The sequence below is a fragment of the Stegostoma tigrinum genome, chromosome 9, assembly GCF_030684315.1.
Source record: "Stegostoma tigrinum isolate sSteTig4 chromosome 9, sSteTig4.hap1, whole genome shotgun sequence".
Taxonomy (NCBI): domain Eukaryota; kingdom Metazoa; phylum Chordata; class Chondrichthyes; order Orectolobiformes; family Stegostomatidae; genus Stegostoma; species Stegostoma tigrinum.
This window is the reverse complement of record NC_081362.1, coordinates 72,750,190-72,894,368: the sequence shown is the minus strand read 5'-3', so window position 1 is coordinate 72,894,368 and position 144,179 is coordinate 72,750,190. Positions and strand designations below refer to the sequence as shown.

General features: G+C 42.7%; 1 protein-coding gene across 1 annotated transcript; it reads left to right on the top strand.

Moving 5' to 3' along the window:
• The first annotated feature begins 80,081 nt into the window (after nucleotides 1-80,081).
• On the top strand, nucleotides 80,082-143,461 carry LOC125455021 (potassium channel subfamily K member 12-like). Its single transcript, XM_048536498.2, has 2 exons — nucleotides 80,082-80,490; nucleotides 139,278-143,461. The coding sequence occupies exons 1-2, from the start codon at nucleotides 80,157-80,159 to the stop codon at nucleotides 140,174-140,176; spliced, it is 1,233 nt and encodes a 410-aa protein (XP_048392455.2). The 5' UTR covers nucleotides 80,082-80,156; the 3' UTR covers nucleotides 140,177-143,461.
• Nucleotides 143,462-144,179: the final 718 nt, after the last annotated feature.

Below are 144,179 nucleotides of genomic sequence, written 5' to 3'. Positions count from 1 at the left end.
GCAATATCTGCTGCCTAGCCAATGATGCCCTCATCCTGTGAATGAATAAGAAAAAAACAAATTGTTGATGCACCATTTGATGAAGAATTGGGAAGACTCAGTTATCATCACAAAAACCAATGATTTGGCTATTTTCACTCTTCTACTTGTTAGAACTTGAAGCCATGTTCTTTGTTGACTACCAATCAAGGGTAAGGTACTCCATTGACTGTACAGTGCTTTGAGATATCATGTGGTTATGAATAGTGTTGTGTAAGTGCAGGTCTTTCATTTTATGTGGTTCGTTGTCAAATTTTGTTTCATAACACTGCTATAAGATTCCTTGGGCAACTTGACACATTAGAGGTACCATAAAACTGTAAATTATTGTTGCTACCACACTTCAAGGTGAGAAAAGAGACCTGAAATAAATGGGGCTGGGGGTTCTCTGAATTGGAAACTGGGCTGCCAAAATTCAGGGGTGCTGTGAGAGGAGAAAATTAAGATGAAGGCAGTGCCGGATCTTTGATTGATGCCAACAGCATGATCAATACTACATTAATTGTCACATAGTTATGACACAGCAAGTAAACATAAAAGATCTGGCAAATATATTTTATCTTTATTCTCATAGATTCTTGGCTCCAATTGGCAGATACCTTCTGCAGAGAAACGTGTCAAAATTTAATTGTTACCTTTTAAATTTGTTGACCGTGTTCCCACTCGCCTTTGGGGTTACTTGTATATTTGTATTGTACAGAGAAATTTCTCTTTTTAAAATCATTAGTGCAGCAATACATGACAAAACCAATTCTCAGAAACAATTTTATGTAACAACACATTTGTCACTTTCAATATCAAAAATACATAAAATATTCCCATATTAACCATAACTGTAGGAAATCACTTTCTGGTATATGAAGAATAGTACTTTTTTAATTTCTTACTGGATACATGACTGAAAGTCTATAATGCTTAATTATCCCCAAACTGGTTCCATCATCTCTTGGTAGCTGGGGCAATCAAGATTTGGATAGTTTCATCTCAGGCTGCTGGCTGTGAGTCAGATGTGAGGGTTGGGAGCTGTAAAGGTAGAATTTTAACGGGATCGACTTGATCACAAAGTGTGTTGCAGATCAGGAACCCAACCAATGTGTTACATTGTGGCTGTTTCCCTCAGCCCCTAGGTCTTGACCAATCCCAGTGTAGCATAATGTGAATGAATCTGATGATGGTGATATGAGGTACTGTGATGTCGTGAGCAAGAGGCTGTGAAGAAAGGATGGAATAGTCTGCCCCAGTGAGAGATGCACTTTACACGGAAGAGTATTATGAATAATAGTGTAAATAAGAGAGATTGCACGAACATACCGGAGAGAGACAGCAGTCTCTCAAAAGCTGAGGAAAAACCATTAGCAATCCCAAACTACCGAAAGCAAAAGGTTTGCCACCTTTGTAATGGGTGGGACAGAATCATGAGCCAAAAAGCTGGTGGCGAAACAAAACATGCACAGTGTATGTTCGATTGTCACTCACACTTGCCAATGGAAGGACTCCTGTTTTAAGAGACTCAGCAACGGGCAGAATTGCTGCATCCACTATTGAATCAGGACAGTTCCAGAAACCGAGAAGTGGATGAAAGACATAGGAACGCAGTGCAACACACTGTGCGGACTCCACATCCTCACTCCAGATTCTCTGACACTCCCCCCCAAACGGAAGTGATGCCTGAGGGAGGGAGGGCCCAACCACAGTTGGTGTTTCCCTCAAATGGGAGGAAGTAGCTCGCCTTACAGATCAATCATGTGTGGTTGGGAATCTTAGCAACAACTGGGAACAGGGGTGAACCTAGGAACTGGATTCAGTGAGGTTCAGTAATCTCATGAGAGAAGGAAAAGTGATTATCTCACCCTCAAGTGCTAACACATATATTCTGACATTTCCTCTGTACATTGCTCTTCACAACAACGTACCTGGAAGCTCTACTCATCCCATTGCCTATCAATGTATCCTGTCACATCCACACCTAGATACCCTAACACTCAATTCATCTTACATCCATTCCTCACAGTCACACACCACCGATGCTGGCATTCCATGCTTCACATGGGCCAGATTTTTAATGGTTCAGGATGACTTACGCGCCCTTTACAAATAACACATGGATCCCAATTCCAAGATTCTGAATTGCATTCCAGTTTTTTTCAGTAAACATTGTAAAATTGATAGAGATCAAGCACCCCAAGTTGTCAATCCAGCCGGGGTTCAAGTCTTTCACGAGCCTACTGGTTGTCTGGGCTCCCAAAAACATTGAGACATATTGGTCCATAGATAGCAAGAGCTGCACATGTTGGAGTCAGAGATAACACAGTGTGGAGCTGGAAGAACACAGCAGCCCAGGCAGCATCAGAGGAGCAGGAAAGTTGACATTTTGCGTCAGGACCCTTCTTCAGAAAATTCAGAAATTTCTGGAGAAGGGACCTGAAACATCAACTTTCCTCCTCTGAGACCTATTGGTCCCTCTTTTTTCATCTAAATGTTGTTCTGAGTAACAACATTATAAAAATACTTGTTTATATATATTTACTGATGATATTCAAATCCACCTCACCATCACATCTCTTGACCCCTTCACTGTCACTGAATTATCAGATTGTTTTGCCTGGCATTCAGTACTAGATGAGGAAGTTATTCAAATTAAATATTGAGAAGATTAAAGCCGTTAGGTTCATTCACTGCACTAACTCGGTTTCTTACCTAACAACTCCATTCTGCTCTCTGGCAACTGTCTGACACTGGATCAGACTGTTTGCAACCTTGTGTCACACTTGATCCTGAGATCAGCTTTTGGCTCCATATCTGCGCCATCACTGCGTGTTTCCATCTTCATCTGTCTCACCCCGTCTGCTGTTGAAATCTTCATCTATGTCTTGATTACTTCACGTTTGCAGTACACTCCAGGTCATCTTCCTGTGCTCTGCCCTCTATAAACTTGAGATAATTGAAAACTCTTCTATCATACCAAAGCTAACACTAAGTTCCATTTATCCATCATCCCTGTGCTCACTGACCTACTCATGCTCCAGGTTAAGCAAGAACTCAATGTTAAGATTCTCTTCCTGGTTTCCACATTCCTCCATGGCCTCCCCATCTCTGTAACTTTCTCTAGTCCTGTAACCATCCAAGATACCTTTGCTCCTCCAATTCTGGCCTCATATGCACCCCCAATGTTAATTGTTGTAACTTTGGCAGTTGCCCCTTCAACTGCAAAGACCAATACAGAGTAATTGAATCATAGAAGTTTACAGCATGAAAACAGGCCCTTCAGCCCAAATTGCCAATGCTGCCCAGTTTTCACAATTTAAACTAGTCCCATCTGCTTGAGTTAACTCCGTATCTCTCTGCCCATGTAACTGTCTAAATGTTTCATAAACGATGAAATTGTACTCACTTCCTCTTGCAGCACATTCCAGACAGTCACCACCCACTCTGTGAAAAAAATGCCCCTCTGGACCCTTTTGTGTCTCTCCCCTGTGACCTTAAACCTGTGCCCTGTGGTTTTAGACTCCCTTATCATAGGGAAAAGCCACCTGCAATCTACCTTATCCATGCCTCTCATGATTTTATATACATTTATAAGGTCACCCTTAGTCTCCTACAATCCAGGGAAAAGAGTCCCAGCCTATCCAACCTCTCCTTATAACACAAACCTTCCAGTCCAGGTAGCATCCTGGTGAACCTTCTCTGCACTCTTTTTAGTTTAAAAATAATAGAACATGGAATGGTGGGATGGTAGCTGTCTCCATAGTGTTGTTTTTAGTGGCTTAAGTGTTAAAACGCAATCTGTGCAGAACCATGATCGTTTTCGGTTAAAATGTTCTCATTGAAGAGGTTGGTTATGAGATGATTGAAGGCTGATAATCTTCATGGCATGAAGATGATTGGTTGGTATTCAGTAAAATCCTGCAGAGTTGGATAAGTCAGAACAAATACTCTGGCCAAGATCAGCAACATGGTAGCAGTGATGTCTGTTAAAAATGTGTTGCTTGATGGGACTGCAAAAACTATGCACTTTTAATCTTTAAAAAATAGGCTTTATTGCCTCTGAGGCAACTCTTACTGCTGCTTGTCCATCCGTCTTTCCCTGTTAAACTTGCTTCATGTGAATTTAGATGCATGAGTTTCAGTTGAAGTAACTGGAGTAGCAATGAACAGGCAAGGGCAATCGAAACATCAGCACTTCAACAAAAACTACCTGTTCATAAATAGGACAGGAGTCGATAGCACTCACAGTAGTTCACATCAAAAAAGAATGATGGGTTTCAGCGTAAGAGCGATAGTAAACATATGTCAGTAGGTTTGATATATTATGTGTGGATTTCATTCTCTTAAATGTAATTCAAACTGATTTTCATCATGTTTATTAAAGGAGCCTGATTCCCAGGCAATCATCAATTATTGCCACATTATTGCAGAATGTTGAAGGCAATTGATACAAAATCAGTTAGGCTGCATTTGAAGGTGGTTAAAGTGTTATCCTCAGGATGTAACTATTCCTCTGTACTATTCAACAAGTGCAGAAAACTGGCAGTGTAGTTATGATCCTGTTATCTTTTAGAAAAATTGCTGAAATCTATCTCTTTTTTTAAAAAAAAATCTTTGGAAAAGACAGTTTCAAAATGACTTCAGGCTCTAATAGAATTAGAATGTCAGACAGGGGTTTCCACCTCAGCGAGGATGAAAGACAACCTCAATTGAGTTATATTTCACTGTGGGTCTCATCCTGGAGGTAGTGAAGTTTTTTTCTGAAGACTCATAGTGAGAATGTAAACTAGACTAAGACAAAAGCCCAGAACCACAGTTAGGTAAGGAGTTATTTTGTATAATGGGCCTGAAATGATAATGGACTGAACTAACACTGGTCTTTACAATTATCTTATATCCACATCTTCATTTAATGAAGGCCAGTTAGAAGGGTCTAGGCCCGAAACGTCAGCTTTTGTGCTCCTAAGATGCTACTTGGCTTGCTGTGTTCATCCAGCTCCACACTTTGTTATCTCGGATTCTCCAGCATCTGCAGTTCCCATTATCTCTGTCAGTTAGCCGTGTGGCTGGTTAATAATACAGAGTGATGCCAACGGCATGGGTTCAATTCCTACACTAGCTGAGGTTACCGTGAAGGACTGTCCTTCACAACTTCTCCCCTTGCCTGAGGAATAATGATCCTTAGTTTGAATCACCACTAGTCATTTCTCTTGCTCTCTCTCTTTGTAAGTGGTCTATTAGGGCTGCTGCAACTTTATTCTTTAATCTTCTTTTAACCTTTGTATTAACAAATTTGGGGAGGCAATGGCCTAGTGGTGTTATTGCTAAACTATTAATCCAGGAAACCGGGATGATGTTCTGAGGACCTGGATTCAACTCCTGCTATGGCAAATGGTGGAATTTGAATTCAGTAAAAATCTGGAATGAAGAGTCTAAAGATGACATTGAATTCACTGCCAATTGTCTGTAAAAATCCCGTCTGGCTCACTAATATCCTTTAGGGAAGGAAACTGCCATCCTTTCCTGATCTACCCTACATATGACTCCAGACCCACAACTCTTAACTACCATCTGGACAATTAAGGAAGGCAATAAATGCTGGCCCACCCAGCAGCACCCTTATCCTGTGAATGAATAAAAATTACTGTTAATTAATCACCCTTTTGCTTAATAATGTTCAACAACAATTCTGTTGTAAGTTAACCTTTGATTTTTAAAAAACAAATGTTTTGCTGTTTGTTATTTTTAATTTGGAGCATAATAAAACAACACTAAATAGGGGCTAAATGAGTTCAATAAATACACAGTTCACTGACTACATGGCAAACACAGTGAACAAACAAAAGAACAAAGAACAACACAGCTCAGGAATAGGCCCTTCAGCCCTCCAAGCCTATACCAACACATTTTTGCCCTTCCACACTAAAACTGACTTCACTTACAGGATCCGTATCCCTCTATTCCTCTTCTATTCGTGTATTCATCCAGGTGCTTTTTGAACGCTGCTACTGTGTCTGCTTCCACCACCTCCTCTGGCGACGTGTTCCAGGTACTCGCCACCCTTTGTGTGAAAAATATGCCTCAAACATTGCTGTTAAACTTCGCCCCTGACCTTGAAACCATGTCCCACAGTAATTAGCCCCTCCACCCTGGGGAAAAGCCTCATACTTTCCACTGTATTCATGCCATTCTCAATCTTATAAGCTTCTATCAGGCCGCTCCTCAACATCCTGCGTTCCAGTGAAAAACAAAGCCAGTTTATCCAGTCATAGCTAAAATCCCCCATACCAGGCAACATCCTGATAAACCTTTGCTGTACCCTCTCCAAAGCAACCACATCCTTCTGGTAGTATGGTGACTACGCACTGCTGGTCTGCACAGCTGCTGGCCAATCCAATTGGCTGACTGCCTACTGAAGTGGGATTTCTTCCCCAGATCAGGATTGAGGTCTTATCCTGAGCTGATTAACGTCTCATTGAGTATAGAATTGGACGTGCTGTCATTTTAGTCTGGAGATGGGAGGGGTGGAGGTGGGAGATGGGAACGTGGCATTTGGAAAATCCGGTCCAATTTTTGACATCTGTGACCCAAACATCCTTGCCTTGAAAACTCAGCTTTGTTTCTCTCTCCACAGATGTTCCTGAACCTCCTTAGCATTTTCAGCATTTCCTATTCTATTTCAGATGCCCAATGTCTTATACTTTGAACACATGAAGGGAATATTGTACAAGAGAGACAGTTTTGTAGCCTAGTATGTAAATACCTTGAAGTGGGAAGAGGAAGGTGGGTTTGCTGGCTTTAAGAGTTGGTATTAAGTAGAGGGAATTGAATCATAGCGCAAAATATTTCCGCATCTGTTCGGTCAACTTTCTCGCTTTTAATGGAATAAAACACTTGGGAGAGAAATTAACTCAACCTCCCTAGAAAACTACTTTGTTTGGTGGTAGGACTATTGATTAGCTTAACCTTAATTAAATGTGGGACACAGTGTAACCACAAACATTCATCCGATTAATGAACATAATTAATATATTTCCACTGGTACAAATAATCACAAGCATATCAATAAAATTAATTAGCAAATACATTGAGCTGCATTTAGTAATCAGATCTGAATCCTATGGCTTAATTAAGTTAAGGTTAACTATATTCAATTCTATTACACTGATGAATAGAAATACATTTAAAAACTGTTAAATCCAATTTATTAGCATAGTCTTAGGGTCATCGTCATAGTGATGTACAGCACAGAAACAGCCCCTTTGATCCAACTCGTCCATGCCGACCAGATATCCTAAATTAATCTTGTTCCATTTGCCAGCATTTGGCCTTTGTCCCTCTAAACCCTTCCTATTCATGTACCCATCCAGATGCCTTTGAAATGTTGTAATTGTACCAGTCTCCACCACTTCCTCTGGCACTCATTCCATTCATGCACAACACTGTGTGAAAAATTTTCCCCTTAGATCACTTTCTCTTCTCACCTTAAACCTATGCCCTCTAGATTTGGACTCCCCCACCCCACGGAAAAGACATGTCTGTTTACCTTATCCATACCCCGTCATGATTTTATAAACCTCTATAAGCTCACCCCTCAACATCTGATCCTCCAGAGAAAATAGTCCCAGTCTATTCAGCCTTGCCTTATGCTCAAATGCTCCAATCTTGTAATTCTTTTCCGAATTCTTTCAAGTTTCACAACATCCTTCCTATAGCAGGGAGACCAGAATTCAACACAATACTCCATAAGTGGCCAAACCAATATCCTGTACAGCTGCAACAAGACCTCCCAACTCCAATACTCAATGCAACCAAAATATGATGTTAATTATATATATTTCTGTTGAAAAGAGGAACAGGAGTAGGCCATTTAGCCCCTCAAACATTTTACATATTTTAATTAGTTTGTGGCTGATGCTGATCTTAATAATTGACCTGCCTCAATTCTGTAAATCTGAAACTTATTATAGAACAAATATCTTACTCAATTCAAAAGTTTTCAATCGACCTAGCCTTGACAGATTTTGGGCTGAGAGTTCCTGATTTTCATTTCCTTTTTTGAAGATGTGCTTCCTGACATCATTCCTGTGGGATAATGTGGTGGAAAAATGAAGTTGAGCAATTTGGCAGGAATATTAGCAAAGCAGCTGATTATTTAAGTGGAGAGAGACTTCAAAATGCTGCAGAACTCGTGGACTTGAGTGTCCTTGTGCATGAATTACAAGGAGTCAGCATACAGGTACAGCAAGTAATTAGGAAGGTGAATGAAATAATGTCCTTTATTGCAAAGTGAATGAAGTGATATGTATAAAAATAAGGGAATCTTATACCAGGTATTATTGAGACTGCTATGGAGGACTTGATCACCCTATTCAAGGATGGTTACATTTGCGTTTGAAATAATACAGAGTAAGTTCAATCAGTTGATTCCTGGGATGAAGGGGTTACTTTACCACAGCATCACTGAATTATAATAGAGCAGAACAAGGCCATTGGACCCATTGTACCTGCACGCAGAGAACAAGTTAGGCCAATCTCATTTAGAATCATGAAAAGTGTTGTCTTTGTATTCATGCATATGGTTTTGGCATTGCTGGCTAGGCCAATATTTACTGCCCATCCCTAAATACCTTTGAGTAGGTCATGGACCTGGAAACGTGAAGATTCTGAAGGGGCTTGAGAGGGTAGATGCTTGGAGTGCGTTTCCTCTCAGGGGAAACGTAAAGGGCACCATTTAAAAATAAGAGTGTCTCATTTAAGGCAGTGATGAGGAGGAATTTCTTCTTTCAGTGGGTGGCTTGACTTTGGAATTCTTTTCCCTGTGAATAGCGGAGGCTAAGTTAGACAGATTTTTGAATGATAAAGGAAAGTGGTGTTAAGCAACAATTAAAGCAGCTATAAGCTTATTGAATTGGTCAAAGGTCAACCTTCTCCTGATCCTATTTCTTACAATCTTATAACTCCAAAATCTTTCCACTCAGCACTGGTCACAGACAGTCACCATTTAGGAAACAGTCTGATTTTTGACTTTGTGTAAAATCCTGGACCTCCCTTCTCTAACAGCACTGTGGATGTACCTGTACCCAAAGATTGCAGGAAGGGTCAAGAAGGCTGCTCACCACCCCCTTCCAAGATAGTGGGGAGGCGATGGGCATCAAAATGCTGGTCTCAATACTAACATCCATGAGAAAAAGTATTTTTTTCAGTTCCAAATTTTCAGCCTCTGTACGTCCCCACATTAAATGGCCTCACGCGCTCACGAATGGAAGATGAAAATTTAACTTATTTATTGACTCATATCACAGCTATCTTTTCTGGCTACAGAATCACAAAGGGCGTCCTCAATGACCAAGGTCTGTTTTATATTGATTTTTATTGTGTAATCCCTTTCTCATCCTAAAAGATAAGATTTCTATTCTCCATGAAATGCAGCTTACAGAGATAAATCTCCTTTATCAATGTTGAATATTTCAAATTCTCTGCATACTTCTCAATCACCCTTTGGTTGATTTCAATCATCTGTGCAAAACAAAGTAACTTGAGTCAAGTCATCTCAGTTTTTGCCGACAAGCCTTGCTGAAAACTCTCTTTTTCTTCATAATGTGTACAACATGGACATGACATTCCTGCAGGGGTCCTTCCTCAGTGGTGGAGCAGCAGAAAGGACCCTAACTTCACATTATCCAACCGGCTGAGTGTATCCCAAAGACTTGGGATGGAGTAATTCCCAAGGATGGGTGATTCTTGCAAGGACAGTGTGATTGTAACCATACCATTACTGTGCTGTTCTGAAGCTCTGAGGCTGGGAATGTTTAGAGGGATCTTCTTGGATTTTGGTTCCCAAAGGGAAGCTGAAAGTTCAGGCCCTTGTTTAGTCCAAGTCAAATGTTTAGTGTAAATAAGTGCACTGCCAGGCTTGGGTTTGAATGGTATGGAACGGATAGATCCCAGGCTTATTTCCTACTCAATATTGGAACCAACCTGGGCAGTAACCTACTTGGGCTTTGTGTTTGCTGACTGTGACATCCAGTGACATTGTTTTTAAACTTTAAGTTTTAACTTAGGCAGTGAATTTTACCTCCCACTGAGATGTGAGAATGCCAGTTAAAATCTTGTCCACCTCCAACAATGGTGATTTTAACCATTGGGTCTTTGAATCACAGGACGTGGCAGAAAGTCTATAGCTAGTCTTGTGAAAATTGGGAGGTTCCTGGCTAAGTTACTAGCTTGCAGCTCTGTGTGGGAAAAGGACAATTCTGGAGTAGCATATCCAGTACCCTCTGCCTCACAATGGAAATTGAAAATCTTACCTGCCCGCGATTCATAAATCTCAGTAATCTTCTACAATCTACAATCTGGATTCATTTGGGACTTGTGAAGAGAATTGAATCAATATCTGAAGAGAAAATTTTGCAGAACCTTGAGGCAATAGCAGGGCAGTGGGATTGCGTGAGTTGCTTTTGCAGGTGTAGCTCTCGCAGATACGATGGGCTAAATGGCCTGTGTCAGTGTGTAACCTTTCTATGATTCAGACTTTCTTCAGCCAGTACAAGGGGGAAAGCGTATGAAAGAACAGTAATAACTGGAAACGGACATGCTGTATGTAGAAGATGAGTCAGATCAGAATGTGTGATTTGTAGCTTTTATTGGCTTTTCTAATGTCTATTTGTCCACTCAGGCATGAGTCAAAATGCTATCAGTGTACAAATCACGCCACACCACACCAACACAATGTATTTTCCCTTAGTACCTTCTCAAATGGGTAGACTTTGTTTTTTGTTAATGTTGTTCTGGAATGTGGGCGTTGTTGTCTAAACTAACATTTATTGCCCTTCCCTCAACATCAAGAGGGCAGTTAAGAGTCAACTGCATTGCTGTGGTCTCTAGTCACATGAACACCAAATAATGATGACAGATTTCCTTCTGTAAAGGGCAGAAATGAACCAAATTAGTTCATAAGACATTTAGCAATGGTAATTTGCCATTAGATCATTGTATTATTCCAGATTTTTATTGGAGCCAAATTGCACCATATACTATGACGTGATTTGAATCCAGGTCCACCAGAACACTTACTCATGTTTCTGGATTACTAGTCCAGTGATATTACCACTACATCATCACCTTCCCAGATTAAAACTGGATAAAGTTGGACATTAGTGACATTTCAGTGGTGATTGAACGGGGGGCCATGAATTATCATGAATTATCCTGCCCATTCACGTTCCACTGGTAAATAGGGTAAAACGTCCACCCAAAACTGTGACTTGAGTCCAATATTTACAAAAGGAGAGACATTATAGAGGAAGGACAGGGCTGATGGGGAATTTTGATGTTGGGAAGCAGGTCTGCTCAGGTTCTGTGCTTCATGAAATGGCAGAGCCTGATCACCCTAATTTCCACTCTGTTGCCCCAGCATCCAGCTGCATTGAGAGATCAATGTGCAAGTAGACCTTTGGCACAATGCTGTAGGTGGGAAGCAGAGAGAGAGAGAGAGAGACAGACAGACAGAATTCAAGTTACGGTAGTAGAGGCAGCATTGACTGAGAAGGTGAGAGAGCCCAGGGGCTAGGAATTAAGTATTAGTGGGAGGAAGGGGCAGTGCAATCAGGGCCTGGGGATAGTACTAATGGGAAGGTGGAGATGTTAAGGGTTGGGATGAGGAGATCTGTGAGAGGGACTCAGAGAGGTGGATGAGAGGAGAAGATTGTGGCTGAGATCAAAGAGATTAGGGCCGAGAAGAAGATTATGGGGCTCGTGGTCGAACTGGGAGGAAGTTGCAAGCTGTGGACAATATTAGGAAACCGTGGGGAAGGACTGTTGGTAGGATACCCAACCAATGAGGAAGTTAGTCCAAGGGCTTGGTTTGGGTAGGGGATGGAACAATCCTGCTCCTTCTGATCCACATAAAATGCTGGCAAAGTGCTAACCTAATCAATGAGGCAGTCCTCCACACTCCCTTTAGCTGCAATGTTTCTGAAGACCTGGGTAACACAAGTAGAGGGCCTGGGGGAGGAAACGGGGAAGTAGAATTAAAAAGAATTATTCTGAGGCAAGCAGTTTCATTAATATTGAAGTGAATGACCCATCTCTAGGGCATGTGGACTGCAGCGGTTCAAGAAGGCAGCTCACCTTCTCAAGGATGACTAGGGATAGACAATAGATGCTGGCCCAGTTAACGATGCCCACATGCCATGAATGAATTAAAGAAATGGCATTGTTTGGTTACCTGAACCCAGTTCCTTCACTGTTAAAAATGGAAATGGGTGAGGATTTTTAATTTTTTTATATTTTTATTTTCCATTTGAAACAAAGGCACTTAAAATGCACCTCCACACAACCACCCCACCCCTACCCTTACCTGCCTGATCTTGAAAGACAATCGAGTGAAGCATTGGAGCATCAATATAACTGTTTATTGCACCTCATTACATGCCATTAATGTTCAGTCATGAATGGAATACTTGCTCATCTGGGCAGCACTCCAAAACCATACTCATCAATCTCTTTCATAAACAGGCATTCACTCACTTAAAAGAATAAATCAACGCAACATTCATTAACTTCAGTGAGATTCTGCTCCAAGGGTCTACACGTTGTGCCGTTGCCTCCTTGCTCAGGTCTTGCCAAAGCCAGCTCGCATTCAGCTGTCTAAAAACTAGATCACATTAAGGGCAGGATTTTCAAGAGTGCAATATTATCTATGCCTCATACCCTAACATTTTAAGTTTTTGAGAACTATTCATGCAATCTGCCCCTTCAAATGAATCTGTGAATCCATTGTCAACTGTTGGAAAAACCCATCTGATTCACTAGTATCCTTTAGGGAAGAAAGCTGCCATCCTTACCTGTTCTGGCCTACGTGTGATTCCAGGCCCACAACAATGTGGTTGACTTTTAACTGTCCTCTGGGCAATTAAGGATGGGCAATAAATGCTGCCCAACCAGCACCGGCCTCATCCTGTGAATTAATAAGGAAAAAAAACTGACATCCATTCAAAATATGCACCCTTGTAAATGTTTTTTGCCCATTAAAAGGAGTTATATGAATTCAAAGGAACAGAATTATTTCTGCATTGATCGCCCAACATTCAAATGGAACCCGAATTATTTCAGACAGAGTAATTAACAAAAATTATGTGAATCAGTGGACTGAACTTCCACTATATTTAATGTAGCTTTTACAACAAGCCTCTACAATTCAGTTTCAGATTTTTATAATCAACAAATGTAAAGAATTTTTTTTAAAAATCAGATAAACACGCTGCTAGCAAAGACAACATTTATTGCTCATCTTGATTTGTCTTTGGGAAAATGTTGGAGATTCACCTTCCCGCCCACCATGATGATAGACATCCCATGATACTGTAGAAGGCAGAGCATTAAAAATAGAAAGTGAGAGTAGAAGGTTCCAGTCAGCATCAGAAAGAGAAATATTCATATCTGAGTGGAAGCCTTTGGCTAAGAATCAGACTGAAACATGAATTTAGTTTGCTCTTTCAACAACTGGCTAAACCTCCTGTGTATTTTATGCCCATTATATTTCTTTATTTCCATTTGCTAGTAAATGCAGTTTCTCTTTTCCACCATTAAAAACAGAATTTAGTTCCTTGAAATAAAAGGAAACTCAGAATTCAAAGGGTTAATTTAGCCAGATTGTTTTGTAATATTGGTCCTTTGACACCTAATGCAAGATGCAAGGCATAATGGCAATGATAATCTGAACACAATCAATGCGCAGATAGCTTCAGTGATATATTTCCCACGAGTGGTTCAGGGTCAGCTTGCTGCCTCCAGACTTGTTCCCATAGAGATGGAGATTTGCATATTCCACTGTAATTTTCAGTCTTTAAACTCACTATCAAAAAGCTGCAATTCACTACAAATTGTTCAAGTAAATATTTGGACAGCACGGCTTCAATATTGAGAGGTACAGCTGTAGTTCAGAGAAAGAAATCTCACCTATTTTCTTCCCTTCTCTCATCCTGATGGTTCCAGTTCTGTGTGAATATAGAAGCTGCTCTCATTGGTATCGTATATCAATAAGTAATTGCTACTACTGCAATGGTCTTGACACACACTTGACTATTTATACAATGACGGATTAATGTCAACAAGGATGATGAAGAGTCATACTAGACTTGAAACCTTAACTCCGTTTTTGCCTCCACAGATGCTGCCAGACCTGTTGAGTTTCTCCAGCATTCTTTGTGTTTATTTAACATTGATGTGGAGGTGCCAGTGTTGGATTGGGGTTGATAAGGTCAGAAATGACACAACACCAGGTTATAGCCCAACAGATTTATTTGAAAACACAAGCTTTCCAAGGAAGCTGATTCCATCTGAATACTAACGCCCAGTAGGCAATAGTGGGCAGTGATAACAAAGTGTGGAGCTGGATGAACGCAGCAGGCCAAGCAGCATCTTAGGAGCACAAAAGCTGACGTGTCGGGCCTAGACCCTTCATCAGAAAAGGGGGATGGGGAGAGGGTTCTGAAATAAATAGGGAGCGAGGAGGCTCGATGCTCTGGATGTAGATATGGTCGCAGTAAGGGGCCAAATTGGGAAGGCTTCAATGTGGGCTGTCGTCCATTGGGGATGATCTGGTTCTGTAGGCAGGTGTTGAGGAAGGTGATGAGGCTGTGGTACCTGTGATAAGATGGTTCTGTCTGCATAGGCTTCCTTCTGTCCAAATAGAATTGGGTTATGTCAGGCCAGGCCCTCTGGAGGACAATGTGGTCGAACTGGTAAATTTCTCAAGTTAACTGTATTAAGGGAAAAAGATAGGTTACATAAAGCATGTCCACTGTTAGGGGAGATTTTGACTAAAGGGCATTATCTAACAATTAGAAGCAGGCCTCCCAAGAGCGAATATATTAAGCACTTCTACACACAGAATGGTAGGGATTTGGAACCCTCATCAATAAACTAAATGGCAGGCCAATTGTCCATTTTAAATCTGAGACTGAAGATTTTTTGCCAATCAAGGATATTAAAGAATATGGGCATAGGTAAGTGTAAGGGCTTAGGTCACAGGTCAGCCATATTCTCATTGAATGAAGGTAGAACAGGCTTATCAGTCTTAGTTGCTTACACATAGAGTCATAGAGTCACACAACACAGAAACAGGCCCTTCCATCCAATCAGCCCATGCCAACCGAATGCTCCTGTTCCTATCCTGCAATATTCCCAATTGTGAACAGTGCAAGTCTGAATATCCAACATCAGCGTAATATCTAACTTTTGCCTCAATCCTATTAACATTTTATTCATTAAACTCTTCCTGAGTTTTGTCCTTTTTCCTTAATCATAGAATCCCTAGTGTGGAAAAAGGCCATTCAACTCAGCAAGTCGTCACTAACTCTCTGAAGATCATCCCACCCTGACTCGTCCTTCTCTACACCCCCTCCATACCCCTGCAACCCTGCATTTCCCATGGCTAATCCACCTAACCTCTACATCCCTGAACACTATGTGCAATTTAGAATAGCCAATCCGCTTAACCCACACACCTCTGGATTGTGCAAACTCCATACAGACAATTCCCCCAATGCTGGAATTGAACCTGGGTCCCTGGCACTGTGAGGCACCATGCCACCTTGTTTTAAATTTCACCTTTCATAATCCTTAAACACAAGACATTACATATTGTTCTGTTAATTATGGTGAACAACATCATAATTTGTCAAGATCCTATTAATGTAAATTTCTGTCTTCAACCCAGATTCCAATTTAACTAATCATTACTGATTATGTGACACTTGTAAAGTTTATGATTTTCATCAAACACAAGCATACACAGCATTCATTTGAACTCCTGTACAGGGAAACATTTTGAAATTAGTTTAAACGCAAATATAAGTATAAATAGGCATGTAAAATGCAAATTTATTGGTGTATTGAATGATTCTTGGGTTGTAGACAATCTGAAGCGGCAAAGCTAATTGATTATAACTTATTAATTAGTTAGCATTGAAGAATTAGATTTGAATTTAAATCCTTGGAGTGAGTATAAGGCTTTTGTGATCAGAATAATCATTACTTCATATTCTGCTTTGATTCAGTGACTGCAATTTTGCTTTGCAACATTGTGTGTTCAAATCTCCTGCGTCTTCAAGACTTCAGGGAGAGGTAGGAGTGAGCTATCCACTAGGCCAGCCAAATGAAGAAATGGATTGCTAAAAAAAAGTGACCTTGTGGCCTAATTCCCCAATGGGGTCAGGAAGAGCAGGAGAGTTACTCTGAGACTCATGAAAAGTTTATGCCTTTCCTCTCTCTATCCCTGCCCTATCTGTCTCCTGATCATGGGGACCCGTGGAGAAAAGCACAAGAGACAATTCCTCAGCCAATTTGATCACTGCAGGTAGCCGTAGTGCTACACAAATGTCATAAAATCATAAAGACATGAAATGGTTATAACACAGCAGGAGGCCATAAGACCTGTCATCTTAGTGATAGCTCTCTCGGAAATGACCCAGCTAAGACACTACACTGCCCGTTCCCTGCTGCCCTGCAAAGCTTTGATTTTCACACAAATACAGCAAAATCCCAGTGAGGTGAATCACAAGGAATCCATCCATAAATTTATTTGAAGCAGAGTTTTGGAATAACCAAGTAAACCCTGACAAACCTGATTAGCTAATGAATGCACTTCATGTCAACAAAGCCCCCAAATGAAAACACAGTAAAGCAATAAACGTAAGAATTTTTTAATAATTCAATGTGCTCACCTTTTATAATGGCGTACAGTTGTAAAAAGCACTGAAAAATGTCACAGGCTAACTCCAGAAAAATATTTCCAGCACTCATTGCCAGGATATGGATCTCAGTGGCTGACTTGGCATTTATTTCCCAACATTAATTGCTAGCAAGAAGGTGGCCAGAAGCTGCTTTCTTGAACCATGTAGCCAATGAGATGTAGGGACATGCACAGTGGTGTTGGGGAGAACATTCCAGGATTTTGACCTGGATAGTGAAGAAACAGTGATATAGTTCCAAGTTACAATGGTATGGGACTTAGTGGGGGGACATATAGTGGTGCTGGTGGACTTCCCAATAACCTGCTCACATTTGCCTTCTGGATGGTAGAGATTGTGAGGTTGGAAGTTGAAATCTAAAGAGCCACGGTGATTTGCACTACATCTTCTTCGTGGTTCTGACTACTGCCACTGCGTGTCAGTGGTGTCGGGAGTGAATTTTGAAGGTATAGATGGGTTGCTAATCAGATGTGTTGCTTTGTCCTCGATGAGTCAAGTTTCTTGAGCATTGTTGCAGTGAAATTCATCCAGTAAATTCCTGCCTTGTGCATCGTAGAAGATGAACAGGCATTTGGAAGGCAGGAATTGAGTTACTTGCAGCAAAATTCCCAGCGTCTGACCAGCTTTTCTTCCAGTTCCGTTTCTGTCAATGGTATTCCTAAGGATGTCGACAGTGAGGGATTCAGCAATTATAATGCCTTTGATGTCGAGGTGCAATGGTTAGACATTCTCTCATTGGAGATGGACATTGCCTGGCACTTATGTGCACAATGTTAATTGCCACTTATCAGTCCAAGCCTGAATATTGTCCAGATCTTGTTGCAAATGAATGTGTACTGAGTCAGTACCAGAGGATTTAGGAATGGCGCTGAACATTGTACAATTATCAGTTAACATTGCCACTTTGGACTTTTTGGTGGAGGGAACCTCATTGATGAAGCAGCTGAAGATGGTTGTACTAAGGACACTCCACTGAGAAACTCATTGAGCTCTTCTGATGAAATACTAGTTGCTATACCACTCAGCTAGGCGGCTGTGATCAAGTCCCACCTGTTCCAGAGATGTGTAATAACACTTCTGAACATGTTGATATAAAAATATATACCCACGTGATTGACTTTCTATGTGCCTGGTATGACTCCAACCAACAAGTTTCCCCCTGATACCCATTGACTCCAATTGTGCTGCTGCTCCTTGAGGTTTCATTCAGTCAAATGCTGCCTCGGTGTCAAGGGCACTCATCCTCACTTCCCTGTAGAGGTCAGCTCTTTAGTCCATGCTTGGATCAGGGTTAGAATGAGCTCAGGATATGACTGGCCTTGGCAGAACCCAAACTGGCATCCGTAAGCAGATTATCTTTGAGTAAGTGCAGTCTCTAAGCACTGCTGGTGATACATTCCTTCACTTTACTGACAATTGAGAATTGATTGATTGCACGGTAATTGAACAGGTTGGATTTATCCTGCTTTTTGAGAACAGGGCATACCTGTGCAATTTTCCACATTGCCATGTAGATGCCAGAGTTGTAGCTGTACTGGAACAGCTTGGCTAGGTGCACAGCTAATTCTGGAGCACATTTTCAATATTATTGCCGGAATGTTGGTGGGGCACACAGACATTCCATTAATTAGTGCCTCAGGAATTTCTTGACAGCACTTGGAGTGATTGGAATTGGCTGAAGGCTGGCATCTGCGATGCTGAGGGCGTCAAGAGTAGGCCAAGTTGGATTGTCTACTTGTCACTTCTGGCTGAAGACAGTTGCAAATGTTTCAGCCTTATGTTATACTCTGATGTGCTGTGCTCCCTCATTGTTGAGGATGGGAACATTTTTTGAACCGCCTCAATTAATTGTTGTCTGATATTCATGACTGGATGTAACGGAACTGCAGACCTCACATCTGATCTTACAGTTGTCTAATAGCTTTGATCTTCCTATAATTTAGCACTTATGCTGGTTGGTAAGCAAGTCGTCCTGCTTTGTAGCTTCACAAGGTTGACACCTCAGTGACGTATATACCTGGTGCTCTCCTGACATGCCCTCTTAACACACACTCTTCATTAAACCTGGGTTGATCCCCTGGCTTGATGGTAACAGTACAGTGGATGAACTGTCTGGCCGTGAGGTTGCATATTGTGTTGGAAAATGGTTCTGCTGCTGCTGATCGCCCATAGAGTCTCATGAATGCCCAGTCATGAGTTGCTAGATCTGTTCAAAATCCATCCCATTCGCTGCAGTTGTTGAGGATGAGATCATGTATGATTTTCCCTCTTACTGGTTCCCTCACCACATGCTGCAGACCCAGGCTAACAGCTATGCTTCAGTGAGTTTGGTTGGTAGTGGTGCTATCGAACAACTCTTGGTGACAGAAATTAAAAATCCCCACCCAAAATACACTCTGTGCCCTTGCAATACTCAGAACTTTCTCCAAGTGGTGTTCAATATGGAGGAGTACTGATATATCTGCCGAGGCAGTGGTAGGAGCGGAGGAGTCAGGGAATGCAGGGGCTGGTCATTAGTGAGATGTCTGTTTGCTAATTTTTGACCTGATGGCATGAGACTTTATCAAGTCCAAAGTCAATGGAGAGGATTCTCTGACAGCTCCCCCCCGACTGCATGACACATGCAATATAACATGGATAATCTTGAAGTTATCCATTTCACTCAGTAAAATAGAATGGCAGAGTGTTATTTAAACAGTGATAGATTGGATATGTTGATGTTCAAAGGCACCAGTTACTGAAGGCAAGAAGGCAGGTGCAGCAAGTAGGTGAGATGGCACATTTTATGTTGGCCTTCATGACAGTAGGGTTTGAGTCCGGGAACAAGGAAGTTTTACTGCAGCTGTACAGGGCCAAGGTGAGACCACCCCTGGAGTATTATGTGCAGTTTTGATCTCCTTACCCAAGAAAAGACATACCCTTCACAGAGGGAGTGTAGCGAAAGATTCACTGGACTGATTCCTGTTAGATTTCTTTTATCAGGAGAGACTGGATTTGCTGTGGAGTTTAGAAGAATACGAAGACAATGCATTGAAATGTATAAAAACTCTGATAGGACTGGACTAACTGGATGCAGGGATGATGTTTCCCCTGGTCAGAAGCAGCACTCAAGGAGCCGTGGCCTCAGGATACGCAGTAAAACTGTTGGACTGTGACGAGAAGAAATGGTCTCACTTACAGCATGTTGGAATTTTCTTTCACAGGAGGCTAAGGAGGCAAAATCACTGAATATATTTAAGAAAGAAATAGGTTTCTAGCAGCTATATACTTAAAGAGGTGTTGCATGAGAGTGCAAATATGGCATTGAAATACAATTCTGCTGCTGATGACGGCTCACAGCATTTCATGGACACCCAGTCTAGAATTGCTAGATCTGTTCAAAGTCCATCCCATTTAGCGCAGTGATAGTGCCACACAACAAGATTGAAGGTTTTCTCAATATAAAGACATGACATGGACCCCAGAAATACAGGGCAGTGGTCATTCCCCATCATTGGTCTCCCTACCATGTGCCACAGAACCAGTCTAGTAGTAACATCCTTTCAAGATTCAACCAATTCAGTCCATGATGGTGCTGCTGAGCCACTCTTTGTGGTATGTAATGAAGTCCTCTACCATTGGCACTCTGCAACAATCAACTCTCAATATATCCTCCATGTGTTTTCTGACATAGGGGAATATTGATTCCTGTAGACCAATCTGCTCTTATTTTCTATGTTTCTATGATTCATCAGCTGGGAAAGAAGGGGCTGGGTATGCAAGAGGTTTCCTTTGACCTAATACCATGAGACTTCAAGAGTGCAACCTATCCAATGTATCTAAATATTCACAGAAACATAGAATTGTTACAGCATAGAAGCTAATCAGGCCATGATATTGAGGCTGGCTTTCTGATTAAACAATTGTTATGGTGCCAGCTGATAGTAATGCTGGATTTACAGATTATATGTCTAATTTTTGCATTTGGTTGCCATGGTGCTCAGTCACTGGAACATATTCACACAAGGTTGCAAACGTTCTTGAACAGAACAACATTGGTCTGTTACACAAAAGGAAAAGAAAAACAAAGTTTTATACAAAAGCAATTAGAAAAATCCCAAGAAAAAGCAGTGGCACAGTTTTAAACTGTTTCTCAAAGTTACTCTTTCACAGATACACAATCCAAGAGAAATGTTACTCCTATCTCAACTCTTTATTATTTACCATTACTGACTCTTCCCAGTTTCCTTGCCTTTGACTGTTGAGGCCATTTTATGATTCCTTTCTGAGTATGGTAACATGGACAATTTTCACTTCTGAAGACCAACACCTCCTTTTAATTTAAACGGCTTTAAGATTTCCATACAAACTCTCTTGGCTCACAAACTTCATAAACTATATTACTATGATGCTGCCTGGAACTGTAAAGTTGAACGCTTTTTCTATATTTCTTCCATTTTCCTGCTTTTATATTCACTGTTTTGGTTTAATTTTCTTTGTTTTAAGATGGTGCCCAAGAGTGGCAGCACTATACAAAACCTTTTACTGTTTTTTGTAACAAAATGCGCATGATAAATTTATTTCATTTATTTTAAATTTTAATTTATAATGACAATAAATCAAATCAACTAAACAAATGGCCTTGGATCTGTTGTAAACTCAGAAGTCCATCCATTACTGCCAAAAGTGTCTACATAACTGAATTCACGCACCTTCTTGGAAACAATGTATATGGATCACTCCCAAAAGACTTTCTGACCTCTTTATTAAAAATTGTCTTCAGAGACGTGACCAAAATCTATATGTTTCTCTTTTTAAATCAAAATCCAAAAGATAATAGATATTTAATTCATCTTTTTATCACACAGTGCACCTATGCTGTTTTCTTGCCTGCTCCTCAGAATCCTGTATATTCTTCCTTTGTAGATAGTTATCCAATTCCCTCTTTGATACCGCAAATACATCTGCCTCTACCACACTCTCAGGCAAAGCGTTCCTAGAATTTATTCGCTCACTTAGTGAAAGGGTTTTGCCCCATGCCTTCATTCCTTCCAGAAGGTATTGGATCATGTGTCTGGAGACTCATGGAGACTGTTTAGAAAGAATTATGCATCTTGTGCAATAGGAAATGTGTCTAACTAGGGTAAAATTTTGGTTGATGGCATGAAAACAAGGATTTGAGTATGTCATTCAGACGAGAGGAAAGTTGAAAGTGGGATGCACTGGAGATTAGTGCTATCCGAACTCTGTGCTTCCATATCTTTTAATGTTCGCTGTAGAGTCTGAAGATTAAAGGCTATTGTTCTGTGTGTGAATCTATGTATATGATATTGCAAATTTTTATAGCTGAACATTAAACTGGCCAATCACAGAGCATGCCATCACTTGCTGCCTATAAATCTACCTCATTCTTTTGGAGTGTGAAGACTCTTGGAGAAATCACTTTTCAAAATGTTTAGAATTTGCTTCTCAAAAACAGAACAGTGTAAACCACATGAAGATGAAATTTTGACAAAAACCAATTTCTTTTGAATTTTTGCTGACTTTCATCAAAATTATGATAGAAGAATTGGACAAATCTCCTTTACTTCAACATTCCTGAGGTAACTACAAATACAAAAGCGCATGGCATATACCAGCAATTATCTTTCACTAATGTTTGTAAGTGCAGTAAAAGTGCTGAATATGGATGAGGAACCATTATCAAATAGAGAATATTTGGAGCAGCCATTTACACTTTGTGATGTATTGAAAAGGATTCTGAGGACAATCCTCAGGGTCTTTAAACAACAATTGACTTATTTCTAGAGATCGTTTCTAACAAAAAAAATGGAATTATCGGGTGCAGAACAATTGTCTGAAATATTTCCTGGTAATGGGGGTAGCGTGGCAGGGTGAGGCGGGGGGAGGGGGCAGCAGGTGTATGGATTTCACAAATATTGCTCTCCAGTTTACCAAGGTTGCTATCTGTTTCCACACTCTCCCTAAAGATAATATTGTTCATGTGGGGTGGAGACCGTATTTATTGAGATATACAAGGTATCATCATTATGGGAGATAAACTGGAGATGCTTTCCCATCAGAGATTTGAGAATTGATTTATTATTGTCACATGTATCTAGATACAGTGAAAAGTTTTGTTTTGCATGAAGTACAGGAAGATCTAACCATACAAAGTGCATAACGGTAATAGAACAGAGCAAGGAATACAATGTTATGGTCTCAGAGAAGGTGCACGAAGAGTGAGGTCAGCATTAAATTTGAAATATCAGAGGTCCATTCAAAAGTCAATAATAGTGGGGGTGAAGGTATCCTTGAATCTGTTTGTATATGTCTTTAAGCTTTTGTATCTTCTCCCCGGCGGAAAAGATTGGGAGAGATTACAGCCAGGGTGGGAGACATCTTTGATTATGTTGGCTGCCTTTCTGAGGCAGCAGGAAGTATAGTAGGAGGCAAAGAATGGAAGGTTGGATTGCATGATGGACTGGGCTGCATTCACAACTCCTCATAGTTTCTTATGGTCCTGGGCAGAGCAGTTGCCGTACCAAGCTGTGACACACCTGGGTAGAATGCTTTCTACGGTGCATGTATAAAAATTGGTAAGGATCTTTAAGGACGGGCCGAATTTCCTTGGCCACATGAGGAAGTAAAGGCATTGTTGAACTTTCTTGACTGTCACATCGATGTGAGTGGGCCAAGACAGATTGTTGGTGATTATCATTCCTAGGAACTTGATGCCCTTGGCCACCCCTACCTCCACTTCATTGATGTAGACAGGGGCGTGCCCTCCTCCTTGCTTAATGAAGTTAATGACTATCTGTTTCATTTTATTGACATTGATTGTTATCTTTACACCATGCCGCCATTGTCATCTGTCCATTGCCCATATAGTCAAATCTCTTCGAAATGTATTTTTGTGAAGCTATGCATTTCATCCACAACTACCATACATCACTGTCTCAGCTCCATTACAATATTGTTCTCTCTAACTCCCCATAAATCAGACCACTGGAGGTCTGCCATTTTCTATATAATTATTTAAGAATTTTAATATATTTGCAAATACTTACCTATTTGATTAAATTACAATGTTTTCCTACAGTAATTTCTGCTGATAGCCCCATGAGATTGCCTTCTATACTCTCACTTAATAAGTAATTCCATTTTTGAATTTATTTTCCATAACATTTTATTCTAGAAATTCTTTGCAAACATTTTGGTCCCAAAGCCATCGTTAACCGCTTCAGGTTAGGTGATTTAATCACAGTGAATTAATAATAATGAGGTTGTCAAAAAACAGTTTGAAAAAAAATCTAGGTTTAATTTGCAACAACCTTTGTTTGCTCCATATTGGGGCAGATGTTTAATAATACGTTGCCATTCCCTTATGATTTGCGTTGTCATTTGTCACTAGAACTCATACTTTAACCGTTCCGACTTCTTTCATTTCCCGAAGATGGTGGGTGATGCGGTGGGGGGAGAAATGGGGGAATGTGTGCTGCTGAATCAACAAAAAAGTGCAACCAAGTATTGTCCAGCAAAATCACCAATACCACCTGACTGAAGTGCTTCAGCCTTTTCTAATTCTGGAGGCAGTGGTAGCAATCTAATACCTTGTCTTATTCTTCGTTTGTAATTCTAGAGAGTGCATCTTAGCAGGCCTTTCGACCATAAAGTGCTTCACATCCTGACTGAATCTTGTCACCCACCAAGTGCCAGGTAGTCTGCTACAAACACACTCTCACACACACTCTCTCACACACACACTCACACACACATACTCACTCACACATACTCACACACACACACACACTCTCTCACACACACACTCACACACACATACTCATACACACACACACACACACACACTCACTCACACACACACATACTCACACACACACATACTCACACACACATACTCACACACACACACACACTCACACACACACACACACACACACGCACACATACACACACACACACACTCACACACTGACTGACACACACACTGACTCACACACACACACAAACACACACACAAACACACGCACACACACTCACACACACACGCACTCACACACACATACTCACTCACACATACTCACACACACACTCACACACACACACACACACACACACACACACATACTCACACACACATACTCACACACATGCTCACACACACTCACTCACACACACATACTCATACACACTCACTCACACACACACTCACTCACACACTCACTCACACACACACACTCTCTCTCACACACACACACACAAACACACAAACACACACACACACACACACAAACACACATACTCACACACACACACTCGCTCACACACAGACACTCACTCACACACACACACACTCACACACAGACACACACACACACAAACACACACACACATACTCACACACACACACAAACACACACAAACACACACACTCTCACACAGACTCACACACACACTCACTCACACACACACACTACCACACACACACTCACTCACACACACACATACTCACACACACACATACTCACACACACACACACACACATTCACACATACTGTCACGCAGACTCACACACACACTCACTCACACACACACACTCACTCACTCACACATACTCACACACACACACTCACTCACACACACACACTCACACACACACACGCTCTCTCACACACACACACACACTCACTCACTCACTCACACACATACTCACACACACACACTCACTCACACACACACACTCACACACATACTCTCTCTCTCACACACACACACACACACACACACACTCACACACATACTCTCTCTCTCTCTCTCACACACACACACACACACACACACACACACACACACACAGTGTATGGTATTATCACTGGACTGTTAATCCAGAAAAAAATCAAGAGAACTGCGGATGCTGTAAATCAGGAACAAAAACAAAGTTGCTGGAAATGCTCAGCAGGTCTGGCAGCATCTGTGAAGGGGAAAAAAAACAGAGTTAACATTTCAGATCTGGTGACCCTTCCTCAGAACTGATGGTGGCTGGGAAAACGTCAGTTTATGTGCAGAAAAAAGGGAGGGGATGGGGAAGGGAGTAAATGATATGATAGAGCCTATAGATAGTGAAGAGTGCCGTTGGACAAAGAGTTGATAACCATCAGGCTAGGAGGGATGTTAATGGGGACTATTAGTGACTAATAACAGGAGGTGTGTAATGACACACTACACAAGGTTTGTTGGGTAGGGGGCTGGGACATGGGAGAGTTTAGGCTTTAAAATCATTCAACTTGATATTGAATCCGGAGGGCTGCAGGGTGCCCAAGGAGAAAATAGGGTGTTGTTTTTCCAGCTTGTGTTGAGCTTCGCTACAGCACTGCTGCAAACCAGAGACAGAGATGTTGGCCAGGGAACAGGGTGGTGCAGCGGGCAACAGGGACCACAGCGTCCGTTTTTGCAAATAAAACGTAGACATTGTGCAAAGTAGTCACCCAGTCTATATTTTGTTTCCCTGTTCTCCAGGAGACCACATTGTCAGCAGTGAATGCAGTAGGCTAGTTTCTGGGAAGTGCAGGTGCAAGGTTTGTTTGGGCCCTTGGATACTGGGAAGGGAGGCGGTTAATGGGCAGGTAGTGTACCTTCGTCAGTTACAGGGAAAGTGCCATGGGGCTGTGAGGAGATGTTGAGGGTGAAGGAAGTGTGGACCGTGGTGTCCCAGGAGGAGTGGTCCCTGCTGCAAGGCAGGCAAGGGAGGGGAGGGGAGTATGTGCCTGGTGGTGGCATTTCACTGGAGGTGGCGGAAATGGCATCTGATGATCTTCTGGATGTGGATGTTGGTGGTAGGGACAAGGGGAACCCTATCACTGTTGTGGGAGGGCAGAGAAGTGGTGAGGGCGGAGATGGGTCAGAACCATTTGAGGGCCTGTCAACAGCGGTGCTGGGGTATCCTCGGTTGAGGAAGGAGGTGGGCATGGGGGAGGCTCCCTTGTTGAAGTTGGCCTCACGTGAACATATACGATGGAGACGGAGGAACTGAGAGAATGGAATGGAGTCTTTACAGGAAGTGGGGTGCAAGGATATCTAGTCCAGGTAGCTGTGAGATTCGGTGGGTTTGTAATGGATGTTACTGGCCAGTCTATCCCCAGAAATGGAAACAGAAATGTCGAGGGAGGGAAGGCAGGAGTCCGAGATAGGCCAGGTGAAAGTGAGGGCAGGTTGGAAATTGGAGGTGAAATTGATGAACTTTTCCAATTCTGGATAAGAGAGGGAAGCAGCACCGATGATGTCATCGATATATCGAAGAAAGAGTTGTGGGTGGGGTCGGAATTGGACTGGAAAAAGGAATATTGCACGTACCCCACGAAGTGACAGGCATAACTAGGGCCCATGTGGGTACCCATGGCCACCCCTCTTACCTGAAGAAAATGAGGTGTTAAAAGAGAAGTTGTTGAGTGTGAGGACGAGCTTGGCCAAGCAGAGGAAGGTGATTGTGGGTGGGGATGGTTCAGACCTTTGGTCCAGAAAGAAGCGGAGAGCCCTAAGACACTCCTGGTGGGGAATGGACTTGTAAAGGGATTGCACATCCATTGTAAAGAGGAGGCTGGAACCTGCAAACTGGAAATTTTGAAACCAGCATAAAGCGTCCGAGGAATCGCGGATGTACATGAGCAGGGATTGGACCAGAGGAGAGAAGACTGAGTCAAGGTAGGGAGAGATGAGTTCTGTGAGGCAGGAGCAGGCTGAAACAATGGGCCTGCCTGGACAGTCCTGTTTGTGGAGTTTTGGAAGGAGGTGGAAGCGAACTGTGCGGAGATGGGAGACTATCAGCTTGGAAGTAGTTGAGGGGAAATCACCGTACAAAATGAGATCAGTTACCATAGTGGATACAATGGCCTGATGTGCCATGGTGGGGTCATGGTCCAGGGGAAGGTAGGAGAAGGTACCTGAGTGCTGGCGCTCAGCCTCTGCAAGTTAGAGGTCAGTACGCCAGATGACAATAGCACCACCCTTATCAGCAGGCTTAATAGCAAAGTCAGGGTTAGACCTAAGAACACAGAGTACAGTCAGTTCGGAGGGAGATAGGTTGGATTTGGTGAGGAAGGTAGAGAAATTGAGGCGAGCAATATCAAAATGACAGTTCTCATTGAACAGATGGAGTGCGGGTAAAAGGCTGGAGGGAGGTGTCCGGGTAGAGGGAGAGTGTTGGAAATGGGCAGAGGCATCTGTTATTACATAATCTGTTACTATGTTACATTAAAATCTTGTTCAGCATGTGCCCAAAGGATTGCTCAGGCAGAAAGATTTTAAGGAGTACTTGACAATGGAACAGGAGTAGAGAAGTGTAGAGCTTCAGAAGTACAACTGGCAGATGAAAGCAAGGCAAAGGCAGAGCCATTAAAATCCACAATCTGCAAGAGGGTAGCATTCAGCAAGCACTGAGATCTCAGACAGTTTTAGACCATGACATATAGGAGCAGAATTAGGCTGTTTGACCCATTGAATCTGCTCTACCATCCGATTGTGGCTGAGATGTTTCTCAATGCCATTCTCCTGCCTTCTCCCTGTAATGTTTGATTGTCTTACCAATCAAAAAGCTGTCAATCTCTGTCTTAAATACTTTCAATGACTTGGCCTCCACCGCCTTCTGCAGCAATGAGCTGCACAGGTCAACCACCCTTTGGCTGAAGAAATTTCTCCTCATCTGAGTTTGAAAGAATCCTCCCTTCACACTGAGGCTGTGCCCTTGGGTCTGAGTCTCTTCTACATCAACTCCACATCCATTTTAGCCAGACCATGCTAACTCAGCCTTATTTTACCATGCACTTTCAAATACTCCGCAATCTCATCCTTAATAATGGACTCTAAAATCTTACCAACATTTGATGTCAGGCTAACCAGCCTATAGTTTCCTGCCTTCTGCCTCCCTTCTTCTTAAACAGGAGTGTTACATGAATAGGGGTGTTACATACATTTTGCTTCACTGGATGGTATGTCCAGTTCTGAAGAGGGGTCACTAAACTTGAAGTGTTAACTCAGTTTTCTCATCACAGATGCTGCTAGACCTCCAGCAATTTCTGTTTCTCAGAGATAGTAGAAACTGCTGATGCTGGAGAATCTGAGATAAAAGGTGTAGAGCTGGATGAACACAGCAGGCCAGGCAGCTTTAGTGGAGCAGGAAAGCTGACGTTTTGGGTCAGGACCCTTCTTCAGAAAATCAGTAATTCTGAAGAAGGGTGCAGACCCGACACGTCAGCTTTCCTGCTCCTCTGATGCTGCCTGGCCTGCTGTGGTCATCCAGCTCGATACCTTGTTATCTCTGTTTTTCAGATCTTTGTTTCAGATCTTCAGTATCTGCAGTTCTTTATTTTTCTATAGATTCTGAAAAGGTTCCTACAGATTCTGAAAAGGTTCCTACAGATTGGAAGGTGCAAATGTTACCTCATTATTTAAAAAGGGAGGGACAGAGAGTGAGAGACAGTATTGAAGAAGTTTCATATCAGACTCGAAATGCTAACTATATTTTTCTCTCCAATGATGCTGCCAGACCTGCTAAATTTCTCCAGTATTTTCTGTGTTTTTCTCAGTCAGTATTTTGCATTCAATCGTATAGTCAACCAGATGTATGTCCAATTGTCACTAAAAATAGCAATCAACACAACTGTAAACATTATCAAATTGTAACTAATTACATGGCTTTGTGGGGAGGAGCTGGAGAGGAATGGGAGAGAAATCATTGTGACTTCAATGAACGTAAACTATTGCCAAAGCAAAACAGATTACGTTGCAAACACACAGCTAGATATTCTGCATTGGTGCAGATAGCTTCGATCCTTTTACAGAACTGAAAATGCCAGACTTGATAAGCACATCAATATGAACAGAAAGAATGGAAAAGAAGGGAAAGAAATATAATGAGAAAGATATACAGAGAGAAAATATCAGTTCAGTGGTGAAAGGATCATTGTTGACGGGTAAGCTACGTAACCACTGAAAAAAATTTAAAACAGCATTAAGGACACAAAGAGATAGCAAGAACTGCAGATGCTGGAGTCTGAGGTAACACAGTGTGGAGCTGGAAGAACACAGCAGGCCAGGCAGCATCAGAGGAGCGGGAAAGCTGACATTTCAGGTCAGGACTTTTCTTCACCAAGGACATGTTGATGGAGAGCAAAGGTGAACAAAGAATCTGATAACAGGAGAACAAAATATGAATGTAAACTAGCAAAGAAAGTAAAACAGGCATAAAACAAGAATTGAGAGACCTAAGAAAAATGCAGAAACATGAGAGAGGGATGGAAAAGAAATAAAGCCTTTACCTATGTCCCTTCCACTTGCACATTCTGTGAGTTTGCCATTTGATCTCTACTGAAAACGAAAAATGCCAGAAATCACAGGGGATCAGGCAACATCTATGGACAGAATGCAAGGTAACGTTTCAGGTCTAGACGGCTTTTCGTCAGAGCGTTGTCAATTCATCTGACCTGCCTTCCCCAGTCTCGGAGATTTCCCTTATGTGTTTTCCTCTCTCCCCAACAACACTCCCTTACCTTTGCAATTGCTTAGAGTATGTTATATCCCCATTTTTTTTCCAGTTCAGCCAAAAGCTCATCATTCTGTAACTTTAACTCTGCTTCACTGGGTGATATAGTGGCTCAGTGGTTAGCATAGCTACCTTGGAGTGCCAGGAACCTGGGTTTGATTCCACCCTCAGGCAATTGTCAGTGTGATGTTTGCACATTTTCCCTGCATCTGTGTGGGATTTTCCTGGTGCTCTGCTTTCCTCCCACAGTCCAAAAATGTGCAGGTTAGGTGAATTGGCCATGCTAAATGTGAATAGCTGGGGTCCCAGCACTGATCCCTGTAGTACCCCACTGGTTACTGCCTGCCAGTTTGAAAAAGACCCATTAATTCCCACTTTTTGCTTCCTCTCTGCCAATCAGTTTCCTATCCATCTCAATGCACTTCCCCATATCCCATGCACTTTAATCTTGTACATTAATCTCTTACGTGGGACTTTGTCAAACGCTTTCTGAAAGTCCACATATACTACATCGACAGTTCAACTCTGTAAACTTCCTCTACTACTCTACTAGTTACGTCTTCATTGAATTCCAGCAGATTGGTCAAGCATCATTTCCCTTTCACAAATCCATGCCAACTCGTACTGAACAGTGTATTGAACTGAGTAAGACGGCCTTAAGCTCAAATAAGGGTAAACTAGAGACCAAGTGCAGTAGTTGCATGGTAGGGTGTATGTATAGACAGCCATAGCCCGAACTACACAAGGCACTCGTTAGACCACATGCAGCTTACAGATACAGACTCTTTAGCCAAGGGAAGATATATTGGCATTGCAGGCAGTCCAGAGAACATTTACTAGGTTGATCCCAGGTTAGGAGACACAGTCTTATAAGGAGAGATTGAATATGTCGGATCTGCAGTTAATGGAGTTTAGAAGAATGAAAGATGACCTTATTGAAGTATATGAGATTCTTAGGGGACTTGACAGGGAAGATGCAGGAAAGTTGCTTGGCTTTGTGGGAGGATTTAGGACCAGAGCAAATAATTATAGTGTGAGGAATTGCCCACATAAGATAGAGATGAGGAAGAATTAATTAGAACATAGAACATAGAACAGTACAGCACAGAACAGGCCCTTCAGCCCACGATGTTGTGCCGACCATTGATCCTCATGTATGCACCCTCAAATTTCTGTGACCATATGCATGTCCAGCAGTCTCTTAAATGACCCCAATGACCTTGCTTCCACAACTGCTGCTGGCAACGCATTCCATGCTCTCACAATTCTCTGTGTAAAGAACCCGCCTCTGACATCCCCTCTATACTTTCCTCCAACCAGCTTAAAACTATGACCCCTCGTGCTAGCCATTTCTGCCCTGGGAAATAGTCTCTGGCTATCAACTCTATCTATGCTTCTCATTATCTTGTATACCTCAATTAGGTCCCCTCTCCTCCTCCTTTTCTCCAATGAAAAGAGACCGAGCTCAGTCAACCTCTCTTCATAAGATAAGCCCTCCAGTCCAGGCAGCATCCTGGTAAACCTCCTCTGAACCCTCTCCAAAGCATCTACATCTTTCTTATAATAGGGTGACCAGAACTCGACGCAGTATTCCAAGTGCGGTCTAACCAAAGTTTTATAGAGCTGCAACAAGATCTCACGACTCTTAAACTCAATCCCCCTGTTAATGAAAGCCAAAACACCATATGCTTTCTTAACAACCCTGTCCACTTGGGTGGCCATTTTAAGGGATCTATGTATCTGCACACCAAGATCCCTCTGTTCCTCCACACTGCCAAGAATCCTACCCTTAATCCTGTACTCAGCTTTCAAATTCGACCTTCCAAAATGCATCACCTCGCATTTATCCAGGTTGAACTCCATCTGCCACCTCTCAGCCCATCTCTGCATCCTGTCAATGTCCCGCTGCAGCCCACAACAGCCCTCTATACTGTCAACGACCCCTCCGACCTTTGTGTCATCTGCAAACTTGCTGACCCATCCTGCAATCCCCTCATCCAAGTCATTAATAAAAATTACAAACAGTAGAGGCCCAAGGACAGAGCCCTGTGGAACCCCACTCACCACTGACTTCCAGGCAGAATATTTTCCTTCTACTACCACTCGCTGTCTTCTGTTGGCCAGCCAATTCTGTATCCAAGCAGCTAAGTTCCCCTGTATCCCATTCCTCCTGACCTTCTGAATGAGCCTACCATGGGGAACCTTTTTCTTCTGTCAGGTGTTAGCAAATCAGTGAAATTCTTTACCGCAAATGGCTAGGTTGAAGCTAGGACGTTAGCTAAGATTGACAGATTTAAAATCAGTAAGGAAATCGAGGATTATGGGGAAAAGGCAGGAAAATGGAGTTGAGAATTCACAGATCAGCCATGATCTCATAGAATGATGGAGCAGGCCTGATGGGGTAAATGGTCTATTCTGCTCCAACTTCTTATGCCACATGGAAGGAGCACCAAAGAAGATGAGCAGTGATAACAAAATGTGAAGCTGGATGAAGGGTCTAGGCCCGAAACGTCAGCTTTTGTGCTCCTGAGATGCTGCTTGGCCTGCTGTGTTCATCCAGCTTCACACTTTGTTATCTTGGATTCTCCAGCATCTGCAGTTCCCATTATCACTAGATGAGCAGTGATATTTGCACAACACACTGAGCATCAAGATTATACTCTGGCCTTGAGATTGAAATTGAATTTGCTGAAAAGATTCTGCAACTTCATCAGCCCTGAAATGAGAGACAAAAAAACACACTGAGATAAAGGACGCACAAAGGTTCCCTTCACTGGAAATGTGTCACATAATCTAGCAAATGAAACAGCTAACAATTTAATTTAAATCAGTAATTGAGAACAGCAGAGATTTTGTACTGTATGTCCTTTTTTTTTCCTTACACTGTATATTCACTTCCATGACCCGGAGAACTCCAATATAGTTACACAACTGATACTTAATTTATATCTTTTTATCATCAGTTGTATGTATATAAAAGATGATTTGCTGCATCTCGAATTATTTCACAAAAAGAAACAAAAATTGTCTCTAACCTAAGTAGTGCGGCAGTTCTTTGGCATCATTACATGTAAATCGAGAGTGAACCTGCTGGTGTGTGTTGGATCTGATTAATCCAATAACTCTTCATTAACATACATAGCAGCAAGGTTAAGAATGCTGCAATCTCTGCAGGAGCCTTTATCAGGAGAAATCACAAATGCAGCCTCACTTGTTTTAAATCAGCCACCCCTCATATTACTTGTAAACAAGCAAAATCCTTTCCAAGATAATAAAGTGTGGGGCTGGATGAACACAGCAGGCCCAGCAGCATCTCAGGAGCACAAAAGCTGATGTTTCGGGCCTAGACCCTTCATCAGAGGTCTAGGCCCGAAACGTCAGCTTTTGTGCTCCTGAGATGCTGCTTGGCCTGCTGTGTTCATCCAGCCTCACATTTTATTATCTTGGATTCTCCAGCATCTGCAGTTCCCATTATCTCAAAATCCTTTCCAAATACTTTATGCGTAATAGTGGCTTACCCTGTAGGTCACACTTTGTGACCTGTCCACACCACCTCAGTTGGAGATGGGTATTATGTAAATTTAGATTTGTCCTTTGTTTGATAAGCATCATTGGCTTCCATGATTTTAGCTACCTCTGCATTCAGCAGGAAGCCAAGCGATTTCAAACTGATATTGCTGGTGAAGCCAGTCTTTTGCTCTGAGAAGAACTGTCCCTCATAAAGGCAGGCAGTATTGAATTATAGGGAGGTTCTGAAGAACAACTTGGAATCACAGGAAATGGAATGCCAGGGCAGGCAGTGGAGGGTTTCTCCATGGCTGTGGTGCTGAGGGCTTTATTGATTAAGATGGACTGGAGGAGAGGCATCATGAGGGTGTGAGGGAGGGTGTCACAGAACTTTCAAGGACAGTTTTCCAAAGGGGTTGCAACAGCTGACCAAGGAGGTCAACATTGGCATCTGGATCTGAGGATCTGACAGTCATGATACTAGAAGTCTAATGGACTCACACAAGTGGTCAAGAACAGTGGTTCAGTGGCTAGCACTGTTGCCTCACAGCGCCAGTGATCTGGGTTCAATTCCAGCCTGGAATGACTGTCTGTGTAGAGTTTGCACACTTTCCCCGTGTCTGCGTAGGTTTCATCCGGGTGCTCCAGTTTCCTCCCACAGTCCAAAGATGGGTTGGCCATGCTAAATTTCCCATCGTGTCTAGGGTGGGAAATGCAGGGATAGAGTGGGGGGTGGGTCTGGATGGAATGCTCTTCAGAGGGGCTGAATGGCCTGCTTCAACACTGTAGGGATTTCATGATCTATGAAAACACCCTCTACATTCAGCTTCATGCTCCAGTTGTGATGTTTAATGCATCATACCCATTTAACAAGTGCCAGTCTCTCAGAACCACTGTAAGTCTAGAATCCTGACATTCCCTGAGCCCTACAGAGAAGATGGTCCTTTGCAATATGGAGTTAGCTATGGTAGACCTTGCTACACCCAGCATAACTAAGAAAATTGAGGATGATAGTGTGTTCTGATTTCACTCACTTTCTCAATTTCCAACTCATGCTCACCTTGCTATCTTGCAAGATGAGCAAACAACAGATGATGTGGGTTGTGGACCTCATGCTTTCTACCTCAACTCCTTCCCTCAGTCACACTTTTCAGGAGTGTGATGGGGTTGTGTCCAGGGGAACACTGATGGCCATACACACTGAACTGCTGTGTACATCATTTTGGCTGCCAGGCAGCTTCCTGTCACTGCCAGGGAGCAAGATTACATTGTGATAACACAGTGTGGAGCTGGAGAAACACAGCAGGCCAGGCACCATCAGAGAAGCAGGAAAGTTGGTGTTTCGGGTCAGGACCCTTCTTCAGAAATGGGGAGATGGTGGGGATCTCAGAAATAAATAGAAAGAGGAGGGGTGGGACTGCGGAAGGTAGGTAAGATAGTGATAGGTGAGTGTAGGTGGGGAGTGGTGGGGATTGGTCAGTGAGGTGGGAGGGGGCAGATAGGTAGGAGAGAAGATGGACAGGTTGTGGCAAGTCACTTACCTATCACCATCCCACCTACCTTCACCAGCTCCACTCCTCCTCTCTCTATTTATGTCTGAGGTCTCCTCCCCCTCCCCATTTCTGAAGAAGGATCCTGACCTGAAAGGTCATCTTTCCTGTACCTCCGATGCTGCTGGCCTGCTGTGTTCCTCCAGCTCTACACTGTCATCTTTGACTCTAGCATCGGCAGTTCTTACTATCTGGAATATAACATTTTATGCCTGGTTTCAGAGTGACAGAGGACATCATGCAGATTGTGTCATTTTCCCAGCCTATGGTCCATTTCTCTATTGTATTGCAAATGCAGAGATACACCAACTGTACCCCCCCGCCCCCACCCCATATCTGTTGCAGCCTTGGTGTGGACTGGTTACCTTCTCCTCTGGAATTTCTGGGAACATCCTGCAACACTCCATTTTGCACATTTTTCTTTTTTGCCAGGTCTTACTGCAAGAGTGATACTGTAAGAGAAGCAGAGCTCAGTCATGCAAGTTTTATATATTTACTTTTTTCCTCACATCACTTTGACCAAACTGGTTTTAAAATGTAGCTTCAATCAGCCATGCACATAGTGAAAATCCACTGAATCCTTTTCTCCTGGGGATTGTAAAACAATTTAGTGGGCACTGGCTCCAATTAAATGAAAAGCTCACTTAATCAAATTATTATTATTTTTTGAAGGGCACAAAACTCATTCTGATCATTAACAGACTTCAAAGAACTTGGGTTAACAGATCAGACCAATATCTCCAATAGACCAGTATTTGAAATCTGGTTTGTTCTAAAGTAGAGATAATAAAATGTGAGGCTGGATGAACACAGCAGGCCAAGCAGCATCTCAGGAGCTGCTTGGCCTGCTGTGTTCATCCAGCCTCACATTTTATTATCTTGGAATTCTCCAGCATCTGCAGTTCCCATTATCTCTTGTTCTAAAGTAGAATGTGATTATGCATTGTTGCAAGGGTTAGCACTGTGGGTAAAACATGAAAGGGATTCATTAACAATTCTCTTACTTCTTAGTACCAAGTATTTAGATTGGATTTTTAATGTAGCAAAGATCGTTATCAAATAACATTTGACACAGCTATATAGGGAGATACAGGGACTGATGACTAAATGCTTGTTAGAAGAAGTTGGTTTTAAAATGCTTTGTGAAGAAGAGGAGAGGCAATAAGTAGAGTGAATGAAATCCAAAAATTTAGTTCTGAGGGCAGTAAGGGATTTGAACAATAGTGTGACAGTTTTCAAATTTACATGCATGTGAATCAGGAACTAATGTAGGCTTGGATTGGAAAATGGAACTCAGGTAAGTTTAAATGTAGGGGAAGTTAAGAAGGAATTCAATTGCAGTGTTCAAAACTGAACGCTTTTGATAGACAACAAAGGAAGAAATTGTTTTCAATGACAACAACCCAGATCTAAGGTAATCAGTAAAACAATCAGATGGAAAAGTAAGAATTTTCTTTAATGTGGTACATTGTTATGATCTAGAATACATTGCATGAAAAGTTAGAGGAAGCAGGTTCAACAAGAGATTGAATAAAAACTTGAAAAGGAAATATCTAAAGGACTACATGGGCCAAGTAGAGGATTAGAACTAACTTGTATTTCCAACACCATTTAGCCAGAAGTGCCCAGTGGGTGAACCTCTTGAGGTTCCCTGCAACATGGAGCCAGTCTTCAATCAATTAGAATATCAAGAAACAACTGAAGACATGGATACTATAAAGGCAGTAGCAAGAACTGCAGATATTGGAGTCAGAGTTGATACAGTGTGGAGCCGGAGGAACACAGCAGTTGATGTTTTGGGCCTAGACACTTCATCAGGTCTGGGTTGGGGGGAAGGGAGCTGGGAAATAAATAGAGGGAATAATAATAATAATAATAATAATAATAATAATAGTAATAATAATAATGATAGCTCCCTTCCCCCTCCCCAGTCCTGATGAAGAGTCTAGGCCCGAAACATAAACTTTTCCTGCTCCTCTGATATTGCCTGACCTGCTGTGCTCCTCCAGTTCCACACTGTATTGACATTGATACTACAAAGTCTATGGGCCCTGACAATATTTGGCAAACATAATGAAGACTTGTGTGGCACAACTACTAGTACTCCCAGCCAAGATGTCCTCCTACAGGTACAACATTAACAATGTGCGTAATTGTCCATTTGTGTCCAGTACTCAAAAACATAGGTCAATTCCAACCAGGCCAATTACATTCACAGAGTCGGGGGACTGAATCATTCTGCTCTTGATGGTCAGCAAAGTAATAGAAGGCATAGCTGTCAGTTCCAACCAGCAACACTTGCAAAGGAATTACCTATGAACTAAGACTTATCCTGGATTTTGCAAGGGCCACTCAATTCCAACCTCATTACAGCTTTGGTCTAAACATGGCCAACAGTGCTGAACTCCAGAGGTGAGGTGAGAGTGACTCTCCTTGACATTAAAGCAGCATTTGGATGAAGGTGACAATAAGCAGCCCTAACAAAACAGGACTCAATGAGAATATGGATGAGAACTCTCTGCTGATTGGAGTCATACCTGGCATATAAGAAAATAGTGGCTGTTGTTGAAGTTCAGTCATCTCAGCTCCAGGACATCTTGGCAGGAGTCCCCCAAGGTAGTGTCCTAGGCTCAACCATCTTCTGCTGCTTCATTATTGACTTTCCCTTCATCATAAAATCGAAATGAGGGTGTTAGCTGATGATTGCACAACATTCAGCACCATGTACAATTTTGCGGATGCTGAAGCAATCCATGTACGTATTCAGCAAGACCTGGACAACTTTCAGCCCTGGGCTGATAAGTGAAAGTAACATGCACATTGCACAAGTTCCAGACTGATTGATTGATTTTATAGTCACATACTGAAATACAGTAAAAAGCTTTGTTTATGAGTGGTACAGGCAGATCATAGCAAGCAAAGGATATATAGATCAAAAAGACTTAGAGGCATACAGGTTACATCATGTGAAGCTAGAGTCCATTCAACAGTCTGATAATGGCTGGAAAGAAGCTGTTCCTGAACCTTTTGGTGTGTGTGTTCAGGTTTCTGTATCTTCTGCCTGATGGAAGAGAATGTAGGAGATCATTACCAGGGTATGATGGGTCTTTGATGATGTTGGCCGCCTTTCCAAGGAACTTGATGCTCTTTACTCTCTCAACCTCAGTTCTGTTGTTTTAGACTGGGCGTGTCCTCCTCCTTTCTTTCTGAAGTTGATGATCGGTACTTTAGTTTTGCTGATGTTGAGAGACAGATTGTTATCATTGCACTGTGTCACCGACCCCTCTCAGTTCCTTCTGTGTTTTGACTTGTCTTTGTTAAATATCCGTCCCACTTCGGTGGTGTCAACAGCGAACTTGTGGATGGTATTCATTCAGCATTGGGCAAAACAGTCACGGGTGTACAGCAAGTACAGTAGGCAGTTGAGAACGCATCCTCGGGGGCTCCAGTGTTGAATGTTATTGTGGAGGAGGCGCAGTTACCTATCCTCACAGGTTGTGGTCTGTGGGTCAGAAAGCTGAGGATCCAGTTGCAGAGAGCAGAGCCCAGACCAAGGTGATGCCGTTTTCAGATCAGTCGGGAGGGGATAATGGTGTTGAAGGTGGAGCTGTAGTTAATGAGCAGGAGTCTAACGTAGGTGTCTTTGTTGTCCAGATGTTCCAGGGATGAGTGCAGGGCTGGGGATATGGGATCCTCTATGGACCTGTTATGTGGGTAGGCAAACTGTAGGGGATCGAGGCAGGTTGGAAGACTGGAGTTGCAGGCCGTGACAAGCCTTTCAAAGCACTCCATGATTATTGAAGTCAGAGCTATTGGGTGGTAGTCATTAAGGCACACTGCATGTACTTTCTTAGGTATGAGGATGACATGGACTTCTTGAAGCAGGTGGGGACTTTGGCTTGTAGGAGGGAGAGATTGAAGATATCGGTAAATACTTCCATGAGTTGGTCCACACAGGATCTGAGTGCTCAGACGGGGACATCGTCTGGGCCCATCACTTTCCTTGGGTTGACTCTCCAGATGATCAATCTAACGTCTGTAGCGGTGACCAAGGGAACAGGTGTGTACAGGGCTGTCAGGGCAGGCGTCACTGTGCTGCTGGTATTCTGCTCAAACCGAGCATAGAAAGCATTGAGTGTGTTGGGGAGGGATGTAACTTTGCCCACTATCTTACACTGTTTCATTATGTATCCCATAATGTCATTTAAGCCTTGCCATAGATGACAAGCATCTGTTTGGTAGGTCTGGGCATCTAACTTGGTCCAGTACTGATGATGACCATTTCTACCATGAGAGTGCTAAACAGGATGTTCAATGGTATTTCCAGCACTAAACCCTCCAATATCAACCCTGTAGGCTCCATTAGCCAGATGTTTAACTAGACCATATGTATAAGTACTATGGCTATAAGGGCAGAACAGAGGCTGATGATTTCGAGGTGAGTGACTGGCCTCTTGACTCCCCAATATCCATTAACCATCCATGAGGCTCAAGTTGGGAAGGCAATGGAATAAAGTCCATCTCCCTGCATGAGCAACTCTCAGGATGCTTGACACCATCTTCACAAAGCAGCCCATTTGATTGACGTCCCAGCAATTGCCTGCAACATTCATTCCCTTCAGCACAGATGCACTACAATAACTCATTGTGTTCCTTCGACAGCACCTTCCAAACCTGCAACCTCTGCCACCTGGAAAGTCAAGGGCAGCAGATTCATGGGAATTCCACCACCGACAATTTTGTTGCACTCTATGCAGACTTGGAAATATATTACTGTTTGTTTGCTGCTGCTGGGTCAATATTCCTGGAACTCGCTTTCTAACAATATAGTGGTTGTCCCTACATTACATTGCCTACATTAGCTGTTGGAGACCACTTGTGATTATCTTCTCCATGCAATCAGGGAAGGACAATAAACACTGGCCAAGACAATGGTGCTCACATCTCATGCATTTTTGTTTTTAAAGACTGAATATTTCTTTCAAAAAACCAGAATGATGGGCTTGAGTGTCTTCCTTTTGAAGTGCATGATCCCATGATTTCTTAACTCTTGGAGCTTGCTTAATTGACAGTTTTCTATCTGGAAACCCATTGTCATTTGTAGCACAGTCAGTTACACCCTCATCTTCCATTCACAATGTTCTAATTTTAAGTTGCTCTTGAGATCTTGAGCACGATCATCCATTATACTTCATGAGACAATGTCAAAACCTACTCTTCTCTCCTTTTTTTCTCCATTTTCCTTCCTCTGTCTCTTTCTTTTCTCTCTCTCTGTCTTTACACTTTTATTGTACGGTTCAAGCTTTCAGTATATTCATTGTAATAATAATCATCAACCTCTCGCAGTTAAGTTGCAAATAAATGTTCTGGAAAGAGTTATGAAAAGATGAAAAAATCTTAATATGTTTAGTTTTAAAATTGATAAGCTTGTTTTAAAAGTACATTCACAACTCAAGAGATGTAGCTGTTATAATTATGGAACTGGATTTAGCAGTAGCCTTTGAGAACCTTCTCAAAAGCCAATGTCAGCTGTAATCAATGTTTTGTATGTTTCCTGAGGGGTCTAGAATGATAATGAATGTGTTATAATGTGTGCTACAGAGATAATTATCTCAAGAAGAGGAGCGAAAATCCTGCACAATGGAATTGCGAGTTACACCTAACCTGTAAGAGAATGTGTTAATGATTTTTCACTGGCCTGGAATTGGTCATAGACAGTTAGTTATTCACAATGCAAGTCCTTGTCTTGATAGTATTTGGGGGGTTGGTGGTGTGTGTAGAAACAAAGGACAATCTGTAATTGTAGATATCAGACATAATAGGAACTGCAGATGCTGGAGAATCTGAGATAACAAGGTGTGGAGCTGGATGAATACTGCAGGCCAAGCAGCATCTTAGGAGCAGGAAAGCTGATGTTTCGGGCCTAGACCCTTCATCAGAAAAAAAGAAAAATTACCTGCTCCTAAGATGCTGCTTGGCCTGCTGTATTCATCCAGCTCCATACCTTGCAATCTATAACTATGCTCTCTGCAAATAATGAATCTTTGTTCACCCAAGCAGTAAAGCAGAGGTTACACTTCAGCACAGTAGGCAAACAGGAGCCTGGAAGCACACAGCAGGCCAGGCAGCATCCGCAGGAAAGGAGCAGTGAAGGCTTGGGTGTTACCCTTCTTCAGAGCTGCCTGGCCTGCTATATCCTTCCACCCTACTGTCAATCCACCTTGGATTCCAGCATCTGCAGTTTTTTTTTGTCTCTTACATTTCAGCACAGCTTCTTCAGAAGACCTTCAAAGAGATTTTCTTTCAAAGATAAGTAACTGCCAGCAACTCTTAAAATACTAGTTAGCCAATCAATCATTGCCACAAATTAATTCCAGGCAGCTAACTCCAACTTTAGACTTTTGAGCTCCATCTTAAAAGCCAGGACATTGATAAACAGGTATCCTAGTTTTGTAACTAAGTTACTTCTAATTGAATAATCGCTACCCTTTTCAGTTCAATCTTTCCTTATGTTCACAGCATTGCTGTGTTGCTAAGTATTCCTTCTGATTTAGGATTGTGTGAAATAAAACCTATTTCTTGTTTTGGTGTTGTTGTGATCCTTACAATGGCAGAGTCCACAAACAGAGAAAATATGCCGCTATATTTTTTTTAAAAAAGGGGAGAAAAATAAATCAATAGCTGCTCATGGAGAATATGGGGAGTTTTATCCAGAACACAAGAAACCCACAGATACAAGGCATGTGAACATAACAGCAGAAAAATTCCATCTCCCACAGAAAAATACTTGTCCAATGTTACAAAGGAGTTCATTAATCACCCAAGATGAAAATTCACACATTGAGTAGTGAGATTGATCAATGTGATTGATATTTGGCCATCATTCATTGAAAAGATATATACGGAATGAAAAAATAAGCAGCAAAGTTGCAGAGTGTCTGAGTCTCATCATTTTAAAGAGCATGACTGGCAAGAATTGGTCTCTCAATAATCGGTTTCACCAATTCCTGACTCAACATTTCTGTCAGGCCCTCATAAATACTACAGTATCCCACTGTGACAGATTGGTGCGAGTGGAGGTGGTGGTGGGGAATTTTGGCTCATTTCCATTTTACTGACAGGTCCATTGTCTGCTCTCTGCCAGAGGAGAGAAGTCAGATTTTGCAATGAAAGCAAGCTGCAACATAAAAGATCATTCCTATTCCTGGGGGTATGCGGGAGAAATGCAGAAGAAAAAATATCTTCATCATCAAATATATGATTGTATTCTGGCAGTGTTCCTTTAGGAATGTATAGGAAAGTTTCAATGCTGGGGAGTGGGGAAGGATCCTCAGTATAAAGGAAAGAGTTTTTGAAAGAAGTCTTACTTCAATACCAGCAGGACTTTACATTTGATAATATACAATTTATCAATAACCATGAAACCCAGATCCCTCACTGACTCTCAGAATCCACTTTCAGTTCTGATATAGTAAGAACTGCTGATGCTGGAGTCAGAGATAACACAGTGTGGAACTGGAGGAGCACAGCAGGCTAGGCAGCATCAGAGGAACAGGAAAATTGACATTTCAGATCAGGATCCTTCTTCAGAAAAGGGTCTGAAGAAGGATCCCTACACAAAACATCAATCTGCCTGCTCCTCTGATGCTGCCTGGCCTGCTATGTTTCTCCCACTCTATACTGTGTTACCACTTTCAGTTCTTCTCTGTTCCTCCTCTTAATACTCATCGGTTTTACTTTTAGTCCTCTCTTTTCCTTTATTTGCTCGTGTCACAATCTTCCCTGCTTTCTTTCTTTGCTTCTGCTTTCTTCATCCACTCTCTGAATCATCTCTCTGGATCCTGTGTCTGCATCCTGAAGTTTCCTTTAGCTGTTTCAATCTCAATTCTCTCTGCATTCTCTCTCATCATAATTTCCCTGCTTCCTCTTCCTGTGTAATGTCTCTGCATAACCTCTCTGCTCCAGAGTTGGCACTCAGTGTAGCTGTGGGAGTCGGTCGGTTTGTATTGGATATTAGCGGCCAGTCTATCCCCGGAAATGGAAACAGAAATGTTGAAATGCTCCATCTGTCTTGTTCTCTTCCCTCCCTGTTTCATCCCTCTCCCTCTGTCTCCCTGTTCTTCTCTCCTCATTTCTCTTTCTGTTTCTTTCCTTTACACATAGGTTCCAGTCCTGACAGTTTCAAACTGTGATAACAAGGTGTAGAGCTGGATGAACACAGCAGGCCAAGCAGCATCAGAGGAGCAGGAAGGCCGACGTTTCGGGCCTAGTCCCTTCTTCATTTCTGAAGAAGGGTCTAGGCCTGAAACATCAGCTTTCCTGCTCCTCTGATGCAGCTTGGCCTGCTGTGTTCATCTAGCTCTACTTCTTGTTATCTCAGATTCTTCAGCATCTGCAGTTCCTACTGTTTCTGAAACAGTTTCAAACTGTTGTTGGTCTAATACACTTTGCGATTGTATGATCTCTAAGCTGAGGTTGAAAATTCACCACTTCTAACATAAAGTAATGTAAAATTAATACTGTGGCTGCTTAATAAAGATTCATTGTTCATTTGTCAGGCTTGTTCTTGCTATTGATAACTATAGGTAACTGGAGAAAACACTGTTGACTACTAAATCCTTTCTTCAGATAAAGTCACTCCCAAATGAATTCACTGTGCTGCAAATCATCTCAAACATTCACATCCATCAGACCACAATATTTGAAGGATGTAATTATTTACCATCCAGCAGTTCATCTTCAAGAGAAAACAAGGCAGTACAAAATAAAGGCTAATTCAAAAGCAATTTGACCTTTATACCGGCAAAATTCTATTTTTCAGTTTGAACAAGGTCCTTTGTAAATTGAATAAAAACCAAAAGAACTGCGGATCCCGAAAATCAGAAACAAAAACAGAAGTTGCTGGAAAAGCTCAAGGGTCACAGGACCCAAAACATTAACTCTGATATTTTGTTCACACATGCTGCCAGACCTGTAGAGTTTCTCCAGCAACTTCTGTTTTTGTTCATTTGTAAACAGACCTGACAAAGGGTTGCTAACAAGATATTAACCCATTTTTGGTTATGAATCCTGAGTGACCTCTGGTACCTTGGCAATTCATTCCATTTTATTTTATCATTCTAAACACCCTGGGTTTCTTTTTGTCTCAATCCTTGACACTTTGAGCTCTGCACGAGCTCTCAACCAGTTTTTGCCCAGTGATAGCATTGTTTCTCCTTTTGTACCAAGGCTCTTCCTGTGTTCTGTGGGTTCAATCCGTGACTTGAAGCAGATTATACCCGAAGTGTACTCCTGCTTATTGTCCAGTCTCTAGTGCTGATTGCCTGGGTCTTGTCAGTAGGCTGTGCCAGATCCCTTTCCAGGTTAAGGCCACAGGCACATAAGAAATAGGAGAAGGAGTAAGCCATTCTGTCCCTCAAATCTGCTCTACCGTTCTTTAATGACAGGGCTGATCTGCCCATTGTCTCAACTCCACTTTCATGCCAAGCTGTCAGAACCCTCAACACCTCATTATTTTAAAAATCTATTTTCTTTTTAAACATGTTCAGTGCTCTAGCTTGCAGAACTCTCTGGGGCAGAGAATGTCAGATAATCGCTACGCTCTGAGAAAATAATTTCTTTTGCATCTCAGTTTAAAATGAATGCACCCTTATTTTGTAATTCTGTCCCTTAGTCCAAGACTCCCCCAATAGTGGAAACTTCTTCTCAACAGCCACCCTGTCAAATCATCTCAGGTTCTTGTATTTTTCAATAAGATTACCTCTCATTCTTCTAAACTTTAATAAATGAAGGCCATATTTATTTAACCATTCTTGATATGTCAACTCCTTCGTCAACCAAGTATATCTCTTTTGAATGATTTTCAATGCGAATGCATCCTTCCTTAAATAAAGGGACCAAAACTGTAACTAATATTCCAAATACAACCTCACCAACACCCTGCACAGTTGTGACAAGACTTAAACTCTAAACGCCCAGCAATAAAAGTCAACATGCCACACTCCTTTTAATCACTTGCTATAATTGCATGTTAGCATTTCATGTTTCATGAGTAAGACCCAGACCTCTCTGTGCTGCACCTCTTTTGCAGGCTCTCTCCATTTAAATAATGTTGATGCCCTTGTCAATGGTTAGGCCCAAAATATAGCTAAGAATTCTGCTCCTAAGATGCTGCTTGGCCTGTTGTGTTCACCCAGCTCTACACTTTGCTATCTCGGATTCTCCAGCATCTGCAGTTCCTATTACCTGTAGGAATTCTGTTTTTCTCTCTCCAACAGTAATCAGCTTAGTAATTCTAAATTGTCCTATTTTATCCAAGGTATTAAAATGGCCAGAATCTCATTAGAATGTCATAAAGGGCTTCACTCAGCATCACAGAGAAGACCAAGACTAGCAGAAGGAGAACCAACACCAAGGCGTGCCGATGTTTCGGGCTAGGACCCTTCTTCAGAAGTTGTCAATCTTCCTGCTCCTCTGATGCTGCGTGGCCTGCTGTGTTCATCCAACTCTACACCTTGTTATTTCAGATTCTCCAGCATCAGCAGTTCCTATTATCTCTGAGCTGTTTAACTGCATCTTTTTATTATTGTCATGCCTACCTTTAGCAGCTTGCTGCCCCTCAGTGCCATCCTGACTGCATGACCTGAACATTTCAGCTACTATTGGCCAACAGAAGGCAAACCAGCATTGCAACTTGCCTGAGGCTCCTCTGCCCTGATTTGCACCAAAATTCACTATTGGATCACCATATTTCAATGACGAGGGAACGTAATCTTCAGGCTTTCAAATTAAAACGGCTAGCAATGAGTTCATGTGGACCACTGTTATAAGCCTCATCCTCATTGTTCCTTTTGTGGGTTGGGGGGGGCACAGTTAAAACCCACTCGTTGTCTGACATTATGTCTGTGTTTTGAGAAAGGATACCTAGTGTTGTCAGTGACAAGTTCCACCCAAATATGTAAGCATAAGTAACAGCAACATGCATTGATATAGAGCCTTTAATGCATTAAAACAGACTCAAGTGCTTCACAGGGGACAAAGTTTGATGATGGGGCACATTGGAAAGCTTGATTAAAGATGTAAGTTTTAAGGAGCATCATAAAGAATGAGAGAGAGAAGTACAAGGCAAAGGGTTTGCATGTGACAATTCCAGACCTACAGGAATACACGGGGAAGCAGAGCCACCAATGGTCAAGCAGTTAAAATTGAGGCTAGAGGCCAGAATTGGAGGGATGCAGCTATTGCAGAGGATTTTAAAACTGAGATGATGACTGGTAGAAGGAAAGACAAATGAATCCTATTGCACATTTCTAAACTTTCCTAATTCTTTTTCTCTTGGACATGCTATTCAGTTTCAGGTTGAGACATGTATCGCGTTGCGTTGCATGCTGTGTTTCACAATGAATTTCATGTTTTTTTCTAAATAAGGTTTTCCTTTTGTACAGATGATTGGAGAAAGCACCAGCCAATCTATCTGGAAAAAAGAAACAGTATTGGATTATTGGTGCCGTTTTCATTCAATAGGCTTGCTATGTTGTTAAATGTATTGAGGCAAGTGATGCTTCATTGACAGTACATATTGGGGTATTTCTCACTCCTTCCAGTACCACTTTCATGATTGACTCCTTGATTTGCCATCTGTTGATGAGGCCCATGAGACTAAATTGCAGGAAAATTATGTTTCATATTCACACCAAACAAGCCTTTTAATTGGATCACATTCCTTAAAATAGAAGTATCCCTGTTTAGAAATCTGAGGTGTGAATTGCAGATCTTGAAAATCTTGGATTAATTTATAATAACAAAGAGGATAAGCATGTTATAGAGAGAGGATTCTCAATCCAGTCATCAAACTGGGCCATATAAGTAGGTATTAGAGCAGAAGACAAAGAGCTTAGTCAAAGAGATAGGTTTTCACACAGAATCACAGAAGTTTCACAGCACAGAAGGAGGTCAAATGCCAGATTAACATCCGAGCAGCTCTCTGAATGAATATGTCAGCCAAAGGTATTTGCCTGCCATCTCCACTTCTAAATAACTATCCAACTCTCCTTTTAATGTTTCAACTGAACCTGTCTCTAGCACACAATCGGACAGTGCATTCCAGACCCTGACTACCATCTTTGAGAGGAACCTTTCTCTGATAGAAACAAAAACTGTGAATGTTGGAATCTGAGACAAACTCAGAGAATTCTGGAGAAAGTCAGCAGGTCTGGCAGTGTGTGGAGAGAGGTATGATTCCTGTATGGCTCTTCTTCAGAAACTTCTCTCTTGTTGTTTTATTTCTTTTGCTTGTTACTCTAAATACATGCTCACTTGCTCTTGATCCTTTTAGCGGTAGGAACAATTTCTTCCTATCCCCTCTGCCCAGACCACTTAAAGTTTTGTGTATGTCTATCAGATCTCCTCTTTGTCTTCTCTTTTTCAAGGAAAATGGTCTTAATATCCCAAGTCTGTCTTCATAATTGAAGTTCTTCATCGCAGGAGCCAGTCTTGCAAAACTCTTCTGCGTCTTTTCCAATGCATTCACATTTTTCCTTCAGCGCTGTGCCCAACATCGTACACACTACTCTGGCTGAGGCAGGAGTTGTCCTTATCAAAGCTCAACGTCACCTCCTTGCTGTAATACGCTGTGACCCACCTGACAAAACCTCGGATTCTGCGTGCTTTTGTCTCAACCTGTCCTACCATCTTCAATGACTTCTGTGTATGTACACTCAACTAGTTCTGTTCCTGCAACCCCTTTAGAATTTTACCCTCTGTTTCAGATATTTCGAGCGAACTTTCTATGGAGATGTTCTCACACAATTCTGGAGCAAGTGGATGTGGTCCCTTTGTTTTATGCTGTCTCTCCAGTTAGTTCTTTCTGAAATAAATCACTTCATATTTCATTCCATTGAACTTCGCCTGCCAGCTCTTCACCCATTCCACCATTGTCTATGCTCTTTGCTATTCTATACTATTCTTCTCACAGTTTACTAAGGTTCTGATTGCCATATCATCTGCAAATTTAAAATTTTAACACATTTCTTAAAGGAGGAAAGTGAGGTAAAAATATAAAAAGATTTAGATTAGGAATCAATGGAGCTTTAATCTCTGGCACCTGAAGGCATAGCTGCCAGTGGTGAGTGAGTAAAATTGGAGATGAGCAAAAGGCCAGAATGGGAGGAGAACAGGCAGCTTGTACAGCTTAAAAGATGACAGTGATTGGAACATGGAGGGATTTGGAAGCAAGAGATAAATAATTTAAGACCAAGTCATTGCTCAGCTGGGATTCAGTACATGCTAGCAAACATAAGGGTGGTGTGAAAATGGGATTTGAAAAGTGTTAGAATATGGACAGCAGAGATTTTTATAATTTCATAGAGTGTGGAAAATGAGAATTGAGAGAGGAGCACACTGTAATTGTCAAGTCTGTGATCAGATATGGCATGGCTATATCTTTCAGCAGTAGTTGAGCTGAGGCAGGGGTAGAGTTGTATCATATCTCAAAGGTAAAAGGAAGACGTCTTAGTGATGGGACAGATATGTGGCTAGAATCTCATCTCAGGGTCAAATATAGCCCCAAGGCTACAAACAATCTTCTCCAGCTTCAAATAGTCGCCAGGAAGATGGTAGTAAGGGAGCAGGGTCTGTGGCAGGGATGAAAGATCAAGCTTCTATCTTCTCAATATTTAGTTGGAGGAAGTTTCTGCTGAGCCGGTGCTGAATGTCCAGCCTGACAATTTAGAGAGAGTGGAAGAGGTCAGTGGTGAATTAGAACTGATTCAAAAGGGCATCTTCAGTGATACACATAAAACCTATGTTCTGTATTTTTGATGATTTTATGGATGATTAACTGGAAATTGGGGTTAAGAGTCCATTGTGTTGAGACTCCAGAGGTAATGATACAAAAGAAAGAGAAGCCATTCGAGTTGATTCCCTAACTATCACAATGATGGGATAGATAAAGCCAGTGGAGAACAGATGCACTTAGCTGTACGATGGAAGAGATACATTGGAGCAGGATGGACAAGAAGTATGAAAGGCTGCAGGCAGGCATAGTGTGACAAGGAGTGATAGTTTACCAGAGTCACAGTAACATGGGTGAGTTTTGTGTTTGATTAGAGCCATTTTGGTATTCTGGCAGGAATGGAAATGTGATTAGAGGAATTCAACTCCATTTTATTACTCTGAATGTCAAGCTGACCTTAAGAAATATTTTTTTCTTCCTGCTGAATATTCGCTAGCCTGCATCGATAACTTCAGGCCTTAGACAGCTTCTTTGCTTCCCAACTTATTCATCTTTGGCAGTCACTTATAACACTGGAATGACAACATTTTCTCCAGTCTTCCATCAGAGTTGCTGCTTATGTAATTTTACCATGCCACAAATGTAAAGAAATAACTTGACTTCATATTGTCTTTCGCATTCGTGGGCCATCTGAAACTTTTCACAGGCAATAAAAGTTTTGAAGTGTTGTGACTGTCTTAATATACGAAAACCCAGCACCAGTCTCGCCATATTCCTTTTAATGTGAAAGTCCAGGTTCAACAGCATTGGACATCATCTGTTCTCTTAGGTAGGGCCAGGTCAGAACCTGTGCCATGTAGAGATCAGCCCCATTGGTGATGGAAGAGTAGATGTTGACTAAGGTAAGTGATGAATTATTTCTGTGAAAATAAGCTGGACTGCCACTACATTTGAGATCAAACCTGAAGTGTTTTCAACCTCTTTCCCCCACCCCACCATCCCCCATGACTTAACCTTAGGGACGCAGCACCAACACAATCTCTAGGCTTCAGTCTGATGAAATGTGTTGGGACACGTGCAACATTCAGGGCACAAAATCAGAGGCGGGGGACAGCCGTGGGCTTTTTCACAACTGGGTTTGTTAAAATTTCCCTCTATGGGTGTAAACTATTGTGGAATTCTTCTAAGGGCAGTCCTAAGACACAGACCGAAGAATTTGATCGAACTGGACTCATTTCCCAGGCTCTGAGCAGGTGCCTGCACTTCAAAGGTGCCCATGCTAATTACTGCCCAAGGTGCACTAGTTGTTACACCGGTTAAAATATAAAATATTGCCTGGGGATCTCCTCTGTTACTCAGTCATCTTCAGACTTATTGATTTCAATACTCCATCTCCAAGGCTCCAGCTCAATGAATACTCTGCTGCGTCTGTCTGCACTCAGTCCCGTTCACTGTCTGTCCTCTTCCTTCTGGTCATTCTTGGCTTCCAACCATCCAATGGCTTAAACATAAAATACTCAATTCCATGTTTCAATCTTTTCATGGCCTCACCCCTTCCTTTATCTCTTTACAACTGTCTTCAATCCTATAACAGGCCCCACCTCTGATTGTGCAAAACCTGCTCTGTTCGGTATCCTCCTCCCTTTGTCCCATTTACCAGATGGGTTTTCATATGATCGTGCACTAAAGTCTGGAATTTCTTCCCTGAATCTCCCCCATTTGCTGTTTAACTTTCCACTGACAAGATCTTGCTCAACTCCCATCATTTTGATCACCCCCTATTATTTGGTTTGGCGATGTTTTTTGTTGTGATCTACACTTCGTGAAACACCTTGGGATTGTTTATTTCTAACAGCCAAAATGCTGTAGAAATGAACCGTGTAGTTTTGTTCCAACAGGGCATTTGCTAGTCTTGTAACTCCAGATGGAGAAGAGGAAAATGGGTAAAGAAGGAACAGCGGAAGATCCCATGTTGTGCCAAATTGGCTACAGCAGCTGCAAAACAATTTTGTATGACCCTGAATCCTTGGAGCATAAACAAATAGCTTTTTTTTTGTCAGAACTTAATTTCACTAATTGAGTTCAGAACACATGTAAGTGCTTTGAAATAGATGAGGAAAATATGTTACATAGCAACATGAAAGAAGTCACTCCTTACATAATTACATAAGAGAATAGAAATGTTTGAGGCTGGGCATCAATAGAATTAGAATCATTATGTGCCTGTTTTAAATTCTTGCCTGGAAGTAACCTGACAAACCTGGGCTCAAATGTCTGTATTTAGTTCGTATTAACAAACCATGCTCATTTGACCTCCAGAGGTTGTTTATGAACGAAGGGTTTTAATATTTTAATATAAATGCTACACAGGCAACATCAATGCCCAGGAATACTGAAAGGGCTATGGGCAGTATTTATGGCCTAGTCAAAGTGGGGGAGAGGTGGGAAGGGGCGCGGGGGCAAGGTGCTGGGATAAAAGGTATTACAGGGCACGGTGCTTGAAAACAAGAACACAGAACCTCAGAAAGTAAAGAAATCTCCCCTCTTTAGAATTGGTGAGGAATGTGGCACCAGAAAGCCCGTCAGTTTAATATCCATCAAACACTGTATAGCAGCAATACACTCCGAGACTCCATCTCCGACCTGCACTGCAGCCATGAAGACGAGAGCCAGCACCAATACAAATGGCTCTTTTGAGGGAGATTGTGGAGTAAGGGGTTCACAGGAAGTGGAAGGTTGAAGGAGTCAGAGGCAAGAGCAGAGGAGAACTTTCCAGCACTGGGACCATAGCCTTGAAGGCTACATCACTCCAGGTGTAGGCCCAGGTGACTTTTAAATGAGATGTGTTTCTTTGCTTCAACTACCAAACAGGGCAGTGAATTCCAGATGCTCAACATCCTCTGGATGGAAAAGATTCTCCTCAAGATCCCTCGAATCCTTTTGATAATTCATCTCAAATCTGCACCACCTGGTAATTGATCTCTCCATTAACAGGTTGTTCTTCTCCACTCCCTCTAAGGTCCTCTTTTCTGTAAAAAACTGACTCAGGTCACAAAGTCATAGTGTAAACCAGCCACTAATTACCAGGTACAGCTCGCCTATTCTGTATTGACTGTATCTGAATGTGTACTTCAGTTTTCTTTGTCTGTACCTTGGGTATTGACCTAAATAAAATCTGCTGATCATTTTGCTGATACAAAGTTCACCATATTGTGATAACAGAAAATCTAATGTTAAGGAATTTGGCGCAATTCAGTTTGATCGGAATCATTTCAAGAGAGGGTCATGATCTCAGTTGATGATAATCTCGGAGGTGTCAGACTGCAAAACGAAACCTTGATTGGTAGATCATGTACTTAAATTTTGCCTTTGGTTAACATGGTGGTGAGTCACTGAAACATTCACACTGATTCTGATGCTCTTTAACAGTGGAACAAAGATTTATTACACAGAAGAAAATAAATTAAACAAAGCTTTATATGTAGAAGGTAGTTGGAATGATTTTAGCTCAAACATATAAACAAAGTCTCAACTTGTTTCCAAATACCATCATTTACATGCTCAGCAGGCCTGGCAGCATCAGTGGAGGAAAAAACAGACTTAACGTTTCGGGTCCAGTGACTCTTTCTCATAAGTTCTGAGGAAGGGTCACTGGACGCGAAACATTTACTCTGTTTTTTTCTTTCACAGATGCTGCCAGACCTGCTGAGCACTTCCAGCAACTTCATTTTTGTTCTTGATTTACAGCATCCACAGTTCTTTTGGTTTTTACCATCATTTACATACTCATTCTCACAAACTACTGATGGTCCTGTTAAAGCAAGAGTGTAGCTGCTGTACCTCAGGCGCAGTTCCATGGCAGTTAGTCCCATCTTGAAGGTCGCAATCCCAAAATTGAAATTCATAGGACTGTGTGAGCTCCTGATCCCACTTTGGGATATCCGGATGCAGGTTATCAAATTTGTTCAAAGGTGTTATCCAAGTACATGATCTTTGATTGTCAGTCAAACAAGCTTTTTCTTTTCCTACATCTAATAAGCAAAAGAGTTAAATAGGCAACATTGGTAATGTTCCCAATTACTTTTCTCCCAGGTGATTCAGCTTTAATTTTTGAAGACTCTGGGGCAATCCATGAGGATTGTCAACCTTCAGAACTTGTCCCTCTGTACATCGTGTGTTTCTCTTCTGCTATTTTCTATTAGTGTCTCTTCTACTTGGGAGATAATGGCACAAATAGAGATTAATGGAAATGATGTTTGAGGCATTGCAGAGAGATGGTTACAAAGAGATCAAAACTGAGAACTAAATATTCATCAATATGTTACATTTTGAAAAGACAGCCAGGAGGGAAAGAGTGATGGGTAGCTCTGTTGGCAAGAGATGGAATAAATGCAATAACATGAAATAATCAAGGATTGGAAGATTAGGAATCCGTATGGGTGAAGGTAAGAAATAAAAAGGAGAAGGAAACATGGGTGGGAGTAGTATACAGGCACTTAGCAGTAGTCATACTGTTGCACAGAAAATAAACCAATTGATAATGAGAGATAATGGGAACTGCAGATGCTGGAGAATCCAAGATAATAAAATGTGAGGCTGGATGAACACAGCAGGCCAAGCAGCATCTCAGGAGCACAAAAGCTGACGTTTCGGGCCCTCTCTCTTGAAGGGTCTAGGCCCGAACGTCAGCTTTTGTGCTCCTGAGATGCTGCTTGGCCTGCTGTGTTCATCCAGCCTCTCACTTTGTTATCTTCAATTGATAATGAGGTCATTTTAAAAGACAGTACATCCAGCATGGGTGACTGTTTTCTTCATGCAGATTGATACAGCCAAATTGGCAGAGTTAGCTGTGAGGAAGAATTCATAGAGTGCATAAAGGGGAAGGCAATGACTTAGTGGTATTATTGCTGAACTGTTGGCCCAGAGATCCAATGTTCTGGGGTCCCAGGTTTGAATCCTGGCACAGCAGGTTGAATTTGAATTCAATAAAAATCTGGAATTAAGAAACTAATGATGACCATGAATGGCTGGAAAACCCTATGTGGTTCACTAATGCCCTTTAGGGAAGGAAACTGCCATCCTTACCCATTCTGACCGACATGTAACTCCAGACCCTCAGCAAAGTGGTTGATTTTTAACTTCCCTCTTGGAAATTAGGGATGGGAAATAAATGCTGACCTAGCCTGTGATGCCCTCATCCTCTGAATGAATTTTTTAAAAATTAGGACAGTTTCCAAAGACAATGCTTTATGGATTCAACCAGGGATCAGACTATTTTGAACCTGATACTGTATAATGAGTCATTTAATAAATCTTCCCAGAGTAAAAGAAAATCCCCTAGAAATTGTAGAATTTGTAGAAATGTGGAATTTAGCATTCAGTTTGAAAATGAGAAAATTGGGTCAGAAACTTAACTTAAATAAGGCTAATTACAAAGGAATGAGGCAGAGTTGGTTGGAATGGATTGGATAAGGGGTCCAGCAGAAAAGATGGTTGATGATCATCGATAAATGCTTGAGAAAATAGTTTGTGACTCATAAAAAAAAATCCCAGTGGATTCTAGGATGGGAATAAACCGATCATGATTAAGGACATTAAGCATAGTATCAAGTGGAAACAAAATTACATACAATACAGCAAAATTTGACAATAAAGCAGAGGATTAGGAAAGTTTTAAAAACAGAAGAAATGACCAAAAGAGAAAGACAGAGAAAATAAACTACACAGATGAACAAACTAGTCATATAAAGATGGATAGTGAGAGCTTCTTTTATTATTTAAAAGATCAAGGTAGGCTGAAATAAACATTAGTCCCTTATAAAATGAGGCTGTGGAATAATAATAGAGATCTAGGAAATGACAGCAGAATTGAATAAGTACTTTGCATCAGTTTACTCTATAGAAGACACGAAGCACATTCCAAGAGTATTAAATACAATAACTATTACTAGAGAAAACATAGCAGGCAAAAAATAGGGCTAAAAGCGAATAGGTCTCGTACACCTGAAGGGTTGCACTCTAGGATGTTAAAAAAATGTCGCTACAAAGATAATGGATGCACAGGTAGTAATCTTCCAAGAACTCTTAGATTCCGGAAATGTCTGAGAGGATTGGAAAACTGCCAATGTAACACTGTCAGTCAATAAGTGAGGAAGATATAAACGGGTAATTATGTGTTCAGTTAGCTAAACAGCTCTCATTGAGAAAATGTTAGAATCTATAATAAAACATGTAATAGCACAGCATTTAGAAATACATTATCTAATCAACTAGAATCAATATGGCTTCATGAAAGAGAAATTGTGCCGACAAATTTATTAGAATTCTTTGAGGAGGTAATAGGCAGGATAGATATAAGGCAATCAGTAGATGTAGTATATTTGGATTTCCAAAAGGCATTCAATATGGTACCACATATTAGCCTATGTAAGACAAAAGCCCATAGATAGAATATTAGGATATAATAGAATAATAACATGAATATAGGATTAGCTAGCTAATAGAAGACTACAACTGGTGGAATACCACAAGGAAAAGTACTGGGGTCCAAAGTCAATGTGCTATTGATAAATATGTGGATGACATAAAATAGGTGGGAAGGCAAGTGGTGAGGATGACACAATGAGTCTGTAGAGGGTCACAACAGTTTAAGTGAGAGGGTAATAACTTGGTGTATGGAATATAATGTTTGAAAGTGTTCGGGTTATGCACTTTGGCAGAAAGAATAGAGGAACTGAATATTAATTAAATAGAGGAAGACTACAGAAAGCTGTAACATAGAGGGATTTGGGGTCCTTGTGCATGAATCACAAAAAGCTAGCATTCAAGTAGGTGATGGGAAAGTCAAATGGAATGTTGGCCTTTAAGTCAAAGACGATGGACTTTTCAGAGCTGAGTGGTGTCCCGCAGGGCTCTGTTCTTGGGCCTCTGCTCTTTGTAGTTTTTATAAATGACTTGGATAAGGAGGTTGAGGGGTGGGTTAGTATGTTTGCTGATGACACAAAGGTTGGAGGTGCCGTTGATAATATCGAGGGCTTCAACGAGACATTGATAGTAAGCAGAGCTGGGCTGAGAAACGGCAGATGAAGTTCAACCTGGATAAATGTGAAGCAATGCATTTTGGAAGGTCGAACTTAAATGTTGAATATAGGATTAAAGGCAGGATTCTTGGCAGTGTGAGGAACAGCGGGATCTTGGTGTTCAAGTGCATAGCTCCTTCAAAGTTGCCACCCAAGTGGATAAGGTTGTTAAGAAAGCATATGGTGTTTTGGCTTTCATTAACAGGGGGATCGAGTTTAAGAGCCACGAGGTTATGCTGCAGCTCTACAAAACCCTGGTGAGACCACACTTGGAATATTGTGTCCAGTTCTGGTAGTCCTATTATAGGAAAGATGTGGAGGCTTTGGAGATGGTGCAAAGGAGGTTTACCAGGATGCTGCCTGGACTGGAGGGGTTGTCTTACGAGGAGAGGTTGACTGAGCTCGGACTTTTCTCTCTGGAGAGAAGGAGGAAGAGAGGTGACCTGATCGAGGTGTGCAAGGTAATGAGAGACATGGGTAGAGTCAGTAGCCAGAGACTTTTTCCCAGGGCAGGATTGACTGCCACGAGGGGTCATAGTTTTAAGGTGTTAGGAGGAAGGTATCGAGGAGACGTCAGAGGGAGGTTCTTCACCCAGAGAGTTGTGAGCGCATGGAATACTTTGCCAGTGGTAGTCGTGGAAGTGGAGTCATTAGTGACATTTAAGCGACTGCTGGACATGCACATGGACAGCAGTGAATTGAGGGGAATGTAGGTTGGGTTATCTTATTTTTGGATTAGGATTATTCCATGGCACAACATCGTGGGCCGAAGGGCCTGTACTGTGCTGTACTTTTCTATGTTCTATGTTCTATGTAAGTAGGTTGAGTAGGTTGGGCCTCTACTCATTAGGGTTTAGAAGAATGAAAGACAATTTCATTGAAACTTATAAAATTCTTAGGGAGCTTGACAGGGTTAATGTTAAGAGATTATTTCTCCTTGTGAGACAGCCTAGGACCAATGGCATAACATCAGAATAAGTAGTTACCCAATTAGCACAAATGTGAGGAGGAATCCTTCTCTCAGAGACTAGTGAATCTGTGGAATTCCTTACTGCAGCATGTTGTAGAAGTTGTGTTCTGAGGCAGACAGATTTCTAATCCATAAAGGGTTATGGGGAAAAGGTAGGAAAAAGAAGTTAATGATAATCAGATCAGTCATGATTTCAATGAATGGTGAAGTAACGCAATGGGCTGAATAGCCTATTTCTGTTCCTTTGTTTCATGGTCTTGTATATGTTCTTCCATCTCGGTATATTTCCGTGTATCTCTTCCCATGTGTTTGCTGTGCACGTTATTACTTATTGCAGTGTATATGGCTGTATTCAATAGTGTATATTATTATGCATTATTCTGTTCTTATATGTAGACGTTTCCAGAGGCAGAATTCTAACTAGTCATTTTGGGGAATCAGATTCAGGTGGAAGTGGGGGTGTTAAAGACCTACAAAGGAACTTGCTTCAGTTGCTGATTCACTGTACTTTCAGGTTTAACCTTGGCAGTGGGGGGGAGATTTCACATGAGCGGGAAACAGCCCCCAATCTTGATTACTCACTTCATGTAAATCTTTGGTGAGAAATTAAAATATTCAAAAATCAGGTAGTTCACTGAATTGAAGCCAGCATTCTGGCTTTAACAGCTGACACACAAGTTTCCCATGCTTTGTGTAATTCACCAGCCCCTCAGAGAGCATTTCTTTGTGTGAAATTGCCTGACTGGGAAATCTACAAGAAGTGAAATTGAAATGCTGCAGCCCTGTCTGGCTGAGCAACTATGTTGCCAGAGCTTCTGACAGTGAGCTGCTACCAACAACTGATTTCCACTCCCTTCCAAATCAGTTCAACTGACTTAGAGCTCATTCACCTTGACCTGAATTTTGCTGCAAGTAGCCTTCAGTGCAAGGCATTGATGTTAGAGCTGACTGGAAGTTGAGGGCGAATCTGAATGTTGGCTATTCAGGTGAGGATCTGGAGAGGAAGAGGGAGGGGACAGAAAGATAGATAGATCTGTGATGTGTATGGCCTGAGGAGTGTCGTGCAGGAGAATTCTGGGAAAGTCAATGTGTGAGAAGGTTGCCAACCCACCTTTTCCACTTACTCTGGCCTGCGAAAATCTTGGGACATTGTCTCCAGGTTTGAGAGGTCACTGGCTTGCTGCTCACATCCTCTGCCATTTCTTACCATGGCAGTTTAGTTTGACAGGCTGTCGTCTTCCTGTCTTTGAAGAACACCCTCTCATTTTAGTCCCTCAGATTCTGTGACAGAAACTTCAGGAAAGAGTCTGAAACCCAGCTTGCAGGTCTCCTTCCCATTCTGTTGTGGTTGAAGCTTCAGGAAGCATTATGTAGTTCAGTCATTCTGACTTCTCATATTAGACATAGAACGTAGAACATAACAGCACAGTACAGGCCCTTCGGCCTTCGATGTTGTGCCAACCTGTCATACCAATCTGAAGCCCATCTAACCTATACTATTCCATGTATATCCATATGCTTGTCCAATGACGATTTAAATGTACTTAAAGTTGGCGAATCTTACTACCGTTGCAGGCAAAGCGTTCCATTCCCTTACTACTCTCTGAGTAAAGAAACTATCTCTGACATCTGTCCTATATCTTTCACCCCTCAATTTAAAGCTATGCCCCCTCATGCTCGCCGTCACCATCCTGGGAAAAAGGCTCTCCCTATCCACCCTATCTAACCCTCTGATTATTTTATATGTCTCAATTAAGTCACCTGTAAACCTTCTCTCTAATGAAAACAGCCTCAAGTCCCTCAGCCTTTCCTCGTAAGACCTTCCCTCCATACCAGGCAACATCCTAGTAAATCTCCTCTGCACCCTTTCCAAAGCTTCCACATCCTTCTTATAATGCGGTGACCAGAACTGTATGCAATACTATAAGTGCGGCCGCACCAGAGTTTTGTACAGCTGCAGCATAACCTCTTGGTTCCGGAACCCGATCCCTCTATTAATAAAAGCTAAAACACTGTATGCCTTCTTAACAACCCTGTCAACCGAGGTGGCAACTTTCAAGGATCTGTGTACATGGACACCGAGATCTCTCTGCTCATCTACACTACCAAGAACCTTACTTTGCATTCCGGTTACTCCTACCAAAGTGCATCACCTCACATTTGTCCGCATTAAACTCCATTTGCCACCTCTCAGCCCAGCTCTGCAGCTTATCTATGTGTCTCTGTAACCTACAACATCCTTCTTCACCGACCTTAGTGTCGTCTGCAAATTTACTAACCCACCCTACTACGCCCTCGTCCAGGTCATTTATAATGACATCTGTCCTTTAAAAGATTTAGTGCATGATCCAAACTCCCCTTTCTGATTGGGAAACTCAATAATGGGATACCAACTTTGTGGCTGATTTAAAGAGCCACAGTGCAGCTCATTTCAATAACAAATTGATTCCCATCCATGTGTGAGTCTATTTTGATTAATTTCAGCCCCATATTTTCAATTTGGTCTTGACTATTTTTGTGTCCTTCCCTCCTAAAACAATCTTTATTGATACAATTTTGTGACTAAGATTCATATTACCCTTCTTTCATCATTTCTATGTCGCAATCTTGGAATTTCCTGCTTTCTCTGATGTAACATTCCTGCCACATGGATTGCAGTGATTCAAATAAAAATCCATGGCCATCTTCACTGGGCAAGTAAGAACACTGACCTTGGCAGTATGCTCAAAGCCTGAGAATGAACTAACAAAATGCTTCCTTGAGTCAATATACTTAAATTGTCAAGGACATTATTCTGTTTCCTCTGTGAACATTCAAAGTATGTATGGAAAAGTATTGTGTTTGCACTTATAAATCCCAGAAGACAGGCAAATTTCATCTCACACACAGCACTAGATTTAAACATATGATTAAAATCTCATTTTTAAATTTTTTATCTATGCTACTCAATCACTCTAGATTTCATGTTTTAGTTTCCATGAAGAAAATAATGTTAATTTGAATAGAGTATTTGAGTACGTCTTTGAATAGAGATGACATGTGGGAGAAAGAGAAGAACATCAGACCGTGAAGATCTCAGAGCAGCAGTAATTGAGTGGCACATCTTTCACCCAATGAGTCATTGATCTAATCCAGCCACACCATCAAGAAGTTAACCTTTGCATGTCCCTACAGCTACTTTCTATGCAACTTATTTTTTGCCAAATACATTTTGCTTTCATTGAGCTCCATTCTTCTTTTAGATTTGGCCAAGGTTCAGCAAGGGGAGTCACAAATAGAATACATCTTTGTCTTTTTGGATTTTAGGATTACATTTTCTGGGTCACCTAAAGGACCAGTTTGACTTTCATGAAGATTCAAATAACTTCAGTTTATCGTATTAAATATTTGTACACTGAAGAATTTGTTGTTGTCTGCCATATCTCTAAATCCATCTTGGACCATACATTTCAAAGCAAATTGCCATTATATGCAACCATATACCTTTGAATGGCGTAATTCCAGCACTTGTGCTTTTTAAAGATTGAAAGAGTCAAGGAGCAAAATCATCTTCTCCCATCGATATCCCAATGGCAGAATCAAAAGTACACAAAACTTTCACTAGGGTCCCAGCCAGTCATGTTGTGGGGATGGGCAGGAAGTTTCTCCATACTCACCAATTGGCAGATTGCTATGACAGCTGGGATTGCAGACAGGCCCACGGGGAAAAAGCTTTGTGCCCTGGAATGAGTACTTTGGTAGAGGAGGCATTAGACAGTGAGTGTTGCCAATCTTAGTGAGAGATGAGAGGTGGACGGGTTGAATTATAGTCAAGGAGGGAGGAGTATGGGATACTATATGATCAGGGGATGTTCCAATGGGCAAAAGATGCCTCCCAAGGATACAGCTTCCCTTCGTCATTCTAAAAATGTTGAAGTAAAAGTGGTGTGCCCACTCCTGTCCAGCTGCTCATGTCAACCATTTTAATGGTTTGTGCTTGGTAACAAGATCACTTGACCCTTAATTATAGGTTTACATTTGGTGATTTCAGAGCTGGCCCACTCTCCATTCGATGGGGATGACTTCTGGGGTGGGTGAGAAGATGAGGGGCTAGTGTCATGACTAGTTTCACATGTGCCCACAATAGAAACATCCTGAGGGGATATGGAATCCAGCATGGTGCAATGGGCTGAATGGCTTTCTCCCTTGCCAAGGTAGCTTGACAGTCTCTATAGCTGTGCTCTAAACCTAAAAAACTCTGGGCATGCTTTTGTTCATCCTGCACGTTGATTGACTAGTGTGTGAAATAGTTTGGGACTCTTTCATTTTAAAGGAGTTATATTAGGGCAGGTTTTGCTGTCAGTGTTGTACAGGAGACACATTGGAATCAAATCAACAAACCTACACTCGTACTGTTAACTCTTCCATGAATCAAACACATGTGAAACCAGATCATTTTAATCTAATGTGCACAGCGGGCAGTTGGTGAGATTGGATTATCCTGACTTCAGTGAAACTTAAATTATGCAAAGTATAAACTATGCAACCACCTGATTACCTCAATATCCTCTACTGGGAGTCACTATGGCTTAAACACCTTTTTAACAATATTGCTAAATTAATAGAGGCGAGCTTCAATGGAACACACTCAATATTTAGATGCTAGTATTGCATGAAGTGATTCCTGGGGCCCTGTTTTGAGAATGTAAACAATTCCGTTATCTCTTCTCAGGAATGTTTTCATTCAGCCAAAGCAGAATAGAATAGAATTAGCTTCATTGTCACATGTACTCAAATGAATTTGCACATTCTCCCCATTTCTGCATGGGTTTCCTCCGGGTGCCCTAGTTTCCTTCTACTGTCCAAAGATGTGCAGGCTAGGTGGATTGACCATGCTAAATTGCCCATAGTGTTCAGGGATGTGTAGATTAGGTGAGTTATAGGGGGATGGGTCTGGGTGGGATGCTCTGAGAGTTGGTGTGGACTTGTTGGGCTGAAGGGCCTGTTTCCACACTGGAGGGAATCTAAGGGTTTAAGAGAGTCTAAGAGTACAGTGAAAAGTTTACAAACCGTAACTTACAGTGCTGTCTTAGGTAAAATGGTACCTAGGCAGAAATTCTCAACTTTAAGTAACGTTAATTAACATACCATTAAAGCAATAGATGTGGTACACGCTGGGACAGGGGAGTCTGAAGCAAATTGATGAATGTAGATGGAAACATTCAACAAAACAGTTGATAGGATTACATGATGAATGAAGATTTTTTTGATACGAAAGGGAAACATTGTTAAGAGAGGATAAGCTATCAGCTGCAGGATAGATATTTTGACTTTAGAGGAATGTAGACATTCAAAGGTATATGGTTGCATAAAATGGCAATTTGCTTTGAAATGTATGGTCCAAGATGGATTTAGAGATATGGCAGACAACAACAAATTCTTCATTCTTGACCAACAAAAGTTAAAGGTTATCAGGGATAGGTGAGAGTGGGGAATTGAGGCAATGAGCCAATCAGCTCTCATCTTATTGAATGGGAGCTGAATGGCCAAATCTTGGCTCCTAACTCTTGTATTTCTTCTACTTGTAGAAGAGTTCAATAAAAGATCCAGGATCGTTTTTGATCCCAGTATATCCTTATTCACAAATTAACAATATAATCAGTTATAAATAGGAACTCATGCTACACCATGCTGTGTGAGAATGAAGCATTACATTTATTGACAAAGAAAATTACTTTCTTTATCTAGAAACACTGCAGTCTTTAGGCTTTTCATCCAAGTGGTGATGCTTGGTGCATCGATATTTTTAATCCCCTTATTCGGGTATGTTACGACACACATCTGGAGCAGATTGGATTTGAACCCATGCCTCCTGTTCAGGAGAGAGGGAAGAGCTCCAAGGAAGATCCTTCTTCCCTGGTCTGTAAAGGAATGAACGTAAAGCTGGAAGCTTGTAGATCAAGTTAGTAAACATATGGCGGCCTCCAGAAAATGCTCAATGTGCCAACAGGTTGATGGGAAGAGCCTAAGGTCAGGAATCACATAACCTCAAAGGTAGCAACATTTTTTTTTAAAAAAGGCTTCCATTAGCAACCCCGTTACTCAGAGACTGACATCATAGTACGTTTGGAGAAGGGGAAAGTTGGCATTTCTTCTCCTAACCCAAAGGCTCTAGTTTCTGACTATTTTAAGCAGGCTGGTATCTACCAGCCAATGATCTGCCAAAAACTTCTGCAGGATAATTACTTCAGGGCACAATCAGCTGTGGTTGCAAACTCTATCCCCACCTCCAAAGAGAAGGATTTACATCCCTCAGATTATTAGCTGTCACTGTTTACTGTGGTTTTTCTATACTTTAATCCAAAGGCACTAAAACTAATTGTGTCATTCCGCTGTTGCAATTAAGTCAAAGCATCACTGATGGATTCGGTTTTAATCGGAAGGTATTTGTAACATATTAATATTTACCGCCATTCTTTTTCATTGCAGAAGCAATACTATGTCATAGAAATAATTGTCAAGTCGCATCATTAAGCATGAATAGCCAATCTGTGAGATGGATCGTTTAGCTATACAGTTCATACGAGCCAAACTAAAGCCACGCACAAGGAAGGAAATTAAAAAAGTGAAAGAAGCAGCAATTGCACCAATTAATGGATTGCTTGATTGGAGCTGTGAAACCCAATTCATATTATTCTATTCATCTTTATTCAACAGAAACAGACAACACACAGAGATCAGGCAATTAGGAAGGAGCGGCTTAGCAATTTGAGAATGAGCACTGAACTTATGGCACCAAATTAGAACTTCTGCAGCATCGCTATAATCCACAGCAGAATAGTTACTATAAACAATTTTATAGCCAAGGTGTTTTCATCATTCCGTGTACAATTATTCATTATCTGTGTGTGTAACCTTCCATCCTAATTCCTTTGTGGTATTGTATAGTCTGATTATAGAATTATCGAGTGGAAGCTTCCACTGTGGAAGCAATGTTCATTTTCAAATGTGGAAGTGAGGATCATTTCCAAGTGGGATGGGCTAGGTTTTCTCACACAAATGTTGACTCATCACACGTGAATGCACAAAGACCAGAATGAATCTTTGATAAGATAATAAAATGTGAGGCTGGATGAACACAGCAGACCCAGCAGCATCTCAGGAGCACAAAAGCTGACGTTTCAGGCCTAGACCCTTCATCAGAGACAGGGATGGGGTGAGGGTTCTGGAATAAATAGGGAGAGAGGGGGAGGCGGACCGAAGATGGAGAGAAAAGAAGATAGGTGGAGAGGAGAGTATAGGTGGGGAGGTAGGGAGGGGATGGGTCATTCCAGGGAAGACGGACAGGTCAAGGAGGTGGGATGAGGTTAGTAGGTAGGAGATGGCGGTGCGGCTTGGGGTGGGAGGAAGGGATGGGTGAGAGAAAGGACAGGTTAGAGAAGCAGAGACAGGTTGGACTGGTTTTGGGATGCAGTGGGTGGAGGGGAAGAGCTGGGCTGGTTTTGGGATGCGGTGGGGGAAGGGGAGATTTTGAAGCTGGTGAAGTCCACATTGATACCATTGGGCTGCAGGGTTCCCAAGCGGAATATGAGTTGCTGTTCCTGCAACCTTCGGGTGGCATCATTGTGGCACTGCAGGAGGCCCGTGATGGACATGTCATCTAAAGAATGGGAGGGGGAGTGGAAATGGTTAGCGACTGGGAGGTGCAGTTGTTTATTGCGAACCGAGCGGAGGCGTTCTGCAAAGCGGTCCCCAAGCCTGCGCTTGGTTTCCCCAATGTAGAGGAAGCCACACCGTGTACAATGGATACAGTATACCACATTGGCAGATGTGCAGGTGAACCTCTGCTTAATATGGAAAGTCATCTTGGGGCCTGGGATAGGGGTGAGGGAGGAGGTGTGAAGGCAAGTGTAGCATTTCCTGCGGTTGCAGGGGAAGGTGGGGTTGGAGGGGAGTGTGGAGCGAGCAAGGGAGTCACGGAGAGAGTGGTCTCTCCGGAAAGCAGACAAGGGCGGGGATGGAAAAATGTCTTGGGTGGTGGGGTCGGATTGTAGATGGCGGAAGTGTTGGAGGATGATGCATTGTATCCGGAGGTTGGTGGGGTGGTGTGTGAGAACGAGGGGGATCTTCTTTGGGCGGTTGTGGCGGGGGGGGGTGTTGTGAGCGATGTGTTGCGGGAAATGCAGGAGACGCGGTCAAGGGCATTCTCGACTACTGTAAGGGGAAAGTTGCGGTCCTTGAAGAACTTGGACATCTGGGATGTGCGGGAGTGGAATGCTTCATCGTGGGAGCAGATGTGGCAGAGGCGGAGGATTTGGGAATAGGGGATGGAATTTTTGCAGGAGGGTGGGTGGGAAGAGATGTATTCTAGGTAGCTGTGGGAGTCAGTGGGCTTGAAATGGACATCAGTCACAAGCTGGTTGCTTGAGATGGAGACTGAGAGGTCCAGGAAGGTGAGGGATGTGCTGGAGATGGCCCAGGTGAACTGAAGGTTGGGGTGGAAGGTGTAGGTGAAGTGGATGAACTGTTGGAGCTCTCTGGGGAGCAAGAGGTGGCGCCGATACAATCATCAATGTAACGGAGGAAGAGCTGGGGTTTGGGGCCTGTGTAGGTGCGGAAGAGGGACTGTTCCACGTGACCTACAGAGAGGCAGGCAAAGCTGGGGCCCATGCTGGTACCCATGGCCACCCACTTTGTCTGTAGGAAGTGGGAGGAATCGAAAGATAAGTTGTTGAGGGTGAGGACGAGTTCGGCTAGGCGGATGAGGGTGTCAGTGGAGGGGGACTGGTCAGGCCCGCGGGACAGGAAGAAGCAGAGGGCCTTGAGGCCATCTGCAAGCGGAATACAGGTGTATAGGGACTGGAAGTCCATGGTGAAAATAAGGTGTTGGGGGCCAGGGAATTGGAAGTCCTGGAGGAGGTGGAGGGCGTGGGTGGTGTCACAGACGTAGGTAGGGAGTTCCTGGACCAAAGGGGAGAAAATGGAGTCCAGATAGGTGGAGATGAGTTCGGTGGGGCAGGAACAGGCTGAGACAATGGGTCGACCAGGGCAGGCAGGTTTGTGGATTTTGGGAAGGAGATAGAAACGAGCTGTGCGGGGTTGGGGAACAATGAGGTTGGAGGCTGTGGGTGGGAGGTCCCCTGAGGTGATGAGGTCATGAATGATGTTGGAGATGATGGTTTGGTGCTCGGGGGTGGGTCATGATCGAGGGGGCGGTAGGAGGTGGTGTCGGAGAGTTGGCGTTTGGCCTCGGCGATGTAGAGGTCAGTGCGCCATACTACCACTGCGCCACCCTTGTCTGCGGGTTTGATGGTGAGGTTGGGGTTGGAGCGGAGGGAGCAGAGGGATGCCATTCTGCGGGAAAGAGGTTGGACTGGGTGAGAGGGGTGGAGAGGTTGAGGCGGTTAAAGTACCGGTCGAACTGCCGTCGAGACATTAACCGCCTCAACCTATCCACCCCTCTCACCCACTTCAACCTCTCCCCCGCAGAACGGGCAGCCCTCCGCTCCCTCCGCTCCAACCCCAACCTCACCATCAAACCCGCAGACAAGGGTGGCACAGTGATAGTATGGCACACTGGCCTCTACATCGCCGAGGCCAAACGCCACCCCTCCGAAACCACCTCCTACCGCCCCCTCGATCATGACCCACCCCCGAGCACCAAACCATCATCTCCAACACCATTCATGACCTCATCACCTCAGCAGACCTCCCACCCACAGCCTCCAACCCCATTGTTCCCCAACCCCGCACGGCCCGTTTCTATCTCCTTCCCAAAATCCACAAACCTGCCTGCCCTGGTCGACCCATTGTCTCAGCCTGTTCCTGCCCCACCGAACTCATCTCCACCTATCTGGACTCCATTTTCTCTCCTTTGGTCCAGGAACTCCCTACCTACGTCTGTGACACCACCCACGCCCTCCACCTCCTCCAGGACTTCCAATTCCCTGGCCCCCAACACCTCATCTTCACCAGGGACGTCCAGTCCCTATACACCTGTATTCCGCATGCAGATGGCCTCAAGGCCCTCCGCTTCTTCCTGTCCCGCAGGCCCGACCAGTCCCCCTCCACTGACACCCTCATCCGCCTCGCCGAACTCGGCCTCACCCTCAACAACTTATCTTTCGTTTCCTCCCACTTCCTACAGACAAAGGGGGTGGCCATGCGCACCCGCATGGGCCCCAGCTATGCCTGCCTCTCTGTAGGTCACGTGGAACAGTCCCTCTTCCGCACCTACACAGGCCCCAAACCCCAGCTCTTCCTCTGCTACTTTGATGACTGTATCGGCGCCGCCTCTTGCTCCCCAGAGGAGCTCGAACAGTTCATCCACTTCACCAACACCTTCCACCCCAACCTTCAGTTCACCTGGGCCATCTCCAGCACATCCCTCACCTTCCTGGACCTCTCAGTCTCCATCTTAGGCAACCAGCTTGTAACTGATGTCCACTTCAAGCCCACTGACTCCCACAGCTACCTAGAATACACCTCCTCCCACCCACCCTCCTGCAAAAATCCCATCCCCTATTCCCAATTCCGCCGCCTCCACCGCATCTGCTCCCACGATGAGGCATTCCACTCCCGCACATCCCAGATGTCCAAGTTCTTCAAGGACCGCAACTTTCCCCCCACAGTGGTCGAGAACGCCCTTGACCGCGTCTCCTGCATTTCCCGCAACACATCGCTCACAACACCCCCCCCCCCGCCACAACCGCCCAAAGAGGATCCCCCTCGTTCTCATACACCACCCCACCAACCTCCGGATACAACGCATCATCCTCCGACACTTCCGCCATCTACAATCCGACCCCACCACCCAAGACATTTTTCCATCCCCACCCTTGTCTGCTTTCCGGAGAGACCACTCTCTCCGTGACTCCCTTGTTCGCTCCACACTCCCCTCCAACCCCACCACACCCGGCACCTTCCCCTGCAACCGCAGGAAATGCTACACTTGCCCTCACACCTCCTCCCTCACCCCTATCCCAGGCCAAAAGATGACTTTCCATATTAAGCCGAGGTTCACCTGCACATCTGCCAATGTGGTATGCTGCAACCATTGTACACGGTGTGGCTTCCTCTACATTGGGGAAACCAAGCGCAGGCTTGGGGACCGCTTTGCAGAACACCTCCACTCGTTTCGCAATAAACAACTGCACCTCCCAGTCGCTAACCATTTTTACTCCCCCTCCCATTCTTTAGATGATATGTCCATCATGGGCCTCCTGCAGTGCCACAATGATGCCACCCGAAGGTTGCAGGAACAGCAACTCATATTCCGCTTGGGAACCCTGCAGCCCAATGGTATCAACGTGGACTTCACCAGCTTCAAAATCTCCCCTTCCCCCACCGCATCCCAAAACCAGCCCAGCTCTTCCCCTCCACCCACTGCATCCCAAAACCAGTCCAACCTGTCTCTGCTTCTCTAACCTGTCCTTTCTCTCACCCATCCCTTCCTCCCACCCCAAGCCGCACCTCCATCTCCTACCTACTAACCTCATCCCACCTCCTTGACCTGTCCGTCTTCCCTGGAATGACCCATCCCCTCCCTACCTCCCCACCTATACTCTCCTCTCCACCTATCTTCTTTTCTCTCCATCTTCGGTCCGCCTCCCCATCTCTCCCTATTTATTCCAGAACCCTCACCCCATCCCTGTCTCTGATGAAGGGTCTAGGCCCGAAACGTCAGCTTTTGTGCTCCTGAGATGCTGCTGGGCCTGCTGTGTTCATCCAGCCTTACATTTTATTATCTTGGATTCTCCAGCATCTGCAGTTCCCATTATCACAGAATGAATCTTTTGTTGGGCTAACAGGCAGAAGTTCTTCACCCCTGCTGTGGAGTTGTAGAGTCTGAGGTCCTGCCACCTTATTGAAAGGCCCTGAACACCCATTCATTACCTGCAAGGCAGGAGCATCACTCAGGCTGTTGGAGTAGATGCCTGCAGTTAAATGTTCTCGCCATTCCTCCTTTCCACAGCCAGCATGCCTCCCTTCCCTATTCTGATTTCTATCCTGTGACAGATAGACAGTCATCCCAGGAGGTCATCTTTGCCCTCTACCCATTATATTCCAGCATCAATCCCTCAGTTATCTTCCATGTTTCATGCAGTTAGACCATCGATACCCAATCTCATTCATGGCATGAAATAAGTGATAAATCCCAAAAGAACAAAACAGTGGCCAATCTATTTGAAGCCCAGCAAAAACTGTACCGCTCTACACCTTTTACATGCTGCCTGGAATTGAAAGGAATATATTGACTGCTTGCTTGCAGAGAACTTAATTCTGGTCAGTTGGTTTTCTAAAGAGCATACAGGCTATGCAAGTACATGCGAAGAATGTTATGGCCCTTGCCTTTGGCAAGTTGGAATTATTTTTAAAATTTGAGAACTTAACTGCAAACTTTCATTGCCCTATTGGGTATTTGATATTTTGGCCTCTCTCATAATGAAGTTCCCCTGCCTGCCTGCTTTCTGCTGCCAGAAAGAGCACAAGATCTGTCCTATAGAATCATAGAATGATTAGAGGATAGAAGGAGGACATTTGGATGTTGTAGCCACACTGGTTTTCTGCAAGATCAATTCAGCTAGACCCATTCACCTGCCTTTTCACTGGAATCTTAGAAATTTTTTTCATGTGATTATCCAAATTCCTTTGAAAGACACAATTGCATCCCTCTCCACCACAGTGTCACGTAGCTGTGAGATTCTAATCACTGCATCAAAATGCTTTTCATGTCACTTTTGGTTCTTTTGCTAATTATCTTATCTCCCTGCCAATTTCTCTCCATCTATGCAGATCCATCTCTTGTGATTTTGAACACCTACATCAAATGTCCTTCCGACTTTCTCCCTGCTAAGGAAAGCAACCTTAGTTTTTCAAATCAATCAGCATAACCGAAGCCTGTCATCTCTATTGCCTTTCTCATAAATCTTCTCTGCACCCTGCCTAAGCCTTCACATGTCTCAAGTGTCCAAAACTGGATACGATGTGGCACTCAACGCCAATCTAACACTTTTTATCCTTCATAAGTTCCTTACACATTTATTTTCTGTTTCTACTTATGCAGTTCAGGGTGTTGCATGCTGTTATATCCCATAACTTCACAATAATGTACTGGCATTCCTGGACAGTACAAATATAGCCAGTATCTTTGTTTTGATGGCCAAAATCTTATAGAGGCCTGAATGATGTGCGCTGTGCTGAAAAATATGGCAGAATTGTGCAAGAAGTCCAGTGAGACCTATCTTAATGATGGGAACAACTCACTGCGTCTTTCAACTGTGTTCCAGGCATTGAAGTGAAATCCTCACAAAGTAGGCACCAAGAATTCTCAAAATGGAAATCAGAGCAGGCATCTGGCAACTTCAGCTGTCCCTGGTTTTGAAGAGGCTCCATGTTAATCACCATGCAACAGCATCTCAAGCATGCTCCGACGGCACCAGATACATGTACCTCATATTCGTGGGTATTGGGATCCAACTTGTGTCAGCCCCTAAGAACATTCATTGCACATCTTTGAGACAATTATAGGATGCTTCTGCACTTAATGTAATGCTGCTGTAAAGACATTGTGCTCTCAACGACACATGCCCAGCTCATGGACTGGATTGTCTGCATATCGAGATTTGCTTGTTCCCTCAGCACTCATTCACTTTAACCCTACCTGAATCCTTAAGCATTCCTGCCTTGTCTTGCCTTTTTGCACATTGCCCACTCAACAAGAGATGCCAGACTCACAATACTTCTGTCTTGCCTTGCTATTTAGTGCAGACACAAAGCCAGGAAGTTGGTTACCAGTCCTCAGTCAAGTCAAGGGGGAATGGCCTTCAGTCAACAGGTCCCAGCACGGTCAATCAAGGATCGCCTCAAATACCAGTCCAGGGGCTAGGACAAGGTAGAAAATGTGCTCCAGATGCTGAGCATCAGAAACCTCTCACCACAAGAGGTGAGAATTGCAATGTCAAGTAACCCACCATCCATCCTGACACTTTCTGCCCTATTGTGGGCTATTTTGCTCCTAGAATAAGGGAGATGCAGATATCAAGGGGGATACAAGTATGTGATATCTCAATTGGTACTTTCGGTACAGTCATGCAACACACTGTCATCCAGGACCTCCGGGTTCCTGCCCATAGAGTAAAGTGCCAATTTTCCCTTCCCTGCCATGTGTGGGCAAATGTCTGGAACCACACGAGACACCTCTGAATTGGTTGTGCCTGCCTGAGTGCACAACAGCCTTTACAAGACACTGTCAATGCCAGGTATAGTGGTGCATTCTGAGATGTGGTGGTAGTGGTGAGTTGACCTGAGTGTGGCAAAGGTCAGGACAGTGTTAAAATAAAAAGAGAGGCACCATAGGGTTGGAGTAGGTTGTTAATGAGGTAGGTTTGATAAATTGCTTTGAGAAAACTCATTAGGATTTGAAGAGAGAAATCTTCTTTGAAACTCAATGAAACTGATCCTTAGCCAAAAGAAAACATAGATTAATTTGAATATGATAGTAGATGTGCTCTTGTGTACATTTTTAGTATGTAATCAGCTTTGTTACATGTGACTCTAGTCCTAAGCTATGTTTTGCTCTATTTACTGTAAGGTATAGTTAACAAAACTTAAAATGTCTATGTTTTTATATTCTGATCCCTTATTAATAATGCCACTGTAGTCTCTTATGCGTCTCTCTGGCAAGATACGATGTTTTGTACTCAATTTAAGTTTATTACAACCGCTGTGATATAGCCTTATATTTATTTTCATTTGATGAGATTTTCACACTGTTAACAATGTTCTAATCTTCTGGGTTCTTCCCTTTCTGTCATGTTCTGGAAATGTATTTGAAGTAAGAAATATCTAAGTCAGATTGTTAAGGTAGTGTCAAAATGCAGAAGAATCTTGCTGTACAAAAATTGAACTGCATAAACTCAATATATGGGCAACCCTTAAAGAAAGCAGGATAAAAAGGTGTATCTGCTGGCTGGTTTGAAATCCCTGCTCTGATATTTTAAAGGACACTGCAGACCTGCAGTGCCATTCTGGTCACTATCCGACTCTAGGCAAACTATGTAAACCAAAATGGAAGCCCTAGATTTTCTGTTTACAGTTTTTCTTCCATGCTCTATTTTTCACAATTTTTGATCAAACAGATGCCCACAGGACATGGAACAAGATTCTTTTTAAAACTGGCATAAGGAGGAACCAGTGCAGGGACAGTAGAGATGGGAGCAGATTGACCATTTATGACATACATATACATGATTTTCCATTCCATTCATTTTAGATTTTATTGTCATCAGTCAGCACTGTGGCAATCCCAGGTAACCTCTGCACTGGGATAATTTTAACATGAGATTTTATATTAATTACAACAGGATTACATAGCTGTCAACTACAGCTATCATTGTTTTACTTTTAATTACCAGAAGAAGATAGAATCCCAGATAAACGCGGCTAACCTCACTAACTGAGTTCCTCATTCTGGATTCACACCTTATGTATTTAAGTAGTTTGGTTCAAAGGAAAGAATGAAAATAGTCATGAACCGTGAAAATAGCTCCTTCTACTAATTGCCATTTACATTCATAGCTCTTCTGAAGTGCTGCGCTGGGATATTCTCGGGCTTGAAGTGGGCTCTTTTCTTGGTCTCAGCAGCCTACATGTGGCAATGATTTAACTGTTAATATTAATGCAGCAAATATACTCAAGTGATATGTCAAATAACTGAACTAAGGCAAAAATGTGCATATTTTACTGCTGCAGAAAAATAAAGACCTCATTTTTTTGCCCACTTTGCTTTCATGAGTGCATTCTGATTTAACCCAACTCAGTGAGATTTATTTCCCAACATTATCTTGATAATGACAATTATTTGCAAAAGCAGTCATTTGGACTTGCTTGACTGGTCAACTCTATCTGCTGCGTTTGAGATCAGTGTTGAAGCACCTGAATAAGCATTCCCCTCTAGTCCCAGCAGAGGCATCTACTTCCCATAATAAAACAAAACAAACTTATCCCAAGAAAATTTGCAGGGCTACTGGGAAAGATTGCTGTGAAGTGGAGTTGGACTCAGAGAATTACTCCTTCAGAGGGCCATCACAGACATGATGAGCCAAATGCCTTATATTGTACCATAACCTTTCTATGATTCTCGGCTTAAAGGACCAGATAGCATATTCCTATGCTGGCCTTTTGTGCAGACAGTTGACATTTACAAGTCAATGAAAGTTCTTTTGGACTCTGTTCAGATCTCGCTGCTGAAGCAGTGTTTTATTCCTAGCACTGACTACTGTTGCACCTTTTTAAGTTCATTAAGAATTCTTGAACCATCCCTGTTTACATATTCATGACAAGTTGCATACCACCTCTCCAACATGTATTGTCCTGTTTTTACAAGCATCTCCAAAAAATAAGTGAACCTAACTAGCTGTTTAATTCTGCTTCACAGCACTCAGTGGCAGCACCACTCACTCCACTCCTAGCAACACAGGCACATGTACCCTGAGGAGTATATGCTGCCAACTTGAGGTGGGTACATAGAGAAAACACAGCGCAACACAGTAGCATGGTGGTTGAGCACAGTAGGTGCCATGATCCATTGGCCAAATGAGCAGCTGCAGAATATTGAATTCAAGGTTAGCATTTAGATGATTGCTAAGCAAGCATCAACGTGTCTCCTAGTTATTGAAGGATGTGCCAAGAGTCCTGTGTTGTCTGTTGTCAACTGTGGAGGTGTCCGTTACCACAGTTGTGCTTAATTGTTAGACAAAACTGCAGTCCAGCATGGAGTAAATAGAATCTGCAAGGCAGGCTTATGCGAAAATCTCTGTAACTTAAGTCTGGTGTAAGTACCTTTCAAGTACTGCTATCAGGGTCTTGGATTTCAAACTCTCTCTTGTCCGAATTGTGGAATTCAGATGGAGAAAATATTCTGTACAGATATGCTGCCCTCATTACTGTCTTAGCTTTGCTCTCCAGTGATCACTGGATGTACCATGAAAGCACAGGTATGCCTGGAATAAGCTGCTGCATCCTGCTCCTCCAAATGGCTGTAAATTTGCTGAGAATGAGTACAAGAAGGCAACCATCACAACAGTAGATAAGGCTGGGCCTGTATCTGGGGGTTTTCACACACAGGGAGAATGAGATTGCACTAACACACACAATATCCACTGCCACTGTCGAAGCTCCAGTAGTATCTGCTTTTTTGGTCAGATGAATGCAGTAACAGTCTAGGACACTAGTAGGCAGTGACTTTGAAAAACAGCCTGTTATTAGCTATTGCAGGAATACATCTGCATTTGAACTGAGTGGAAAATGTTACATTTGTCAGCAGTAAGCTTTGCTTTTCACAATGTGTGTCTGTGATATTTGCTTTGCAAATTCTCGCAAACTTACTTAGTTGTGGCCACCCTGTGGTCTCCTGATGAAATGTACATAATGGGACTTTATGCTTTAAGCATTTTGCCCTTGTTCTGTAATCCATTATCTGTTTTGACCTGAACCAAGCCAAAGGCCACCAAATGCAACCATTTAAAATTGTTGTGACGTTATCAATACAAATACAATCTTGATTCAATGTGTTCCCTTAGCAGATCTAGGGGTAAAGCCATGTGGATTTGTCAAGGAAATCTGAACCTGGCTTCCACTCCTTCCCTTGATCGGGTAGAACCTACTGTTCAGCTTGATCCATATAGGATTCAAATGGAACAATGTTCAAAATCAAGCCCCAAAAAATCTGTCTCTCAACTCTTAAAGTTTCAGCAGGATTACCAAGAGCACAGCCTACATGTTAAATTTGAGAGATCAAGTGTGGCCCAACAGCAAACTGACTGAAAATACAAAGCTCTGTAGGTATAAGGCTGTACTCTCAGTTCTTTTTCTCTGTATTTGTTTCAGATTTCCAGCATCTGTTGTATGTTGCTTTCATGTGGGTGTTTTTGGCACACTCCTATCAGACTGCAAAACATGGGCAACTAATGCAAGCCATGAAGGGACATTGGGCAGTTTCCAGTTGTGCTGCTTCAGGTGAATGTTGAGCATCCTCTGGACAGATTACTGAGTACGAAAGTATACCAATGTGCAGGGAACCCCAGCATGTCTCCTAGTGACAACACTGCTTTGGTTGAGTGAAGCGAATAGAAGATGGCTGTATTCCCAATGACAGCTGTGTGGTGGGCTCGCAAGAACACACACAGCAGCCACATCTGTGTTACAGGCTATATGGAAGCTAGGACAACATTTTTCCCAGAATCAGAGTCAATGAATTGGGCATCCTTGCTGTTGACCAGAGTGCTTGGAGTCAAGGCAATCAGGAAGGGAATGGAACAAGGAGAGAAAGAAAAAGATGCCCAAATGAGATTATAATATAGAAAAAATAGAGACTGTCAAAGGGAAAAATATCAGCCAACATTGGGCCAACACTATTCATCTGTGCCAGGTATGGAGGGGCTAGTCACTCACAAATCAACCTCCACAGCCTCAGTGATGATGTTGAACCTAGAAACAATATACATGCTATGCACGGTCCTTGCTTTCTAAGACAAATGTGTACTATTCATTCCTTTACAGGAAAAGGAACAGGAAATTCAAACTGCCACAATAACATCACAATTCTATAATTTAAAAATATATTATATCAGGTAGAAAAACCTTAGAGACACAAACTGCAATCCACATCATTACAGGAGCACTAAGTAGGATTTTTTAAGTTGGATTTTTCAGTCAAAATTTTATAAGAGAATAAAAGGGACAGAGACAACATGGACATAATGTTGACTAAGTGACATGAAGCAGGGAAAGAGGAAACATTTGTTTACTGCTCTGGAGGAAGCTGCACAGTAGGTTCCCAAGGGGTGGGTACAAGGACACTGCTTCTCCTATCAATTCTCCTACCACAACCTTGGTATACCAGACACGATTGCAAAATTTGCCAGTAATACAAAACTTGAAAATTTTGTGGATTCTAAGGAGAAAGGCAATAGACTTCAAGAGGATATAGTCAGGTTGATAGAATGGGCTACTCAGTGGCAGGTTAAATTTAACACAGGGAAGTGCAAAACAATTCATTTTTGTAGGAAAAATAAGGAGGAAATATAAAATACAGAAAGCAATTCTGAAGAGTGTGCAAGGACAAAGGCAACCGGAAGTAAATGTGCACAATTTGTTGAAGATGTCAATGCAGATTGAAAAAATGGCTCAGTACTCCTATTTCTGAGCCAGGAAGCCTGGGTTCAAGTCCCATCTGTTCCAGAGGTATGCAATAACATCTCTGAGCAGATGGATTAGCAAATATCTCCTAATCCCAAATAGCAGTGTACAAATGCAGGAAAATAATGGCACAACTTTGTAGATCATTGATTCAGCCTCAGTTGGAGTATTGTGTCCAGTTCTGGGCACTGCACTTTTAGCAATAAAGTGAAAACATTGGACAGGGTACACAAAGGGTAAATGAGAATGGTACCAGTGACAAGGAGCTTCTACTACATCAATAGATTGGAGAAGTTGGGTTTTGAATTGAAAAAAAAGCTAAGAAGACATTTGATATAGGCATTCATGAGGGGTCTAGGCCAAGTAAACAGAAAAATTGCTTCTGTTGGCAAAAGGGTCAAGAAACAGAAGACACTAGTTTAAAGCAATTGGCAAAAGAACTGATGGTGACGCAAAGAAGGTATTTACAATGTGAGTAGTTAGGATCTGAAATGTACTGCCTGAAAGTGCAGTGGGGGCATATTTAAATGTAGCTTGTGAAAGAGAATTTGATAAAGAGCTAATGGTGAAATATTGGACGGCCGTTGGGAAAGGGTAGGGAATGAGAATCAATGTGAAAGCACCTTTTACGTAATGAAATGCCCCAAAAGCACTGTAAGGGAGGAAAGAGTAGTTTATACGATGAGCTTTTGGAAACCATAGTCTTTAATTTGTGGTACTTGCATTCACCATTCTTTATAGGCAATAAAGTTATTTTAGTTTAAAAACATGTATTTTTATGGCATATTTCTGAACATTAAATAGTGGGTGCTCAGATTTCTTCATTAAACGTCATAGGGTTTCTAACAAGTGTTAACACAATGGGATGAAAATGTCAGACAACGAAGATGAAACCAAATAGACCAATGCGCTGGAGCCAACTTTTAACACATTGCACCAAATGTGATCTTTCCTTGAATTTTCTAACCAGGGACATCAAAAGAGTATTTCCTTGACTGATTTTCCTGCCTCGTCCAAGTGACGGAAACTGGTAACGAGAGAAATGGTTACATTTAATTTCCCCCAGTGAGGAATCTTTAACGCGATGACTTTCTGCCGGTTTTGCAGCGCCCCCGATCCGAAATCTGCGCCGTGAGCCAGACCCGGGGATTGATCTGAGTTGAGACGGGTTTCTGAAGCCGCTCTGGTTCCACATCGGATCGAGTGTGTCAAATCTGACTTTAAACATCTTTGAAGATTTGTAACCCGCGGAGAGTCTCAAAGGGGAGACTGAGTTCATTGAAAAGCTGGAACATTTAAGTGGGAGTTGCCGGACGCGATCAGGGCAAAGCGGTGGGCGGGGAGCTCGCTGGCTATGTACATATAATGGAACCATGGGGGGCTCAGACTGCAGCGTTCCGTGCAGTGCTGGGCAATACAGAGAGCCTAGCTATTCAGCAAAATGAAGCAATCCTCTGCAGATGGCAGAACGAAGAAGAAATTCTTGGAAATGAAATTTCAACGATTGGAACATTTACAGGAATTGTGTCACAGTATCTTTTCCTTACACAACACTTTATTTAAAAAAAAGGAACATATTGGTCGGGATAAAACACGTGCATCAAGGGAACTGTGAAACGCCAGGAGCTTCTCAGTAGACCGTCAGCACACTGAAATCGAGCGAGCACCTTGTGGTGGGACTGGCATTCCGGCTAACTACTGTGAAAGCGGCACACCACATCGACTGGCAATTGCTTCCATTGACTGCTTTGGTCCAAGCTGAGTCCGCCAGGTCCGAATGTGAGAATACCTCCGGTAGGTCTGACTGGGCTCAGATGGCGCTTCATGCCAGCTGTATTGGGCGGGTGGGGCGTAGGTCAGGAAAAGGCATCATCAACAAGAAGTAATTTTCCTTCCCCGTAAACGAAAAACGCAGTAAAAGTCATGACTACGAAGAGAATTGGCTTTTGATTCCAAATGATCTCGTTTAGCCAGTTGAGTATCCGCTATCTGAGCATAAAACCATTCAATTTTTACTCCGCAGAGCCTTGTTAACTCCTGGAATCTAACTTCCTAGAGGAGATTAAACACCCTGCAATTTCTGCCGCTTTGATCTTTCGGTTTTATGTTTTAAATGTCAACCCAAGATTGATCGCTCAGTCACAAAACATCGATCGCATTGATTTTAATACCTGTTGCGTTTCTGGGCGCTTTTCTTTTAACAAAAAGAAATCTTATTTAACTTGGGATCTCTCACGTCAGTTCCAGCCAAGTGGCCTCCAATCTCAGAGCGGACACTTCACTCTGGCCCATGTCCCGGGCGGTTATGCTCAGTGGAGCCGCAGCAATGCGTCTCTGAGTTCATGGTTGCTGCGGCCAGCGGAGAGATTTTGGGATAGGAGGGGGCTGGTGGTCTGGAGGGGAGTAAAAACGGAAGCAGACCGTCTCATCTCTTTTTTACCGGTTACATAAGGCCAGGGGGAAGAGGGAGCCCTGCGAACGCGGGTCTCTCGTGAAGTCATGCTGTTACGAGTGATGCAGATGACGGGAAAAGTCATCCGAGTTTGATCTGTGACTTTAACACTGGACGTTACAGTCGCTCTTGTCAGGGATATGCGCTGTGGGTGGAGACTTAGAGCTTGTTGCCTTCGGTGCCCACCTCAAACACTTCATGAGCCCAGAGTGCCTGTGAAGATGGAAGTGGGGGTGAGGGGGTAGGTGGGATCTAAGAGGTGGGTGGTGAGGGCGGGGAGAGTTAATTTAAAAAGGCCGTGAGGAGTGAGATGGAAACAAAAACAGAAGTTGCTGGAAAAGCTCAGCAGGTCTGGCAGCATCTGTGAAGAAAAAGTCAGTGTTTTGGGTCCGGCAACCCTCCTGACAGCATGCTGAATTTGCTGCACCGCCGCTTTGGAGTCTCCGTGTCTCTGTCCGTGGTGCTGAAATGAACGCGGAGGTCGTTTTGCGGGAGGGGGACCCGTGCTCTGTCCATGATGCTGAAGCAAAGCTGTGATTGCTATTGCAGGGGCGGAACCTGCCTCTCGGTTTCCCTCATTTCCTCTCTTTCTCGCTCCTTCTCTTTCAGACGAACCACATTTCCAAACAGGTGTGGGGAGAGACTTCTATTCAGGAATGGACTGTACAAGACCTTTGAGAGGGGCAGTGCCCTTCACTGTATGCCAATGCGACCCCTTCTGCATTCCAGTCTGTTCTTGACTCTGACAATATGACACTTGGTTAACAACCGGCTGTAAAAACCAACCTCACTCGGGACTTGCCGAAGCAGATTGAATCACTGCCTGGCGACTGGAAAGGGGGATAGTGTGGGCAGCAAGAGAGAGAAAGGAGGAATTGGCAAGATCCAAAGCTGACATGAGTGCTGGCAGCGAGATGTGAAGACCAAAGATGCTGTGTAGCAGACAGTGAATATAAATGCTGCGGTGGACTGATTTGGCTTTGCACCAATGTTAGAAGCTTCAACAGAGGAGGGCAAGAGAAGACAAAACCCTGTACATTGCCAGCCTGTTTTATTTTATTGTTGTCGGAGAACAAGAAAAAATGTTGGAGAAAGAAATTACCCCTTCTTTCAGAGAGCTGTTGAATGTGGGGTAAAGTGCTGGCTGTCAATTCCAGTGCAGTATTGGAGGGGGATATCAGGACATATCATCCCGCTGGTGGCTGCTCCCAGGCTGGTGGTAGAGGCAAAGGAGCTGATATTTGCTGTTTGAAGTTTGCTCCCTTCCCCACAACCCATGCCCCAGGCTGCTTCAGCCAGTGCTGAAACTTAGGTTGATGAGTGCTGGAATATTGGGTGCCCCAACACAGGGAGGCTGCTGCCACTCGGCGGATGATGGGCAGTGCCCGGGGCTGCACTCTGCTGCACTTCAATGAAGACAACGGGCGCTTTGTACTCCTGGCCACCCTCATTGTGGCTTACCTGGTGTGTGGGGCCGCCATCTTCTCAGCTATCGAGCGGCCCACCGAACTGCAGGCTCGAGCCAAGTGGAATCAGACTCTACGCCACTTTGCTGACAAGTTTGACATCGCCACCGGGGAGTTGAGCACCTTCCTGCAAGAGTACGAGGCAGCGATCACAGCTGGGATTCACACCAACACCTTGAGACCCAGGTGGGACTTCACCGGAGCCTTCTACTTCGTGGGGACGGTAGTGTCCACCATCGGTAAGTGGCCACTTCACCATGCCCAGAGGGAGAGCGAGGGCTTACGGGTTGAGTCCTTACTATCAACATGACTTACCGTCTGGTGTCTCTAAATGGAGCCTCATGTGGGTGAGTTTCAATAGTGAGGCTGCCCCGGACCCTTACTAGAGTTAGCATCTTGCTGCCCAGTCAGTCCAAGAGGAATTCCTTTGGCTCAGTTTCTCAGATTTACATACCCAACTTGTCAAATAAGAGTAAGAGTAGGCCACTTGGCCCCTTGAGCCTATTCCACCAGTCTCCTTTCCGTCCTAATCTCCAGTAACACTTCAGTTCTTTGTTTATCAATAACCTACCCAGCTTCACATAAAAATGTTGCAAGAGTACAGACAGTTCCAAAGCAGCATGATCATCTGTGTGATGAAAAGTCTCCTTATTTCTGTCTTAAACAGCTAAACTCTGATTTTGAAGTGGTGAATCCCTCCCTTCCACGAGAGGAAATATTCTTTCCACATCTACCCTGTCAACATTTCTCTGAAATTTAAATGTTTCAGCCAAATCATATATTATTCTGTAAACTCCAGCAGATACAAGTCCAGTCTATCTAACAGCCCATCCATTCTGGATTGTAGTTTAATAATCCTTCTCTGAAATTGTTCCAATGTATTTACATCTTTCCTTAAAAATGGGATCGATACTTTACACAGTATGCCAAAAGTGGTCTCACCAAATTTCTACACAACCTTAATTTTGTATTCAATTCCCACACCAAAAATTATTCTATTTATTCTATTAACTTTTCAGGTTATTTGCAGCACCTTTTGCAATTCAAGTACTAGGACACTCAGAACGCTATGCATCCCAGAGCTCTGCAAATTTCTTACTATTTAAGTGATATGCTTCATTTTTATTCTTCCTGCCAAAATTGACAATTTCACATTGTCCAACATTTACTCCATTAGCCAAATCTTTGCCCACTCACTTAACTTTGTAGCCCCCGTGTCCTCTTCACAAATTAGTCCTTAGTTATTTTTGTATCATCAGCGGTTTAACCACCATACCTTCCATCTTTTCATCCAAGACATTTATATAATTTGTAAAACATTAAGGTCCTACCACTGATCCCTGCAGAACACAACTCATAACAATACACCGACTAGAAAATGACTCATTTGTGCCCACTTTATCCTTCCTGTTTGCTAGCCAATGTTTTATCAATGTGAATATGTTACCCACTACACCACAAATTTTTATTTTTTGCAATGACATGAGCAGATATGCGTTTGGGCATTTGTGGAATGCAAATGTTTAAATGAGGTTGTTATATAAATAGGTTTCTGCTTGGTTGTGCATATGTGAGCTTAACAAGTGCCTGTGGAGTGTATATTTGTGCATGTAAATTGAATTGAATCCATTCGCTTGTGCTTTTTGGCAATGTGTATTAATCTGTGAATGAGTCTAAGCTTGAAAAAAATGCATATGTATTTGTGAGCATGCATATGGTAATGGTGAATCCGCACTGACTGCTGAGTTATACAGTCATAGAGCCATAAAGCATGGAAAATGACCCTTCAGTCTAAAATGTCCATGCCGCCCAATTTTTCGGAATCAAACTAGTCCCACCTGCCTATGTTTGACCCTTATTCCTCAAAATCCTTCCTATTCATTTACCTGTCAAAAAACCGAGCCTTAATGTATCACTTTCTTTGGCAGCTTATTCCAGACATCAACCAGCCTCACGGTGAAAACTTTGCCGCCCAGGTCCCTTTTAAATCTTTCTCCTCTTACCTTAAAATTAAGCCCTCTAGTTTTGAACTCCCTTAACCCTAGGGAAAATATTTTTGCTCTTCACTTTTCTGTGGCCCTCATGATTTTATAAAAATCTATAAGGTCATCCCTCAACCTCCTACACTCCTGTGAAAAAGTCAGAACCTATCTTTCCACACCGTCTCCAGTTTAATTATTTCCTTCCGATAACAGGGCAACCAGAAATGTACACACTATTCTAAAAGTGGCCTCACCAATGTACAATCACAACAAGACATCCCAACTGTTATACTCAACTGTCGGAGAATGCAGCAGAATATAGATAGGTTGGAGAGTTGGTGGAGAAGTGGCAGATGGAGCTCAATCCAGGAAAATGCGAGGTGATGCATTTTGCAAGATCCAATTCAAGAGCGAACTATACAGTAAATCGAAAAGGCCTGGGGAAAATTAGGTCCATTGTACCTTGAAGGTGGCAATGCAGGTCAATAGAGTGGTCAAGAAGGCATACGGCATGATTTCATTCATCAGGCAGGGCATTGACTACAAGAGTTGGCAGGTCATGTTACAGTTGTATAGGACTTTGGTTTGACCACATTTGGAATACTGCATACAGTTCTGGTTGCCACATTACCTAAAGGATGTGAATGCTTTGGAGAGGGGCAGAGGAGGTTCACTAGGATGTTGCCTGGCATGGAGGGTGCTAGCTATGAACAGATGTTGAGTAGTTTAAGATTATTTACTTTCACAAGATGGAGGTTGAGGGAGGATCTGATTAAGGTGTACAAAACTATGAAAGGTATAGACGGGGTGGATAGCAAGAAGCTTTTCCCCAGAGTGGGAGACTCAGTTACTAGGGGTCACAATTTCAAGGTGAGAGGGGAAAAGTTTAACAGAGATATGCGTGGAAAGTTCTTTACACAGAGTGTGGTGGGTGCCTGGAATTTTTTGCCAGTGGAAGTGGTAGAGGTGGGCATGAGAGCATCATTTAACATGTATCTAGACAGATACATGAATGGACAGGGAGCAGAGGGATACAGATCCTTGGAAAATAGGCGACACATTTCGATAGAGGATCTGGATCGACGCAGGCTCGGAGGGCCAAAGGGAGTGTTCCTGTGCTGTAATTTTCTTTTTTCTTGAGGAGATAGGTCAGTCCAGGGAGGATGGACATGTTAAGGGGGCGGGATGAGGTTAGTAGGTAGGAGATGGGGGTGGGGCTTGAGGTGGGAGGGGCAGATAGGTGGGAGGAAGGACAGGTTAGGGAGGCAGGGATGAGCTGGGCTGGTTTTGGGATGCAGTAGTGGGAGGGGAGATTTTGAAGCTTGTGAAGTCCACATTGATACCTTTGGGCAGCAGGGTTGTCAAGCGGAATATGAGTTGCTGATCCTGCAACCTTTGGGTAGCATCGTTGTGGCAATGCAGGAGGCCCAGGATAGATATTTCATCTGAGGAATGGGGCGAGGGAGTTGAAATGGTTTGCAATTGGGAGGTGCAGTTGTTTAGTGTGAACCAAGTGTAGGTGCTCTGCAAAGCGGTCTCCAAGCCTCTGCTTGGTTTCTCTGATGTGGAGGAGGCCACAATGGAAACAGCGGATGCAATATACCACATTAGCAGATGTGCAATTTTGCAGGAAGGTGAGTGAGAAGAGGCATATTCTAGGTAGCTGTGGGAGCCAGTGGGCTCTCAAGTTCATCCACTTCACCAACACCTTCCACCCCAAACTTAACTTCACCTGGACCATCTCTCTCTCTCTCTCTCTCCTTCCTGGACTTCTCTGTCTCCATCTCTGGCAACCACTTAAAAACCGATATCTATTTCAAGCCCACCAACTCCCACAGCTACCTAGAATACACTTCCTGCAAAAATGCCATCCCCTATTCCCAATTCCTTTGCCTCCTCCACATCTGCTTCCAGGATGAGGCATTCCACTCCCATACATCTCAGATATCATTGTTTTTCGAGGACCGCAACTTTCCCCACTCAGTGGCCAACAACGCCCTTGATTGTGTCTCCTGCATTTCCCGCAACTCATCCCTTACACCCCCTCCCAGCAATTACAACCAAAACAAAATCCCCGTCATCCTCATGTACCACCCCACCAACCTCTGGACCCAACACATCATCCTCCAACACTTCTGCCATCTGCAATCCGACCCCACCGCCAAAGACATTTTTCCCTCCCCAGCCTTATCTGCTTTCCAAAGGGACCACTTTCTCTGTGACTCCCTTGTCCACTCCACGGACCCCTCCAGCCCCACCACACCTGGCATTTTTCCCTGCAACCGCAGGAAGTGCTACACCTGCCCCTACACCGCCCCCCTACCCCCATCCCAGGCCCCAAGAAGACTTTCCACATCAAGCAGATGTTCACCTGCACATCTGCTCATGTGGTATACTGCATCCGCTGTTCCCAATGTGGCCTCCTCTGCATCAGGGAAACCAAGCGGAGGCTTGGGGACCGCTTTGCAGAACACCTACGCTCGATTCACACTAAACAACTACACCTCCCAGTCGCGAATGATTTCAACTCCCCCTCCCATGCCTCAGACGACGTGTCCACCCTGGGCCTCCTGCAGTGCCATAACGATGCCACCCAAAGGCTGCAGGATCAGCAACTCATATTCCACTTGGGAACTCTGCAGCCCAATGGTATCAATGTGGACTTCACAAGCTTCAAAATCTCCCCTCCCGCTACTGCATCCCAAAACCAGCCCAGCTCATCCCTGCCTCCCTAACCTGCCCTTCCTGCCACCTATGCCCTCCTCCCACATCAAGCCCCACCCCCATCTCCTACCTACTAACCTCATCCCGCCCCCTTGGCCTTTCCGTCCTCCCTGGACTGAACTATCTCCTCCCTACCTCCCACATATACCCACCTTTACTGGCTCCATCCCCACCACCTTGACCTGTCTGTCTCCTCCCCACTTATCTTCTCCTCTATCCATCTTCGATCAACCTCCCCCTCTCTCCCTATTTATTTCAGAAGCCCCTTCCCCGCCCCCATTTTTGAAGAATGGCCTAGGCCCGAAACGTCACCCATCCTGCTCCTCTGATGCTACTTGGCCTGCTGTGTTCATCCAGCTCCACACCTTGTTATCTCACTTGTTATTTAATGGCTGCTTTAATATATTTCTTTTAGATGCTAGAGTCAGTTGTTCTGTTTTGGGCTGACCTATGGGAAAAACAATTATATCTATGAATAGTAATCAAGCAGTTTTGTTTTAAGATTTAGAAATTAAGTATTATATTTGCCTTTGGATCGAGGAGATTTTGCTACTATTTGTTCTGTACAAGTATTAGCAAAGCAAAAATGTATGAAACAGAATGGCTTCATGGCGAATGTCACACCAGACATTGCAAATGCCATGTTGCCATCTGATAACACAATGGTAATTGACAAAATTGTTTGTAAATGTATGGAAAAAGCAAGAATGTGAGGAAGTGAGTTTTTTGAAAGTGACTGTGTCTATAAGAAAGTGCAAGCTGGATTTTCCATTCAGATTAAGATGTCTTCCTGCTGCCACTGATGTAGAATGTAATGGAAATTTCTTCAGTAAACAAACTACAGCAGTTGCAAATAATGGAAGTACATAATATAACATGGCTGCTGTTAATTGTACTGTAGCAAACCAAACTTAGCATTATATAGTATTTAAATATTTCTCTCAGAAGGATCTTTTTTATTCATTTGTGGGATGTGGACATTGCTGGACAGCCAGCATTTATTGCCTGTCCCTAGATGCCCTTGGGAAGGTGGCGGTGAGCTACCTTCTTGAACTACTGTAGCCCACCTGCTGTGGGTTGACCCACAATGCCACTAGGGAGGGAATTCCAGGATTTTGACCCCAGCAACAATGAAGGAACTGTAATATATTTCCAAGTCAGGATGGTGAGTGTCTTGGAGGGAAACTTGACAGTGGTGGTATTCCCATGTATTTTCTGCCTGTGTCCTTCTCGATGGAAGTGGTCATGGGTCTGGAAGGTGCTGTCTAAGGATTTTTGGTGAATTTCTGCAGTGCATCTTGTAGATAGTACACACTGCTGCTACTGAGCATTGGTGGTGGAGGGAGTGGATGCTTGTGAGCGTAGTGCCAATCAAGCAAGTCGCTTTGTCGAGCTTCTTGAGTGCTGTTAGGGTTGCACTAATCCAGGGAAGTGGGGAGTATTCCATTACACCCCTGACTTGTGCCTTGCAGATGGTGGACAGGTTTTGGGGAGCCAGGAGGTGTGTTATTTGCCACAGTATTCTTAGCCTCTGACCTGCTCTTGTAGTCATTGTGTTTATGTGGTCGTTATGTTGAGTTTCTGGTCAATGATAATGCTGATAGTCGGTGATTCAGTGATGGTAACATCATTGAATGTCAAGGGGCGGTGATTAGATTGTGACTTAATGGTGATGGCCATTGCCTGGCATTTGTATGGCTTGAATGTTCATTGCCGCTTGTCAGCCCAAGCTTGGATATTGCTCAGATCTTGTTGCATTTGGACATAGACTGCTTCAGTATCCGAGAAGTTGCAAATGGTGCTAAACATTGTGCAATTATTGGCGAACATCTCCAGTCCTGAGCTTATGATGAAGGGAAGGTCATCGATGAAGCAGCTGAAGATGGTTGGGCCTAGGACACAACCCTGAGGAACTTCTGCAGAAATGTACTGGAGCTGAGATGACTGACGTCCAATAACCACAACCTCCTTCCTATGTGTCGGATATAACTCTAATGACCGGAGAGTTTGCCCCCGATATGCATTCATTCCAGTTTCGCTAGGGTTCCATGATGCCACACTCGGTCGAATGCAGCCTTGATGTCAAGGGGTGTCACTCTTACCTTACCTCTGGAATTCAGCCCCTTTGTGCATGCTTGAACCAAGGCTGTAATGAGGTCAGGAGCTGAGTGGCCTGGGTGGAACCCAAACTGGGCGTCACTGAGCAGGCTATTGCTGAGCAGATGCTGCTTGACAGCACAGTTGATGACACCTTCCATCATTTTACTGACGATCGAGAGTAGACTGATGGGGTGGTAATTGGCCACGTTGGATTTGCTTTCTGCTTTTTATGAATGGGATATATTGGGCAAAATTTTCATATTGTCAGGTCGAGGCGGGTGTTATAACTATACTGGAATAGCTTGGGCAAGGGAGCAGCAAACTCTGGAGCATATATCTTCAGTACTGCTGCCAGAATGTTATCAGGTCCCTTAGCCTTTGCAGCATCCAGTGCCTCCAACCATTTCTAGATATCACATGGAGTGAATCAAATTGGCTAAATTCTGGTACCTGTAATACTGGGGACTATTGGAGGAGGCCGTGATGGATTATCCACTTGGCACTTCTGGCTGAAGATTGATGCAAATGCTTCAGCCTTATCTTTTGCACTGATATACTGGGCTCTTCCATCATTGAGGATGGGGTTATCAGTGGAGCTTCCTCGTCCAGTGAGTTGTTTAATCATCCTCTAGTGTTCCTGACTGGATGTGGTGGGACTGCAGAGCTTAGATCTGATCTGTTAGTTGTGGGATCTGTTAGCTCTTTTGCTGCCTTTAATGCAAGTAGTCCTATTTGGTGGTTTTACCAGGTTGACACTTCATCTTCAGGTATGCCTGGTGCTGCTCCTGGCATATGCTCTCCATTGAACCAGGGTTGATCCCCTGGCTGAATGGTAATGGGTGAGCGGGGGATATGCCAGGCTGTGAGGTTACAGATTGAGCTGGAGTACAATTTTGCTGCTGTTGATGGTCCCTACCGCTTCATGAATGCCCAGTCTTGACTTGCTAGATCAGTTTGAGGTCTGTTCCAATTATCACAGTAATAGTGCCATACAGCACAATGGAGGTTTTTCTCAATGTGAAGGGTGGCACGGTGGCTCAGTGGTTACCACTGCTGCCTCATAGCGCCAGGGACCCGGGTTTAACCCCAGCCTTGGGCGACTGTCCGCGTAGAATTTGCATATTATCCCCGTGTTAGTGTGAGTTTCCTCTGGATGCTCCAGTTTCCTCCCACAGTCCAAAGAATTGTAGGTTAGGTGGATTGTCTATGTTAAATTGCCAATAGTGTCTAGGGTGGGAAATGCAAGGATAGGGTAGGGAGTGAGTCTGGATGGGATGTTCTTCAGAGGGTCAGTGTGGTCTCAATAAGCTGAATGGCCTGCTTTGTAGGGATTCTATGAATCTCTACAAAGACTGAGCAGTGGTCGTTCTTACCAATACTGTCATGGACATGTGCATCTGCAGCTGGCAGATGAGGTAAGGATGAAGTCAAGTGTGTTTTTCCCTCTTGTTGGTTCCCTCACTGCTTGCCACAAATCCAGTCTTTTGTCCACAATGAATTAAACTTAAGTGCAAATATTATTGTTACATAGCTGAAAGTACCAACCATTTAACACTAGTTGTGTCGCACAATAAATACTGAATGAAATCAACTGTTTTTGGCCATGTTGCTTCTAGGATGAACATGAACTAGAATGCTGAGTAAATCCCATGCGCTAGATCATTGTATTGGAATGCTAAAGATTGATTTTCCAAACAGGCGTAACCCCTGTGATGCACGTCAATCGTATGTTGCAAAAGCACATTCTCCAGGAATCTCACTGGAGTTAAATTTTTGTGAGATCATTCAGTTTCAATCAAAACCACATAAGATGACATGTCCATCATGGGCCTCCTGCAGTGCCACAATGATGTCACCCGAAGGTTGCAGGAACAGCAACTCATATTCCGCCTGGGAACCCTGCAGCCTAATGGTATCAATGTGGACTTCACCAGCTTCAAAATCTCCCCTTCCCCCACCGCATCCCTAAACCAGCCCAGTTCGTCCCCTCCCCCCACTGCACCACACAACCAGCCCAGCTCTTCCCCTCCACCCACTGCATCCCAAAACCAGTCCAACCTGTCTCTGCCTCCCTAATCTGTTCTTCCTCTCACCCATCCCTTCCTCCCACCCCAAGCCGCACCCCCACCTCCTTGACCTGTCTGTCTTCCCTGGACTGACCTATCCCCTCCCTACCTCCCCACCTATACTCTCCTCTCCACCTATCTTCTTTTCTCTCCATCTTCGGTCCGCCTCCCCCTCTCTCCCTATTTATTCCAGAACCCTCACCCCATCCCCCTCTCTGATGAAGGGTCTAGGCCCAAAACGTCAGCTTTTGTGCTCCTGAGATGCTGCTTGGCCTGCTGTGTTCATCCAGCCTCACATTTTGTTATCAAGTCACTTTTACTGGTTTGTTTTCCATAGAATAGAATTCCTACAATGTGGAAGCAGACCCTTCAGCCCAACAAGCCCACACCAACCCTCAGAGCATCCCATCCAGACTTATCCCACTATAACCCATCTAATCTAAACATTCCTGAACACTATGGGCAATTTAGCATCAGAGATAATGGGAACTGCAGATGCTGGAGAATTCCAAGATAATAAAATGTGAGGCTGGATGAACACAGCAGGCCAAGCAGCATCTCAGGAGCACAAAAGCTGACGTTTCGGGCCTAGACCCTTCATCAGAGAGGGGGATGGGGAGAGGGAACTGGAATAAATAGGGAGAGAGGGGGAGGTGGACCGAAGATGGAGAGTAAAGAAGATAGGTGGAGAGAGTGTAGGTGGGGAGGTAGGGAGGGGATAGGTCAGTCCAGGGAAGACGGACAGGTCAAGGAGGTGGGATGAGGTTAGTAGGTAGCTGGGGGTGCAGCTTGGGGTGGGAGGAAGGGATGGGTGAGAGGAAGAACCGGTTAGGGAGGCAGAGACAGGTTGGACTGGTTTTGGGATGCAGTGGGTGGGGGGGAAGAGCTGGGCTGGTTGTGTGGTGCAGTGGGGGGAGGGGACGAACTGGGCTGGTTTAGGGATGCAGTAGGGGAAGGGGAGATTTTGAAACTGGTGAAGTCCACATTGATACCATATGGCTGCAGGGTTCCCAGGCGGAATATGAGTTGCTGTTCCTGCAACCTTCGGGTGGCATCATTGTGGCAGTGCAGGAGGCCCATGATGGACATGTCATCAAGAGAATGGGAGGGGGAGTGGAAATGGTTTGCGACTGGGAGGTGCAGTTGTTTGTTGCGAACTGAGCGGAGGTGTTCTGCAAAGCGGTCCCCAAGCCTCCGCTTGGTTTCCCCAATGTAGAGGAAGCCGCACCGGGTACAGTGGATGCAGTATACCACATTGGCAGATGTGCAGGTGAACCTCTGCTTAATGTGGAATGTCATCTTGGGGCCTGGGATGGGGGTGAGGGAGGAGGTGTGGGGACAAGTGTAGCATTTCCTGCGGTTGCAGGGGAAGGTGCCGGGTGTGGTGGGGTTGGAGGGCAGTGTGGAGCGAACAAGGGAGTCACGGAGAGAGTGGTCTCTCCGGAAAGCAGACAGGGGAGGGGATGGAAAAATGTCTTGGGTGGTGGGGTCGGATTGTAAATGGCGGAAGTGTCGGAGGATAATGCGTTGTATCTGGAGGTTGGTAGGGTGGTGTGTGAGAAATTTAGCATGCCCACTTGGGCAATACTAGAAAATCTGCATAGCCCTTCTCTACGCAAAAGTGATTCTGAACTTCCTTCTTCCTCAGCACAAGTGGAGCTGATGATGCCTCCAAATACTATTAGGTGAGGGGTTTGAAAATATCAACTCTTGATTCTGACTCGAGTGCATTTAAACAACCTTTGTACATGGGCTTCAAAATTGTTATCCATTAATGCTCATCCATTTCATTCATTATTAACTTTCAATCACATAGAAATGTGTACCATGAAAATAAACACCAAATAATATAAATAACAAGGAGCTCTCGAGCATTAAACTTCCGGGCAGACAAGAAAAGTCCATATTTGATTCCTTTGCACTGCTAACTTAGCTGATCTCAGGCATATTAGTGCAAGGAACTATCACAATTCATATTAGTATACCTAAGTTAAGGAGAGGAAAAATCTTAAATGAGGCCGGCAGAGAGTCATCACAGCGGAATTCTGGGAGACATTGCCACAGTCATCAAGGCTGTACAGCAGGTCAGAGAGAACCTGGTGTCAAGGTGTGGTTAGGGTGCTGTCAGACAGAGCGATACTGATAGGAGACTCAATTGTGAGAGGGACAGATGGGAGATTCTGTAGCCGCAGAAAAGACACCAAGATGGTGTATTGCCTCCTGGATGCCAGTGTCAACAATGTCTCTGAGCGGTTGAAAACCATTCTGAAAGGGGATGGTGAACAGCCAGAGATCATTGTGCACATTGGTATGAATGGCATAAGTAGACAAAGGGATGCGGTCGCGCAAAATGAGAGTAAGGAGTTGATTTAGAAATTAAAATGCAGAAACCCAGGGGTGGTGATCTCTGGAGTATTCCCATTGCCATGCACCAGTGAAGGTAGAAATAGAAAGATAGGCCAGATGAATGCGTGGCTGAGGAGCTGGTGCAGGGGGAAGTGTTTTCATTCTTGGATCATTGGGATCTCTTCTGGGATAGAGGTGACCTATACAAGTGGGACAGGTTGCACTTGAATGGGGGGGGGGGGTCCAATATCTTCATGGAGTGATTTGCTGGTGTTACCTGAGAGGGTTTAAGCTAGTTTGACGGGGGGTGGGACTCTGAATAAAAAAGGTTCATCAAGAAGTTGGGGCAAATACATTCGCCATCGAGAGCAAACTTACTCTTCTGGATAGCAAGGGACACGGTAAAGGAAAGGAAAATACTTTTGTTTTAAAGTGCATTTATTTCAACGCACAAGGCCTGACTGGTACGGCAGATAAACTCAGAACATGGATTGGCTCTGGGGAATCGGATGGTCTTACTGTAACAGAAACATGGCTGAGAGAAGGGCAAGACTGGCAGCTCAATGTTCCAGGATCCAGAAGCTATAGGTGTGACAGAAGTACAAGTAAGCAAGGAGGGGGAGCTGCCCTTTTGATAAGGGAGGACATAACAACAGTACTTAAAGAGGGTATTCTTAAGAGGTCATCAAATGAGGACACATGGTTAGAACTTAGAAACAAGAAGGGGATGGTCACTCTGTTGGGACTGTATTATAGACACCTAAATAGGTAGCGCGGTACTAGAGGAGCAGATGTTTTGAGAGATTGCAGATACCTGTGTAATAATAGACTAGTATTGGTTGGAGATTTTAATTTCCCCTCTAATGACTGGGCCATCCAGAGTGTAAAAGGCCTGGATGGGGTGGAATTTCTCAAATGTGTCCAAGGAAGTTTCCTAAATCAATATGTAGAGGGCCTACTAGGGAGGATGCAACACTAGACGTCCTCTTAGGAAATGAAGTTGGGCAAGTGACTGAAGTGTCAGCCGGAGAACAGTTTGGGTTCAGTGACCATAACTCTCTTAATTTTAACATAGTTATGGAAAAAGTTAAGACAGGTCCACAGATTAATGTGCTAAATCTGGAGCCAATTTTGGGGCCAATAGGCAGTCTAGCAGAGGTCAATTGGGTGAGTCTGCTTGAAAGATAAGGAACGACTGGAGATAGGAGGCTTTTAAAAGCGTGACATCAAGAGTCCAGGGACAGTATGTCACTGTTAGGGTGAAAGGAAAAGCTGGCAGTTTTAGGGATTGCTGGCTGATGAGGGATATTGAGGCTCTGGTGAGGAGAAAGAAGAAGGCATGTATTGGGTTTAATCTATCAGGTTCATGTGAATCCCTAGATGATGGTAAAATGGGTAGGAGCACACTTAAGAGGGAGATCAAAGGAGGAAAAAGTGGGTATGAGATGGATCTGGCAGATAAGGTTAAAAATAATCCCAAGAGATTCGATAGCTATACTAAGAGCAAAAGGGTGGCTGTGGACAGAATAAGTCCTCTTAAAGATCAGTGTAACAGCCTATGTGTGGAGCCACAGGGAATGTATGAATTTTTAATGAATATTTGTCCTCAGTGTTTTCTGAGGAGAGAATCATGGACGCTAAGGAAATAAGAGAAACAAGTGGAGATGCTTAGGACTGCATACACATTACCAGAGAGGAGGTGTTTGCTGCCCTAAAGTGCATTAACTAATCAAGTTTATCCTCGGACATTGTGGGTGGGTAGGGAAGAAACTGCAGAGGCCCTTGCAGAGATTTTTCTTTAATCTTTAGCCACTGGTGAAGTTCCGTAAGACTAGAAGGTGGCAAATGTGGTCCTTTTGTTTAAGAAAGGTAGCAAAGGCAAACCAGGGAACTATTAGACCAGTGAACCTGACATCAGTGGTAGACAAATGATTGGAGAGGATACTGAGGGACAAGATCAACAAACATTTGGATATTCAAGGTCTGATTAGGGATATTCAGCATGGATTTGTTCATGGGAAGTCATGTCTGACGAATCTTTTAGCGTTTTTAAAGAGGTAGCCAAGAGGATGGATGAGGGTGGAGCAGTGGATGTTGTCTATACAGACTTTTGTAAGGCATTTAACAAGGTCCCACCAGCATCGTAATGAAGATTAGGTAACATAGGATCCAGGGAAAACTAGCTCATTGTGTTCCAAATTGGCTTGATGATAGAAAGCAGAGAGGTGATGGTAGAAGATAACCAAGTGTGAAGCTGGATGAACACAGCAGGCCAAGCAGCATCTCAGGAGCACAAAAGCTGATGTTTTAGGCCCGAAACATCAGCTTTTGTGCTCCTGAGATGCTGCTTGGCCTGCTGTGTTCATCCAGCTTCACACTTGGTTATCTTGGATTCTCCAGTATCTGCAGTTCACATTATCTCAGGTGATGGTTGAAGTTTCTTTCTCAAACTGGAGACTTGCACCTAGTGGAATGCCACAGGGGTCAGTTCTCGGACCTTTCTTATTTATTATTTATGCGAATGATCTGGATGTGAACGTACAAGGCATGTTTATTAAGTTTGCGGATGATACAAAATTATGAGGTATCACTGATAGTGAGGATGGTTATCAAAAATTATAGAGGGATCTTGATCAGATGGGGAAGTGGGCTGAGGATTGGCAAATGCAATTCATCACAGATAAGTGTGAGGTGTTGCATTTTGGAAAGTCAAACCAAGGTAGGACTTGTACAGTAAATGGTAAGGTCCTGAGGAGTGTTGTGGAACAGAGCGACCTAGGAGTACAAGTACAGATTTCGCTGAAAACGGTGTCATAGGTGCACAGGACGTTGAGGAAGGCATCTAGCATGCTGGCCTTCAGAGATGTTGGGACGTTATGTTGTACGAGTCATTGGTGAGGCTGCACTTGGAGTATTCTGTGCGGTTTTGGTCATCCTATTATAAGAAAGACATAGTTAAACTGGAAAGTGTGCAAAGAAGATTTGCAAGGATGTTGCCAGGACTAGTAGGCCCGAGTTATATGGAGAAGTTGGCCAGGATGGTGCTTTATTCCTTGGAAAATTGAAGAATGAGGGGTGACCTTTTTGAGGTGTATAAAATCATTACGGGCATAGATAGAATGAATGCATGCAGTCTTTTTCCCAGGGATGGGGAATTGAAAACTGGAAGGGGCATAGGCTCAAGGTGAGAGGGATAGGTTGAAGAAGAATCTGCGGGGTAACTTCTTCACAGAGAGAGTGGTGTGTATATGGAATGGGCTGCCAGAGAAAGTCGTTGAGGCAAGCACAATAGCAACATTTTAAAAACATTTGGATCGGTACATTGGTGGGAAGGGTTTTGAGGGATATGGACCAAGTGTGGGCAATTGGAACGAGTTGAGTGGGCTCTATGATTGGCATGGACTAGGTTGGGCTGAAGGGCCTGTTTGTATGTTGGAATACTCTATGACTCTATGACTTTATTTATACTTCTAAACTAACCGACAGTTCTTCTTGAGTACTGTGTATGCATGTTCACCTTCTGGGGTATGCATGACTAACAGCTTTGGGTAGGGTTAAAGAATGGCCAGTAACACACAAGTTGGTGGGTTTAGGTGAGCATTGTGAAAACTCAGGAGAACGAAATAGCCTGGTTTCCAAATGCCTGGATGAACATGTAACTTAGTGTATCGCTGCAGCACACAAGCTTTGTGAAACTATTTTAGCACCATTATATGAGTGATTAAGAAGCTACTTGTTTCTGTCTGTGCTTTCTATCAAGTCCTAGCATATTCTGAATGGTAAAGCTAACATTTATGTTTTAAAAGTGACCACAAAAGGCTTCAAAAAGCCCAAGTCAGCCCAAGTGCTATCTGATTTCTCTTCTGGGTTGAAATCAAATTTCTGCTGCAAGAGGCAACAAAGCAAACATCTGGACTCAGTGTTCTTTCCTGAACTAATTCTAAGGGCATTATTGATTGAAAAGTAATTTCACTTACAAAGACACTGAATGTCTGAAACTCTCAAGGTCTGAAGTTGACAACCTGGGGTGTGTAATAGACCTAACTACACATCGCTTTTGGAAAAGAACTTTGGACATAAAAAGGTCAAATGATGAGGCAACCATGCTTTCTGTTTGATTTTAATACCAGAACATAATGTTCTGCAGTCAGAGTTCTATTCAAAAGCTATCGGTCTGATTGTAAGCTGCCATGGTAATAATCAATAATATCTTAAAATGAGAAACCCTAACGAGTCCCTCCACCTGTTCTAATTTAAGTTCTCCATGAGATCCGACCACCTGAAAATTCAACTACAAAAAGCCTTGCAGCTTACTAAGATCCCTCTACTTTACAAACTGCACTTCAACTAAATTATCAAATCGTCTGAGAAACTACAATACCACCACAAAAGAGATTGAGATAATCATAAATTGTATTTGTCATGCTTTTACGTTCATCTGTATCTAGTATTAGTATGTGTGAAAACGCATGTAAGATCAGTGGTAGATACCATGTTTTAAACATTTGAAGTAAGTGTGATAACAATTAACTTTTTTTAATGTTGAAGCTCACTAAAAGCTTGCTGCTGGCATTATTCAATTAGAATAATCACTCAGAGATTAGATTCCCTACAATGTGGAAACAGGCCCAACAAGTCCACACTGCCCCTTGATATATCCCACCCAGACCCATCCCAGTATAACCCACACACCCCTGAATACTGTGGGCAATTTAGCATGGCCAATCGACCTAGCCTGCACATTTTTGGACTGTGGGAGAAAACCGGAGCACCCGGAGAAAACCGACACAGACACAGGGAGAATGTGCAAACTCTGCACAGTCACCTGAGGCTGGAATTGAACTGGGTCCTTGGTGCTGTGAGGCTGCAGTGCTAACCAAAGAGCCACTGTGCCACCCCAAAGATAATGAAGCATACCCTCTACAAGCAAGACATATTGATAACAGGCAATGAAATGAATACATTTTGTCTGTGGCACTACCTTCTTTTGGGTCAGGTGTTTTGCAGGGATTATCAACTTTTATTTTCAAGAATTTAAGCTAGAGTCCCAGACTCATCTTTCATTTTGAATGATCTTTGCTGTAGAGTGAGACACATTAGAGTACTAATTCTATTGCATGGGAATAGGAACGAAGTGTCGATGAATTGCTTGTTTTTTTAGCAACTCATACTTTTAGCTGCTGGTTGTAGTTGCCATGGAGTCTTTTTTAATTTCTGTCTCAATGTATATCAACAAAATAGATGTTCATACAGATAAGAAAATAGCCATTAATCTTTGTACATACAAATATTTGTTGCAACAGATCTATAAATCTGAAAACAATGATTTGGTTCTTAAGAGGGATATTCCCTTTGCTATCTCTAGATCCTGCTTTTGGAAATGAGCTAATGGCAGGTTATCTGTGCCACACAACCACTGGAAGGAGACCCCTTTTCGGTTCTTTCTATTCCACGACCATATCAATTGAAAAATTATGAAAGATAATCCACTTAAGAAAATTGCTGATCTGGGAGAAAGATGTGAAATTGATGCCTAATTCCGGACCCACTGACAGAAGCTGAAACCCACCTCATTGGAAATTGAAGGATAATTCTTCATCTCATGTTCGTTGGTTCATTCTAATAACTCCAGTGATACAAGTAAAAATCATCATTGAACATTAGGCAAATGAAACAGTTGCATGGGTAACCCAGGCTACTTGCTAAAACTCATTTCCTAAATATCTTGTGTATGCTACAACTGTAAAGTATTTCAACATAGCCCTGGATTACCTCAGGACCAGCAGCATTAACAAAACAGATGTCAAGTGTTAGAGCCAAGATGGGAAACAGGACCCAGTGAAACCCAGCTTGATATTAACAAAGGAAGCAAAACCAATAGGATGGCATCAAACATCAGATTTCAAACATCCCGTATCTTTCTCCCTAATTGTACTGGATACTAGCAAAATAAATATTTTCGTCACAGCAGAGAAATGCATACAGGATTCACTGGGGTTTCTACGTTGGGGTCAAGTCTGCTTTATGGGGATTTTAACTTGATTATCTTTTAAATGGGGTTGATTTCAACAGCTAGCTTGTTCCAACAGGTAAATATTACTACTACAGTCCAACTTCACAAGTTACACATCATGCCCAGGTCAGTGGACATCTGGGTGTTTGCTATGACCCTGGAACTCCAGCAAAACAAGACTTTCAATCAAGCCAAGGGTTACATTTTTCACACTGTCAAAGCTAACGTGATCATGGAGAAATTGGTTAGCTGCGCCTAATGCTGCCCTTAATCAACATTCAGACCTGTATCCATTCCAGCATTAGAAGCAAGATGCAAGGTAATCTCGACTAAGTATTCCATCCTTTGTCCTTGACATAAAGGGCAACTATATTGCATTCAATGTTGCTTCAGTGTAGATCAGTTAAATCAACACAGGCCAAACCTATGACTTTTCTGGTCTATGCGGTAAGGTGCACAGATTGTCCTTGACATCAAGGCAGCTTTGGATGGAGCATTATGCGGAAAATTGTTGAGAATGGCAATTGCAGGGAGAGTTCTTTACTGGCTGGATTCATATCTAACACAAAGGAAAATGGTTGTTATATTGGAGGTCAACCGTCTCAAGTGTCCTTGGTCCAACTGTCCTCAGTAAAGACCTCACTTGCATTATAAATTATCATAATGGGGGGTTGTTACCTGATGAATTCACAATGTTCAGCACTAAAGTTCCCTCTGAGCTACATGGTGACATATCAATGTAGCAGCTCTGAGGTTTGTACACATCATTCAGCCTGATCAGCATGCTGATGCATTAGCTTCTGGCTTTGGAAATCACTGCTGTGCATGTACCCTGAAGGTTTGTATAACAAAAGATAAATTAGAGGAAACAATGTAGCACCATTTGTGATTCTTCAGAAAATGAAATTGTTACTCTCTATATGCAGCAAAACCTGGATAACATTGAAGCTTGAGTTGATAAGTGGCAAGTAGATGTGTGACACAAGTGCTAGGAGATGACCACCAAAATTAAAAGAGAATTTTACCATCTCACCATGATTTTCAACCCCATTACCATCATTAAATCCTTAAACATCAATATTCCGGTTACCACAGACCAGGAAATGGGTTCAGTCACATAAATCTGGTCATAACAAGAGCAGGCCAGAGCCCTTGAATTCTGAGTTGGATAACACAGCTTCTCATGTCCTAATATTTATCCACTATCTACATATGTGATGATCTATGGCCCAACTACACATCAGTAAGAAAAATATTCAATTTCCTCAAAATGTCTGTAGATTCTGTAACTGCTTTCAATGATGTTTAAAAGTCATCACTTAAGATTTTGTAGCAATATGCATAACTAAAATGTTCTAAAAGAATGAGAAAGACTCCATAGCCTTTTGCACTACCCTTTCGGCTGAAAAATTCCTTCTCCTCTCAGTTCCAAAGGGCCTTCACTCCTTCTTTATATTTTGCTCCATACAGGAACAGGGCTAAACTATTTAACTGTCTCCCTTTAAGGCCTGGACAGGGTTTTTTGATTCCTGGAGAGGTTATGGGCATTGTATTATTATCCTATGCCACTAAGTATCACCTCTAACTTTCTACAATGAGCAATAGATAATTAATGGGCAAGTAATGTGCAAATCTAGAAAGTTGTTCGACTTATTTAAAATCAAGATGAGCTGTTGTTTGTATGAGGTAATTTGCAGAGCAATGTAAATTGCCTGATCTTCTTAGGCAATTTGTGGATTAATAATGGCATTCATTGTGACTCACTCTGATTTGTCTCATAAGATTTGAATCAATATATATGGACACACGGAAAATTAAACACAGCTGTAGAGAAGAAATTGAAGGTTATGATGACAGATTAAAATTGGATAGTCGAAAGTAACAGATTTACAGTGCCAAACATAATTCATTGTTGTGCTTGTCTTTGAAAGTGATTTAGTAAGTGAAACTGTCTTTAGAATATGTGCTCTTATAGAATTAAGACATTGACCCAGACTTTTGTCTATACATTAAAGCCCACATTACTACTCTGCTTTTTACAAGTTGGGCTTTCCATTTTTTGAACATTTATTTGCTAAATTGGCAAATATATATTTGTTTCATTCAAAACATAAAGGTTCATGAGATATTTTTCTTATTATTTAGAAACTCAAGTTCTAAAATGTACTTACAATGTGTAACTTTATTTTTGATTTGCTTTTCTATATTGTGTGTGTTAAGGATGGAGTAAGTGTAGCTTTAGTTCCGTTTTTGATTTTGAGTTCTGAAAGTGGCAGTGTGTTATCTGGGGGTTGTTTACATTCATTTAAGCAAGGTCTTTTGAAAACAAAATACCTTGAAGTTAATAGTTCAATGATTTAGAAAACAAAGGTAGAAGAGAAAATAAACGCTCTTGCCTAGCAACAAAGTGACTTATGACACAGGGCGATAGAGACAAATTATTTTACAAAGGATGAACTTCCAGAAGGACAGTAAGTTTACAGGTTATTTTCCCCCAGGTAATTCAGAGAGAAAAGGCCTGTACAAGCAACTATGTAAATTATCAGTCTCCAAAAAAGTCAGGGCAGGTGAAAATAAGTCCAAAGTGACTTAATTGTGATCAGAGATAACGGGAACTGCAGATGCTGGAGAATCCAAGATATCAAAGTGTGGAGCTGGATGAACACAGCAGGCCAAGCAGCATCTCAGGAGCGCAAAAGCTGACATTTCGGGCCTAGACCCTTCATCAGAGAGGGGGATGGGGAGAGGGTTCTGAAATAAAGGAGACGCGGATGAGAGGGAGGGTTGGTCTTGCGATATGGCCGGGAGTGGGGAGATTTTGAAGGTAGTAAAGTCCACATTGAGACCATTGGGTTGCAGACTCCCAAGGCGGAAAATGAGGTGCTGCTCCTCCAGTTTCAGGGTGGTGTCATTGTGACACTGGCGTTATTGGTGTTCCCTTTGAGGTAATTGATTTCCTGATAGTTAAGAGTAGGTGTGACTATATTTTGATTAAATGGAATGCCCGGTATCTCTGTGCATGAGTATTGAGTGAAGTTGAATGTTTAGTATCTGCAAAGGCTTCATTCAGTCTGGGTTGGGTGGGATTGGGCTGGTTCATTGTTCTTTTAGAGTGGATGTGTGAATTGAATTTTCGAGCTGAACAATGGTTCCAAGCAGCTGTCTTTCCCAGAACATGGCCGAGCCGCCACTTTTTTAAGTTTCAAAATTACTTGATTTTTGGTCTAGGTTTTCAGAACATGGGGTTTCTGCTCAATCCTACACTTTGGACTGACTTCTTTTCCTGCCTTGCAATGCAATCTCAGACTCCAGCATCAGCAGTTATTACTATCTCTCAATGTAATCTCAGAGTTGCCCAAGATTCTATCCTTCATCCATTTTTATTGATGACATAACCTGAAATTGCAACATTGAGTTACAAATTTATTCTGATGATTGCTAGTCCGATTGCACTGACACCTCACTTGATTCCATCATTTCTCTCATGTTGTCAAAGTAAATATCTGTGATGCGGTGGTGCTGGTGTTGGACTGGAGTGGACCAGGTCAGAAGTCACACAACACCAGATAATAGTCCAACAGGTTTATTTGAAATCACAGCTTTCATAGCACTGTTCCTTCATGAGGTCACCTGACTTGAATCAGGACAAACCTAAAGTCCAAGAGGAGGAAAGTGACGATGAGGAGTCATAGATTGAACGAGTTTCCTGGCAGACTGCTGTTGAAGAACATAAAGATGTCCTGAAACTTGCTGAGCAATGAAATTACTTTACTGCACGAGCTTAATGCGATTTCATTCCCTACATTCCAATGAGAGAAGGAAAGTGTGCAAACAGGCAAATATAAGAAATTAATTGAAGAGGGCTCCTTGGCCAAAATCCCCATTTTCTCAGTCTTGTCATCAAGATGCAAGTGCTGATTCTGATGGTGAAAACTACCAGAATTTCTTGAATCCAGTGTGTAAATTGCACTGCCTTTTTGAAATTTAGATTTAAGAATCTTTATTTGATTTTTTTATTTTATTTGTACTGTAATAGAGTTGTGAGAGCATGGAATGCGTTGCCAGCAGCAGTTGTGGAAGCAAGGTCATTGGGGTCATTTAAGAGACTGCTGGACATGCATATGGTCACAGAAATTTGAGGGTGCATACATGAGGATCAATGGTCGGCACAACATTGTGGGCTGAAGGGCCTGTTCTGTGCTGTACTGTTCTATGTTCTGTGTTCTATGTTCTATATTCATATTTCTGACATAATGGCAGATTCATGTCTTTGGCACAAGTCCCCATATATGCCAGATAACAGGGGGCTTATTGTATTTCTGCCTCTCGTAATCACTATTATTCTGCCAGTGCTTCTATTTATCAGCTGTCAAAACTCTTTTCAATGCTTCTCATTGATGTCATTTCAATCCACTCTCAGATGGCCCCTCAGCATCTACCTTTCCAGAAATTCAAACTCATCAAAAACTCTGTTGCCATGTCATAGCTTACAACAGGATCCATTCACCTATCACCACTTGACATGCTGGCCTATGTCAGTCCAGTCCAGAAATCCTTGGTGAGCTTTTAGACCTAAATCATTTGTTCTACTGTCTCTTTATTCAGTCTGATGTCAGCTATTGTCTAACATGCCCATAGTGTCTAGGGTAGGAAATGCAGGGATGGGGTAGGGGGCGGGTCTGAGTGGGATGCTTTTCGGAGATTGGTGTGGACTTGATGGGTCAAATGGCCTGCTTCCACACTGTAGGGATTCTATGATTCTATAAAGTGTCTTAGAGCATTTGATTGCATTACATTCACGGAATTACATTAGGGAAGGATGTTATTGATCGTGCTGTAGCAGGTTGTGAAAGGAAACAATCACAAACAAATTTACCAATTAAAGTTTTGCTCTGATATTGAAGTATTCACCAAGAAAATTCGAGGGAAAAGCAACATTTTTGTTCTGAGAGTTTTGTGTGATTTTTGTTAATTCACAAATACTAACGGATGCATTAGACAGCTCCCTAATTCAGAGAACTTACATTTGTGACACTTAGAAAGGGTAGGAGCACAAATACATCAAGCTTTAATTAACTTATTTGTAAGTTTGCAAATTCAGTGGGATTCTAGAGTCTAAGATGACCACTGCAATCACTTGAATATGCTGTGTTTGAAATAGAGAATGGCATTCTTAGAACCAATAGTCCAGAAACATGATTACATATAGTCGGAGAATTGACCTATCATAATGGATTGGATTGGTGAGGTTTGCTGTTCTATTCCGGTTCCTATAAATGCTTACATGATTCCTTTCTGTTACTTACCTCCCAGTAAATTAGATCAACTGACCTGAGTTACTAATGCAGAGTCTACCTAGCTGTTGGAAGGAGTGTGGTAAATGAGCTTAATTTTTTTTTTCATTTCATCAGAAAATATTAGGAAATTCAGAGATGAGAGGGGAGCATGTGTTCCATTAAAGCTTACTTCGCTTGGCAGGGTGCTCCAAGTATTTATCACTCCTTGAATACATGAAAAAAAACAATTTTAAGCTTATTCTAAATTTAGTTACAATTGTTGTCCTTCAGTTCCATATTTTTGTGTAATTTGATTTAATAATAGCCAAAAAAAATTACCAATCTGAGATTGGTTGCACTTTCAGATTGAGCTGCATAATCACTGGTAGGTAGGAGAGACTAATGTGAATTTAAACCCTTCATTAAAATTAGTATTTGTTATAAATTGACCATTGCTCCTTCAAAGAATTAGGTTTTTATTTAACTTTTGTATTTATATTGCAGGAGCAGCAAGCATTAAGTCAGCATAGAGTTCAAGAAACAGGGTTGATGGTTTTAATTCGTACAAACAGTTACAAGGTCAGGGAATGCAATAACACAAGTGACTGCTGAAGTGGAATCAAACACAATATGGAGAAAAATTCAAGCCAAGACAATTTGCTGTAATGGGGAATGAGCAGGATATTGACAATAGTGAAAATGTCTCTAATGTAGAACCAAAACATGTACTGGGGGTGATGGGGAATGGTTAGTTAAACGGCAACACTCTGGGCTGTTGGTTTTTGAGTTTCTCAGAAAACTCAGAACTGATTAAGCTCAAACTAGGAGCTTTGGGCCGAAACGTAACAATGATATAGCCAGTCGCTTCAGGATTTTCTCTTGTTGATGATCCTTTGTTCGTTTCAGGAGATAATGTTTATCTTCAGAAAGTCTATCTGCCAACTGTTGGTGCCTTCTATAAAAAATACTTGAGACAGACTGACCTCAAAGGACTTTTTGATTTGTTCGAAACTACAATAATAATGGCGCAGTCAGACTAAGGTTTTCCAGTGATTGTTTCATGTTGCTCGATTCTGTGCGGTAATGTTTAATTATTTGCATGTATGTAATGGTAATGTATATTCATTGTAATGATCTGGAAAGAGCGCACCGAATGGAGACAATGATATTGCAAACTGGGATGCGTCCAAGCAGCATACTTTCAGATTCCAAATTTTAATCATGCCCTGCACAGCTCATTGTGCATCACCAATTCTGCAGCTAATACTTCAGACGATCAGATGACTACATCAATGGATAGAATCTTCCCATCCTTGAACAATGCCGACTTTGGTTTGTGAGACAGTTGGTAAAATTGCGTGATATCACAGTGAGATGCTTTTTGACACCTGGGGCAAAAAGTCCTACCTTCCAACAAAGTGTTGGACAGCAAAGCGAAGTTCTCACTGGTGAGCAGCAAGAGGTTTATTTGTCTGCCTTAACATTCATTAACATCTCACTTTGGCTCATTGTACCTCTTCTACATAATATTCCTAATTCTCAAAACCTGTGGATAGAAGCTGGACTGTGATATGAAAGTACCTGATGACTCCAACTCACTGCTGGCTCGTACGACCCTCCATTTTGGATAGCAGGCAGCAACACCCCTGATCCACGGGCAGCAAATTCCTGCCCATGGAATTGGCACCAGCCTCATCACAAAGTCATGACAAATCTCCCACCACCTTATAATATGGTTCTGTACTTTAACATTGCACTTTGGAGCACACCAGCTCTGCAAAGCTACTGCCAGGACACTTTGAATGCACAGTCAGGCTTCTAGCTCCAACCGGGCTACAATGCAGACCTCTTCGCTTGCTCTCATGGTAGGAGTCAACATTTGTGGATGTGATGTCAATCAAGTGGACTGCTTTTTTTCTGGATGATGTCAGACTTCTTGAGTTGCTCTCAACTAGGCAGTATTCCATCACACTTCTGACTTGCCCCTTGTAGATGGTGGATAGGATTTGGGAGTCAAGAGGTGAGTTACTCACTGCAGGATTCCTATCCCTTGACCTGCTATTATAGACACTTCATACAGCGAATTCAGTTCAGTTTCTTGTCAACAGTAGCACCTAGGATCTTGATGGTGGGATTCAAAGATGAAAGTCAAGGGACAATGGTTTGAATCTCTCATGTGATGTAGAATGATCTGGGCAAAGTGTAGAATGATTAGGGGCAAAGGGGGGAATGTCATGTGAAAGAACAGCAGAATTATCTCCATTCCATTAGGGCAGCACAGTGGCTCAGTGGCTAACACTGCTGCCTCACAGCACCAGGGTTCAATTTCATCGTCTGTGTGGAGTTTGCACATTCTCCCCATGTCTGCTTGGGTTTCCTCTGAATGCTTCAGTTTCCTCCCACAGCCCAAAGCTGTGCAAGCTAGGTGGATTGGCCATGCTAAATTACCCATAGTGTGCAAGGATGTTCGGGTTAGACAGAGGGCAATGCAAGTGTAGGTAATGAGTCAGAGTGGTTGGCTTTTCAGAGGGGCAGTGTAGACTTGTTGGGCCAAATGCCCTGTTTCGAGACTGTAGAGACTCTATGATTCTGTATATTGGAGGTATTTTTAACCTGTAACTAGTGCTGTGCCACAGGGATCAGGGTAAGGGCCACAATTATGAACCATATATATTCATGACCTGGATGAGAAAAGTGAACAGACAATAGCCGAGTTTGTGAATACACAAAAATCGGGAGGAAGGCAATTAGTGAGGATAATATCAGAGATAATGGGAACTGCAGATCCTGGAGAATTCCAAGATAATAAAATGTGAGGCTGGATGAACACAGCAGGCCAAGCAGCATCTCAGGAGCACAAAAGTTGACGTTTCGGGCCAAGACCCTTCATCAGAGAGGGGAATGGGGTGAGGGTTCTGGAATAAATAGGGAGAGAGGGGGAGGCGGACCGAAGATGGAGAGAAAAGAAGATAGGTGGAGAGGAGAGTATAGGTGGGGAGGTAGGGAGGGGATAGGTCAGTCCAGGGAAGACGGACAGGTCAAGGAGGTGGGATGAGGTTAGTAGGTAGGAGATGGAGGTGTGGCTTGGGGTGGGAGGAAGGGATGGGTGAGAGGAAGAACAGGTTAGGGAGGCAGAGACTGGTTGGACTGGTTTTGGGATGCTGTGGGTGGGGGGGAAGAGCTGGGCTGGTTGTGTGGTGCAGTGGGGGGAGGGGACGAACTGGGCTGGTTTTGGGATGCAGTAGGGGAAGGGGAGATTTTGAAGCTGGTGAAGTCCACATTGATACCATTGGGCTGCAGGGTTCCCAGGCGGAATATGAGTTGCTGTTCCTGCAACCTTCGGGTGGCATCATTGTGGCAGTGCAGGAGGCCCATGATGGACATGTCATCTGAAGAATGGGAGGGGGAGTGGAAATGGTTTGCGACTGGGAGGTGCAGTTGTTTGTTGCGAACTGAGCGGAGGTGTTCTGCAAAGCGGTCTCCAAGCCTCCGCTTGGTTTCCCCAATGTACAGGAAGCCACACCGTGTACAATGGTTGCAGTATACCACATTGGCAGATGTGCAGGTGAACCTCTGCTTAATGTGGAATGTCATCTTGGGGCCTGGGATAGGGGTGAGGTGGGAGGTGTGGGGGCAAGTGTAGCATTTCCTGCGGTTGCAGGGGAAGGTGCCGGGTGTGGTGGGGTTGGAGGGCAGTGTGGAGCGAACAAGGGAGTCACGGAGAGAGTGGTCTCTCCGGAAAGCAAACAGGGGTGGGGATGGAAAAATGTCTTGGGTGGTGGGGTCGGATTGTAGATGGCGGAAGTGTCGGAGGATGATGCGTTGTATCCGGAGGTTGGTGGGGTGGTGTGTGAGAACGAGGGGGATCCTCTTGGGGCGGTTGTGGCCGTGGCGGGGTGTGAGGGATGTGTTGCGGGAAATGCGGGAGACGCGGTCAAGGGCGTTCTTGAGCACTGTGGGGGTAAAGTTGCGGTCCTTGAAGAACTTGGACATCTGGGATATGCGGGAGTGGAATGTCTTGTCGTGGGAGCAGATGCGGCGGAGGCGGAGGAATCGGGAATAGGGGATGGAATTTTTGCAGGAGGGTGGGTGGGAGGAGGTGTATTCTAGGTAGCTGTGGGAGTCGGTGGGCTTGAAATGGACATCAGTCACAAGCTGGTTGCCTGAGATGGAGACTGAGATGCCCAGGAAGATGAGGGATGTGCTGGAGATGGCCCAGGTGAACTGAAGGTTGGGGTGGAAGGTGTTGGTGAAGTGGATGAACTATTCGAGCTCCTCTGGGGAGCAAGAGGCGGCGCCGATACAGCCATCAATGTACCGGAGGAAGAGGTGGGGTTTGGGGCCTGTGTAGGTGCGGAAGAGGGACTGTTCCACGTAACCTACAAAGAGGCAGGCATAGCTGGGGCCCATGCGGGTGCCCATGGCCACCCCCTTAGTCTGTAGGAAGTGGGAGGAGTCAAAAGAGAAGTTGTTGAGGGTGAGGACGAGTTCGGCTAGGCGGATGAGGGTGTCGGTGGAGGGGGACTGGTCGGGCCTGCGGGGCAGAAAGAAGCGGAGGGCCTTGAGGCCATCTGCATGCGGAATGCAGGTGTATAGGGACTGGACGTCCATGGTGAAGATGAGGTGTTGGGGGCCAGGGAATTGGAAGTCCTGGTGGAGGTGGAGGTCATGGGCGGTGTCACGGATGTAGGTGGGGAGTTCCTGGACCAAGGGGGAGAAAATGGAGTCCAGATAGGTGGAGATGAGTTCGGTGGGGCAGGAGCAGGCTGAGACGATTGGTCGACCGGGGCAGGCAGGTTTGTGGATTTTGGGAAGGAGATAGAAACGGGCCGTGCGGGATTGGGGAACAATGAGGTTGGAGGCTGTGGGTGGGAGGTCCCCTGAGGTGATGAGGTCATGAATGGTGTTGGAGATGATGGCTTGGTGCTCGGGGGTGGGGTCATGATCGAGGGGGCGGTAGGAGGTGGTGTCGGAGACTTGGCGTCTGGCCTCGGCGATGTAGAGGTCAGTGCGCCATACTACCACTGCGCCACCCTTGTCTGCGGGTTTGATGGTGAGGTTGGGGTTGGAGCGGAGGGAGCGGAGGGCTGCCCGTTCTGCAGGGGAGAGGTTGGAGTGGGTGAGAGGGGTGGAGAGGTTGAGGCGGTTAATGTCTCGACGGCAGTTAGAGATGAAGAGGTCGAGGGAGGGTAGGAGGTCTGGGGGTGGTGTCCAGGAGGAGGACTTGTGTTGGAAGCGGGTGAAGGGGTCAGTGGAGGGAGCGTTAGGCTCCCGGTTGAAGAAGTAGGCATGGAGGCGAAGACGGCGGAAAAACTGCTCTATGTCCAATCGTGATTGGTATTCATTGATGTGTGGTTGTAGGGGGACAAAGGTGAGCCCCTTGCTAAGGACTGACCATTCGTCCTCAGTCAGTGGGAGGTCTGGGGGGATGGTGAAGATGCAGCAGGGTTCAGTGTGGCTGCCTTCTCTGGGGTTGCTGGCTGTGGAGGTTGTGGGCGGAGCGATGAGGTCTTCGGCCATGGGCGGGGTTCCGTTGGCGTCGGCCATGGGCGGGGTTCCGTGAGGATAATATAGACAGGTTAATTGATGGGTCAAGAATTTGGCAGATGTAACGTGATGTAGGGAAATGTGAAGTTATACATTCTGGCAGGAAGAATAGAGGAGATGAATATTAGTGAAATGGAGAAAGACTGCAGACAGATACAGAGCAAAGGAATTTGGGAATTCTCATCCATGAATCACAAAAAGATAGCACTCAAATTCAGCAGGTAATGGAGAAGACAAATGTAAAATTGGCCTTATTTCAAGGGAATGGATATAAAAGGAGAAACATTTTGCTAAAACCGTACAAGGCACTAGTCAGACCACATCTGGAATACTGTGGAGCTCTTAACAAAGGAATTAATAAATTGGCATTGGAGACATTCCAGAGAAGGCTCACTAAGCTGATTCCAATTATGGAGGTATTGTCTTTTTAGGAGAGGTAGCGTAGAATGAGCCTGTACGTGTTGGAGGACAGCAGAATGAGAAGTGACTTTATTGAAACATATTGATTCTTGGGAGAGTTGACAGGGTAGGTGCGGAAAGGTTGTTTCCCCTTGTGGGAGAGTCTTAAACCAGAACAAAGAGTCATACATTTAAGGCAGAGGTGAGGTGTGGTGTGCTGTATCAGAGGGTTGTGTATCTATGGAATTCTTTATCACAAAGGGCTGTTGAAGCTGGCTGTTTAAGTATATTCAAGGGTCAAACGAACAGATTTTAATCAGTGATAATGGGAACTGCAGATGCTGGAGAATCCAAGATAATAAAGTGTGAAGCTGGATGAATGCAGCAGGCCAAGCAGCATCTCAAGAGCACAAAAGCTGACGTTTCGGGCCTAGACCCTTCATCAGAGATTTTAATCAGTGACAGAGTCAAGAGTTACGGGGTAAAGGCTGAAATGTGAAATTAAGGATCAGATCAGCATGATCTCACGGAATGGCAGAGCAGACTTGATGTGCTGAGTAGCCTACTTCAGTGTCTATGTGTTCTGGTCTTAAGGAAATGTGAAGGCAATTTCAACAGGAGCAATTAACTGTGTTGACTGAATTTCTAATGGAGTGTGTAATATTTACGAGATGCATTAGAGAAATTTGCCAATGATCCTTAGACAGCATCTTCCAAATCCATGACCATTTCCATCTAGAAGGACAAAGGGGCACGCCCCCACCTGCAATTTTCTCTCCAAGCCATTCATCATCCTGACTTGGAAATACATTGCTGTTCCTTCATTGTGGCTCGGTCAAAATCCTGGAACCAAATCCTTAAGGTATTATGGTTCTAGCTATAGCACATAGACTGCAACAGTTCAAGAAGGCAGCTTGCCACCTCCTTCGCAAGGGCAACTAGGCACAGGCAGTAAATGTTAGCCCAACAAGTGGTGGTCACGTCCCACGAGAGGATTTAAAGAAAATACTTTGAGTGATATTTAAGCATTTTGCGGAGGCTTCAGATCTCAATGAGACAAAGGCCTCCTTTTTGAACGGTGCCAACCAGTGTTTGACAGCTATCACAACTCAGTGGTGTGTCTTGTGGAAAGCGCAGTCTTCCCAAGGGGTGGCAAAGAGCCTGTTTCCCACTTCTGTGCATCCTGAGATCACTGCAATCATCTTCATGGATCTCCATGTGCAAAATGGCGGTACAGTGGGACACTCCGGTCGGAGCTCCTTTGCACCACCTCTTCCTCCTTTTCCTTTCTTCCTTTTTCTCCTTCTTCTTTCCCCTCAGCACCAGAGTGGGCAGCAAGTCCAGAGTAGCAAACCCTCGTGCCCTGGAACACTGCAAAAAGTGAGCCCTTGCTCAGCATATGGGCAGTGAGCCCCAGGGCAGTGCGCGGGCTGTGAGCCCCAGAGCAGCATGCAGGCAGCGAGCATGAGCTGGTGGCATGAGCGAGAGCAGTCAGCCTGAGGTGAGCAGGAACAGGCAGCCCAAGCCAGCTGATGGTGAGTGCGGGAGTAGGCAGTCTGAGAGAGCCACAGAGGGGCCAAGGCCCTGGAGCAATGGGGTGGGGGGAATGGGGCGAAGATACAAATTCCAGCACAGGGCGACTTACCTGGTTGCTGCTGAATGTCATTGAGGACTGGACTGGAGGCTGGAGAAATGCGGGACAACTACTGGCCGTGGGCCTGGCACAGAATGCTGAGCTGCTGTTATCGGACTATAATTTAAGACCTTTCCACTAACTGGTAACTACCTCTGTAAGTAATGCTTAGGCTTTCCTTTAATCCTCTTTGTGTAAAACCACTGTTTTGTTTTACTCTATAAGATTTGTATCTAGGTACTTGTATTTAAGATGATGCCATAAAAAGGCAGCCATTGTAAAAACGTTTCATTGTACTCGTATACTTCAGTATTGTAGTACGAGTGAAAATAAAGGATACTCTATTCTGCTCTATTCCTGCTCATGCAGAACTGCAAACAGAAGGCAAACAAACAGAACAAGGCACACAGTAAGGGACGTATAACTGAAAAAGAAACTTAAAGTCCTTAGGTTGAAGAAATTATATTTTCAGGTGTTAATGTTGACATAGTGGTGGACGGTTATGAGGAACTGATTTGAGTCGCTCTCCCGGCTGCAGCTTTATGAAGCAGATTTCCATGTTTTAAATGACCTCAATTCACAGTCAGTTTTCTCTCAGGCCTGATCACTTTTAATGAACTGTGGACAAAGACTTAGAAAGAGAGAGAGAGTGAGGAGACAGACTTTTGTGATATTACTGGATTTTTCTCAAAGTTACTAAGTTCAGTTTGAAAAAGTCACAAACTCATAATTATAGCTTATTACAGATGGATGGTTTTGATGTATAAATAATGACTGTGGAATGGGAATTATCCACTTTGAACAAAGAATTTTTGTCATCCATTTTCAGACTCCCCTGTTATCTTTAGATACAGATAATGGGGGTTTCAATCATCCTCTTTACACAATGCATTTGGACTCAAATCTCTGTTCCAGGAAAGATCTTTTGTCAAAGAAGTCTCAAAGGACATGTGGTCAAGGTTGCCGGTGTTGTACATGTGCCAAGCGATCGACTGGAGCCCAGCCAGAAAGGAACTGTCTTCATTGTATTTTCCCCTTCTCTTGGTCCTCCACTGCTTGCATATGCACGTCTTCCTCATGCAGCTGCTCCTTAGGCATTCATCTGAGGTGATGGCAGGGGCTGCTCCCTCAAGTTGATAATGTTGCCATGAGTTGTGGCACTTACTCAACTAAGTATTGCAGAGCTACTCTTGATGGGCCCATGTAGCAGAGGGCACGCTCAGGAACATTTTGGCTCTTATTGTATGCTTATTGTGCACGTGTGTGATCTCTGAACTGGAGTCCTGAGCCACGTTGTGAGTGATGAACTGTTGTCATCCAGAAACCAGCTGTTGAATTGTTCTCACAGAGGAGGGCTGCAGAAATAAGGAGTTAAAACTGCTGGCTGGATATCAGGTATTAACTGCAAGATGTGTTCACCACCATCAGTTCAAGAGAATCCTTTGAGGTCAGGAAAGTGGTAGATTCTTAAGAGGAGCATGCAAGGTAAAGTGCATATAGTCAAAGGTGTCCTACTCCATAGGAAAGCTTGTAATACACTCCATCTGCTTGTCTCTGGCAAGAGTGAATGAGACAAAGCTGATTCTACAGAGAGTCTCAGTGATAACAGGAACAGCAGATGCTGGAGAATCTGAGATAACAAGGTGTAGAGCTGGATGAACACAGCAGGCCAAGCAGCACCAGAGGAGCAGGAAGGCTGACATTTTGGGCCTAAACCCTTCTGAAATTCCTGAAGAATTGGCCTGCTGTGAACATCCAGCTCTACACCTTGTTATCTGAGAGTGTTATCAGTGATATCCCTTATATAGCAGTGTATTACAGATGTTGCAATTTACCTCCAATAGGTGTCTGGAAACAACCAGGCACATAGCCACAATGGGATTTTTACCCTACTCCTGCTGCACAATTTCAATCATGATCTTGAAGCAAAGACAGCACAAACATGGATCACCCTTCTCCCTTTCTTTCTTCCTCTGTGTGGCCTGTCTTCATTCTTCCTGTCACATTCAATTTGAAGTGGAAAACTGACTAGGGCAGTCATCTTGGAACCAACTCACTTCAATACCAGCCTTTAAACCTGCCAAATATTACTTCAGTATTAGTCACATTACTATTGATGACTCAAACTTTAAACAAGGAGAGGAAATCTTTGGAAATGGGTAAAAATGGAAGCAGCAGTCAGAGAAATAATCAAACATTTAACTCATTAATAGTTCATGATCTCTTTTTGTGGTGGGAAGGAAGGGATGGTTCAATGGGATATTCAGCTCTGCGTGGAAAAGGGAGGGTGCAGGCTGAAGGGTGGCATTTAAAAATGACAGCACTAACACTGATTTTAAGCCATACAGTAATGGGCATCATAATCTTTATATGTTGCTGGTGGTTATTATAGACACACACGCCTTGCCCAACATGATTTCCAGGCCAGCTCCCACTGGATGGATACATGGACATCTTAAATGCTATTTCAGGCAAATGAACAAGAACCTCAGAACTAATGTTTCTACTCCAGCTTGATACTTCCCCATTATCCCCTTATATCATTCCAACTAGACCTTCAGACAATCACATTCCTTTGGCATTTATCGTCCTCTTTAGTTTCTATTTGTGAAGCAGTTTGTATCATTTTTCATGTTAAAGCTACAATATAAATTTAAGTTGGCATCCATAGGACAAACAGGAATAGCTAGACAGCTTTTCTTTTGGACAGCAGAGGGAGAACATTCAAGAATGACTTGCTTTTAAAAATGCTATACCAGCCAAATCAATTCTGAGAAATTTTACCATAACCTTATGTGCAAAGCAATGGCTGAAAACTAACTTTATTCAGAGGTTTTCAGCATTTTCACTTGTTCTTTATTTCATTAGTGCCTCATTCAGCCTCCCACTTTTATTATTTTTAATTTTACATTTTTTTGATATCACTTCTTTTGACCAGTTGATACTTTATCGTTTTTATATTCTTCCAAATTTTTACATTGAACTCATAGTTCTGTCTGAAAGTTAAACCTATAGCTGTCAAATTAACCACTGATTAATTTTCATTTGGTAAATCACCAATGCTTTCTAATGGCCAACGCAAATTAGCAATTTTTTTGTGGAATTTTACACTATTATTGTTTTGTTTTTGAACCCTTATTTTTAGAATCCAAACATCTAAAAAATACCACTGCACCTTGTTGTTTCTAGTAAGCAGTGAGATAGCTGGGTCAGAAAACTACCAATAATGCCTTTTAATTGATATATGCATGTGCTGGAGAGTGCACTTGGGAGAGAAGGCGTATGCAGAATTTGTCGCTGCCAAACGGCTTTGAGTAAATTTGTTAATATTACTCTTGGCTTCTTCCCAAAGTGTTGATGTCGCCCTGCAAACAAAGAAAACTTAAACAGCAGACAGAGCAGCCAATGCCAAGAAATCAGTTCACACCCATCACTAATCCAACACCCCGGGAATTCATTTCCAATGCAGAGTCTATGCTGCGTCATCCATCCCTGTCCAGATGCAGTCCCTACATCAAATGTCATATGTCAAATAGCCATGCTTTGCTGAGAATGCATTTTGAAGTCACTGAATGAAGATCAGCAGCACCCAACAAAGCTGCTCCCTCTAGTGGCCTCAGCCCTGCTCCCTGCACTAGCACACACTGCTGATCCCAACTCGCCCTCATAACCGTTCCAAATTCTCCCCTTATCACTATCCCAAATTTTCCCCTTACCACTGATCCCAAATATCCCTCATCACTGATCCCAACTTTTCCTTATCACTGATCCCAACTCTCCCCTCATCACTGATTCCAACTTCTCCCCTCATCACTGATCCCAACCACTCTCCTCTTCACTGATCCCAACTTCTCCCTTTATCGCTGATCCCAACTTTTCCTCATCACTGACCGCAGTCTATACCTTGGCACTAATCTAGTTTCATGCTGGACAGAGGTGGGCTGTAATATTAATTGAGGGAGAAGGTTGCCAGTATGAACTGATCCAGGACGATGTCCATCGACACAAACTGATGGGAAGGGAAGGAAGATGCTAACAAGACATTGAGTATGAGTGATGAATCGAAATGGCAAAAAGAGCAAAGTACATCTGAACAGGAGAAGGAGCAGGCAGAACTGGAGCAGCATCCATTCGAATTGTAGAAGATGAACACTGGCAATCTGGGTGTGGGTAAGTTAATGGACAGGAAAGGAAGGTGTGCCTGGTGAACTGGGTCGGGAATGGATCGTGTTTCTGTTTCACTCGAATAAATAAACAAATGATTTAACAACCAGATTTAGAAGATCAAAATACAGTTATATTTCCACAACTGTCTTCCACAAAGACCAAAGAAAACTCCTGATACTTCTTTTCGTCATCACCGAGTGCAAGTATATTGAATATTGATCTAGCTCAGATTGAGTGAGGTCAACTTACTACTTCACTTTCAGTACAACTGCACAGCTGATTTTTCCAATATCAATGTTAGTTGACTCATAGCCATCTGCATAGTGTGCACTTGCTGACTCAGGACGAATGCTTGGGCTTCAGAGCATTTGCATGGCCTGTTGTTTCATCTAAATGCTGCTGAACAACCAAACCAGAATGAAAGAACAGATTTTGTCTCTTTAACCTTCTGATTCTGCTAGGACTTACTAGTACCATACTTTATCAACTGCTGTCTTGACTTTTGAGCCTGAGTACATTTGAGAAATTAACACTGGGGCACAAAAAGATACATTCCTGAAACGAAAACATGTAGGGTAGCAATCTTAACAAAATACAAACATTGAAGAAAGGTCACTGGGCTTGAAATGTTAGCTCTGTTTCTCTCTCCATAGATGCTGCCAAGCCTGCCAAGCTTCTCCAGCAACTTCTATTTTAAATTTCCAGCATCTACAGTTCTGTTTTATTTCAGGGTGGAATCTTACCAGACTGAGCAGTATGGGTGATGGTGAGGTGAATGGTAGAATAGGTGAGGTGTTCAGCGAGGCTGGTCTCAATGCAAATCCCACTGTATCTTGTTCACTTTTCTCAAGCAGTTTAGCGAGATCCTCACTAGTCAGCACCAAGTTCCCGTTTGATGATCACTATACTTGTTAAACCGCTTGTTAACAGCTCAACTCACCGCAGATTGTGATATTACCAAACTCACCACACAAATACACAAACAGGAACATGTAACATGGAGACCAGAGTGGGTTCTTGGTGGCTTCAACTCATCACTTGTGCCAGGAGACCTGTCTTGTCCCTGGTCAAACTGCAGGGCAGGGCCCATTCTCTCAAAACCAGCAACACATGCCCTTCTACCATGGACACTGGCACTCCATTCTCAGGGAGGCATGACCACTATTCTGGCATTCTCCGATGCTATGGCACTGTGCCCACCTAGAGCAGATTAGCCGAGGAAGACACACCAGCAACCAGCAGTGTATAGCTGCATAAGGTACAATACCACTCAGGGGCAGAAACCCATTGCACGGTCTGGACCAAGCTGCCTCCTTTCTCTCTCGGCACATGTTCACTTTCTTCCCACATGTATATCCACTGTGCATATGCCTAGCCTTGCCCTGCTGTGCTGTGAGTTGGCAATTGTGGCGCAGCAATGTAGCCAGGCAGGTGGCTATTTCTGTCCAGAAGTCCACAGACAGGTCTGTATCTGAACATTTTAAAGAAGTTATCTGCTTTGAAGTCCATGGGGTACCTGTCATTCAGGAAAATCCAGCATCGTTAGTCAAGGGCAGAGCCCCATACCAGTCCTGAGCTTCAACCGCAGCCAGGTGTCCATTTGCAATGAAACTACAGAGGGAGGTGATATCTCCATGCTCCAGGAAGTGGGTCATGGTCAGTCCTTTGCTTTCATAGGAACCAGTCCGAGGGTGGGGAAAGGGAGGACTTTCCCAGCTGGGTTCATGGGGTCTGGGCAGGTGAGGGCTAGTGCTGGGATGTCAGTTCACTTGAAGTGATGGGTCGCAGCCGTCTCATCACCTTTGTTTACAGGAAGTAAGGGGGAAGCGGGGCTGAGGAAGTGGGGGCACATGTAGGCAGTTGGGATCTTAAGTACATGGCTTGGATAATGGCTTGGGGATATACAAAGCCTGTGAGGTTAGCGTAATAGCACCTAAAGAGGAGAGCCTGACGTTGGCTGTTTCAGCAGCATGTTAGCAATAGGACTGAAAGCCGTTCACAGAGGATCACTTGCTATTGTACCAATCATGAAGAACAGGGATAGTGCACAATGCAAGGGACTCACAGTAAGTGATCTGACTGGCGAGGGAAGGGACAACATCTGTAAACTGTTCAACGGACCTTCACAGTAAAGCAACATTCTCCTCCACCACATGATACATTGGCCACACAAGAATATAGGATACACCCACCCGTTGGCCGTCCTGCAGCATTGACCATTTCGTTTGCACCTCCATGTCCCCATCACTGCTGGGAAGTTCCCTGAGATATACAGCCCTGTGTACACAGCCAGTCAAACAGTAGGCAACGATGAATAAGAGACAATGATGCCACAAGACAGAATGAAGCATCTACAGCCATAACAGAGATAGAGACAACTGAATGAATAATGAAGTGCAAAGGTTTATGAAATGTTATTAGTATTGAACTAACATTGTTTGAGAACCAACTTTGAACATGGCATTGATTGTAAAAGGAATGTAAATCCTATTCAACGCTAAACAGAAACTATTAACATCACAGTGTGTGCTACACAAACTATTTCCATAGTTTGCCAGCTGTCACTTGTGCTGATAGAGTTTTCTCCTCCTGCAACACTGACCTCCTCTCTCTACAAATGGCCTGGAGGGAGCCAGCCCCATACTGCAGCCAATTGGCTTCGAGAGCTTTGGTCGGGTGATACTGGGGATGCTATGTCCAGATGGGCCAGACTTGCCACGGAGGCAGGCAGATAGTTGAAAGACTGTTTGTGTTGCTGCAGAATCTAGGCGATGATGGGCTGGGAATCGATCGACTGGCTGTATTGCTGCAGAGTCTGAGCAATGATGGGCAGTGACTCAATGCGGTCGCACTATTACCCCAGCCTCTAGTACATCATTCAGCTTCTGTTTCTCCCTTTGCATTTGCACAAAATCCCTCAGGCTGGGACCACAGGGTCATTTCCCACAGGTGGGGGGTTTGGGGAGTCAGCAAGTGCCTGTCAGTCCCTGAGTGCCAGTGCCCTGTGTACTTTCTCTTTCAGCCATTTGCAGAACTGTTGGTGAGTGAGACTCAGTGAGTAAGCTCACAGATCCCAGCAAAATGTCCCTAAATGTGTGCCTGAGGACCCCCAGGGGCCAGTGCAGATAATAGGGCCCCCTCCAGAGTTTCTCTAAGGTGAACCTGGGAGGTTGAGCAAGTCTCCTCTGAAGGAGATGGGCTTGTCCTTGGGACAGTCTCACCCCCTGTAAGACATAAGAGGTAGGAAGTGTTGCAACGATCAGTTTGTGTGGTGTTCGAGCCCTGGTTATTGTGACCATTGCACAGTGTTACTCACATGGATGACAACACATTGATGTTTCAACAAACCCCACAGTCCAGGGGAACAGTCTCCATCTTCTCCTGTGAGGGGGAGTATCGTTTACTCGGACGGGGCGAGGATTCGGATGTCCAGTACGCCCCCACCAACCCCTGCCCTGTTGCAGGGTGTGTTCTTCTGTAATCACAGGAAGAGACTGAATGAGTGAGTTGCAGGTAGAAGACATGGCTGTTGAGGGAAGGGAAGGTGTCGAGGTGTTTGGAGATAGTGAGGGGCAGCGTGGAGCTTATACACGGTTAGTGGTGTGGGAGGATGAATAGGTGAGCAAAGCTGTTGCAGGCAGCAATAAGGCTATAAAGCTGGATGCAGCAGGGTTGACAACAAGGGCAACAGAGCAGAATATTGCACTTAGCCTGGCAGAGATCATTGATCATCAGTCTTCTTTTTGCACTGCTGCCTTTTCCTCCTCATCCTGACCCAGCACTGACCTGCACGGCCATCTCCAACCAGGCTGGCATGGTCTGGTGACATGCCGTCTTCTGCCAGCCCCTCTAGGAAGAGGGCATTGTTCCTCTCCACCACCCTGTCCACAAGAATCTGCAGGCCCCTGACTGGGAAATTTGGTGCCAGCCTTCCCTTCCCTTCCCTGTAATCTCTCCTTTCTCCTTCCTCAGCCAAGCAGCACAGCTTCCAGATGGCAGTGCCCCTGAAGGCAATAGAAGAGATGCTGGACTTGGGGAGGACAGCCAGTGAGCAGTGAGTTACTCGAGAACGATGGTCTGATGGGATGGAAATCGCACATAATCACTGTCCAGTTTTCTCAAACAAGATCCAAGACCCATCAAGCCTAGTCAGGTGGGAGTGATGGGCTTTGCTTCCTTCCAGCCAGGTATTAGACATGTCAGCCATGCATTCAGTGGCTAACAGGCGTCCCTTCCTGCAGGGAGTCCAGCTTTGTTAAAAACATCTGCTCATATCCCTACTCAACCTCAATGAGGAGCACCATCAGGTCACAATTTCTGATGGTCATGACCTTGTGCTTCAGATCTGTGGAAAAGGAGATGGTTACACAGTTATAGGGAAAGAGTTGAATTTCCTAGGCAGCTCTTTCAAGAATGTTGGGCCTGCTGGAATGGGCTGAATAGCCTTGTTTAGTTCTGCATGGTTTGAAATGACTTTCAGTTACTTTTGAACAATTTTTAACTAAATGTAACTTTTTTAAATGGATTTCAGATGAAACTAATAGACACCTAATTACCATCTTACACCAGGCCATACTCAGAAAGTTGAGATGGAATTCCATGGGGGTAGCCAGTGGTGAGCTCGGCATCTATCCACCATCAAGTGACATTCCCCACCTCTGGTCTCCAGGAACCTGGAGGGAATGAAATATCTCATTGGCAGGTGGGAACCAAGGCTTTAGGTCTCCTGGCCCTGACGAAAGTTGTGTACATCCCTCAAAAGGTCAGAAATCCTGGCCTTGGTGCTGCCTGTCAAGTCAGAGGCTGGCATCACTAGTAATGCCACCAGCTGCTGGTGGTGATAAGCTTCACCTTTCCAGAGATCATCAATAGATCCCTGATTTAAAAAAAAGGGTAAGTGCAGTGTGGGGGATTGAAGGGAGGAGCAGGTGGGAAGAAAGAGCAGAAGAGTGACAGCCCTGTTTCCTGACACCTCAATGAGGCCTTGAGTGTCTCTGAACAAGGCCTGCCATCACTCCTTGAACCACCCACCATCGGGTTTGCTTCTCAGTCTCTCCTGCTGGTAAGTCCCCTGCCCAGCTCTAGCTGAATACCATCCACCAGCAGTGGAGTAAGACCATTAAATGGCCATTAATTGGCCACTCAAGAATCTCAATTGGCTGGACGTAGGAAGGCAGCGTGCAAACCTTCCATCCCGGACTAAATCAAGGTGAGATCGGAAGATGTAGGGTCCCAAACAGGACAGTCCCACCCAAGATTCTCAGCTTGGGATTTAACACTAGAAAATAGCAGTACATTTGGCCAATGGTATTTGTTGGAGTTTTTTTTCGTTTAACACTAACCCTAACCCTAACCCTATCGCATTTATTGCCCATCCTTAATCGCCCAGAAGGCAGTTATGAGTCAACCTCATTGCTGTTAGTCTGGAGTCACACATAGGCCAGACTGGATAAGGATAGCAGTTTCCTTCCCTAAAGGACATTAGTGAACCAGATGGGTTCTTCCCCAAGAATCGATAATGGATTCAGTCATCATTAGATTCATAATTCCAGATATTTTTTAATTGAATTCAAATTCCACTTTGGATGGGATTTGAACCTACATCCCCAGAATGTTTTCTGGGTCTCTGGATTAACAGTCCAGCAATAACACCATTAGGCCATCACCTCCACTTATCTGGTTAGATAGTCAGATGTTAGATGTGTGGATTAAGCTATTAGCTGTGTCACAAAGTTCTTGCTTCACCTTAAACATTTTGCAACTGAAGTCAAGTCAATTTTTGAGGAAATTGTGGCTCATGAAGAGCAAGATTAGTAACCATGGCTGCCTGCTTTATTCCAGCACATCATTTTGCAAGAAATTCCAGGACGACATTTTTGTCGAGTATTAAGACTCATGAGCTCAGTTTATAATTTGCAGTGGGAGTATGTGCAGCCACAGGATGTAAAAGGAATGATTGGGCACAGCACACCTCTGTTATGGAGATTTATTTATATTGCATAATTTCTTTTAAAAAGTATACTATAATATTAGAAAGATAACTGCAGAGATCAGTGTTTGGGACAATGAGAAAGAGAAGGGGAGAGCATGTGAGGAGAGAGATAATGGGAACTGCAGATGCTGAAGAATCCAAGATAACAAAGTGTGAAGCTGGATGAACACAGCAGGCCAAGCAGCATCTCAGGGGAGAGCATGTCCTTTCTACATGTTAATATTACTCTAATTTTGAGAAAATGGTTAAATTTTGAAGTGAGCTAATTATCTAACCCCTGCAGTTTGAAAAGGTTGATGCTAATTTCATGTCATGGGGACATTCAGCTTCTATTTTTTAACATCTGTAATTCAAACAGGGAGAGAGACCAAGGGAGAGAAAGGCAGTCAGATATTCCTTCCTTATTCTAATATGTTGCTTTTCACGGAAGGAGAGGCTACACTTTTAAAGCAAACCAAGATTCTGAGGTAAACAGGGGTAGGTGGCAGGAAAGAAACTGGTTATATTGTGATGAGTCACAAAGATCTCTCAGTATCCAACCTTTGGAGGAGTTAATGAGGTGTGGGCATTTTAGAAGGACAGTGGATGAAGATGGAAGAGAGGATCCAGAAACTGAGTTGCTCATTTAAGGGGAAGAGTAGGCATAAGATTTAAGTGCGGGAGCTAGTAACAAGGAGACTGATTAGAGGAACATGAAGGGCTAGGGACACAATTATTTCAAAAAAGAGACAGACTGCAAGACTGGTCTGAGCTACTACCTGGATGAGTGTGGTCTCCATGGCCTGGTGAAACCCTCATCATACTTTCTCTTCTCTCCCAGGTAAGTGCACCTCACACCCAAACAATCTCTGCCATTGCAGCCACTTCCCACCTCTACCACTCTCACTAATGCACACTGCACCTTCACCCACTTGATCTTACCCACCCCAACATTTTCCCCTTCTGTACCACTAACCCTGCATGCCCTCTGCCCTGCCTACTCATGTAATCAGGGCACTTCACCCCACCTGCACCAGCATTAAGAACTGTGCCCACTTTTACCTCAATCACTCAATCAATCACTCCCTTTGTCTCTTTCTCTGAGAAATGGCCCATGAGAAGGCTGAGCGAACCAGGACAGGTGGTAGGGTGCTGGATATCCAATCCCCTCACCCCATACCAGGTTTTGCAAAGGAAGCCTAGTGTATGTACTCTCAAAGACTGGTGACAATCTGTCACTAGAAATCCTCTATTTTTGAAAGTGTGCCCCAGTTGTTTAACAGAAACACATTTCTTCCAGAGTAAACTGTCAATTTTGGCAGAATTATTAAAAGACCATAAGACATAGGAGCAGAAATTAGACCATTCAACTCATCAAGTCTGCTCCACCATTCAATCATGGCTGATAAGTTTCTCAACCCCATTCTCCTGCTTTCTCTCCGTAACCCATGATCCCCTTTATCCTATTTAGAATCCGATTTAGAAACTTGGGATGGAAAATAATTGGCAATCTCTACATAATGGCTTCTTTGCTTTAACTGTTGCCTTGCTTATGTTGTGTCATTTCTTATTTCTGAACATGGAGTACATTTAATTCACCTTTGACTCACATCCACCTTCTTGCAATCTCTCCTTTTATACCAATAACACCCTGTGTCTTTCAATCATTCAATTCACCAAGAACTGTGAAATAAGAAAAGGACGATTATTGGGATTGTTCTACAGACACCCCCAGTAGTCATCAGGAAAATGAGAAGCTATCTAAAAGTTAAAGTTCTAAATTGGAGGAAGGCCAATTGTAACAACATCTCAGTTATCTGTCAGAATAACAGAATGGTAATTGTAAGGGATTTTAACTTTCCAAATATAGACTGGGACCATCATAGCTTTAAGGACTTGGATGGAGAGGTATTTACTCAAAGTGCACAAGAAAATTTTCTGATTCAGTATGTAGATGTGCCTACTAAAGAAGGAGAAAAAAACTTGACCTGCTCTTGGGAAATAAGGCAGGGCAGGTGACTGAAACTAATTCCATTAGTTTTAAAATAGTGATGGAAAGGGATAGACCGGATCTAAAAGTTAAAATTCTAAATTGGAGGAAGGAAATTTTGATGGCGTTAGGCAAGAACTTCCAAATGTTGATGGGGGTGGGGCAGAGAGGATATTCACAGGTAAAGGGACAACTGGAAAGTGGGAAGCTTTCAAAAATGAGATAACAAGAGTCCAGCAACAATATGATCCTGTTAGTGTGAAGGGCAAGGCTGGTAGGAATGCTGGACTACCAGAAAATTTGATATATAAATAAATAAAGAAGGAAGCTTATGTCAGGTGTAGACAGCAGAGATCGAGTGAATCCCTAGAAGAGTATAAAGACAGTAGAAGTATACTTAAGACAGAAATCAGGAGGGCAAAAAGGGAACATGAGATCGTTTTGGCAAATAGAGTTAAGGAGAACCCAAAGGGGTTCTACAATTACGTTAACGACAAAAAGGTAACTAGGGGAGAGAATAGGGCCCCTTAAAGATCAGCAAGGCTGCGTATGTGTGAAACCATAGGAGATGGGGGAGATACTAAATAAGTATTTTGCATCAGTGTTTACTGTGGAGAAGGATATGGAAGCTGGAGAACTTGGCAAAATAAATAGTGACATATTGAAAATGCCCATATTACAGAGGAGGTGGTGTTGGACATCTTTAAAATGCATAAAGGTGGATAAATGCCTGGGACCTGATCAGGTGTACCCTAGAACTATGTGGGAAGCAAGGGAAGAGATAGCTGGGCCTCTTGTCGAGACATGTGTATCATTGACAACCGTGAGGTGCCAGAAGACTGGAGGCTGGCTGACATGGTGCCACTATATAAGAAAGGTGGTAAGGAAAAGCTATAGGCCGCTGAGCCTGACATCCCAATGATGGGCAAGTTATTGGAGGAAATCCTGAGGAAAAGGGTTTACATATATTTGGAAAGGCAACTTGGATAATCAACATGGCTTTGTGCATGGGAAATCATGTCTCACAAACTTAATTGAGTTTTCTGAAGAAATAATGAGGAGGATTGATGAAGGCAGAGTGGTGGACATTATCTATATGGACTTCAGAAAGGCATTTGATAAGGTTCCTCATTGTAGACTGGTTAGCAAGGTTAGATCACATGGAATACAGGGAGAACTAGCCATTTGGATGCAGAACTGGTTTGAAGGTAAGAGATGGAGGGTGGTGGTGGAAGATTGTTTTTCAAACTGGATACCTATGACCAGCGGTGTGCCACAAGGTTCGGTGTTGTGCCCACTGCTTTTGTCATTTATACATATGATTTGAGTGTGAACATAGGAGGTGTGGTTAGTAAGTTTGCAGATGACACCAAAATTGGAGGAATAGTGGACAGCCAAGAAGGTTACCTCAGAGTACAACAAGATCTTGACCAGATGGGCCAGAGGGCAGAGAAGTGGCAGGTGGAGTTTAATTTCGATGGATGTGAGGTACTGCATTTTGGAAAGATGAATCAGGAAAGGCAGGGCTTGTACACTTAATTGTAAGGTCCTGGGGAGTGTTCTGAAGAAAGAGGCCTTGGAGTGCAGGCTTGTAGTTCCTTGAAAGTAGAATTACAAGTAGAGAGGACAGTGAAGAAGGCGTTTGATATGCTTGCCTTTAGTGGTCAACGCATTGAGTATAAGAGTTGGGAGGTCATGTGGCAGCAACACAGGACTTTGGTTAGGCCGCTTTTGGAATACCGCGTGCAGTTCTGGTCTCCCTGCTACAGGAAGGATGTTGTGAAACTTGAGGGGGCTCAGAAAAGATTTACAAGGATGTTGCCAGGGTTGGAGGGTTTGAGCTATTGGGCGAGGCCGAATAGCCTGGAGCTATTTTTCCTGGAGCTTCAGAGGCTGAGGGCTAACATTATAGAGGTTTATAAAATCATGAGGTACATAGATAGGGTGAAATGCCAAGGTCTTTTCTCCAGGGTAGTGGTGTCTGCACACTGAGTATTTTGTGCAGTTTTGGTCTCCTTATTTGAGGAGGGGTGTTCTTATGATAGAGGGAGTGCAGCAAAGGTTTAACAGATTGATTCCTGGGTGGGCTATCGCAGTGAAGTGATATTTATTATTAGCTGGAGTTCAAAAGAATAATGGGGAATCTCATGGAAACTTATAACATTCTAACAGCACTAAACGTGGTAGATGGCAGGGGAGTCCACTGCCACAGATTATAGCCTAAGCATAAGGGGTAATCTATTTAGGACTGAGATGAGGTGAGATTTCTTCATCAGAGAGTGTGAGCCAGTGGAATTCACTACCACAGAAAGCAGTCAAGGCCAAAACATTGCACTATTTCAAGGAAGAGTTGGATATAGCTCTTGGTCCTAAAGGAATCAAAGGATATGGGGAAATAATCAAGAACAGGTTATTGAGCCAGATGATCAAGCATGATTATCATGGATGGCAGGGCAGGCTCAAACATTCTATGTTTCTATGAAGCCTGAACATGTTTGGATGTTGCTGTACTTAATCACACATTTGCTGGCCAGCCCTACCCCTGACCCTAACCATTGCTGCCTTGTGAACAATGCCAAATAGGAACCAAACAAAACCAAGTTCATCACTTAGTTCTAGACCAAAAAATGTCCTGTAAAAATTTCCAAAGTATTACACCTTCTGGAGGCTCGCCATGCCTTCACAGTGCTCCAGAGAATGATCCCATAGACATAAACAATTGACACCTGGAAGCAGCCAGAGAGAATGAAACAGAGAAGGTAACAAACAGCAAAATATTTTTCTCATTTCATTGAACAAGTGCCCCCATCCCCCAGCTTCCAGGTCACTAGAAATTTGACAATTGAACTGCATTCTTCCAAACATAGCCTCCTGCCTAACAAAAGCATTGTTCATTCTTCCTCGTTCAAACAGATAACAAATAGCAATTTAGTGAATAACATCCTTATTTGTACCCACTGCTGCAACTTGAAACCAATTCTCTACTCTGTGGTAGTGAGGGGTAACACGTTTTGGACAATACTGTCCTGGATGTATATCTCAAAGCTTCCAAAACAAGAAAAGTGACTGCTTAACTGCTTCAAAAAACTTTGAAGAATCTGAAAGCATGGCAAGATCATGCTATGCCCTGGATTTAGAGGAGCGAAACATTCATAAATCATGGTTTGGAAAGGTTTGAACTCTTGAACCTCCTTATGGTATCCAGGCTCTAAATCCCACCCAACCTTGGCAGAAAATACTGTCTGGTCAGCAAGTAGAATGGGAAATTCAGGGCAGCAGGAGACTATCCATAGGAAACAGCACCTGATGGTGACTGCGGACTATAATGCACATGTTTGGTATTGCCTAAAGGTGGAAGACCACCTCAGGGTACATGACAGAAGGGCACAAGCTGGGATCTGCAGCGGCAAACTCAAAGTGTAAACAAGAATATTGCTTCGGATAAGATGTAAGGAGAAGGAGAAAAGACTAAAACACTTGCAGGGATGACATTTCCGAAGGGCAGCAGCTGAAAACTCAACTATGGAGGTGTCATAATCCAATGTGGAGGTGCAGTGCAGACTGAGACATTATCTGAAGAGCACCCACATAAAGCAGCCTGAAAATGGGGAGAGATTTGAAAATAAGGATTACGATCCTGACGTCAATTCATTCGTGAACAAGAAAACAAAGATATTTTTGGCATCGGCAAGTGCGTTGGATAAATGGAATTGATATGTGCCTAAAGATTTCTGGATTGAGTGAAATTTGTGAAGGATAAAAAGGTGAGGACTATTGAGAAGGGGGATAATAAAACTTAGCTTGGAGGTGAGCAGAAGCAGGCATGGAGAGATGCAAATCCACAAATGGCAGATGACCAGATAGGGGGCTTGGAAGGACAGCTGAAGGTTGAGCAGAGTGATGAGGTTGTACACCATCTGGTCATTTTATCAGGTTGCCAGGAAAATTGATTCACTAGTACCAACTGCCCTGCTGTTGGAATCAAAACCCTTTCAGTTTTTCTGATTCTTAAGCCAAATAAAATTGCTAAAATTTCATGGACACTTCTGAGGAGGCAGCCATGTGAATTAGGGAGTGCAAATTTCTGCCCACCCTCTTGTCCTGTCAATGGCCTAATACTAAATCATAGGGACAGGGCTGTTGATATTTGTCATAAGATATGATGCCCATATCAGGGACAGAGATGCCCGTTGCACCAGGGAGTTGCGATTCCAAGCAGCACCCTGCACAGCTGAAGAAAGGTGAGGAGAATTGGAGCAATCGGCTGTTCATAGTGAGGAGAAACATTTCGGCTGGCTCCTCACCACCTTATTCCACTTCCAGAATCTTCTGTTCGTGCTGTGCTGGTTCATCTAACATGTTTGCTCAAGTATGCGCAGGAGCACTTTGTAATCAGCTATAAATGAAGTGAGAAAATTCAGACTGCCTGCTTACTCAGAAGCCATGCCACACTGAGCAAACAGGACGGTATCTAGCTATCAAAGTACAGTAAGGTGATAGGCCTGAGTCTCCAGCAGTGGGGTTAAGCAGGGGAGAGGTTTTCCAGAGGTGAACCAGAGGTGATTCAATCTTTATCTTGCAACCCTATGGACATTAACGTAGAAACTAGGAGTCGGAGTAGGCCATTTGGTCCTTTGAGCCTGCTCCACCTTTCAATCTGATCATGGCTGACCCTCTATCTTGTTGCCAAACTTCCATTCTCCCTCCCTTTCCGTCTAACCAGTCCATGCCAAACATAATCCCAAGCTAACCTAGTCCAACCTGCCTGCTCCCGGCCAATATCCCTCCAAACCTTTTCTTTGCATATACTTACCTAAGTGTTTTTTTGCCCAAATCCACCACTTCCTCTGGAAATTCATTCCACATGTGAACTGTCTTCTGCATAAAAAATTTGCCCCTTATGTCTTTTTTAAATCTCTCTCCTTTAACTTCAAAAAATATGTCCCCTGCTTTGATATTTAAAGATTTATCGATTTCTTTCTTGAAGATACTCAGGGACCTGGCCAATGTTGCATTCTGTGATCACAAACTCCACAGGTAGACCATTCTCTGAGTGAAGAAATGGTTCCTTACCTCAGTCCTAAATTGCCTACCCTGTATCATGTGACTGTGACCTCTGGTTCTGGACTCCCCAAACAGGGAACACATCCTTGCTGGATCTAACCCTGTTTGAATTTCATATGCTTCAATTAGATACCCTCTCTCATAAACTGAAGTGAATACGGGCCCAGTCAAACCAACCTTTCTTCACAGGACTGTCCTGCCTTTCTAGTCTAGTGAACATTCACTTCACTTCCTGTATGGCAACTTTAAATCTTAGGTAGGGAGACCAAAACGGTACACAATAGTTTATGTATAGAATTACTGAGGGATCCTTATAGAATAGTCCACTCACAGATGGTGTTAGAGTGTAAACTGGACTTATTTCACCCAATTCATGCCAAACATGGTAACTAGATCTCTCTGTAAGTATAGGATCCTAGAAAGTAGGGCTACTTCCTGACTCATGGGTTGCCCTGTTCTCGAACATCACCATTTTGACAGTAATCATAGTGATAGGATAGTAAGTGAGTGTCTATCATTTCTATGGGGTATGACTGGCAGGAGAATGAAAATTTCACAACGTGTGATAAGTGAAAACTAAATGAGAAGAAACTATATATATCTATGTATATAAATGTAATTTCAAACTAATTACCAAAACATTTTTTGAAGTGTTGATTTTTCATCAGAATCAAATGGCTCACATCATAGTACCAGCAGCTCCCAAGGTCCCTTTGCTAAGTGTACATTTACTGTATAGGTATCAACCCAAAACTCTGACTCCTGCTTACAGTTTCAAACAATCCGAGCATAAAGACATAAGAACAAGGAGCAGGAGTAGTGATTCATCCCTTTGAGCTTGCTTTGCCATTCAGTACAATCATGGTTAATCTCATCTGGGCTTCAACTCTACTTTCCTGTTTGCTGTCTTCAACCTGTTACTAACTAAAATCCTCCTCCTCAAATTTACTCAGTGTCCAAGCTGTCTGCACTCTGGAGTAGTGAATTCCACAGTTTCATGACCCTTTGAAAGAAGTAATTCTCCTTACCTCTGTTTTCAGTCCATCATCTCCAGCCTAAAACAATGACCTCTTATTCTAGATTGCCCCACAACAGGAATCATTCGCTCTATGTCTACTTTATTAATCCACTTTAGTATCTTATATACCGAAATTAGATCTCCTCTCATTCTTCTAAACTCCACAGTATTTGGATGAACTAAAATGCATCCTGCTGCTTTTCCCTAACTTCCACTGTACAGTTTGCTTCCAAACAAATAAAGTTTGGACCTAACATAATTACTAGTTAGTAGGGCCAGCACGGAGCTCACAGCGCAGGGACCCGGGTTTGATTTCAGCTTTGGCTGAGGGTCGGTGTGGTCTCGATGGGCTGAATAGCCTGCTTTTATGCTATAGGGATTCTATGACTAACATTTTGCTCTGGTATATTCCAAAAATTTATGATTATAACCATTGCGGTTTAACTTGTGATAACGTATTGATTTTTGCTGTTCACAGGGCAGATTTCGGAAGTAAGTGCTGAGGGGATAATGGTTTCATTTTTGTGAATTGTAGATCATTAATCCAGTTGTGGAATTCAAATGACACGCATCAAAGAAATGTGATATTCAAGTAGTGTCATTTTCTTCTGACTCTGAAATTGGGTTGATGCTTTTCGATTCACACTTTCAGTCCCAGCATTAATCACACCAGAGGTACAGCATGTACCTGTATATTTATGAAGAGGGCCTGAGACATTTTTCTTATCTCAGCGAGTAGCCCTAAGTAAAAACAATCTCTGTGGGCAGCTCACTGATTGAGAGAGTGGGAAACAAGGCATTGTAGTTGTTGCGATAAAAGGCAGCCTGCAATCCTGCAAAGAGGAGTTGATTTGTCAGTGGTAGTTGGCAGAGAATGTGCAACACCAGGCAAAGGGCCGGACAAAGTCCCAACTCCTAGCTCTATGACCCCAATACAAGCAATAACTGAGAAGATAAATTAGCAAACCAGGTGATAGGAGGCAAAATAAACAGTAGCCTCCTGCAGTACAAGGAAACATTAGAATATCATTTGATGAAATAGTTCAAAGGTAAGAAGCAGGAAGTGTTGCTCATTTTATACACATTATTGATGTTTAACTCTATTTAACAATTGTTATGAACTCAGACCAGACTGTTAACATTTTCTTATTATTATCTCCTGGATGAGCCCACAAAATGCTGTTATGATCTGGTTAGGCACTGACAACTTTTATTTTCAAACTACACAAAGGTAAGATTCCAGCAATTACAAAGAGAATGAAGCCACAAGTTTCCATGGTTTGGAATATGCTTTATTATATAAGTTAGAACAGTAATGACATTTATAATACACATATAACTTACTTCTAACACATAGTATTAACATAGTAAATATGGTAATGGGCTGTGATTGAATATCCTACAATGCGTGTCAAATAGAAAATAGATCCCATAGAATTCTCAGCAACACCTTCTCATCAAATCTCGTTAAATTTCTCAAGGAATTATGATCCTTCAATTTTACCGATATTCCTTAAAACTCAATCTCTCGAGATCTTGCCATTCAGCAATTTCTCATTGGCATAACCCTTTGGCAACTGTGGGTTTCACCAAACTACAGGTGTCCTTAGGTTTAGACTTGTTTATAGTATGATGCAAAGATGACTTGGCTTTTTGACACCAATTCTTTCCCATTGCACTGAGATATAAAGCTCACAGGCTTCTTCCAACCTCCCACAGCTTTCACCAAGGTACAGCCAATGAGAGTGCCACTTTTTTCAGCTGTTAGCAAGAGAGGTGGTAGGTATTTATAATGTTGTATTCTATAAATAAATCTAGTATCAAAGATCGTTGTCTGGTTTCCAACTTCACCAATTCGGTTCCAACAGATTTATCAATAATCTAGTGAAACGTCGTAACAGATGCCCTTCTGTATAACTCAAAGCTTTATGACATCCAAACAATACTTCAAAGCAAATCAAAGAAAAGAGACAAAGAAAAGATTTTCCAGATTCTCAATCCCACGTCATAATGCAAGACATTCCTCTTCTAGGACTTCTAATAGTCTCATTTTCCTTATTGCAAAGCAATCTGGCTGTTAATGACTGACATTAATGAGCTAACATTAATTTAGAGATTACTTTCTTTTCTAGCATCACACTTATGATAGCAAGGTCACTCTTGAACAATTTCTCAGTCACATTTTTGTTAAGTATACATCATCACTCAAAAAAATAATGATCTCAATCAAATTTTTCCCTTGTACAGAATTTCCTTTAAAATAATTGACAAGAAACAGCCCCATACCTACTACTTATACATGAGCCAGTGTTTCTCCAGCTAACATACCTTGAAACACCCATTTCATTTTCTCAGCTTCCCAGGCCAAAGGACAACATTTTCCATTTTCACTCACTATGAATATTATACAACTAGTGGTGCTTCAATACCCATCCAAAAGATAGACATGAGTAACATATGTAAAAATGACCATTTTGTGTTCTTTGGGCCTTCCAAGTCTGAAAACTTGAGTACACATTTCTCAATATTAAATATTGTAAGGTGTGTTTTATCACAGTAGTTAATTCCAATTTATTAAAACTAGCCTCTGATTTTGTCTAAGTGTCCAGCCAATCAAATGACCGTTCAAACTTTTGAATATCTCTGTTTCTTTTTAAATGTAACATCTCCTTTCTGCAAGTAGCTAATGTGATTGAATGGGATATGATCTTTCCAGCTAAGATTGTTAATTTCAGGTTATTAAAGGCCTTTATTTAAATTTCCCCTTTAATCTTATTTATATCAATGTGATCAATTTCCACAGAACTCCCCCTTACATCCTATTCATAGCAAGCCATTTACATGCATCATAAAGATTTTTCCTTTATGGTATCAGCAGATCTTTTCTGCAAATGCTTTCAGTTGACTACATCCTACGTTCTGCAAGACAGATTGAAGCTAATAATATATCCTCATTGTATCCTCAATAATTTCTTTCTGTAATACTTTCCTCTTTAGGCTGGCGTAGTGGTAATGTCATTCGGCAAGAATTTCTGAGGCTCAGGCTAAAATACCAAGTACAGTGGTTCAAATTCCACCAAGGCAGTTAGTGGGATTTGGTGTGAGGGTTTGGTAATGAGCACCAGGCTGGTGAATGAGAATGGGATGAGAATCAGGCTGCCTCGAGGATAGAATGATATTTGGGCTACTACGGTAAGGAGCAGATATGAAAGTCAGACTTGTGCCTTAGACAAACAACAATTAGCAGAGGCTTCAGCATTATTAATTCATCAGTCTTCCCAGCTATGAGTGAGGAGCATTTTGCCAGCCCACGTGGGAGAATATTACCTGCAGTGACTGGCTATGGATATAAATTCTGCTGCCAGAATGTCAATTAAAATATTCAATGTTCGTTTTAAGGATCAATTTCCCAGGTCGTCAGCAGATCAAAGCCTCCACTGGGATTGAGCTGTCTTCTAAGAGTAGCATGGGTAGGAAGATTTTTTTTATTCAGGCAGGGAAAGTAAACCCTCATCTCCAGCCATGACTGAGTTCCTGCCAGGGAAAGCTGGTTGAGGGAGTGAGTGGCTGGTTTAGTGAGTGTGTGAGAGATTGGGTTAATGAATGAGTGGCTGATTGTGTGAGTAGCTGTGTGAGTTAATGAGTGAGTGAGTGAGTGAGTGAATAGCTGGCTGGTTGAGACAGTGATTGAGTGGGTCAGTGAGCCTGAGCTAGACATACACACAGCCTTCTCCTCCAGCTCTCCCTCTTAAAAAGCCTATCCACAAACAGACTCGGAGATGAGGAACCTGCAGGCTGAAAGGCAACCTGCTTCCAAAGCCCACTTTTGAGTGAATTCCACCAACGCCAGCTCGCAATGTGCCTGACCAGACATGAACTAAGATTGTGCTTAATTAAACCCAAATCCTCTGCAATGGCCTGATCCTAGCCGCTTCGCTTTTGATCAGATCTTGGGACCTAATCTTTTTAAACCTTTACTTCTTACCCAAAAAAGACAAAATAAAAAGATTTTATTTGTTAGTCGTTAAACTGACTATTTTAAAAATTTCAAGTTGACGAAACTGAAATGTCACCATCTGCTCTGGTGGGTTTCGAACCCATGTTCCCAGTGGATTAGCCTAGCTTGCTGGCTTACACGCCCAATGATAATATGACAATACATTACCTTCCCTTTGTTCTGTTACTCCGCATTTCTTAATAGCAAGTTTTATAAATTATTCATTTAAATTATGAAAATTTGCTTTAGATATTTTTTCCGTGAAATTTATGTTTACATTTGTGGAAAACCTTCTCTTTCTGAAATGTGTTCAGCATCCCTTTCCCACCCCCAGTGAGAGAAAAATTTAAGTCACAATCACCCCACTCTACCAGTGGAGAGCTAACTGATGGTGAGTTTATCCTGAGGATGACCACAACTCAGGCAAGGGGCAACGTTGAGAAGGAGGGAACATCATGGTGATAACACAGTGTGGGGCTGGAGGAACGCAGCAGGCCAGGCAGCATCACAATAGCAGGAAAGCTGACATTTCAGGTTGGGACCCTGACATTGGCGAGTGTGGGTATTGATCCCACACTGTTGGCATTACTTTGAATTGCAAACCAGCTGAGCAGCTGTGGTAGAAAATCACTTGGAGACGCGGAGAGTTCCTCAAGAAGATGATCTTTTATTTGCAAATAAAAGCCGTGACAATCCAGGAGTATCTTCCTAGAGTGCCCCTGAGCCTCTGACTTACACTTCTTATGCCCTTTCGTTATCAGTCTCTTGCTCAGCTTATCAGCATGCCCAACTGGGACAGTCCGAGTTATCTTATCTGAAACCAATGAAGTCAGCCTGTCTTATCTTTCCACTCCCGCCACTATGGTTTTTTCCTCTACTACTTAATTCATGATATAATGACTATTCATTTCTTATCTTGCTACAATGGTTTCTTCTACTTCTGACTTATCTCTAATTTATTCTATTATAAATAAGTTTCTACTGTTAGTTCCGCCACAATGGTTTTCCAACCTTAAAGTGACCCCTACTTTAAAGTGACCCCAATCCCTTATGTTAGTATTTATCTTACCTTGTCACACATCACATCTACTCTACACATGCCAGCATGAATGCTCACACAATTACTCAACTTTATCTATTCTAGTCACTTAGTTGTTATTCCATGTTTATCCATGCTTGTCTGTGTGCCCCATAACTGCTGTGGGCTGAACTGATTTATTAGCTTTGTCCCTTGTTCAATCTCCCTTTCTAGTCACATCTTGCTTAATGTGTGATTACTTGTTTGAAACAGTCTTTGCCAGACTCCCATTATCCTGACAGTTTACAAATTTTATTTTCCATACAGCCTATTGAACTAATTGATCCCCTGCCAAGAAAAAAAATCACACACCCATGAAAAATGTTGAAAGACCATGTTCTAAATTGTCCTGTCACCCTTGTTGTATTACATAATTTATTCAAGCTGCAGCCTCTAGTTTGCTTCTGATATCTTTCTGGACTACAGGATCTCTCCATCCCATGATCAGAAGTTCTATGGGATCCATTTCCAGCACAAGTGTCACTTCTAGATACAAAATGAGATCTTATACCACAGTCTCTTGCTTTCCACTCTTTCACCCTATTATATTAGTCCATAGGCCTTTCTTCTTGCCCATTATTTTGGACATTTATCCAAAAATTAAACATATTAGTCACTTCCTCTGCTCTCGTGAATCCTCCATTCACTGTACTCTTCTGGTAAGTACATCACTGAGTACCCAGGCCAGGCAGTTGTCCTTTGGTTATGATAGCCTTCTCCTGTGTTGTCAATGTCATTTGTCTATCACCATCCGACCCTGATCTACCATATACTTTCTCTCATTACTATCATATGGTGTTGGACTGGGGTGGAAAAAATCTGAAGTCACACGACACCAAGTTATAGTCCAACAAGTTTATTTAAAATCACAAACTTTTAGAGCACTGCTCCTTCGTCTAGTGAGCCCTATGAAACCTGATACTGATTATCCTTTGAGCAGTTGTTCCATGATGCCTTTTCCTTAATTTAATATTTCTGGACTTGTTATTGTAAAATTGGCTGTTCCTGACCATATGTTGCTTGACTTTAATCAGCTTAACTCCTTCTACCATTCCAATAAGATTGAGGTCAATGCAAGAATTCTTAATTGTGAAATTATAAGTTATAAGTACTCGACTCTCTGACATGTCTGGTGTTGGAATATAGTTTGTAGCATACTTTTATTCCTAAGATAAAGGGACAAAAGTTGTTTCAGTATTGTAGGTGTAGTCTAAATAGTGCTTTTTGTAGTTTTAACAAGACTTCATTATTGCTATACTACCCTCCCTTTTAAATTAAGGCCAATACTCCATTTGCCTTCCCTATTACCTGCCAAACTCGAAGGCTGCGTTTTTTGTGACGTATACTTGAGGTTCCTAGATGCCTCTGTGCAGCAGCTTTCTACAGTTTTTCCTGACTTAGATAATATTTATCTCCTGTATTCTTCCAGCCAAAGTTCATAATCTCATATTGTCCTGCATTATGTTCCATCTGCCAAGATTTGAATCCCTCAATTAACCTTTCTATCCCTCTACAGATGCTTGTCATCCTCTCCATTTAACTTCCCACCTATTCTTGTGTCATCTGCAAATTTGGAGATTGTACGTTTACTTCCATCGTCCAAATCATTAATATATATTGTAAATAATTGTGTCCCCAGCACTGATCTCTATATCATTGCATTAGGTGCAGGTTACAATTCTGAAAATGCCCTTTATTCCAACTTCCTGTTTTCTATAAATTAGCCAATCTTCTATCCATACTGTCCCCAATACCATGAGTTGTTATTTATTTAAGTAGTCTTACGTATGCACAGTACCTAACAGAAAGTCCTTTGGAAATCTAAATCTATCCTGTACTTCTTCAGAGAATTGTAACAAATTGGTCCCCCTCATGAAGCCAAGCTGACTCTTTATGCATTTCCAAATACACATTTAGTAGACACTAACATTTTCCCAATGACAAATATTAGCCAACTTACCTGATCTTTGACTCTCATTTTGATATTTGACAATGGTGTTACATTATATTTCTGCAATATTGACATTTAATTTTAAAAATCTACTATATGAATTTAATATTACACAAATGTCAAAAGTAAACAAATGTAGTCAAGAATTTAGGAGGATTTTTTACATGGAGAGAAGTGTAAACCCGGATTGATCAAAGCATTGATAGCTTTGGGATCAGAATGCATGCATATATAAGGAGAAAGGATGAGAAAGTAAGACAGTGTGGGGGTGTGTGTGTGCGTGGGAGATAATTAGAGTTGAGAGGATTTGTGTGGAATAAAAACAGACTAGTTCACATCATATGTGGTTTAGTTTCAATATAATCTTTATGAAAAATTAAGCATTTATGTGGAAGATTCAATTCATATTGGCCTTTGTTCTGTCAAAGCACAAAAATAAATTTAAAGTCGACCACTCAGAACTCATATTCCAGTTTCATTCAACACATGGCTGGCACATTTAGTCTATGATGAGCTGTTTGATTTATGGAGGAGGTGAGCTATTCAATTCAAATATTATCACACGGTATCATTTATTCAAATATGTGTCTGGACTTCAGCTTTTTGGAATTCAATTAATAGGTATTTAGCCTCCATATGTCTCTAGCTGTTGTTTTTAAAGGGATAAATCAGTCTGATTTTCTTCTAATTAATGTCTCCAAGAGGCTTTCAAAAAGGCAGAGGATGACTGTAATGAAACAAAAGCCATGGAAATACTTTTGAAACGCAGTCACTCCTACAATGTAGGGAAACAGCAAACAAATTGTGCACTTAACTCCTACAAATCGCAGCATGATAAGGACCAGGTCGTTTTTTTCTTTGTCATTGGCTGAGGAATAATATTGGACAGAATTTCAGGTAAACTCTCGAACTCTCCTTTGAAATTGTATCTAGGGATTTTTAAATGTCCATCTGAGAAGGAAGAGACAGCACCACAGTTTAACATTTCATCAGAAAAATGGCACCTCCAACTGTGCACCACTACACTAAGGCATCAGTCTTGAATTTTGATCTGAACTCACAAAGTGGGACTTTACAGCATTACCTTCTGGTTCAGAATCATGTAAGCTAGATATATCATAAGTTAACACTGATCTTCGAAGTAATTCTGTGAGAAATTTCCAAGATTTCTAAAGAAGAAATCATGCCTGACAAATTTATTACAGTTCTACAGATAACAGGTAGAGTAGATAAAGGAGAATCAGTAGATATAATACATATAGATTTCAAATGGCATTGGATAACATGCCATTCATAAGGCTGTTAAATTTGATAAAATCCTATGGTGTTGGAGATATTATTTAGAATGCATAGAGGATTGGCTAACCAATAGAAGACAAAGAGTGGGATGAAGGATTAAGGACAGCGCTCTGTAACTAATAAAGTGCCACAGGGTTCAGCACTGGGGTCACAATTATTTACAATATATCAATGACTTCGGTGGTTGAAGTGAATATATTGCTGTTAAGTTTGTAGGTGATACAAAAATAGGTAGGAATGCATGTGGTGAAGAGGCACAAGGAATCCACAGAGGGATACAAACTAGTTAAACAAGTGAGTAAAAACTTGATGGATGGAATATATTATGGGAAGATGTGGATTTATATACATTGGCTGGAAGAATATACAAACTTATGTTTAAATGGGGAAAGACTGCAGAAACCTCCATCACAGAGAGATTTGAACATAGAACATAGAACGGTGCAACATAGTACATGCCCTTTGGCCCATGATGTTGTGCAGACCTATCATCCTACTAAGACCAATCTACTCTGCATACCCTACATTTTACTATCCTCCATGTGCCTATCCAAGAGTCACCTAAAAGTCTTTAAAGTATCTGACTCCACTACCATTGCATGCAGCGCATTTCACGCGCCCACCACTCTCTGTGTGAAGAACCCACCTCTGACATCTCCCTATACCTTCCTCCAATCATCTAAAAATTATGCTCCCTCATAATAGTCATTTCTGCCCTGGGAAAATGTCTCTGACAATCCACTTTATCCATGCCTCTCATCATCTTGTACACCTCTATCAAGTCACCTCTCATCCTTCTTCGCTCCAATGAAAAAAGCGCTAGATCCCTCAACCTTTCCTCATAAGACCTGCCCTCCAGTCCAGGCAGCAACTTGGTAAATCTCCTCTGCACTCTCTTTAAAGTTTCCAACTCTTTCCTATAATGAGGTGACCAGAACTGAACACAATATTCTAAATGTGGTCTAACCAGGGTTTTATAGAGCTGCTGCATAACCTCATGGCTCTTAAACTCAATGCCCCTGCCAATGAAAACCAACACACCACACGCCTTCTTTACAACCCTATCAACTTGTGCAGCAACTTTGAGGGATTTATGGACGTGGGTACTTAGATGCCTCTGTTCCTCCACACTGCTGAGAATCCTGCCATTTGTGGGCTGTAGTGCATGTATACAAAATGCTAGCATCTAGGGTCCACAGGTAAGGGGGAAGATAAATTGAATACTGATCTTTATTTCAAAATTAATGAAATACAAAATAAGAGCGGTTTTGCTAAAACTGTATGAGGCACTAGTTGGACCATATAATGGTCAGTTTTAGTGCCTTCTTCTAAGGAAAGATAAACTGGCATTGAAGGCAGCTCAGAGACAATTCATGAGGTTGATCCTGGGTACGGAGGGTGGGTGTAGTGTTCTTTTATGAGGAGAGATTGAGCAGGTTGAGCCTGTACTCTTTGAACTTTAAAAAAATGAGAGGCAACTTTACTGAAACATATAAGATTCCTAAGGGGCTTGGCAAGGATCGAGGGTGGAGAGTTTGTTAGACATAGGATCATTAGATGGAGAGGTTGTTTCGTCTAGTGAGACAATCTAGGACTGGACAGCATAACCTCAGAGTAAGTGGTGACCAATTTAAAACAGATGAGGAAGAATTTGTTTCTCTCACACAGTGGTGGACCTGTGGAATTTGTTACCACTGAGGGCTGTTGATGCTCTTTTGTTGAGTATAATGATGGCTGAGATAGAAAGATTTCTAATAATTCAGGGCAGAAAGTGTTATGAGTATAAATCAAGAAAGTGGAGTTGAGGATTATCAGATCAGCCATGAGCTCATCAGGTGGCAGAGCAAACTGGAGTTTTCAAATGGCATACTTTTACTCCTACATTTTCACAACCATTAGTTAGTCAAAACTGCTGTACATGAGAAGGTAAAAGAGAACAGAAATGCTAATTCAAATTTAGCTAAGCAAAGAAATACAAGTCACTAATTATTTTTGTCAGTGAAAAATCAAATGAGTTTAACTATTTCTGGGAAAAATATAGTTGATTTGGTTTTATATGTACTTCATTCATGTTTAATAAACCTGTTGGCAGTTAAAGCTGAAAAATAGTTTTTGATGGAATACAATTTGTTCTCCATTTAGGAAACAGCCATGTTTGCATAAATTAATAATTTATAGAACCGAAAATGCAATCATTCCTGTTGAACTGTTTTAAGTTATGTTAATTCAACATTGAAGCTGTTCATTAATTAATCAATTAGCTGTACAGGACATTCTAGACCTTTTATATAATTGGACAGTAGGGAATCTGGTAATTGAAGGCTCCTCAATATACATTTAAAGGATTATACAAAGTGTGATTGACAAAACCATAAAACCCGTTCTTTTTCTTTGTTTTGCTTTAGGCTTTGGCATGACGACTCCAGCAACAATGGCAGGAAAAGTGTTTCTGATATTTTATGGCCTTCTTGGATGTGCAGGAACCATTTTGTTTTTTAACCTCTTCCTGGAGCGCACTATTACCCTGCTGGCTTTCATCATGAAGGCATACCACCAGAGGCAGCTACAGAGTAAAGACCTGCTCCCTCCCATGATTCACCGGCAATCAGCAATGACAGACACAGCTAGCTTGGCGGGGTGGAAGCCATCTGTGTACTACATTATGCTGATACTTGGCATTGCAGCCATTATAATCTCCTGTTGTGCGTCCGCAATGTACACACCAGTGGAAGGATGGAATTATGCTGACTCCTTGTACTTCTGCTTTGTCACCTTCAGTACTATTGGCTTCGGGGATCTGGTCAGCAGTCAGAACGCAGCCTATACAAATCAGGGATTGTACAGATTTGGTAATTTTGTATTCATACTCTTGGGGGTGTGTTGCATCTATTCACTCTTCAATGTCATCTCCATTGTGATCAAACAGTTCCTGAACTGGCTACTGAAGAAACTGGAGTGTAGATGCTGCCCGAGGTGTCGGAGAGGAAAGATGCGCACTGGACGGCGGAATGCCATCACCCCGGGACAATCTCGTATCCATAGGAACCAGGTCTTTGTAGGTGGCGAGGGGCCATGTGACAGTGACGGGGAGGGACGGAGGCTCTCTGGAGAAATGATCTCCATAAGGGACCTCACTGCCTCCAACAAGGTGTCACTTGCCATCCTGCAGAAGCAGCTGTCAGAAACTGCCAATGGTCATCCTCGGACAGTGTGTGTCAACACAAGGCAGAATGGTTTCTCAGGTGGAGTGGGAGCTTTAGCCATTATGAATAACAGATTGGCAGAAACCAGTGAAAGTAGGTAATAAATAAAGAAAAGCTTTAGCACAGTCAGATTTTTATTCTGAAAATGAACAAAGAGTTCCAAGGCATACTAGTATTTTATACAACAAATTTCCATTATACCCAGAGTGAACCATTATCTCTCAGTCCATATAATGTCTACAGGACATGCACTTAAAACATTTCTGAGGAAAAATCTGGGTTATTACAAGCGATTTTTAGAGAGAGCGTTCCTCTTCCCGTCTGATTTTCTGATGTTACCATTGGTTTATGTGGTTCTTTCCAACAACTGGGGGTTTAGAGGAAAATCAGTACTGAGCCTGAGAAATGAACAGTAGCCTTGCTGGGGCTGGAGTAGACACACAAGAACCAGTTTAGAACTGCTGCTCATTTATTTCTCATGAAGATATTTCAGGAGGGAAAGAAGCTGAGACCTTCTTAGAAGCCCAAATTTTATTTTTGAAGCAATTTTCAGCCATTATTATGAGTAAGTGCATGTCCCCTTGTTTTGGATAAGAGATATTTTTAAGTCTGCAAGTTAGGGTCCTACACAATTCTGTAGGAGGTCACGTGCTGTGAATGCCCTGCCTATTTCTATTAGGACAAATTTAAAGTTTTTTTTGGAACTGGGTAGACTGATTCTGGTTCCACAGAAAGGGTGGGCCAGTTTTTGCTCTTCCAGACAACTCCAACCCCAACCCCACAATTAATTCTAGCTGCCTGGTCAGAATCATTTCCATTGAGAAGCTAAGCTACTCAGCTGAGCAACTCTGCAATCCTTCATCAGAACAGCTCTGATGAAAGGTCATAGACCTGAAACATAAACTCTGTTGCTCTCTCTGCAGATGCTGCCAGACCTGCTGAGTTTCTCCAACATTTACTGTTTTTATTTCATATTTCTAACATCCAGAGTATTTTGCTTTTACTGCATTTCACACCAAATCGTGATTAAGTATAATTACATATGAATGTTTAATGGATAAACAGGGACACCACAGTATTGAGCAAACAAGACATTAAATGTAAAGAGTGCTTATTATTCATGAATCAGCCACTTTCAGAATTCCTAAGAAATTTCCAGTAATGCATTTAAAAAGAAGCATCCAAAGTAAATCAGCAGTTTTGGAGTTAAGAAGGTCTCGCCAGATTTCAGAGCTTGAACTGAGTTAAGGTTAAATGAACATAAAGCTGATCTACGTCAGTTCATGTAACATGGTATTTGTTGAGAAGATGGTAAAAATAAAGGTAACCAGTTAGAAATGGAGCGTAGAAAATCTGAGGCTGAAATGAACATTATGTGGTTTTCTCAACTTGTGTTCATGAAGTTTGGATTCAGGGCAAATCTTTGACCATCGATATGTCTCAGCCTCACTCTTGACTTCATTAGTGGTATTCCTATTATATCTTTATCATCTGTCCAGCAGCTTCCAACACTGTGGTGACCAGTTTACACCAATTTGTGCTGAATTTGAGACAGTTGGCCATTTTGTTTTAGCTTAATGTTTCCATTTTATCTGAATGTAACTGTGACAAAAGAGGGACCAACGTATCCAGATTGAACCAGGGGCACAGATAGTGTCCTTGGAAAGACAGTGAGTATTTGATCCATAGAGAGTGACATGCAGAAAACCCAACAACATAGAAATTGACAATTTGGACTTGGACATCAAGATTCCAATAGATAGTTTTCTGAAGATAAAGTGCTGAATGTTTTAGTCAAAAGCTGAAGGTGCCCAGCAGTGGGAGAGGCAAAAGAAGGTTATACTGGATCTGAAGAGCATACCAGAGTTTGGTTGACATGATATATATTTTAACATATCTTAATATGTATTGAAGGACACACACTAAGAATCCTCTTCAATGTATTTTGTTTAAAATGGTATTTAATAAATATTGACAGTCATCTGATTAATATAATGCCATAAACCACATGAGCACTAATGTGGAGTTCAAGATTACCCATTTTGGTATCAAACTTAGTGAAGGGTATGCAATTTTCACACCAGTAAAATGATCAATGCATTGCAATTGTTAATTTATATTCTTCTTATGATTGAAGGCCACTTTGTCCTGAGTACTAGGGCTATGTATGAAGCAGGACTGCCTGGAAGAAACCTTAATCAAACCATGATTACCATGTGGCACAATTTGTAGAAATGGGAACTCTTGGAGGGATGGTATGTATTATCCTCATTATATACATCAGCCTGCTACTTCATAGTTCAATGAGTGAAAGTACAGTTTCTAAGTGGAGAAATGTGCTTAGATGCTAATAATGTCCAATTTACTGTCTTCTTTAGACAACTTATTGGCCACCTGGTTGCAATGAAAATGAAGCAAAATCAGGTGCGCTTGCTTCAGACACATTGCATCTAATGTCAATGAGGATGAGGCATTGTAGGAATTTTCAACACATTGTGGACATTCCATGTTCTACCATCAGTCAGATTTGAGTCTCATGAGAAAATGGTTTTCAGTGGTGTAGAGAAGCAAAGGAAGATTCAACTAATGGGAGGAATGATGTCTCAGGCCCAACACTTTGTCTTGTGCAATTAATGACAGGCACTGTTTAAGAAAGGCACCCTTTTCCCGCATCCCAATCCCTCAGCAATTGGATGACAAAATACATGGTATCAATGCACACACATCAGTGTGTTGATCTCAGATGCTTCTGAACCATAGCCAACTTGTTAGTGATTCAGAAACCACACATCGTTTCCTCACCTCTGTCAGGGGGTACTTAGGAATGGAGTAAAAACAACGTGTAGAAAGAATGAACCACAAGGGGTCATTTAAAACACCTCAGGAAAGCTTCTTGGGTCTATATGTGTCATGATATCAACACCACACACCCTCAACAACCACATTCCTGCAATTTTCACAGGTCCCAAGGCATTCAGACACCATTCCTATTCAGTCAATAATAAAATTTCCCAGGTGACTATATCCTGCATATGATCTGTTGGTTGTTCCGAAAAGTAAATAGGGGCTGATTTTGACTTTGGACAACTGAGTCAATTTAGTTGTAATAACTTGACTACCCATTTTATATTTCTGTCCAGTTGCTAATACCTTTAAGTTCAATCAAAATTAAATTTGGAAGAGATTTAGAAATGAATGTTGAGTCATTAGCAACCACTTTACATGAACACTCAAAGCTCAAAACAACCCCAAAGCTTGTAAATAAATTAAAACAGAATGAACAGGTCTTGGTCAAAATTAAAGCAGAGCCAGAGGTTTTGTGAGTGCAAATATATCTAGTAGAAAGTTAACTCTCATTAAATAGAATTAATATTATCATACTTGAATCTTGAAAAAAGTGCTGCTAATTCTACATTATAATCAAGTGAAATTTGTTGAAAATATCTTTGCATGTCAAATAGTTTTATTTTATATACAAGTTTTTACTTCCACACAGTCGTGTATTTTTATATCAATTATAGAATATATTCAATCTCCCCTTTCTTTTAATTCTTTTTGTGTGTTTATTCATATAGTGGTGTTATATATATATTTAGGTTATTTTAAGACATTAATTACTAACTAGGTTGGTTTTTTGAAACCTCCCATTGATTTGATTATAACTCACTCAGAAGAAACTTAATAATTTCACTGGGTTTCCAAAGTTGGCCATTCCTAGGGCCTTAAAAGTTTGTAACAAGTGTTGTTTCAATTTATCTAATTGTTAATTTTTGTTTCCCATGTAAACAGGGAGCACATCAGGTCCTGGAGATCTGTTTATCTTAAGTTCCATTATTTTCTTTATGGCTATTTAAAAGTTAGATTTAACCAACCAAGTTCCTGCACTTTATTTATTTCTAGAATCTTGTGCTGTTGATATTTCTTACCTCTCCTACTGTAAAAATAAATACAAACTACTAATGTAACAAGTCTTCTAATTCCTTATTTCCATTGTCATTTTACCTGCATCATTCAATAATAGGCCCACAATCCTTTTTACCATTCTATTTTTCTCAATCAATTAACAAAAAAACATGAAGTTAGTTGTGAAATCTCTTGCAAGCA

What these genes read in the sequence shown, in the direction of transcription:
- LOC125455021 (XM_048536498.2), top strand. Translation starts at nt 80,157, where the DNA reads ATGATGGGCAGTGCCCGGGGCTGCACTCTGCTGCACTTCAATGAAGAC. An exon ending in GACGGTAGTGTCCACCATCG is followed by an intron (nt 80,491 to 139,277) that starts GTAAGTGGCCAC and finishes GTTTTGCTTTAG; the next exon opens with GCTTTGGCATGACGACTCCA.